Raw genomic sequence first — 139,268 nt, 5'->3', positions numbered from 1 at the left:
GAGCAGGGCTGCTTCACGCCCACACACTCTGGAGCAGAAGCCTTCCCCACCTGCGCCTGTTTCGCCTCCATCCCGACTTCAGGAAGCATCCTTGTTCTGAACAGGACTCCGGGTAACTTAGGAAACTGCTCTCAATACGGCATTTTAAAGTTGAAGAAATTGACAGGAAAGGAAAGCAGTGGGAATATCGAGGTAGTAACGGGATAAGTTAGCACACAAAGGAGGCACAGTCATGTCACCATGGCCAAAGTGGGGGCAAAGCAGGGGCCTTGTGGCCACAGGCCATCACAGGGCTGTGTGTCCCTTTCGGGCTCCAGGCACAGGGTCACAGTACCTCGGGGAGGAGCAGCCCAGCCTTCTCCGTCCTCCCCGACAGGTGTCTGGGGTGCAGAGATTCTGGCCCCTGAGCTCTCCAGAGTTGGAAGTTCACTAGGCCCCTGGGTGGGCATGGCGGGGCCCGTACTGGTAGGAGTGGGGTTTTCCTTAGACAAGGTTCATGGAATGAAGGAAGTGAACAAACGAACCAAGGTGCTTTGCCCCAGACACCTGGGCCTTGTCCCAGGCAGAGCCATTGCCTTTGAGAAGCCATCAAGGCCACCTGCCAACAGCCAAGAGCTGAGTCTCCTGGCTGACTCTGGCCCTCTCCAGGCCTGCCTGCTCATTCCGGGGCACCTTTTAAAACGACCACTCAGAGCTGAGCCTGTGAAAGTTAGTGACCTCTGCCCCAACAGCTTTATGAGTACTAGATGCTCAACTGTGACCTGGGACAGACGACCCTGTGCACCAGCCGCCCCTTGTTTCTGGGGTCTGTAGGTAATAAATCTTGGGACTTTACTTCCTTTGTGGGAGTGTGTTGAAACTGCGCCTGCAATCGAAATGGCCCTGGGGTTTTCCCTTCCCCAAAGCGGGAGTTCAATGCTGAGGGGGCGGGGTGGCTCCCTCCTTCAGCAGTTACTGCTCTGCATATTCTTAATATACCAGTTCCTGGCTTTCCAGCTGGACCATTCACAAAGATGGGCCACACTCCAGTCACAAAACAAAAGGAAACATGTTTAAAATAGTAAAAATCATACAAACTATGTTACACACATGGAACACATGGAATTAAACTAAAAATCAACAACAGAGAGATAGCTATCTGGAAAATTCCAAATATTTAGAAATTAAGACACACTTCTAACTAACTCAGGAATGACAGAGGAGGCCACAAGAAATCAGGAAATATTTTAAATAGAATACAGATGAAAACAAAACCTATCAAAAATTGTGAAATGTAGCTAAAGCATGTCTTAGATGGACTTTTATGCATTTAATGTTTGTATTAGTGAAAAGGAAGCTCAAAGCAAATAGAAAGAAGCAAATAATAAAGAGCATAAATAAACAAAATTTAAAACAAAACAAACAACAAAACCAAAAATCCAATGGAGATTGTCAATGAAAAAAAAAAACTGGCTCTTTGAAGAGATTAAAAATAAAACTGACAAATCTCTAGTGGATCATGAAAAAAAGGGCAAAGACATGAATGATTAATATCAAGATAAAAAAGGGACATAACTATAAATCCTACAGACATTAAAAGGATAGTAAGGGAATATTATGAGCTACTTCATGTTAATACATTTGATAATTTAGATTAAGTAGACAAATGTCTTGAAGGAAACAAGTTAACAAAGTTTGTTCAAGAAGAAATTGAAAAGTTGAACAGCCCTATGTTGATTCTAGAAACCTAAAACTCAAAAACTTTTCCACAAAGTTCAGGTTCAGGTGGTTTCACTGGTGAGTTCTATCAGATATTTAAAGAAAAAACAATATTGATCTTACATAAATTCTTTCAGGAAATAAAGAAGGAGGGGACACTTCTCAACTCATTTTATGGGGCTAGTATTTATGTTGATTTCAGAACCAAAGATACCATAAGTAAAGCGAATCACAGATCAATTCTTCTCATGAAAACAGGTGCAAAAATCCATAACAAAATATTAGCAAGTCAAATCCAACAATACATACACAGGCTAATACCAAGTGAGGTTTACCCCAAGAATGCAAGATTGGTATAACATATGAAAATCAATCAGTGTAATTCCCCATGTTCATAAAATAAAGGAGAAAAACAAACGATCATATTATATACAGAAAAAGTGTTTGAAAAAAATCACAACACTTTAATGATAAAAACTCTCAGAGAGCTAGGAAAAAAAGAGAACATCTTCAACCTGACTGGGGACATTTACAAAAATCTGAAGCTAACATCACACTCAGAGATTAAAGCCTATTCCAAGATCAGGTAGGAGAGTAGGCTGTGTGCTCTCACCACTTCTGTTTAGCATTGTACTAGAGGTCCTTGCCAGTGCAACAAGACAAGTAAAAGAAATGAAAGATGTTCAGGTTGGAAAGATCTGAATGGTATATTTTATAAAGATGTCTATATTTGCAGATGATATATTTATGTATGGCGATAACCCTAAGGAACCTACAAAATATCTACTAGAAAGAATAAATGATTTTATCAACATTGAAGGATATAAGGTAATGTACAAAAACCAATGGCATTTCTATATAGTATAAATGCACAATTAGAAATGGAATTAAAGAAAACAGCTCAATTTACAATAACATCATAAATAAAATACATAGGAATAGATTTAACAAAAGTCATATGAGATGTGTACAGTAAAAACTACAAAATAGTACAAAGCAAAACATAAAGGCTGAAGTAAATGGAAAACTATACCATGCTCATGGTGGAGGATTTAATATTGGGAACATGGCTGCCCTTCCCAAATTTATCTAAAGATTCAATGCAATACCAATCAAGTCCCTAATAGGCCTTGTCGAAGAAATTGACAAGATGATTTAAAATTCATATGGAAAGGCAATCTGGTATAGTCAAAACAATTCTGAAGAACAAAGTTGGAGGGCTAGCATTACATGATTGCAGGAAAATGTTATATAAATATAGTTTTATATTATTTATTATTTATATTATATTAATTATACTATTATAAAGATATCGCCTATATAATTAATAGTGTTCTATTGGCATAAAGATAGACACACAGATCAATGCAGCAAGACAGAGAGTCCAAGAATACACAAAGGTAATTAGTAGGATAAAGGTAGTCTTTTTTTTTTAAATTTTATTTATTTATTTATTTATGGCTGTGTTGGGTCTTCGTTTCTGTGCGAGGGCTTTCTCCAGTTGTGGCAAGTGGGGGCCACTCTTCATCGCAGTGCGCGGGCCTCTCACCATCGCGGCCTCTCTTGTTGCGGAGCACAGGCTCCAGACGCGCAGGCTCAGTAATTGTGGCCCACGGGCCCAGCTGCTCCGCGGCATGTGGGATCTTCCGGGACCAGGGCTCAAACCCGTGTCCCCTGCATCGGCAGGCAGACTCTCAACCACTGCGCCACCAGGGAAGCCCCCAAAGATAGTCTTTTTTAACAAATAATGCCGAATGTCTATCTGTGTGGAAAAGAAATAAACCTTGACACTTAGCTAACACCATATACAAATATAACCTAAGTGCAAGAGCAAGAACTATTAAATTTATAGAAGAAATACAGAAGAAAATATTTATGACATTGGAATAGGCAAAGATTTCTCAAACCAGACATAAAAAACACAAAATATAGAAGAAAAAACCAATAAAATAGACTTCATTACGATTAAAAACTTTTGCTTTTTGAAAGACATGGTTACCAAATTTTTGCAAAACATATGTCTGAAAAGGAACTTACATCCAGAATATATAAAACAACTCTTACAACTCAATAAAATAAGTTAACTCAATAAAAATAAGTTAACTCAATTAAAAATAGGCAAAAGATTTATAGGATCCCTCACAAAATATGATATAGGATTGGCCAGTAGGCATATGAAAGGATGTTCAACGTTACTGGTCCTCCAATAAATGCACAAACTACAAAGATGTGTCGGCCTCCACACACGGACAATACAAAATGTTGGCAAGAACATGGAGTAACTGGAACGCTCAGAAGTTGCTGGAAGGAATGTGAAATTGTACAGCTTTTTGGAAAACAAAACGTTACCAAGTTAAATGTATACTTACTATGTGACTCACCAGTTGCACTTGTAGATGTTTACCCAAGACAAAAGAAACCACATGGTCGCAAGAAGACGTACGTGAATGTTTGAAGCACCATCATTCAAGATTTCTGAAAACGAGAAGTGATGTACTTGCCCATCCACTGGTGAATGGAGAGATAAATGGAAATATTGTGTTGGCCAAAAAGTTCGTTCGGGTTTTTCTAGACCATGAAAAACCCGATCGAACTTTTTGGCCAATCCAATATATCCGTATGTTGAGATACTGCTCTCCTATAAAAATGGACAAATATCTCTGTATACAACTGGGATGAGTATCAAAAGCATTGTGTTAATTGAAAGTAGTCAGGTATAAAAGACTGCAGGATTTTGTACCACGGAATTCTAAAAATGACAAAACTGGGGCAATGGAAAGCACAGTGGTGGTTTCCTGGGACCAAGGATGTGGAAAGGGACCAGCCGCAAAATGGCACAAATAAGCTTTTTGAGTTCCTGCATCTTGATTTTGGTGGTGGGTACATGATTGCACATAGTTTCTAAAAGTTATCAGGCTGCTTGTCACGTGTCTGCTGTCAGCTGGTGGGTCTGCAGGACTGACATGGCCGGAGTAGCTTGGGTCACTGGCGCCTGTATCCATAAGTCCCTCCCTCTCCAGAAGAAGGTGGCTATTCCCATGGCGGTCACTGTTCTCAAGAGCCACGAGAGACCCCAGGGCACAAGCTCTTTTCATGCCTCCACATGTGTCGGATTTACTGCTGTTCCAGTGGCCAAAACTAGCCATGGACACAGCAAGCCCAGATCAGTGAGGATGGGATACAGGGGTGTGAACAGCTGGGCCTTTGACCACATCTTATCACACAGACTTTCCCAGAAGGCAGAAAAAGCGGGAAGCTTAGGCCTCTCGTTTCTGAAACTAGGATAACGGTGATACCAAAATCTCTCAAGAGCAGCCCAAGGAAAGGAAATTGCAGACACCCTGAAGAATTTATTAGTCCCTGTGGGGCTTGCCTTTTTCTCCGCGGCCACATCTCTTTCCATGAGGAGCTGGTCCTTCTGTTCCTGCCCCTTTGTCCTTCACGTCCTCCATCTCGGGGAGAGTGCAGTGGCTTAAAGGCTTAATCCACACCCGAAAAGAGAAACAGGGCATGGGAATCCCACCTCTCTTCTCTTCCTTCCTCCCGGGCCTGACCTGTTCTCCTTTGCTTCTCCAAGGAGGGGGCTTGTCTGGGCCAGCGCTGCCGGCCATTGGAGGGTTGTCTGTTTAATTCCAGGGGTCAGAGTAAGGAAGCCAACTTACCCACAAGGGCGATCCATGGTCTCCGGCCAAGAAGTTAAAATTTACGCAACTAGGCTTGGTTCTGCACGCGCCAGCTCCCCTTCCTTCCTTTTCAATTGGTTCAAGCCTTCAGGTGGGGAGGGCTGTGTATGAAGCTCCCCTAAGATCCCAAAGACCGTGAGCAAGGAGGCTTATCCAGCAAGTCAAGTATTGTTCAACAGCAGAAAATCTACTAACGCAATGTCTCGGTCAGGATGGCTCTGCTGTGTTGCAGTAACAAGAGCCCCCCGATCTTGGTGGCCTGTGACAACAGAGGTTTCCAGGCACCCTGGACTTGTGCTCTGCTCCCATTTTCTCTCCAGGACCTCGGGTGATGGAGCAGCTGTCACCTCAGAGATCACGTCTGTCACATGGAGCATCCTGCCTGGTGTCTAAACCCTCAGAACAAAGGGTCACCTTGTTGCTGGCAGCTGCCAGGGCTGGGATGTGAGATACGGCTTTGCCAACAGGAGGGGAGCCAGCAACGTTTGGCGATTAAAGGAGAAAAACCCTTAAGAGATGCAGAAAAAGCGCCCCGTGAAAGTAAACAGCTTGTCTTCATTTTTTTTTTAAAGCAAACTAAGACTAGAAGGAAACATTCCTCATCTGTTAGTGTGTATCAGTCAAAAAATGGCAGCAAACATCAGATTTAGTGCTAGAGCTTTAGAATCATTCCATGAAAGTCAGGGAACGTGGAGGTTGTCTGTCTACAATGACTACTTTCTTTTTTAAAAAACATTTTATTGATGTATAGTTGATTTACAATGTTGTGTTAATTTATGCTATACAGTAAAGTGACCCAGTTATACACATATATTCTTTTTCATATTCTTTTACTATCAATCTATGGGGTCTAGAAGTTCTTGCCAAGCAACAAAACAAGAAAAAAAAAAACAGTATCAGGATTGGAAAAAAATAAAACTGTCCTGATTTAAAGATACTGTGATTATCAAGATGGAAAAGCCAATTAGAACTCAGTAACATTGTTGGATACAAGGTTAATGAAAACAAATACACAAAACCAGTAGCATTTATCTATGCCAGTAAAAACCAAGTAGAAAAAATAATAATTAACGCAGCCACAAACCCACGCAGATTCCTAAGAATAAATCAAACAGAATATGTCCCAGGCTATTAAGAGAAAATTACTATAGTTACTGGAAGGCAAATAGGAAGACCTTATTCAATGGAGAGAGATGCCCTGCTCACGAATGATAAGATTCAATTTTGAAAAATAAAACCAATTCTTGGCAAACAGCTGTATAAACCTAACAAAATGCCTTTCACGATCCCAGTAGAGTTTTTCACGGACTTGTCAGGCTGCTCAAACAGCCCATGTGAGAGCAAAGAATCAAGAGGAGCCGAGAGTTTTCAAAGAAGCACGAGGTGGGAAGGCTGGTCTTTTCTCACAAAGCAGCGTGGGCTTGCGCAGGGATAGGCAAGTGGACAGGTGGAACAGACCACACGCCCAGACGATGATTGAGGTGGGAGGGACTCCTCATATGCAGGGAGGGGGGACCTTCAGTAGAAGCTGCTGGGACAGTGTTCTCTCAGTGGGGAAGTAGGAATGAGGTCTCCACCTCACGCCCCAAACTAAGATCAGATACCAAGTGGCTTAAATAGCTAGATGTGAAAAGCAAAACTTTTATTAAACTTTCAGGAGAAATGAATGGCGTAATGTTTATGACCTCAGGGGAGGGGAGGATTTCTTAACCAAGTCAGTAAAATCACAAGCCATCGATGTTGCAATGGAGACACTTGATAATCCTGTTTGAAAAAAGACAACCTAACAAGGTGAAAATACAGACCAAAGAGTGAAGGAAGCTTCCATGAGGCTGACTCATGATGACCAGTGTCCAAAGAGCTAAGGAATGCCCGTGATGTCCACCACCTGCAGGACCCTGAGGGGGTGAGGGGAGGAGGAGGAAAGGGGGAGGGGAGGGCGGGGAGGGGGGAGAAGGAAGGGGGAGAAGAAGGAAGGGAGAGGGGGAGGAGGAGGAGGGGAGGGGGAGGGGGGCTGAGCCCACCCACGGCCTAGACGGAGAGTCCAGGGCGCCCACTTGCTGCCTTGGGGCAGAGGGCAGCTCACCTCCTTTCAGGCACAGATGACAAAAATAAGCAACAAGCAAAGAAGCTTGACCACAGGGATCCAGGAAACGTAAGAGAAACCCCCCTTGGGACCTGCATTAGCCCACCGGCGCTTCTGCCTGGGCCGTCCTCCCACTAGCCGAGCCAGGTGTGCACAGCCCTCTCGCAGGAGTGAGACCCCCACCCTCCCCCGGAATGCAACACGGCAGTTAATCCTGCAGGAACCGGAACCACAGCAGACTCACGCAGACCCTCATGCCATCACTGGGGATTCACGCGTTATCCCTGCTTTATAACTTGCGCATTTACAAACGTGGTAAAACTATAAAAACCTTTGAGAACCATGGAATTCAGGATTGTGGCCACTTCTGGGGAGGGGGTGGGTGGGGAGAGGCACCCGGTTCTATCCGTAATATTTTATTTCTCGACGGAAAACATATCTGAAGCACAAAGGTCAAGGAGCTAATGTTAGTTGAAGCTGGACGGCGGGTACACGGTGCCCACGTGTCAGTCTGTTCTCGACGATATGTTTGAAATCTTTCCTGGTGAGGAGGATGGGAGCTGGTGAGTGGGCCCTGCGACGTCCAGCACAGCCCCCGGGCCCACGGCAGGAGCACAGGAACATGCCGCGGTGGGGGGAGGGCGTCCCAGGTCTCAGGCTGCTGAGGGCATCAGCGGTGCGGTCAGTCCCTCCCTGCCCAAGCCAGCCAGGCCGAGCCCACAGCCTGCGGCCTGGAGGCCAGAGCAGGGGCCCACGGATGTCACCGGGCTCTGAGAACCTCATGGCGCCCTCAGACCCTCAGGAGAAGCTCCGCCAGGGTTTGCTGATGGCATCAAATCAGATCCTGTCTGTTTAGGGTTCTACTGGCCGCTCCCTGAACCCCACCTGCCTGCCGGTCCCTTAAAGGAGCCAGGGATTTTCTCCCTGTGCAGTGAGCTTTGACTCACTCTCTCCCCTTTTGTTCTTATAGGTTGTCGTGGGCTGAACTGCGTCCCCCAAATTCATACATAGGGGTCCTGATTCCCCAGTACCCAAGAATGTGACTATTTGGAGATGAGGTCTTTAAAGAGGTGGAAAGTAAAATGAGGTCACGAGGGTGGGCCCTGGCCCAGTGTGACTGGGGTCCTTATAAGAAGAGGAGGTCAGGACACAGACACACACAGAGGGACGACCCCGTGAGGACACAGGGAGAAGACAGCTGTATACAGGCCGAGGAGAGAGGCCTCAGGAGGACTCAGCCCTGCCCACACCTGGATCTGGGATTCCAGCCTCCAGGACTGGAGACAAAAAACAAAGAACAATGTTGTTGCAGTCACCCCAGGAAACACACCCTGATCAACCCTGCGGCTACACGGACGGAGGACCCAGGTGGGCAGGACGGGCGCTCAGAGAGGACATAGGGCTTTCGGGCCATCACCTGCTGGCGTTCCCCCTGAGAGTGCACCCCCTGCCAAGCTGGGGGAGTGACAGGGGAGGTGCCATCGGCTCAGTGCTCCCGGCTGAGGGCGAAGCAGCTTCATCTAGGGGACAATCTTGGTGGGGGGATCGACTATCACTTCATTTAACAGACGGCAAAACCGGCCGAGGTGGGCCAGCGACCCTGGGGGTCACGCAGCTGGGGTAGGCAGCACCTCACCACGCTGATCCCCCAGAGACCCCGGTCGGGCTGGGCGAGGGAGGGGGCCCTGGGGACAAGGCCAGGGCCTCCCCAGCTCCCCTCCCGGCCGGGTCATGCCGCAGAAAGCGCCTGCTCTGTCCTGGCTGGAAGTGCTTCCGAGCCCCGAATTCCTGCTCTTCCCGTGGTCGGGATGCCACCCGCCCGCTGTAGAGCTGGGACCTGAGGCCACCCTTGCACCACGTGGCTGAGAAAGGGGTACCCGGGCCCTGCAGCCAGGCCACCTCCTCCTGCGCTATGGGGTGGGGGGTAGCTGGGCATTTTCCGTCCCCAACCTCCTCGGCGTCAGCGGGCCTGTTAACAAGGCCCCAGGGAGATCGGGGACGTCGCCACCTGGCATTGGAGGCCTGCGCCCCACCGGTGGCATGGGGCCAGCGGTGTCCTCTCTTCTCGGCTGTCCCTGGGCTGCCCCGAGGACCAGGAAGCGGCCGTTGCCTGTGACGCAGCATCTCCAGGGCAGTGAGCGAGCCGGTCATCTTCCCGCTTCCTGCTCGGGGGGCAGGGGCCCTGGGCCCGGCCAGACCCCCCCCCCGCCGGGAGCCTGGACGCCGCCCGCCCCCCAGCACTGCCTGGGCTGCGCTCTACCGCCCCTGCTTGAAGATGGGGCCCCCCACGGAGAACCTGCAGTGGGAGCCCCACAGAGTGGGCCCCCGGGGCGCCCTGCTTAGTGGCAGCTTTCAGGACCCTTCCTGCGAACGACGCCTGGACAGGGGTCTCGGGGGAGGCGTCCTGTAAGGACACCAGCGTTCACAGCGACCTCCCGTCTGTCAAATCGGGGCTCACACAAGCCCAGCCCCCAAACAGCAGCTCTTGGCCAAACCGCAGGCATCTCAGAGCCCTTTGGCCTGTTGGTCAGAGATGGGCCAGGCGCCAGGCCACGGAAGTTTACCCAGGGGCGGGGAGTCCTCTGCCCCTCCTTCTGGCAGTGAAGCGTTGCCGTATTTTACTGATAGGCCCGACAGAGGCTCGCCGGGAGGGCCAGTGCCGACTGCACCTTTGAACCTGAGGGCCAGCGCTCGGTTGGGTGGGGGACGGCTGTCTCCTCTGTCGCTTCCCCCAGGTGGCTGTGCCGGGGGCAGCTCCAGCCACTGCCCAGAGCCCGTCGGGCGTCCAGGGGTGGTGATGGGTGAGGGCCCCTAGGGCAGCACAGCGCGGCCACGGGTGGAGGTGCCCCAAGCGGCCCGCTGGCCACGAAGCTCAAGTGTCTGGAGTTCCAGTCGCAGCTCACGTGAGTCTAGATCTTCCTTGCGTTTGACTGCGGTGTCCAGGATGGCGGTGAGCGCTTCCAGACACCCCCCACCCCTCACGCTGGCTCTCAGCACCCACACGTCTGCGGCGAGCTCTCCCAGGGCCCCCGAAGCCGAGGGCCCTTTAATGCCCTCGAGTTGGAGCAACAATTGGCTCAAATATCAAATAAAGTTCAGCATTTAAACATATCACTCCTTGGTCCCGTAACCAGTGCGCATGGAGAAGTTCAAGGTCGACCCCATCTCTCTCAGAATCCTACCGTCTTCTACCCGCCCCGCACCCTGGTAGTTGAGGTGTGACGGAGGCTCGGTAACAAGAGGCCTGAGGAATTTGCCGTCCCCCGACCCAGGACCCAGAGCCCCTCGGGTGCCCTGCAGGGTCCTTCTGGTTTCTCTCACCGTCTCCCCTGTTCTTACGATTCACACCAACAGAATTGTAAGTAGGTACCCTTTGTCCGTGAGATTTATGCGTGTTGTGAGTAGCAGAAATGCATTCTTTTTATTACTGAGTGGTACTGAGCTGCAGCTTTACCGCAATTATTTATTCATCTTACTATTGGTGGACATCTGGTTACTCCCAGTGCCATGGGGTGAACTGTATCCCCCCCAAATTCATATGTCAGCGTCCAAACACCAAGTACCTTGGAATGTGACTTGTTTGGAAATAGGGTCTTTCTGGAGGTGACTGAGTTAAAATGTGGTCATTTGGCTGGACCCTAATCCTGTACGGTTGGTGCTTATTAAAAGGGGAGATTTGTAGACAGACACACACCAGGGAGGATGGGTGCCACGTGAAGATGAAGGCAGAGATCGGGGTGATGCTTCCAAACGCCAAGCATACCAAAGATTGGAGCAAACCCCCCAGAGCTGAGGGGGAGAGCTCGACAGAACCCCTCGGAGCCTCGGGGCGCGGGCCAGCCCGACACGCCCCTTAATCTGGGACTTCCCGCCTCCAGGACAGAGGGAATGAACCTCTGTTGATCAAGCCACTTGTGCGCGGCGCCTGTCCAGGCAGTCAAGGGTCGCGGCCGTACCCAGTTTTTGGCTACTGTTAATAAAGGTGCAATAATCATTCGCGCGGTGTTTTGGGTGGTGTAGCCACCATCTGTCTTGCAACTGCTTCGTCCTACGTCAGGCAAACAGTTTCCCAAGCGGTCCTGGCGATGGGCATCCTCTCAGCCTGGATGGGGGCTCCACCGGCTCAGCGCTGGGCCGGCGCCTGGAATGGTCCGTCTCCACCAGCAGCCCTCCTGAGGCAGTTCGTTTTGTCCTAACGTTTCACTGTATCGTGTCCAGGGACTGTTTTCCATTTCTCTCTTGTTGGGCTGCCTTTGAATCCCTTCCTTCTGAGACCTTTTGTTTTCCACTGTGGGAAAAATGTTCCATTATTACTCTAACAATTTTCCTCTCCATAAAAAAATTTTTTAAAAATTATTTATTTATGGCTGCATTGGGTCTTCGTTGCTGCGTGCAGACTTTCTCTAGTTGCCGCGAGCGGGGGCTACTCTTCGTGGTCGTACGCGGGCTTCTCATTGCGGTGGCTTCTCTTGTTGCAGAGCACGGGCTCCAGGCGCGCAGGCTTCAGTAGTTGCGGCTTGCGGGCTCTAGAGCACAGGCTCAGTAGTTGTGGCGCACGGGCTTAGTTGCTCTGCGGCATGTGGGATCTTCCCGGACCAGGGCTCGAACTCGTGTCCCCTGCATTGGCAGGCGGATTCTTAACCACTGCGCCCCCAGGGAATCCCTCTCCATTAAAATTTAAAAAAATTTTTATTTGTGGTAAGAAACATATAATGTAGAATTTACCATCTTGCCATGTCTAAGTGCACAGTTCAGGGGCATGAAGCACATTCGCATTGTTCTGCGACCATCACCACCATCCACCTCCAGAAGTTGTTCATCCTCCCAAACCGAAACCCTGTCGCCATGAAACACTCACTCCCCTCCCCTCCCCCAGCCCCGGGCCCCACCGTCTACTTCCTGTCTCTATGGATGTGACTCCTGCAGGGACCTCCTGGGAGTGGAATCAGACAGGATTAGTCCTCCTGTGTCTGGATTATTTCACCAAGCATCATGTCCTCAAGGTTCACCCAGGATGTAGTCTGTGTCAGGATACCCTTCCTGTTAAGGCTGACATCCATTTATGGATGGACCACATTTTGTGTATCTATCCACTCACCCTTCGACGGGCACTTGGGTTACCTCTGTCTCTGGGCTGCTGTGAACATGGTGTATGAGTGCTTGGGTGCCTGCTGTCAGTTGCTTTGGGATCCTCCAGGGTCTTCCTGAGGAGAAAGTGGGGATGGGCCCAGACCCTCAGATGCACCTTGACGCATTCCCCTTGACCAGACCCCTCCTGGTCAGACCCTCACCTGAACCCTCTGGGGGAGGAGGCTTTACAGGCTTGACCGGCCAGCCCAGGTGCTTGGAGGAGAGGGAAGGAGGAGAGATTCTGGGTGGGCTGGTCCACGGCCCTGCCCACCATTGCCATTACGATACCCGTCTTTCCCCTAGGCCGACTGGGACACTGCTGCCAGCCTCTGACTCCAACCTCACGGCCCAGGAGCCTGCTGAGGGCTGAGACCAGAGAGCGGCCAGAAGGCCTTCACCCCCCCACGGCCTCCTACTGCCCCCTCCCTGCCCACCCAACCCCCCACCTAGCAAGGCAGCCTCGAGCTCTCCCTCCCAGCATCTCTGTGTCTCTGCCTCTCTCTCCCTGTCTCTCTCTGTGTCTCTCTCACTCTCTCTGTCTCCCGCTCTGGGCGCTGACCAGTGACTGCGTCATTAGACAGGGCTTAATTAAAACCCCATAAATCTCAAAGCTAAATAAGGCAGCCGGGCCAGCCCTGTGTGCAAACAAGAAGCATCCGTGTGGCCTCCGCCCCACTGCTGGGGAGGGCGGGACAGACCCCATCGTTCTGACACTTTCCCTCCAAACCTGCCAACACCTCCTGGCTCAGAGGCCTTGCGAAGCGCAAGGGGGCAGCGGCTGTGTGGTGATTCACACAGAGGAGGGGCCAACGCTGGGCTGGGGAGCCCCGAGAAGGAGTGAGTCTTGGGGAGTCACTGGGGTCACACGCTGGGGGGCAGAGGGGCCGGGCTCTCAGAGGCAGCCTCTGCATCTCCGTCCCGGATTCCGAGTCCGTTTGGAGCCTGGACCCTGGCCATCCTGCTCCCGCCAGGCTGTGCGGACGCGGAGGGCCTGCTCGGGACGCCGGCGGGTCGCTGGAGCGGAGTCCGCGTGTGGCAGCCGCGTGGGTTGCGGGATGGCAGGACAAGGACCAGGTGCCTGGAAATCACCCCCCCGCGCCCAGCGTCCACGTGGGATTCCAAGTCCAGGGTTTCGTGTGCAGGGGGGCTGGTGGTCGAGCGCTCAGCCGCCTCCCTCCCCCAGAAGGGCCACGAGGCCTGTCCTGCCGGCCTGCCCCTGGCCTGGCTGGGTGTGGATACCGGGGGGGCAGTGGCTTCGTGGCCCACGCTGACCCTCAAGGAGCACGTCCTTGAGGTGTCCGAGCTTCCCTTTATGATGATGCCTTTTTCAGAAAAGCACAGACACTTATCAGAGCCAGGGAGCTACCCCATTTCTGTCCACCATGAGCTGCCCGCTGCCCACCGGGGTGTTTGGCCATGGGCATGGCCATTGTCCGTCCACGTCCACCCTCCATCCTTGATACTTGGGCGGGAATGTGTTCAGGGCCGCTGGGAACAATGTGCCTTGCCCTGACCTTGATCTGTCCCTGCACGTCTCCTTACCTCCCGCAGATGGGCCGGGCAGGGCCAACCCCACCACATTCCAGGGGCCGCTCAGCCTCACGGCTTGCTGGGAAGGGCCGGGCGCCAGGAGGAAGGGTCACAGTGCCACGTCACCCCGTCAGCTGACCTGCGGAGCCCTCCTGCAAGGCCACAAGGCGGGGAGGGTGCAGACAGGAGGGGCCATTCCTCTGAGAGGACCTCCCGGCCTCAGCAGGTCTGCTCGCACCCCCCTCCCCTGGGACCCTGAGGAGGTGACCTGACCTCAGAGGGCACGCAGCTTTTGGACCTGCAGTGACCCGCGGTGCTCCCAGTGGGGCTCAGGCACAGCCAGTTGGGTGTACAAACCCTTCGCTCAGCCCTCATGCAAACTGCACACCCCCATCTTGCAACCTCCGGCCTCCCTGCCTCCGGCTGTCCCTCCAATGCTGCGTCCTTGAGGGTGATGGGGGGCTGGAGAGGTCCTGTCCTCTGAGGCCCTACCTGTGGGCCTTGTCATGGGAGGCCCTGGGAGGGCAGGCATGTTGCCTGCGGGGTGGACTGACGGCCACCCTCCTGCCCCACAGGTGTCTCGAAGGCAAAGAGGGAGCAAAGCCGCGGGGGGCCGATCCCCCATTCACAGGCACCCACTCCGGGTGGGCCCGCCAGGCGGCTGTTGGAAGTGCCTGGGGGCTGCAGGACCACTACCCTGAGCCCAGCGTCCCACCGGCACCGGGCGGCTGTAATCTGAGACTCTGTGCTGACCGCTCTGGTCACCACCTGCTTGCCGTGAGGTCTGGGAGGGCAGGCCGTGCCCATCTCGTGGCCCCCGAGCCCCACCCGCAAGCATGTGCTGTGGGACAAGACGAAGGTGTCCCCTTGGGGCAGCGGGCCAGGCACAGGGTCTCCGAGGCCCTCAGAAGTGGGGGCCTCAGGCAGCTGGGGGAGGCCGCGTCCCCAGCTTGCAGGTGGTTGTCACCCTGTCCTCTGGTGCCTGGGCCGCCATCGCTAACTGACAGGGCTCCCTCCTGCCCGCACAGGCCTGGAAGTGGCCTTGGAACCCTGAAGGGCACCCTGTGCCGGGCAGCTCCGCGCCCAGGGCTGGTGCGTAAGGAGCACCCCTACCGTCTGGGAAGCCTGGCCTCCTCGCTTGACGCGGGAGCTGCTGCCCAGAGAGCCTGGTTTGCCAGGAGGGGTCTTTAAGAGTGGGGCACCTAGAGGCCCCCAACCCAGCTGTTCCTCCCCCCTGCCAGCAGCAGCCCCTTGCAGGGCGGGAGCAGTGGCTGCAGAGACGACTGGTTGACCCGCAGGCGGCCTGGTGCTTGGCCGCGTTCTGAGCCGCGTTTCCCTCCTTCCTCTGCTGCCTGGGGCCTTTGATTTACCGGGGAGGAGGGGACCCGAATGGATCTCTTCCTTTCCTGTGAATAGACGGGCCTTTCACTGCCACCGAGCCAAGCTCATGGCTCTCTGGCCCGCGAACCCCATGGGAGGCTGCCTGACTCAGGCTCCCCAGACGGGAACTGCCGCCCCTGGGCTGAGAGATCCTGGATTAGCCCCAGAGGGCAGGCAGCTGCCTTTGTCAGGGCTGTTCTCAAATTCTCCTTCAGGGAAGCAACACCCCACTAATCCCCGGGGCAGGTCCTCTCCTCCCGGAGTTCCCGCCTGGGCCCCTCCCTGTGCGGCCCTGGGTTGGTCAGCAGGTTTCTGGCAGACAGCGCTATCCTGCACACAGTGGGACTTAATAAATGTTTGCTGCAGGAGAAAAGGAAAGAATGGTTCCACCCCCGGTCAGCTGGACGTGGGTCCACTGCAACCCCCAGGAAGGCTTCAGTCCTCCTGGTCTAGAGCCACACGGTCAAGTCCTTCGGTGTGGACGGGGCAAGGTCTGTGCCGGAAGCAGGGGGTCGGGACACAGTTCCTTCCCTCCCTCCCTCCTTCCCTTGCGGGATAATAGCTCCCCACCAGGGACTGAATCCGGCTACCGCAGTGAAAGCGCGGAGTCCTAACCACTGGACCGCCAGGGAATTCCCCGCTTTCTATAGGTTATGCTGCTCTGGGGGTGGGAGGGGTTGATTTATTTTTAAAATTAGTGTTTTGAATTGTGGCAAAATGCACACAACATAAAACTTACCACCTTAACCACTTGTAAGTGAGATTTCAGCAGCACTAAGCACATTCACATTGTTGTGTGACCATCACACCGTCCACCTCCAGAACTTCTTCATCTTCCCAAACGGACGCTCTGTCCCCATGAAACACTCACTCCCCTCCCCTCCCCCAGCCCTGGGCACCCACCGTCTACTTCCTGTCTCCGTGGCTGTGACTCCTCCAGGGACCTCGTGGGAGTGGAATCAGACAGCATTTGCCCTTCTGTGTCTGACTTATCTCACTGAGTGTAGTGTCCCCAGGGTCCATCCTATTGTAGCCTGTGTCAGGATCTCCTTCCTTTCTAAGGCTGAGTGATGTTCCACTATGTGGACGGACCACACTTTGTGGACCCATCACCCACGGATGGATACTGAGTCGCCTCCACCTCTTGGTGACGGCAGCACTGCCGCGAACACAGGTGTGCAAGGGGCCGACGTTCTGTAACGAGCAGGCCGGCGGGATCTAAGGTCACGCGAGAAACACGGAGGGTCCCAGAGCAGCAGGCTTGCAGCCCCCAGTGTGGGCCCGGCTGGAGCTACTGGGGCCCAGCCTGCAAGGGCTGCGTGGGTGTCGGAGCCCCCGGCCCCCCATGTGCTCAGCCCTGCCGGAAGCGCCTTGCCAGATGTTGCTAGGCACCCCAGGGAAGTGGCGGCACAGCCACTTGCAGAGGGTCAGGTCCCTCAGGTGGGGCCACGGCCTGAGACGTCTTGCCGGTTTGGGAAGAGTCCCTGGGGACCCCTGCCTTGCGAAGGCGCTGCCAGCGGGCTCGGGGCGGGCAGCCAGGCGGGGCAGTGAAGAACTGCCCAACGGTCTCGGGACAGGCTTTAGAGTCCCTGAAAACCCCAGGTTCTGCTCTCAGATCAGCAGTGGACCTCGGCCTGACCCCGGGGCTGAAGGCGGCTGAGGCCGAGAGCTGACCAGTGTGCGAGGGGCTGTGTCCAGCCCTGTGTGTCCTCAGAGCCGCCCCAGGCCCGGCTGCTCTCCGTGCCAGGCTGGGCTGGGCTGGGCTGGGGAGACGGCACTGCTTTCTCTCCTACGAGGCCCAGCATCCTCCAGCCCCCCGCTGACCCACCCCCCACTCCTAGAGCTCTGATTTCCGCTCTAACCCTCCAGGGCAACTTCCTCAGTTTCCACGAACCCAGCCAGCGGGGAGGAGCGGGGAGGTCGAGTCCTCCCGCTGGACGCTTCCCCCACTGCTTGCCCTCGGGTTGGAATTTCCAAACTCTCTGAGCGGTGATGCCGAGGGGAGCGGGCAGAGGGGCCGGCGAGGCCTGCAGGGGCTTCTCCGTGCAGATGGCGTGATCTGGCCCCATCCCCTCTGGTCCCGGCGTCTGGCCACCCCCACTGGGCTGGGCTGGTGTAATCCTCACCGCTTCCTGGAGGGCAACCGGGACATACGTGTCCCAGGGGTGGGGGACAGCCCTGCCCCAGGGACAGAGGACTTCCTGGCCCTGGAGACCCAGAGTCGTGTCCAAGCAGAGGTGTGAACCCCCTGCTCTCTGACCCGGTGGGGGTCTCGAACTTGGGCTCAAGCCTCTCAGGACTCACCTGAGGCAGGGTCCCTGCTGCCCCGCTGTTCTCACCCCGCATCTCCCCTTCACACTGCTGTGTTATGACCTGTGCACGGTCTGTCCCCCAAATCGCAGTGTGCTCTGGAGGGAGGGGCCCCATAAACACTGTGCAATAAACGGGTGAGAGAAGGTGAGCGAGTGAAGGTGAGCACAGGTGAGCGCGGGGGAGCGAGTGGCGTCTGACAAGCAGGTGTCTGACGAACCAGCCGCAAGCACACGGCCCTGGCCTTCCTGCAGAGCCTCCTGGTTCCGGTGGGCCTGTCAGTCACGGAAGCTACGGCAGGAGTGTCTCCGGCCAGGTCTGCCCGCCCTGGGTGATGGGGGCCCCCCGGCACTGACCTGTGGTAGCACAGGTTGGCTGAGGTGATGGGGGACAGCAAGGGGGGTAGACCGTGGCCAGCTCCCTTGCTGTGTGGCCTTCCGTGGCCTGTCCCCAGTTAGGGTGCCTGCAGATGCTTTGCACGGGACCACCCCCTCCCGGCCTGTGCACCTGGAGGACGGTGTGCATCCCGGAGGGGCCCGGGCCTGGGAGAGCCCGTGGAGGCCCTCAGGGTCAGAGGTCAGGGAGCCGGAGGCCCCGAGGACGTCGCTCCAGGCCTCTCTCCCAGGCCCGGGGGCTCCGGCACTGCTGGGCTCGTGGTCTCGTCCCTCCCGTCTCTGCTCCCGTCTTCATGGCCATGTCCCCCGTGTGGTCTCTCTTCTCAGATCTCACTGGGACCCTTGCCATTGGAGTTGGAGCCCAGGATGAAGGCCCCTCAAGGTCCTTAACTTAACTACACCTGTGAAGATCCTTTTCCCAAATACACAGACTCACGGCTTCTGGGGGCGGGGGTGTGGGGCATGCATTTTGGGGGCCACCGTTCACCTGGCTTCACCCCAGGACTCACAGCCCAGACAGCACGGTCCCCGGGGCGGGCAGGGCAGGCGGCCCATCCAATCCGACCACCAGGCAGGACGGGGGGGAGCCCTACACTGGCGGCTCGGCCCCTCGGGCAGCGAGGCTTCACACCCTGAAGACCTGCGGGCTCCGCTCCGAGCAGCTCAGGGTATCGCCCAGCGGTGCCCGGCCCGTGGACGCCCCTGAGCCCGGGCCAGGCGGGGTACACCTGACTCCCAGCTGGGGGATCCTGGCAGCTCCCCGAGGCTGGCACGCGGTGAGCACAGAGATCCACCCCAAGCCGGGCCCTGAGCTGGGTCTGACTCAGGAGGATCCACCCTCCAGGAGAACATCCCACACAGCCTCGTGTGAATAGAGGCCCCCGCTGCCCCAAGGCCTGACCCCGCCAGGTCACCGTCACAGCTCCCCTGGGCCGCTGGGCACTTTCCGCAAAGTCCCCAGGTCCCGCCCCTTTGGGACAGAGACCCTGGGCCGTTGAGCTGTGACAGGTCTCTAAGGTCCCTCAAGCACTGGAGACGGAGCCATGTCCCCTGCTCAGCCCCGGCCCCCCTTCACTTCTGCATCTGCAGAGCAGACCCCCGACGGGCGTACCCACAGCCTCTGGGAGCCAGCAGGCCCTGCTCTGGAGAGGGAAGAAGCACGGTCCCCGAAGACCCTCAGATGCCCGTTCTCCAGCCCCCTCTCGGTCCCCCAGACCAGACCCAGGGGCTGAGCAACCCTGGGACTTCCTGGCCGTCCGGGGAGGACACTGTCCACGCCTGGTGGCTCTGCCTGTCTAAGCCCTCCCGGCCAGGTGTCTCAGGCCCCGCAGGGCAGCAAAGGCTCTGTGCACGGCCCACCTTCCCGCCCGGCCCGCGTGCTCACCTGGCGCCACCCCCGCCCCCCCGTCAGCTGTGCTGGGAGAGGGGCGTCTGTGGGGACCCGTGCTCATGCCTGGCCCCTGACCTCCGAGCACATGTCCCCTCCCAGAGGCCCTGTGACTGTGCTTCTGAAATCGCCGACCTGCCCCACACCACCCCGGTCCAAATTCTTCATAGAGTTTGTCACCAGCCGACACTGTCCTGGGCACTCACCGGTTTGTGGGCTGTCCCCTGCCCCCAGCGTCAGAGCCACGAGGGCGAGGTCTGCTTTGCTCTGTGCTGTGTCCCCGGTGCGGGAACGCGCCGGGCCCAGAGCAGACCCTTGGCCGAAATCCTGAATGAAGGAAACAGGCTCATCCACACGCCCTCCCCGCTTCAGCCTCGAAGTAGCCCCCAGGGGTGGCGGTCGGCGTCCTCACGATGTAGGACAGAGTCTGCCCCCCCGGGCAGCCCTGAGTGGGGCTGACCGCTGGCACCCCCAGCCCTGCATCCTGCCATCTGGGGAAACCTCGGCTGCGCTCGGAGCACCTCTGTTGGCCGTCTGTGCCCGGGGTGGGAGAGTTTCGGCCTTGGGCTGGGAGGGTCTCCGGGGGGGCAGTTCCCGGGGATGGATGGCCGAGTCCTTGCAGCCAGCACTCCTAGTGGCCAGGGGTAGGGGGAGAGGGCGTGGTCCTTGAGGGGCCCAGGTGGCACCCCGCAGGCCTCCACGCAGGCCTACTGCGGCCACAGGGGTCTGGCTTCTCAAGACCTCTATCCACTTGCACGTAGCCCTCAAGTGTGGCCCTGCTGCCCCCTTGACAGGTGCCCCCAGGACCCTTCCAGCTGCCCTTTCAAACCACTTCCGGCCCACCATCCTGCTGGTCCCCACGGGAGGGGCTGGCCCTCAGTCTCCCAGCCCCCTCCACGTGGCAGGCAGCCCTCACTTCTCTGCCTCTGGGTGCCCAGTGCCCATGCTAGCCGGACCTGGCCCCGGGGTGGGGGCGCCTCAGGTGCACCTGCCCCGATGCTCTGTGTGCACCCGGGGCCTGAGGCCAAGTCACCTATGAGCATGCCCCGCCCAGAGCTGCCCAGTGGGGAGGGGCACAAGCCCGGGCTGTGCGGGCACCGTCCAGCCATACAGGAGGGGTAGGACGTCCCGAGCCTTCCCTCCCACACACAGGCACTCCCTGGCCCGGGTTCTGGCCACCACCGTGGACGGCGGTCACCTCCTGGCCCAGCTGTCCTGCAGGTGGACATGGCCACAGGTGTGGGCGCAGGGAAGGGGGGAGGGGAACATGCTGGACCCTCGGCTCTGGCCTTTGCTGGACAGGATAGCCAAGCTGGGCCAGCGGAGAGAGCCCCTCCCCCTTCCCCATCAGGCCCAGGGGGCTCCTCTCGGGTGTGGCCTGGCGGCCCCCCGGGTAAGCAGATTAGCGCTGCGGGCGCCAGTGCGCGAGATCAGTGAGGTCAGCCTTATCACGCGGGGATGTTGTCTCAGGTGGAGCTGGACAGGCCCAGGTGAGGAGGGAGTTCCCCACCCCACCCCATGGCTGGCGGGTGGTGGGGGCTGGGAGCCTGGGCCGGGGTCCGCTCCACTTGGCTCCTGGCTGCCACGGACCCGGGAGGGCCAGGGTGTGGAGGACAGCAGGGACCCCGCTGCTTGGTGTTCCGGCCTGGTCTCCAATGGGCCTGCCCTTCCCTGATCGTCCTCGCAGAAACTCCACTCATGCGTCTCCTGAGCTTCTGTGTCGGGGCCACCGACAGACACCGGGAGGGGGATGCTGGGGTTTGGGGGGGCCCAGCCTGCTCAGGGCACCCAGGGGGAGGGGCCTCGGGCATCAGCGGGGCAGTGCCTGCAGTGGTGTTGGGGGCACCTGGGGGGACCAAGAGCACCCACATGCCATCTGGATGGCTTCTCAAGAGGGGACCACCACCAGCAAATGAGGAAACAGGCTCGGGAATTCGGCTGCCTGGCCTGAGGTCACTGGCTGGTGGTTTGAAGTTCACCTCATCCCTACCGAGCTGGGAAAATATAATAAACCCAGTGAGGAAACTGGGGAAAGAAACGCAGACAAGGGACCTGGGTAGAGCCAGGCCGGTGGCCAGACAGCTGGTGCTGCTGAGGTGGACCCTGCTCGCAAGCGGCAGGGTGTCGGCACCCAGCATTCCTGTCATTCCTGGCTGGACGTGAGGAGAAGGGCCATGGAGAGGGAGGGGGGAGCCAGGGTGGCTTGGGGGGCCTGGGGGAGGGGCCGAGCCCTGGGGGGGGGTTGCGGAAGAGGAGGCTGGTGTGGGCACAGACCCGTAGCCGTTGGGGCCCTCCTCGTCTGCCCACCCCGGCCAGGCTGAGCCCCGTCTCCCACTTCTTCACTCCCTGAAAGTCCTGTTCTGGATCTGCCCCCGGGACCCCTGCCCGCTCCCAGCCCGCTCCCAGCCCCACGTCCACCTAATGAGGTCTCACCCTGCAACCAAGCCTTGCCGGACGCACCCTCCACGAAGCCCTTCCACGTCCCCTGTCCATCCTCACCCCACCCGACCCTCGTCCGCAGATGGGCAACAGGCTCTGAGGACAAGCTCCCAGGCCAGGCCCTCCAGCCGAGCCCCGCATCTGCGTGTGCGTCCCGGGAGACTGCCGCAGCCCTGTATCACTCTGGGAGGGGGTGCCGAGGAGCCTGCAGTCTAGACCGCCCACCCACAGGGGAGGGCAGAGACACAGAGGCTGTGGGAGCCTGGAACACACGGAGGGGCCAGAGGAGGGAGAGCCGAGGCCGTGGTCCCACCCTGCCGCCCTCCTCCTGCCCCTGCTTGGCCCTTCCTTCTCTCGCGGTCACCTCCTCCAGGAAGCCAGCAGGATGTGGCCCCCCTCCTGTCTCTTCCCACCCCCGACTAGCCTCAGAGCTCCTCCCGTGGGGCCACGATGGGGGAGCCGTCTGCGGGGCCTGCTAAGGGCTTGTGAGGTGATGCAGCCACCCCAGGCGCCTGGCTGCCATTCGCTGTGCTCCAGTGGTGCCCAGCCTCTGCCACAGGCGATTCAGACCCTCCGGCAGGGGAACCGGCGCGCACCACACCAGCTTCTGATCTCTCCTCCTCGCACGCCCTCACTTCCCCTCCGCATCCCAGCCCAGCCGGTGCTCACCGCGCCGGTATCTGCTCGGCGCTGCTCAAGGGTCACCTTCCATGCTTTCCTCACCCAGCTGTGCACGCACCGTCGGAAATTCTCCGCGGCCCTCCGGGCCGGGTCTGCCTTTTCCACGGAGCCTCGTTTCCCTTGCATCTCGACCGTGCTGGCTACGTATCTCCAGACTTTCTGGAGACCCCGCGTCATTATCACCCACATTCTTACTCCATCGGGTCCCACCTCAGCCCCCACCTCAGCCCCCTCAGGATTTAACCCTTCGAGGGCCACTTCCTCCCCGGCACCCCAGCCTTCTCATTCATGCACAGATCTCCACTTATTCAGGATTACTTTACTGCTCTGGGCAATAAAGATATGGAAAAAGGAACATCTTTAGCAAAACTGTTGGACCAGGCTTTGCCCTCTGCCACAGCACATGGCAATGCTCCATCAGCCTGGGTCCTGCAGTGAGGACAGTGAACCCACAACAGACGTGCCACGTGGGTCCCGAGTAAAGCTTGGCTAGTTTAAGCCTCAGACTCTTAAGTAACTGACTGATACACTAACCAACTGGTGAGCCCAGGGACCAGTAGAACCTGCGGTCCCCTCAACAGGAAAGTACCAGAAGCCACTTCATAGCAAGCAAACAACAAACAAATAAAACCAACTGAAGTGGGGCCCTTGGAAAGAGTCATTAGCTAGTATGAAAGAAACATTTCTGCTGAGAGACAGGAGAGACACATAGTTTTGTAAGAAAAAAAATTACGACAGGGAAATAAAGTATATTTTAGAAAGTATCTATTAATTCAAGAAACCATTGACTCTGAAACAAGAAGGGAAAGACGGACAATTAAAGATGGCTAAAAATGGGACTTCCCTGGTGGCGGAGTGGTCAAGAATCTGCCTGCCAATGCACGGGACACGGGTTCGAGCGCTGGTCCGGGAAGATCCCACATTGCCGTGGAGCAACTGAGCCCGTGCGCCACAACTACAGAGCCTGCGCTCTAGAGCCCGCGAGCTACAACTACTGAGCCCGTGTGCCACAACTACTGAAGCCTGCGCGCCTAGAGCCCATGCTCTGCAACAAGAGAAGCCACCACAATGAGAAGCCTGTGCACTGCAACAAAGAGTAGCCCCCGCTCACCGCAACTACAGAAAGCCAGTGCTCAGCAACGAAGACCCAACGCAGCCAGAAGTAAATAAATAAATAAATTTATTAAAAAAAAAAAAAGATGGCTAAAAAGAATCCTCCTAAAGATCAAGTGATCCACCAATGATTTAACTCCCTGCTGACCCGGAACAGAACCCTCTCCTAAGGATGAGAACAGAACCTAGATTCTCAGCCATGTTTCTTGCACAAGGTTCCATGTGCAATAAAAGCCACTGGGCCTGATAACGTGACCTCCACCAAGAGGAAGAAGACAGCCAAAGAATTGCACTCACAGAGACCCATGTGATGGAATTAGCCCAGAAACATTTTAAAGTAACCATTACAGGGACTTTCCTGGTGGTCCAGTGGTTAAAACTTTGCCTTCCAATGCAGGGTGTGTGGGTTTGATCCCTGGTCTGGGAACTAAGATCCCACATGCTGTGGGGCAAATAAGCCCGCACACCACAACTAGAGAGAAGCCTGAGCGCCACAAGGAAGAGACTGTGTGCCATAACAAAAAGATCCCGTGTGCCGCAACTAAGACCCAATGCAGCCAAAAAAAAAAAAAAAAAAAAGGAAAATAAATAAATAAAACTAAAACTAAAAAAAAAAAGCTCTACATTAAGAAAACACAATAAGTTAAAAATCTATTTTAAAAAGGTATGTCTACAAAAAGGCTTGCACAAAAATGTTAATGGCAGCGTTATTGATAATTATAAAAGACTGGAAATGACTAAAATATTCATCAAGAGGTGGGTGAAATAAACAAATTGTAATTTATCTGTGCAACGTGATATCACGCAAGACTGAAAAGAAACGAACTATGCGTACACACCACAGCACAGGTGAATCTCAGAAATATCCAGACACAAGGAGTTAATCCTTATGATTCCATCTGTATGACATTCCAGAACAGACATGAATAAGGTACAGGGACAAAACTCAGACCAGCGGTTGCCTGGGTCAGGAATAAGGGTGGGGTTGACTGGAAAGGGGCACGAAGTAATTTTTTGAGGTTATGGAAATGTATCTTGATTGTGGTGCTGGTTCCGTGACTGTAAACATTTGCTAAAACTCACTGACTATTGACTTGAAATGAATTAATCATATGGTGTGTGAATTATATCTCAATAAAGTTTACTCTAGAAGAAAAGAAAAAACTGATTAACTGAAAAGAAATCAGGAAAGAGGAACAAAGAACAGGTGGGTAAAACACAAAACAAATTGCAATATGATAGACTTAAACCCAACTGTGCCAATCACATAACTGGATTGAAGATATGATAAAAGAAAACATTTCTGAGCTGAAGTAAGACGTCAATTTTGCTCGTTTATTTAGCTATTTGAGAACCTCTCCTTTTCATTGAACAAAGGTCACAAAAACAGACAAAGTCCTTGCTCTCATGGGAATTAATGTTTGGCAGGATCATCATTTTCTGGTTCTATAGTCTCATTAATCAGTGTATAATTGCAAAAGGAACATAACTCTGTGGGAATATTCATCCTGGGGAGGTGAGCCTGCCTGGAGCAGAGAACAGCCAGAGACAGTGCCCCTAAACAGGTGATGGAGGTCAGCGGGGAATGGATGGGGGTCCAGAAGCAGGTGTCAGACACAGGTGTTCAGAAGCTTGTGCAGCCTGGAGTGGGAGGGAACGGGCCCTCTGAACACTGTTAAGTCTAAGGATTAGAAAGAATATTTCCCACATACTTTTCCTGGAAACTAAAAGGACTTGAAGACATCCTTTGAGATCATACAATCAAGATACAATCTCAGTAGCATGCTCAAGAACGGGGAAGTCTTGACCTAAGAAGCCTGGTGAGAGCCCTGGAACTGTCTGGTTTAAGGGCTGCTCCAGGTGGCTGTGTGCTGTGGCAATAGCCCTGAGTGCAAAGATCAGAAGTAACTCTTGCAGGACAGACACAGGAGTGAAATTGTTATTACAATCCAGGGTGAACATTCCAGAACAAGGCCTGGAAGAATGGAAGGGTGGTGGTTTCTCTGCCATTCACAGTGGTGACTCAATATTGCTAATAGAAAAAGATAGTCTCTATGGTAACATTACTCAGTGAGTATCCACAGGGCAAAAAATGCAAAGTAAACATGAGCCAAATGGCACGAGAAGTGCAGGCCAAAGAAAGAGGCAAGGATGCATCCAACAGGGTGACTGGAGAGCCCACTCTTACCTATGAGAATAAAGGCACATCCAACTTCCCCTGAACACAAAGCTGGAGGTGGGGCTAAAAAGGAAGGAGAATACTTACAGGCTACATTTTTATAGGAGACATATCTAAAAATCATGCTGCGGAAGAGTTAGAGGGGAGAGGCAACACCTTCCCCCAGAGTGTCAGTGGAGGTTGTGTAGGGGAGCACTAATGAGGAGCACCTGCTCCCCCCAGCCAGGGAGGCCTCATGGGGAGCCAGGACTCCCACCCCACCCAGCAGTAATGAGAAGGCCTCTCGGGTGTCAACAGAGGGTTAGACCTCCATCTGGTGCTCCCCTTCCCTTGGTAAATCTGCGCTAGAGAAAGCCAACTAAACAGGCTTAAATAAGGTCCAGAATCTCATGACAATACCCAAAATGTCCAGGTTTCAATAAAAATATTGCTCATCATGACAAGCAGGAAGATCTCGAACTGAATGAAAAAGGACAATCAACAGAGGCCAACACTGATGACACAGATGTTAGATTATCCAGCAAAGAGTTTAAAGCAGTTGCCAAAAAATGTTTCAGTTATGAACACATTGAAACAAATAAAAAATATAAAGTGCCTGCAAAGAAAGAGAAAATATAAAGGAGAATCCATGGAAACTTTGGAACTGAAAATTACAATAAATGAAATAAAAACCAAACCAACAAAGAAAAACCTCTCAATGGATGTGCTCACCAGCAAAATGGAGGGAAAGAATCACTGTACTGGATTGTAGAACAATGGAAATTATCCGATCTGATCAACAAAAAGAAAATAGATGGGAGAAAAAAGGAACAGAGACTCAGAAACCTGTGGGATTATAACAAAATATCTAACATCTGTGCCACTGGGGACCTGGAAAAAGTACTCAAAGAAACAATGTTTTAAAACGTCCCAAATTTGGCAAAAGACGCACAGATTGAAAAAGCTGAGTGAATCCTAAACAGGTTAAACCCAAAGAAAGCCATACCAAGACATATCATAGTCAAACTTCTGAAATCTAAAGGCAAGAAAATTTAAAAAATGAAAGCAATGAGAGAAACAGTACTTTACCTTTAGGGGTAAACCAATTTGAATGACAGCCGATTTCTCATTAGAAATCATGAAGGCTAAAAAAGCATGACATCTTCCACATGTTGAAAGAAAAGGACTGCCAGCCCAGAATGCTTAACCCAGTGGAAATACCCTCCAGAACGGAAGGGGAAGACAAACTATTCTCAGATGAAGGAAAGGTTAGAGAATCTGTCACCATAAGATATACCCTAAAAGCTGCAAGATATGTGAACTGAAAACTGATATAACTGAAAGGGGAAATATATAAATTTACAATTACAGCTGGAGATGTCAACCCCTGTCTCTCAACAGCTGATAGAACAACTAGACAGAAAATCAACAAGGATGTAGAAGAACTTAATACTATCAACCAACAGGATCTAATCAACGTTTACAGAACACTCCACCCAACAGTAGCAGAATACACACACTTTTCAAGTGCCCACAGAAAATATACCAAGACGGACCATATCCTGGGACATAAAACAAATCTCAACAGATTTAACATAACTGAAACCACACAGAGTTTGTTCTCTGACAACAATAGAATCAGATTAGAAACCAGTAACCGAAAATTAACAAGAAGATCTCCAAATACTCAGAAACACATTTCTAAATAATCCATGGACCAGTGGGGAAGTCTTGAGAGAAACACAAAGATACACTGAACTAAATAGAAATGAAAACTCACAAATCAAAAATTGAGGGACAAAGCTAAAGCAGTGCTGGGGAAATTTTATATCAGTAAAGGCATATAATAGGAAAGAGGAAAAGTCTCATATCAGGAAACTAAGCTCCCACCTCAAGAACCTAGGAAAAGAAGAGAAAAATGGGCTCAAAGCAGAAGGAAGGAAAAAGCAAAGACAACAGCAGAAACCAGCAAAATTGAAAACAGGAAAATGGGAAAGAAATGAATGAATTTTAACTCATTCAAATGAAAGAAATGAAATGAAAGAAAGAAAAATATCAATAAAATTGACAGAACTCTAGAAAGGCTGAAAAGAAAAAAGAGAGAAGACCCAAGTTACCAATATCAGGAATGAAACAGGGGATATCACTACAGAACCCACAGTCATCAAAAGGGTAATGAGCAAATGCTAGGAACAACTCTACACACAGAAGCTTGACAGCTTAGATGAAATAAACCAATTCCTCAAAAAGCACAAACTACCACAACTCACTCAATATAGATAATTTGTGTAGCCTTATAACTATTAAGGAAATTAGATTCATAATTTTAAACTCCAAAAAGAGAATCCAGGCTCAGATGGTTTCAGTGAAGAATTCTATCAAACTTTTAAAGAAGAATTAACACCAAGTCTTCACAATTTCTTCCAGAAAGGAGAAGAGGAGGGGACATGTCCCAGTTGATTTTATGAAGCTAGTATTACCCAGATACCATAATTATAGAGACAGTACAAAACAATTAAAAGCCAAAACCAACAACTACAGATTAACATCTTTCGTAAATATAGATACAACAATGTTTTACAAAGTAACAGCACACAGAGTTCATCAGTACATAAAGAGAATTATACATTTTCACCAAGTGGGGTCTATTCCAGGGATGCAGGCTGCTTCAATATTCAAAAATTAATGAAATCAACTATATTAATAGGCCAAAGAGGAAAAATCACATGAGCGTATCAATTAATGCAGAAAAAGCACTTGACAAAGTTCAACATCCATTCATGATAAAAGCTCTCAGAGAAACAGGAATAGAGGGAGCTTCCTCAGCTGGCTGAAGACCATCTACAAAAAACCCTACTGCTAACATTGAACTTCTTGGGGGAGAGATGAGTGCTGGAAACCAGGCAAGGGTGCCCACTCTCACCACTCTTATCCAACAGGCCTGGAAGTTCTAGTCAGTGCAGTAAGGTAAGAAAAGGAAATAAAGAGCATCCAGTTTGGAAGAAATGAAGCTGTCCCTATCTGCAAATGACACAGTTGTCTACACAGAAAATTCCAAATAATCTATTAAAAAAATCTAAGAATAAGCCAATTCTGCAAGCTTCAAGGATACAAGATAAACATACACCCATGAGCTGTATTTCTATATCTTACCAATGACCACGTGGCCACTGACCATTGTATTAAGAATATAATACTATTTGCGATTGCTCAAATAAATTGAAAAACTTAGATGTAGGTCTAACAAGGCATATATAGGACTTGTGTGCCAAAAACTGCAAAACACTGATGAAAGGAATCAAAGAGGACCTGAACAGATGGAAGTGTCACCGACCTCAGGTTTGGCTGCTTGTCAGCTCAAGAATCCAATACTGAGAGACAAGTATTGGCTAAAAGGAAGGTAGTTTTATTGAGGAAGCCAGCAATCCTGGGGAGAATGTGGACTCGTGTCCCAAAGAACCAACTCCCCAGCTGCTGATCAGAGGGCAAGAGCTTTTAAAGGGGAGTTTCAGGGTTGTACAGGCGGAGGGAGGGGCTAAATGCAGAAACGGCGGAGTCAGCTCTGACAGTCATTTTGAAACTGGTCTGCAGTGGTCTGATCAGCGTCATCTTGATTGTTTTAAGGACAGTTAATCTTTAACTCCAGGGTCGGTTTGTTCCCATTTCCTTGAGGCCAGTTCTTGGAATTGTGCAAGATGGAGCAGCTTATGTCATGGCTACAGTCTGGTCACCATGCAGTCAGCTTTTTCCATTCAGTGCCAGTTTCTGTATCTGCAAAACAGCTCAGAGGATATGGCTCAGGATATTATCTATAGCCCTGGAGGAGGAACTAAAGGTCCTTGACTTTGTTTAATGGCTAAACTATTATTATTTCATCTTGTTTGACTGTTTTCCTTTGTTTTTTCATTTTCTCACATCTCTGATTAAATTTATTCTTTGGAACTCAGGGAAGGCCTAGGAAGCTAGTTTTCTATAAACAAGAGGCAGTCGGAGGACAGGGCAGGATCTGTCCCAGGAAGGCCCCACAGGGTCCCACTCGCTTAAGGACATACCATGCTCACGCACTGGAGGACTTGACATAGTAAAAATGTCAATTCTCCTCAAATTAACATACAAGTGCAATACAATTCCTATCAAAATCCCAGCAAGAATTTTTGTAGATATAGACAAGACTATTCTAAAATTCATATGGAAACATGAAGGAACTAGAGTAGGCAAAGCAACTGTGAATAAGAAGAAATTGGGAGACATCAATGTGCATGATTCCAGGACTTCTTATGTAGCTGGATAACCAAAGCTATGTGGTATAGGTAGAGGGCTAGAGATAGATCAGTGGGACAGAAAAGAGACCCCAGAAACAGACCCACACAAATATGCCCAAAGGTGCCAAAGCAATTCAGTGGATGAAGGGTTGTTTTTTCCACAAGTTGCTGGAGGCATTGGACATCCACAGACAAAAAAAAAAAAAAAAAAAGAATGTGGACCTAACTCACACGTTATGCAAAAATTAGCTCAAGATGGATAACACACTTAAAGGTAAAATGCAAAACTCTAAAACTTTTAGGAAAAATGGGAGAAAATCTTCAGGATTTAGGATTAGGCAAAGAGTTCTTAGTCTTGACACTAAAAGCATGATCCATAGAAGGAAATAAAAGGTAAATTTGACTTTATCAAAATTAAAAACTTCTGCTCTGTGAAAGACCCTGTTGTGGGATAAAAAGAGAGGGTACTGACTGGGAGAACATATTTGCAAACCACATATTCACCAAAGGATTAGTATCTAGAATATATAACAAACTCTCAAAACTCAACATTGAAAACCAAACAATCCAATTAGAAAATGGGAAAAAGACATGAAGAGTCACTTCTCTGAAGAGGACATAGAGAAGGCAAATAAGCACATGAGAAGATGCTCAACATCATTAGCCTGGAGGGAAATGTAAATTAAAACCACAATGAGATATCATGACATACTTGTCAGGATGGCTAAGAAAACCACAATACCAGATGTTGGTGAGGATGTGGAGAAAGTGACTCACTCATTCATTGCTGATGGGAATGCAAAATAATACAATCACTCTAATAATAATAACAGTTTGTTGAGTTCTTAAAAATCTAAACATGCAACTATTGTACAGTGCAGCAATTGCACGAAGGCATTTATTTATCCTGGAGAAATAAGAACTGATGTTTACACCAAAGCCCGTGTACACATCTTCACAGCAACATCATTCGTAACAGCCAAAACCTGGACACAACCCAGATGTCGTTCAACAGGTGAATAGACGAACAAGCTGTGGTCCACCCACGCCCTGGGATCTCACTCGGCAGTAAAAAGCAGTGAACACAAAACAATCTGAGTGAATCCCCAGAGAATTATGCTGAGTGGAAAAATGTCAGTCCCCAAAGGTTATATACAATTCCTGAAACAACAAAATTATAGAGCTAGAGAACAGATTTGTGGTTGTCAGGGGTTAACTAGGTGGTGAGAGTGAGAGCAAAGGGGCTGGAAATGCTCTGTGTCTCGGCTGTATCAATGCCAACATCCTGGTTGAGATGTCCCACTATTGTTTTGTAAGATGTCACCATTGGGGGAGGCTGGGTAAAGGGTACCTGGAATCTTTCTGGATTATTTCTTAGAGCTTCATGAGAATCTACAATTATCTCAAAATAAAAAGCTTACTTGAAAAAAACCCCATAGCATCAAAATACGTTAAACTGTCTTTTCAGCAAATGGTGCTGAAGTACTTGAACATCCACATGCAAAAAAATGAAAGAAAGAAAAGAAACCCAATCCATACATCACACCTCACACACGAATTAACTCAAAATGGATGAGGATCTAAATGTAGAACCTAAAATTATAAGACTTCCAGAGGAAAACAAGAGAAAATCTTGGTGACACTGGTGTAGGCAAAATTTTTTAGCTATGACACCAAAAGCAAGACCCATAAGAGAAGAAATTGATAAATTGGGTCTCATCACAATTAAAAACTTTTGCTCTTTGAAAGACCCTCTGAAAAGTGAAAAGATCAGCCATGGACTGGGAGAAAATGTTGACAAATCACGTGTCTGATAAAGGACTTGTATTTAGAATACACAAAGGTTTTTCAAGACTCAACAATACGAAAGCAAACAATTCCATTTAAAATTGGCAAAAGTGTTGATGGTGACCTCAGCAAAGAAGACACACGGATGAAAGGCAAAGAAGGACATAATACATCCTCAACATCAAAAGCTGTTAGAGAAATTCAAATTAAAGCTACAAGGAGACTCACTATGAATCTGTCAGAATGGAGAGGGTACAGAGTGGCCAGGCTACCACACGGCTGGCAGAATCAGGACGGCACAGCTGCGCTGGAATATGGTCCAGCAGTTTATTATAAGTTAGATGTACTCTTACCGTAGGGTCCAGTCACCCATGCCTGGGTGGTGGTTGTTAGACACAACAGTATGCATTCATCAGAACTCCCAGAATTCTGCACCAACAAGAGAGAATTTTACTGTGTATAAATTACACCTTAATAAAACATGAAAAATATACAGAGAGTTGATGTCAAAAAGAGCACAGAGGAATTGCGAAGAGGTGGTTGTAGTCTCCCACCCCATGACAGGTGCAAGATGGACGGATAGACAGACATAGAGGCAAGATCTGAATTATGTGATTCATAAGATTTATTTATTCATACATTTCTAACTTTATTCCCTAATACAGATGATGTTCATTCATTTTTAGAGTCCAGAAGATAGTCACAAAAATTAATCTATATTAGTCTCCAGGGGAAACTGCAACTCATTCCATAGATAATAAATGTTACTTGTTTATGAAATGTTAGCCATGGTCCAGTAAAAATTCAAGCAAAGCAAAACAGTGTAATTGGTGAGTTAACAGTGTGGTTAGCCCCCAGCCCCTCTCCCCTCCTTCTCTCCTTCCCTTTCCCCTCCTCCCTCTCTCTCATCCTCCCCCTCCCCTCCCCCTCCCCTCCCCCTCCCCCTCCCCTCCCCCCTCCCCTCCCCCAGTCCCCTCCCCCTTCCATCAACTGGGCAGAATGGGAAACCCAGGAAGAGACCCACACATGTGGCTACTTGGCTTGTGACGAACACACCATGAACAGCAGTGCTCGGGCCCTTGGACATAGGATGGAAAGACATGAACCTGACCAGGCCACACCACACACAGACAGGATTCCAGCTGGATCATGGTCCTGTATGTGGAATGGGAAACAAGAAAACTTCCGGGAGAAAACATGGGAGCATGTCTTCAGACTGTGAGTTAGATGAAGATTACTTAGAACACGAAAACATCAACTAAGAAAGAAAAAAAGGGATAATTGTGTACCATCAAAAATAAGAACTTCATCAAAACACACTTAAAAAAGGTACTCACAGTACGAGCTTCTGACAAAGAACTTGTATCAAGTATATATAAAGTACTCTTGCAAATCAATAAGAAAAGAAAAACAAACCAACTTGGAAAACATGGGCATTTGAAATGTCACTATTTACTTGTTTATTTTACTGTACGTGGACATTGGGTTGTTTCCATTTGTTGACTATTATGGATGGTGGTGCCTTGAAATGTATGATTGTAAATTTCCTAAATTTTTTCTTTTAAGTTTCTTCTACTGCTTTTATGCTTCTTACATTTTTCTCTATTTGGGAATTATAAACAGATTCACCTATATTTTTCTAGTTACCAAAATAATGTTATCTTAAATATTCAAATATTAAATACCCGTGATGGAATTAGTTTAGTGAGTCATATCTTATGGGTACAACTATTTATTTTTCATCCAAATAGTTAAATAATTGAACCTTTAAATGATTAATCCATTTTTGAACATTTGATCTTTCTGCAAACTTTGTGATCTGATAAATTATTAACAGATGCAAGTGTTTACATGTGATTGCTCTATTTTGACATTCACAATGATTTCAAACCAAAGACTTAAGGTTTAAATAAGAGACTAAAAAGATTCATTGAAAAAACAAAAAAAGAAATAGGCAAAGTCTCGCTGCGCTGCAGCAGAGGGGCGCCAAGTGTCATAGCACATGTGGGAAGAAGCTCAGCTTGGTGGTCCTGGACCCCACCTTGCTCCCAGCAGAATGGCCCACGTTGGGGTCACTGACGGGAACATTCCCAGAGCAGGATCTGTGGGTCAGCTGGCCGGACACAGCCAGCCATGACCAGTGACTGCTCCAGGTCAGTCCTGGCCCGGCCATGTGCAGGGCAGAGGGCTCTTCCTGTACCCGCCTACCCCCCAAGACCCCCAGCCCCCACCTGCTCCCGCCCCATGGCTTTCCGAGTGGTCAGTGGGAGTCCTGCTGGCAGGGCGAGGGTGACCAGCTGTTCTGGTCCCCGGGGACTGAAGGGTTTCTTAGGATGTGGGATTTTTAGCTTCCTCGGGGAGAGGGCGCTGGGGTCTGGCCCAGGCTGCCTGCAGCCCAGGAATGTCCACTGGATCCAGTTTCTAGCTGGGACGCCTCCTTCCCCGAGGGGGCCCTTCCGCTCCTTCATTGGGGGTCACTTGTCATCCCACAGGAAAGCCAGGGGCAGGGCTGAGGGGTCGTGGATGGAGAGAGGGGTCCTGGGACAGAGGGACGTGGGACATGGAAGAGGAGAGGGGCCTGAGCAGGGAGTGAGGTCGCCCAGCGGGGAGCGGACTGCGGACGACTTCCCAAGGGACTGTGGCCCGTGGGTGAGGGGGCGGAGGCGCTAAGTGCCTCCCAGTCTGCGCGCTGGAACTCCGCAGCTCAGTGGCGTGTGGTCCCGGGCGACTGCCAAACCCCTGGCCACGGGGGCTGAGCTTCCAGCCTAGCCCGAGCTCCTGGCCCAGCCCCTGGGGGTCCCAGAATCTGTGCTGCCTCAGCCTCCAGCCCAGGGCTCGGAGGGGGTGTCCAGCCTTGGGAGTGGAGCCTGGTTGTGCCGGACTTGGGAGGGGCTTGTGTTGCCCTTGGGGCTCCCGAGAGCTCTCCAGGGTCTGTCCAGGGAGGATGTCGGGGGTCCCTCTGCACACCCCAGCTCTGCAGAGCAGATGAGGGGAGAGAGGCGGCCTGGGCTGTGGGGACCGCGTCACTGAGGCGTCGTGCTCACTGCCTCCCCTGCCCTCTGTGTGTGCCTGTGTGCGTGTGTATTTGCATTCGTGTTCCTGCCTGTTTCGTTGGGGTGTGTGTGACTGCTTTGACAGCTACTGAGACAGTGTTTCAGTTCCAGCTACAATGTTTCAGCTGTATTGTTTGTGCACTTGTTTTCAGAAGGAACACCCGCCCATAGCCCCACCGTCCACGCCAGAGCAGTCACTGCACTGATTTCCTTCGGCTTCTTTCTGGTCTTATCTTTACAGACCTGGGGTAGTGCAGGCACGAGTGTGATGCGCTGGGGAGCATTTCTCTCCAGATCACTGCCTGGCTGCCTGGGCCCCTGGCGCTCACGTCCCCGGTCCCTCTGGGTGGGGACACCGCTGTCCCTGTCCCCCTCTGGGTGGGGACACCGCTGTCCCTGTCCCCCTCTGGGTGGAGACACCGCTGTCCCTGTCCCCCTCTGGGTGGGGACACCGCTGTCCCTGTCCCCCTCTGGGTGGGGACACCGCTGTCCCTGTCCCCCTCTGGGTGGAGACACCGCTGTCCCTGTCCCCCTCTGGGCCAAGCGTGTTGGGGCCTTGGTCCCTCCACCATTCCCAGGGGCCCGGCCCAGGGAGGTGGGGCGGTGGAGTCCAGGCTCCATCAGTGCTGGAGGCTTGAGGCCCCCCCAGCCGGGCCTGGGGGGCAGTGATTCACAGCAGGTGTGCCCAGGTCACTGGTGGCTATTTGCCTGCACATTGCGCAGAGACTCCAGGTGTGAGTGAGTGGACGCTCCCGGCTGGTGTTTGCCAAGTGGGAGCTCCAGGCAGGGTGGTTCCCCAGCACCTCTGGGTTTCCAGTCCCAGAAGTGGGTGCCAGGCACGTGTGCTCTTACAGGTGGAATCCCGCCAGCCCGGGGAAGGCTCAGCTCCACCAGTATTTCAGGGGCGCTGGCCTGGCCCCCCTGTGGGTCGGCTCCCCTCCAAGCCATGACTTTAATGAATGTTCCTGGAGATGTGTCTGATCTCTTTGTATTTATATGAGCCAGGAAAAGGGACAGGAAGTGGTCCCTTGGAGGGAGGAGGGGCTGGGCCGCCACCAACAGAGGCTCAGAAGAGTGTACTGTGAAAAGCCTGCTTTCAAGATCTGCAAACACAGACACCAGATTATTTACAGGTATTTTCTCAAGGTGAGAGTGGCAACTTTTGCTTCACTTTTTTTCCCATTAAAAAATTGTGTTAAAATACATGTAACAAAATGTACCGTCTTAACCATGTCTAAGTGTACAGTTCAGAGGCACTGAGCACATTCACATCCTTGTGCAAACTTCACTACCTTCCACTCCAGAACTTTCCATCTTCCCAAACGGACACTCGGTTCCCATTAAACACTCACTCCCCTCCCCTCCCTCAGCCCCTGATCCCCACCGTCTGCTTTCTGTCTCTATGGATGTGACTCCCCCAGGGACCTCCTGTGATTGAATCATGCAGGACTTGTCCTGCGTCTGGCTTATTTCACAGAACATCTTGTCCGCAAGATTCATCCTGTGTAGCCTGAGTCAGATTTCCTTCCTTTTTAAGGCTGAATAATATCTCACCGTGTGGATGGACCATGTGTATCCCTTCATCCATCGATGGACACTTGGGTTGCCTCTACCTCTTGGCTGCTGTGAGCACAGGTGTGCAAATATCTCTTCCAAGCCCTGCTTTCAATTCTTTTGGGATACACTTGGACGTGGTGCTTTAATTTTTATGAGTATGATTTTACACTGTGAAAAATACCTTTTAAATGTGCTGATGGTATTAGACAACCCCCAGCCCCCCGAGTGCTGATGTTCTTTTGTCCCGGGGTCAGAGGCACCCGCTCCACGTCAGGACCCTGGGGGGCCACAGTCAGTGTTGTATGGACGACATCTCACGTTGGCTCCGTCCTCCCCTCTGCCTAGAGGCTGACAGGACAGTCAGGGGTGACTTTTCCTTGTCCTAATGCAGGCAAGTGGGCCGGGCAGCTCCCTGCCTGCGGGTGGCGGTGGTCGGGGGAGGGGCTGGCACAGTGCTCTTAGGGCAGAGGAGGGGATTCTAGTAGTGTCAGCTGCTACCTGACCCCTGGGTGCCCAGGCTGCCTGGGAAGTTATGAGGGACACAGATGCGGTTGCCTCCAGGGAACAACCTCAACGGACAGTCCCCTCCGTCCCCCCAGGGAGGTGGCAGGGTGACCGCTGAGCGGAGGCTGAGGAGGAAGGCGTGGTGGGGAGGGGCTGAGGGCCTTTGTGTTTTCTGGGGCAGGAGGAGGCGGGCGGGGGCTCCCAGGAGCCGAGCTGGGCCCAGGGAGATGAGGGACTCCGGGGCCAGCACTTCCCCGCCCAGGCCTGGGCAGAGAGGGGCTCAGCTGTGGGGGGGGAGGGGGGGAGCCGCTGTCAGCAGCAAGCGGGGGTCTCACTGCCCTTCATCTACAGCTGTGGATCTGGGGGACCAGGTCAGATCTCGGGAGGAATTCTGTTTGCCCAGTGATGCAGATAAACAAACACGTGCAGGAAGCCTCCAAATCAGTGCAGCCCCGCCATAAAACCAAACTTACTCTCCGCTCCCTTCTCCCGCCGCTCAGAGAGCATCCCCCAGGCCCCCCCGCCCCCGCCGCCGGTCCCGGGAGGGTCTTGGCCCCTCGGCCCGGGGAGGCGGACCCCACCCATGGGCATCTTCCAGATGGCTCTCTCCCCCTCGTGCCCCAACGCCAAGCAGGAGGGATTAGGACACCGTCCTCCTTATCAAGGAAGTTCCCGGCTTGGGGCAACGCTGAAGTCACCCTGCCCTTTCTGTCAACAGCACAATTCCTGTAAGCTATCAGAGGTTCCCAGCGCCTCCCTGCCAAGGTGGCGCCCACTTCCTCTTCGCAGGTTAGAGGGGTTCCATCTGTCTTTGTCCTGAACTCATTCTCTGTCACACGGAATACGTGGTAAACTTTCCCCAAACTGCTGGTTTCCGCATCTATGACATCAGGCCGCACCCTCGGCCTCACGGTGTCCCCTGCGTCAGGAGTGACTGTGGGTCACGGATGCTAAGCCAACATTGGTGAGAAACTGTGCTGTGATTTTAGGTGCAGCGAAGAGAGGAAGGTGCTGCCTGTTTGATTGTCATGGTGCAGTAGGCTGACGATGCACCGAGCTTCCAGGTGTGTTAAAATGTGCAGAAAGTCGAAGGGGTGACCCAGCGCGGCACCATCACCCCGTTTCAGGAAGAGAAAGCGGGAGCTTCATGAGGTCCCTCGACTTGCCTGAAGTCTCCTGGAGGTGACCGCTGCGAGGGCGGCAGGGGCTCTTCCGGGGGACCAGACGCAGCTCAGAGGGTGCTTCCCTGATGCATCAGTTGGTTTTGTCCCTGGGGCAACAGTCCTCTGAGCAGTGCTCCTACGATCACCATTTTCCAGATGAGATGCCCGAGGCACAGAGAGGGTGATGTGCTGGCCCAGGGCCACACAGCTGATGGGTTTCAGGGCCAGGATACCACCTCCTCCCAGTGTCTGGAGCCCCAGGCCCTGGGTTTGAATTCCAGTTGGTCCCTCTGAGGTCAGGTGCCTCCCATCTGTGTCATCCAAAAAGCAGGGATAACCACAGTTCCTACCCCTCAGGAGTTTTTGGTTTTCTATGGACTGAATTATACAGTGAAGCCTCCAAGAAGTGTGCCCGGCCCACCAGGGCTGCCACCAGGCTGGCGTCCGAGACGGGGCTGACAAAGTGTCCGCTGGAGACAGCCGTCCACTCCGCAGTCTCGGCAGAAAACAGGAGCCACCGCTCACTGTCTGCTTTAAGACGTGTGGCTGGTCCAGGCCTGGCTCTTCTCCCAGGGCAGGGGGTTGGAGGGACCTGGCGTTTGGGGTGCAGGTGTTGACCTCCGGGTTGGAGATGTGTCCCAGGTGGAAGGGTGGAAGTCAAGTCTCCCCCGCACCGCAGCCCCTCGAGGGCACCGGGCTATAGGGGAGGGAGGGCTGGGTCCGGCTGCCTGGCCACTCCAGCCGGACGGTCTGCGCATCCAGTCAGATCCCGCTGTGCTCACGTCCTCGCCCTGGAGGGGAGGAGGCCAACCCCGCAGAGTCCCACATGGGAAGGGCCGTGAAGCTGCTCCCTTTTCCTGCCCCAAAGCTGTACCTGTCCCCCAGGACAGAGCCTGTGCCCTGCAGCGTGCGTGGGCTGAGGGAGGTGGGATCGTCAGGCCCGAAGAAGGCTGCGGGGATGGCTCAGCCCCCAGGTCCTGCAGCTACAGCAGAGTGACCCCAACGGCCCTGCAGGTCACCTGCGTTGGGACCTCGGCCATGCCCAGAAACTGGAAAGGAAGGGACAGGCGTGGGGGAGGAGTGCCAGCCCTGGGCAGGCAGTGCTGAAGCCAGTGTCCCCTGCCTTGGTCACCTTGGCCAGGAACAGCTGGGCTGGGCTGGCCTGGGCTAGGCCAGGGTCAGGATCAGGGTCAGGGTCAGGCAGCCCAGGGTCCTGAGGGTCATGGGGGCCGCTTCTCATGCGTCTGAGGAGAGAGCTGTGAGGAACATGCTGCCCCCGGGGGTCGCAGGACACCACCCGCCCCAAGAGGAAAGCGCTGGACTCGTACCTCCCACCCATAGGCTCCTTGCCCACCCGTGGGGCCCTGTTCTTGGCCGGATCCGGGTTGGTGGGCGTTTCATCCTCACCTGGGTCAATCCCTCATACAAATAGGAGCTATCTGATGCCCGCTTCCGGTCCCAAATCAGAGCTGCCAGGGTGAGTCAGCGGCCTGGCCTGCACCCCATCCCCACATCCCTCCACCGTCCTCCTGTTGCCATGGCAATGCTTGGGCAATCCTGTCAGGGCTGGACCCCAGCCCTCTGTCCAAACAAGCACTGCCTTGCTCTCCAGTAAACCCGCTAGTTTATCAGGTCCGGGTGGGGGGCTGGCAGCAGCCCAGGTGCAGGCTGTGTGGCCCCCGGGGAACCCGGGGGAGCAGAGGCTTCTGGGGCCACCGCCCTGGGCGAGCCCCATCCCCACGTGTGGCCCCCGCTCCCCACACACAGCACCCTACTGTGAACCCCTGGACATGGACCCTCTTCCTGCAGGGGTTTTCATGGACCCCCTTTTCCGATGAGGAAACTGAGGGTGGCCGAGGCTCACCCCGGCCGTGCCCCTTCCCCTGTGCTGCCCTCACTAAGCGTGAAGGCCCCTGAGAGCAGGAGGGTGGAATCACTGCCCCACTGCTTTAAGGGACCCCTTCCAGCCCCCCACCCCTCCACAGCCCCCACTGGGCTGTGGAGGTCACAGGGAAGAAGACCCCTGGTTTTCAAGGCTGGGTCACTGGTCCCACACACCTGCCCCGACTCCAGACCCCCTCTCCATGGGTCCCTCTTATGGGGTTCCCCCACCCCGGGAAGGGATGCGTGCCTGGTGACTCAGATGGGTCGGGGGCGAGGTGTGGACTCAGGCCTGTGCCCTACGCCGTGGACACTGGTTGACCTGTTGCCTCCCTGCCTTCCTGGGGTCGTGGGGAGGGGAGGCCCATGTCACTCAAGCTTCCCTCAGCTTGGGTCTGGCCCCCAGCTGCAGACCCTAGAGCCTCCCCACCAAGGCCCTGGTTCCCCATGTCCAATATCCTAACCACAAAACCTGCACAGCCCTTTGGAGCCAGACTGGTCCCCTCGGCCTGCCCCTAGGGGCCTGCCCTGCTCAGCACCAGGTGACGTGCTGTCAAGCTCTAGAGCCAGGCAGCCGTGCCGGGGAGGGTGAGGACGTGATACACCAGCCTGCAGGGAGGGTGGGGGGGGGGCACGGAGGTGGCGCCAGCTCCCTTCAACCTGCATCCACGCCCCCTGCTATGTGATCACCCACCCACCCACCCACTCATTCACTCGTTCATTCACTCACTCACTCATTCATTCACTCATTCATTCACTCACTCACTCATTCGTTCACTCATTCATTCACTCACTCACACATTCACTCACTCACTCATTCATTCACTCGTTCATTCACTCACTCATTCATTCACTCACTCATTCATTCACTCATTCATTCACTCACTCACGCATTCACTCACTCACTCACTCACTCATTCATTCACTCACTTGTTCATTCACTCAATCATTCATTCACTCATTCGTTCACTCACTCTCTTACACTCTCACTGCTTCACTCACTCACCCCCGTGTCCCTCCCCCACTCTCCTGTTATGTGTGAGGCATTCTTTCTACCAGGTACCAGGGCCAATTTGGGGCATGAGGAGGGGATGGCTCAGGGACCAAAAACAAGGTGACCAGAAGGAGCTTGGGACAGGCCCCAAGTGAGCCAGAAGCAAATGCTCGGATCAGCTCCAGGGTGCCCCCTGCCCCCAGACCCCTCTCCAGCATGGGGGGGACCCAGCCCAGCCCCTCCTGCTCACCTTGCTGCCACTCCGCCCCACGTAGAGCTTCCTGGCTGGGCCCACCTGTGGCAGTGGAGCCGCCAGCCTTGGTGGGGGTGTGTGGACCCCTGCGGGCGGAGGTCCAGCCGCAGCGCCTGGCTCCGTGATAGGCCCAGGGCTCGCACACCCACTGTCTGAGGCCGGGTGTCCATCACACCAGGGTGCTTTCTCAACCAGAGCCCCTCAGGGCCAAGACCACTGGGCTGGTTTCTGGGCTGGTTCAGTCGGCATCTCTGCAGCTCAGCGGACTCCGCCACCCCTGCCCCTCGAGGCCACAGGCCACTTGTGCCTGGAGCCGGCCTGGGGTCACCCGCCCAGCTGGAGCACGGCCAGGCTCTCAGGCAGTGCTGGTCGGGGGGCTGCACTGTGGGGCGGGGTCCTGTCACCGGGGGCGCCGCGCCCTGAGCCCTTCTCCAGTGAGGGTGGGGCTGGCCCCAGCAGCAGGGAAGATGCCAGTGGCCACTCAAGGTGCCAGGAACTCAGGGGTCCGGCTGCACGGGAGAGCGCCCAGGGAAGGTCCAGGGGCAGGGGCGTGGTGGAGGATGCCTGAGGCCAGGACTGGGGGACCCTCAGGAACCACGTCCCGCCTGGCAGACACACCCATCCCTGCCTGTCTTCAGCTGCCGGCCAGCCCATAGCCAGTGCCCACTGTTTACCTGGGTGAGGGGAACCACAGGCCCTGCCCCACCCTCCCACGTGAGGCCAGTGGGGCTGGAGCCAGCTCTGGGACTACAAAAGGCTCCTGCAGACTCAGAGCCCTCCTCAGAGGCTGCCCTGGGGACTTCTCCCCCCACACACCATGGGTGCCGGCCGGAGGAAGCTGGCCCTGCTCTGGGCCCTGGGCCTCACTCTGGCCTGTGCCCAGCACACAGGTAAGGCTCGTGCTGGCTTTCCCAGGCTGGTCCTGACCATGGCCTGGGGCCCCTGGGGCCCCCCCAAATCCTAGGGTGGCCCTGGCCCCCGGCGGGCAGCAGGCAGCTCTGAGGCCTCGTCCTGGGCTCTGGTCAAGCTGAGTGCATCCGTGAACGGCTCTTCCAGCTCAGCTCCCGCTCCAGCGGCTTCCAGCTTGTGGGGTTGGGGAGGGGTTCTTGGGGGCTGCGGGGTCCATGTGGGGGTTAGGGGGTGGGAGCAGCCCAGCGTCTATGAGCCCCTGGCTGCAGGATCTCATCCACACGTGCGTCTCTGCTGCTCTCTGCCCTCTGCCCCCTGCCAAGCCTGGTCTGAGCAGACTCTCGAACTCCTGGGCCAGCCTGGCAGAGCTGCCCACCTGCCTGGGACACCCCCCCCGGGCATCCCCGGTTCACCGTCTCACTTTCCCTGTCTGGTTCTCTATGGTGGGCTCAGTCCCGGCTGGAGGGTGTGATAAGGGAGGCTCACAGCCTCCGTGGTCCTCGGAGGCCCCTCCCCATCTGGGCTGCACCTCCCTCCTCTGCTTCCCAGGGGATAGCAGGGACCTGGATGGGTGAGGGGTGGCTCCCAGGCTCCCGGAACGGCGGCTTGGGGAACATGACATATTAGCCAAGGTCCCCACTGCCCCAGGCGGCTCGCACATCCCGGTCCCCAGTCTCCCGCTGCTGCCAGACGGTCCCAGAACTGGGAAGCTCTCCCTCGAGTACTCTGGGCAGGGCTGCCCCACTGGATGTTCCCTGGACACATGGCGAGCATGAGTCCAGGTTGTCCCGGGTGATCTGAGAAATGGGGCCAGAACACGAGTGAGTGAAGCTGTGCTCCCTGGGTCAGCCCCCCATTCGGAGGAGGGCTGGGCCTCCCCCTCCGGGTTGGGGGCTAGGCACCCTCCTGCCATGCCAGCTCTGTGCAGGATCATGGCAAGCCTGTGTCTGACGACATTCTGCACCTTTGGAACGGCCTCTGAGGACCCCAGAAATGAGGTCCTTGGGGTGGCCTCCGGGCCGACACTGCCTGTCCCGGGCCCTGCCTGCCTGGCCTCCACGGCGCTGGGCCCTTACCTGTGCAGTGGCCCTGAGCACCCCATTTTGGGTGCAGCTCTGTCCCCACTCTTGGTCCCAGATCCCCAACAGGCTCTGAATTTTCCTCCAGAGCTCTGGTTGCCTTTGGACCAGCTGCAGCAGACCCGTGACTTTACTGTCTGCTCCCTCAGTAGATGGGATGCCCCCGGACGGGGGCTGCCTGCCTGTCCCCTTACGTCCTGAGCAGGGGACCAGCGGCTGGGCCCTGGTGGACACTCGGTGGGCATGAATGAACAGTGAACGAAGGAATGGCCCCTGGAGAGACCAGCCGGGGTCACCCCCACATGCTCATGGGGCCACCTGAGGGGGAGGTCAAGGGAGTGGCGGCCCAGCCGTGGGCCCGGGTGACCTCAGAGGCTCGGCAGCCGGGAAGAGATCCTCCCGGACAGTGCCCCCGTCCGCACAGAGAACCCCACCATCCGGACCTTCCATCCCTCCCTACGTGCATCCTCTGAGGGGACGTGCGGGTCCTTCGGCCGGCTCAGGCCCAGCGCCCTCTCCTCTTCCCAAAGGCCAGGCCCGGGACAGCGCTGCAGAGCTCGGCTATGAGTACCCGGACCTCCCTCCTGCCCCCCAAGGGCCTGGCGGTGAGTGGACCCCCCACCTGTCAGAGCCCCCGCCCCGCCCCAGCAGTCAAAGAGCCCTTGAGGGGCCATGGGCCACTCGCCTTGGACCCTGCAGGCTGCTTGCCATCCCCATCCGGCGTGGCTGAGACAGGGTCACAGGCTCGCTGGGAGCTCACAGAATGTCCCTTTCTCCCTGGAGTTAACACCTGATACTCCAGTGGTGGCAGGGCGGGTGAGGGTCAGCCCCCAGCACGGCCAGACACCCCAGAGCAAGGGGAGGCTCTGGGACAGACCCAGCCACCTCAGTTTGCATGTCCCCAAAAGGGGCTCCCAGGGAGGCGCACCTGTGCCTGATGTCAGCACCCAAGGGATTGTCCGTAGCTGCTGATGCATTTGTTTTTTTTTTTAATCGGGGTATAGTTTTACAATGTTGTGTTAGTTTCTACCGTACAGCAAAGCAAAGTAGAGTTCCCTGTGCTATCCAGCAGGTTCTCAGTTGTTACCTATTTTATACTTAGTAGTGTATATATGTTAATCCCAATCTCCCAATTCATCCCACCCCCCTTTCCCCGCTTGGTGTCCATACGTTTGTTCTCTACGTCTGTGTCTCTATTTCTGCCTTGCAAACCGGTTCATCTGTACCATTTTTCTAGATTCCACGAATATGCGTTAATATACGATATTTGTTTTTCTCTTTCTGACTTACTTCACTCTGCATGACAGTCTCCAGGTTTTGATTCAGGCATTTTTGAGATTCCGGGAGCAAGGAAGCCCCAGTGCAAACAGCATTCTGGGCCACGTGGTGTGAGAGCTGGGGCCCCTGGGGTGCTCTGCTCTCAGCCCACAGTGGTGCCCGCTGGCCTTGGTGTTCACACCGGCCGGGAGGCCATATACACGGCAGAACCCGGAGCCGGATCTGGAGTCCGCCAGATCCGAGCAGTCGCGGAGCCACCAAAGGGCGGTGGGGGTGAGGGCTGTGCGTCACCCGCCCTGTTTCCACAGGCAACTCCCTCCGCGGGGTGACCATCCACCCGCCTCTGAGGAGCAGCCCCCTGGTGCGAGGTGAGACCCCGAGAGGCCAGGCCGGGGGCTGTGTGGGCCGAGCTCTGCCTTGTCAGACCTGGTGGGGGGGCAGGGGGACCGCAGCTTCCCAGGTGGATAAGGGCCCAGGTTTTGGGACGTCCAGGTGTCCCAGACTCGGCGCCCTCGGAAAGGCCCTGCTCTGTTCGGCCCACAGCCCTGAACGCGGCGCACGGCGGGCGGGTGTGCAGCACGTGGGGCGACTTCCACTACAAGACCTTCGACGGCGACGTCTTCCGCTTCCCCGGGCTGTGCAACTACGTCTTCTCCGCGCACTGCGGTGCCGCCTACGAGGACTTCAACCTCCAGCTCCGCCGCGGCCCAGGCCCCAACGCCACCGCGCCCAGCAGGGTCACCATGAAGCTTGACGGCATGGTTGTCGAGCTGACAAAGGGCTCCGTGCTGGTCAACGGCCGCCCGTGAGTCTGGGCCCCGGACGGCGAGGATGCTTCTGGGCCGTCGGGGGAGGGAAGTGCAGTTGTCCCAAGAGTGTGGCTGGGGGCGGTGCCCCCCAGGCCCCCATGCTCGGCCCCCTGCCTCGCCCAGGGGCTCAGGCTCTCACTCTGCCCCCGAAGCGGCCCCTTCCTCGTTCTTCTGATGCCAGAGCTCCAGGCTCTTGTGGGCGTGTTGACCTTGTCACACGTGTGACCGAAGGGACCCTCCCTGCCTGAGGCCCAGGCCTATGCTGCCCGCCCCCTCGTGCCCTGTGACGCCTCAGCTGGGCCCTCTCTCCCCGCAGAGCTCAGCTGCCCTTCAGCCACTCCGGAGTCTTCATTGAGCAGAGCAGCAGCTACGTGAAGGTGGCGGCCAAGCTGGGCCTGGTCTTCATGTGGAACCAGGATGACAGCCTTCTGGTGAGGCGGGGGGCCGGGCTCGGGGGACCAGGCACATGCCTCCAGCCGGGCAGCCTCCCCAGGGAGGGAAGAAGGTGCTCTGGGCGAAGGAGGGTGGGAAAGCCAGACACCCCCGGCCCCACGGCAGTGAGGATGGGGGCCCAGATGCTAACGGGGCCCCAGGGTCCACACCCCTGATGGAGACCCTGCGTGTGGGGGTCGTTTCCTCCAGGACAGAACCCCTGCTCCGGGTCCCAACTGCGTGGAGCAAGTGGGGAGGGTCCTCTGTGAGGAGGCCCAGCTGCTCCAGCCTTGGGAACCTCGTCTGTCCTTCTGGTCCGGGGGTGGCCCTGGCACGGCTGGAGCCTGATGCGTCCTCTCATTGCAGCTGGAGCTGGACGCCAAGTACGCCAACCAGACCTGCGGGCTCTGCGGAGACTTCAATGGCGTCCCCATCTTCAACGAGTTCTTCTCCCACAGTGAGCCCGGGGCGCGAGCCCCCCTCCCTGCCGCCTGCCCCATCTCTGTGCTCCCTGGAAGCCTGCCTTCCAGGGCCCCAAGTCAGAGGTCTCAGTCCTAACACACGTGCACGCAGACCCACACGCTCGAGGTCCAGCATGCACGCGCACCCACACCGCACACACGTGCACAGACTCCGGCACGCCCCGGCACACAGACGCACGGCGTGCGCTCACGTGCACTCACCCCCACCCCCTCCCACCCAGCACACGCTCTCAGCGGGGCAGCCCCCACTGAGCCCTCCTGTTCTCAGTACCCGTCACACAGCCTCCTCTGAAATCGAAGACCGGCCTCCATCCAGACCCTGTCTCTGCTTCTTGGTCCTTGAGACTTTGCCAAGCAGTGGCCTTTTATGTGACCCACACCTGCTGCAGTCCCGATCACAGGGTCCCCACTGTCAGGCCCATGAAGCCCCACGCAGAGCCCATCCGTAAGGGACTCCCTCAGGGGAAGCCTGCCCGGGTGCCCAGCCGTGGCCGGCAGGGGCCCAGGGTCACTCTCCAGCCCTGGGCCAGCGGAGCGGCAGTTAGCGGACCTCAGCCCGCTGACCCGCAGCCCCGAATGCCCGGGAGTTCCTCATTTCATCTCCAGACTCCCCGAAAGTCCCGTGTAGCCGCCACTTAAACCGGCAGTGTGGAAGGGGAAGGCAGGCGTAGCCCGGTCGCCCCGAGCGAGGGGTGCTGGGAGCCTGAGAAGAGCCCGGTGTTGTGCTTCTGGCAGACATCAAGCTGACCCCCACCGAGTTTGGGAATCTGCAGAAGATGGACGGCCCCACGGAGCGGTGTCAGGACCCCGCCCCTGAGCCCCCCACGAACTGCTTGACCGGTTTTGTAAGTCCCAGAGTGAGCGGGGGTGGCGTCCTGCTCCCACGGCCCCGGGGACAAGTCGAGGAGGGGGCCGTGAGCCAGGGGATGTTCCAGAGCCTGGACTGAGTGCCCCGGCTTTGCCCCAGGGCATCTGCGAGGAGGTGTTGAGCAGCGAGCTCTTCTCGGACTGTGCCGCCCGGGTGGACACCAGCAGCTACCTGGAGGCCTGCCGGCAAGACCTCTGCCGCTGTGACCGGGCCAACCCCAGCAGCTGCCTCTGCCACACGCTCGCCGAGTACTCACGCCAGTGCTCCCACGCCGGGGGGCTGCCCCTGGACTGGCGGCGCCCCCAGCTCTGCCGTGAGTGCCCTGCGTGGCCCCGGCCCTGCCATGCGGTCCCTTCTCGGGCCGGAGGCAGGGGCAGGGCGTGACGTGGGCCCATCCCCCTCCCTGCAGCGCAGACGTGCCCCCTCAACATGCAGTACCGCGAGTGCGGGTCGCCCTGCGCGGACACCTGCTCCAACCCCGAGCACTCCCCGCTCTGTGAGGACCACTGCGTCGCCGGCTGCTTCTGCCCCGAGGGTGAGATGGAGCCCCACCCCCTCTGGCCCCCCAGAATCACCCAGAGGCACTGTGGGTGCTCAGGAAGGAAGGCCCCTCTGACGTGGCCCGAGGCGTCCCTGGGCCCCTGGGTCTGAGGAACCCTCTAGGGCAGGGCCACTGTGGGCAGAGGGCCTGTCCCCTCCACACACTCACATGGTAGACACAGTCCGGCACCTGCCACGTGTCCCGCCTGCCTCTGCAGGGACGGTGCTGGATGACATTGGCCATGCTGGCTGCATCCCGGTGCCCCAGTGCTCCTGTGTGTACAACGGGGCCACCTACACTCCAGGGACCGGCTACTCCACAGACTGCACCAACTGGTAGGACCCTGGGCCCCTGCCCTCCCTTCCCCCTGGAGATGCCCAGGGACGGCCCCTGCCCTCTGGTCCCCCTGGATGCACCCGGGCCGGCCCCTCTGGGGGTTGTGGCCCCGGGGCTGCTCGTCCCCTCCCACGCAGGTCCCCAGGCAGAGGCCAGTGGCTCTCTGGGCAGGCGCTGATGGGCTTCAGTCTATGAGGTGATGCAGGCAGGCCTGGGCAAGTCTACCTGCCATCTTGGGGGGGCGGGCTGCTCCCGGGGGCCGGCACCCACGTGGTCGCTCCCTGCTCTCAGCACCTGCTCTGGAGGCCGGTGGAGATGCCAGGAGGTGCAGTGCCCGGGCACCTGCTCGGTGCTGGGCGGTGCCCACTTCTCCACGTTCGACGAGCGGCAGTACACGGTACATGGGGACTGCAGCTACGTGCTGGCCAAGGTACGTGGCCCCAGGGTCCCCCCGGACAGAGCAGCTTTCAGGCCGTGGGCCCACGTGTCCTTCCCCAGCCTGGGCTGCACGTAGGTGCTGCATTTGGGGCCACCTCGGGATCCCCAATGCCGAGTCCTCCAGGAAACCACCCCAGCTCTGGGCGGGCAGACAGGTGGTGGGGAGGGGAGGGTGAGGCAGGCTGGGGGCCGCTGAGCTTTGGGTGAGGACCTGTGTTTCTAGCCCTGTGACAGCAGCGCCTTCACCGTGCTGGCCGAGCTGCGCAGGTGTGGGCTGACCGACAGCGAGACCTGCCTGAAGAGCCTGACGCTGATCCTGGGCGGGGGGCACATGGTGAGTGCAGACCCTGGGGCTGGGGGGGAGGGGCACATGGTGAGTGCAGACCCTGGGGCTGGGGGGGAGGGGCACATGGTGAGTGCAGACCCTGGGGCTGGGGGGGAGGGGCACATGGTGAGTGCAGACCCTGGGGCTGGGGGGTGTCCTTCACGGCAAGTGACCTCTGCCCGAGCCCTTGATCCCACATGGGCAGCAGGTGGCCCAGGCACGGCCCGAGGACCCTCCCACTGACTCCCTGCTTCCACCTCTTGTGGCTCTTTTGAGTGACCGTCCCCAAAGGGAACAGCTCAGGGACTGGCATGGGGCCTCCACACCTCCCCCATGAGGCCAGGAAGCTTCTCTGCTGAAGTTGACTTTTTTACTTTAGTAAATCTCTTTGGTTTTCATGTCGCCAAAAAAAGGTCCGGTCCTCGCGGAAAGCTTAGCAGAGCAGGCTGAGCCTGGGGGATGGGGGGCCAGGTCAACAGCCCTCCTCTGCCCTGGGGAGGCCATCGTGAGCCCTGTCATGTGCTTCTCCAGGTCTTCGTGGTAAAGGCCAGCGGGGAGGTGTTTGTGAACCAGATCTACACCCAGCTGCCCCTCTCGGCAGGTGAGGGCGCCTGCCCTGCCCCACCCCCTGACAGCCCCGCCCCTTGCGCCCACTGAGACCTGGTCCCCTGTGTCTACAGCCAACGTCACGCTCTTCAGACCCTCCACCTTCTTCATCATCGCCCAGACCCAGCTGGGCCTGCAGCTGGACGTCCAGCTGGTGCCCGTCATGCAGGTGTTCGTGAGGCTGGCGCCCCAGCTCCGGGGGCAGACCTGCGGTAAGAGGGTCACCACCCAGCACCCGAGCCCACCCTCCGCAGCCCAGCACACAGGGGCCTCACGCCACCCCCGCCCCCAGGCCTGTGCGGGAACTTCAACCAGAACCAGGCCGACGACTTCCGGACCATCAGCGGTGTGGTGGAGGGCACGGCCGCCGCCTTCGCCAACACCTGGAAGACCCAGGCCGCCTGCCCCAACGTCAAGAACGGCTTCGAGGACCCCTGCTCCTTCAGCGTGGAGAACGGTATGTGTGTCCAGCGGCCTTGCGGGCCAACCTGGTGCCAGGGCTCCTGGGCCAGAGGTCTGAGCATGGGCTCCTTGGGGGCCCGGCCTGAAGGGCGAGTCAGGTGGTAGGTAAACAGGCAGAGTCAACATGCGTTGTTCTGGCCGGGTGAGCCCCGGGAGGAGAGGATCAAGGTGCTGGGGGGAGTGGAGGCCCACCCTCCTTGCCTCCTCTCCTGGGGGGACCAGGCTGGGGGGCGCTCGGGAAGTAGCCGAGGTCTGCTCACACCTGGCACTCCTTTATACGGAGCATCAGGAATTCCGGCTAAAAGGAAAGCTGCTCACCTCCATGTAGCTCCCGCCTGACATGACTGTCCAGCCTCGCCGACCGCCCCCCTCCTCTGTCCACAGAGAAGTACGCTCAGCGCTGGTGCTCGCGGCTGACAGACCCCCACAGCCCCTTCGCCCGGTGTCACGCTGCTGTGAACCCCAGCGCCTACTACTCGGTAATGCCACCCACCTGCCTCTACCCTTGGACCACTCGGCCACCCTCAGGGTCCCAAGGGCCGTGGCAGCAGCGTCTGGGCCCAGCCGGTCTCTCAACCTCCAGTTTCTCCCACCCCCATTCACTCACTCATTCACTCACTCACTCATTCATTCATCCACTCACTCATTCATTCGTCCACTCATTCTTCACTCACTCATTCATTCACGCGTTTATTCATTCACTCATTCATCCACTCATTCATTCACTCATTTATTCATTCACTCATTCATCCACTCACTCATTCATCCATCACTCACTCACTCACACACCTACTGCGGTTCTGAGCCCGTCCTGTCCTCCTGCTCCATGCTAGGCACAGGGGCTACACCCAGGGAGTGAGTAGCCCGCTGGCCCCGGGGTGCAGATGAGAAACTGGTGTCTAAGGCTGACTACACAGGGCTGGACTGCTGGGTCACAGAGATGAGGGGCTGTGGTCCTTCCAGCCCAGGGGTGTGACTGCAAGATGCTCTGTGCACGTTAGTGGGACCCCCGTGAGGCTCGGGGAGGGGTCCTGGTGAGGCAGGGGCTCCGGCAGCAGTGGGGGGGAAGCTCACCGTGTGTGGCCTGGTGTCCCTGACGTCCCGATGCCCCCCCAGAACTGCATGTTCGACACGTGCAGCTGCGAGAAGAGTGAGGACTGCATGTGCGCGGCCCTGTCCTCCTACGTGCGGGCCTGCGCTGCCCGGGGTGTGCTGCTCGGCGGCTGGCGGGACGGCGTGTGCAGTGAGTGTCCCAGGGTGGATGGCCCATGGCCCCCGTCCCCCAACCAGGCTCAGAGGCCAAGGAGCGCCCAGGCCAGTATCCCGGGACCCCATCAAGGACGAAGGGCCTGGCGGGAACAGGGAAGCCAGGGGGGCCGGCCCTGTCCTGAGTGCTGCCCCCTCCTGGCATCCTGCAGCAAAGCCCATGACCACCTGCCCCAAGTCGCTGACCTACCTCTACAACATCAGCACCTGTCAGCCCACCTGCCGGGCCCGGAGTGACGCGGACGTCACCTGCAGCGTCAGCTTCGTTCCCGTGGACGGCTGCACCTGCCCTGACGGCACCTTCCTGGATGATATGGGCAAGTGTGTGCCAGCCACCAGCTGCCCCTGCTACCGTGGGGGCTCCGTGGTCCCCGATGGGGAGTCGACGCACGAGCAGGGGGTCATCTGGTAAGAGCCCCTGCTGAGTGGGTGGGGTGGGCGAGGCTGGGGGGCTCTCTGACCACTCTCTCCTTGCAGCACCTGCACCCAGGGCACACTGACTTGCATCGGAGGTCACGCCCCAGCTCCAGGTGAGCCCGGAGTGGGGGAGGGGGAGGGAGGGGGCCCTCGGTTATCTCTGCATAAAGTTACCTAAGTACCGGGTTAAATGCCCACAAGTCAGCGAGGCTGGTGGGTGTCAATCAGCGTCTCTGGGCTCGGCAGTGTGGGCACCCTGCCCACGCACTCACACACTCACCCCGGGGCGGCTAAACTCTGCCGTCGGGAAACAACGTCCCTCAAGCCAGCTTGGCAGGTGGTGTCAGGGTCCCCTGAATGGCCCCTCCCTCCCCAGTCTGTACCCCACCAATGGTCTACTTCGACTGCCGCAATACCACGCCTGGGGCCGCTGGGGCCGGCTGTCAGAAGAGCTGCCACACCCTGGACATGGACTGTGTGAGTGTCCCCAGCGACCCCCCTCCCCTCATGGGCACCTGTGGAGAAGCCCACTCGCTGGCCCCGGGGGACCCTTGCCCGCAGGCTGCTGGTCCTCTATCCCTGTGGCCCCGCTGCAGGCCCTGGGGGTCAACTAAGCTGTGTCTGCTCCCCCCCCCTCCACAGTACAGCTCCCAATGTGTGCCGGGCTGTGTGTGTCCCCACGGGCTGGTGGCCAATGGCGACGGCGGCTGCATCCCTGTGTCCGACTGCCCTTGTGTGCACAACGAGGCCAGCTACCAGCCGGGCCAGATCATCCGGGTGGGCTGCAACACCTGGTACGGGGAGGGGCTCGGACCCCATCTGGGGGAGGGTTCCCTGCAGCGGGAGGTACAGCCCAGCCGGCAAGTCCTGCCCCCACCCAGGCAGGCAGCTGGCCCGCTAGGAGGGAGGCTTGGGCCTGATGCCTGCCGCCCCTGCCCCAGCACCTGTAAGAGCAGGATGTGGCAGTGCACAGACCAGCCCTGCCCGGCCACCTGCGCGGTGTACGGCGACGGCCACTACCTCACCTTCGACGGGCAGCGCTACAGCTTCAGCGGAGACTGCGAGTACACGCTGCTTCAGGTATGCGGCTGCCGAGCTCTCCCGCCGCCCCGCAGGCCGGCTGTGCTGCCCCGGGGCGCACGCTCAGTCCCACCCCGGCCTCCCCAGGACCACTGCGGGGGGAACGGCAGCGCCCAGGACGGCTTCCGCGTCATCACCGAGAACGTCCCCTGCGGCACCACCGGGACCACCTGCTCCAAGGCCATCAAGATCTTCCTGGGGGTGAGCAGTGGGCGGGGGGCTTGGCGGGGAGCCCCCAGGAAGGCCGCGCTCCCATGGCCGAGCCGGGACAGGGGCCGCAGGGCCATGGACCCGTTCGACAGGTAGGCGGGGTCCTCACCCAGACACTCACTGGCCCTGCCCCACGCAGAGCTACGAGCTGAAGCTGAGTGACGGGAACGTGGAGGTGATCGAGAAGGAACGGGGGCAGCTGCCACCCTTCTCCATCCGCCAGATGGGCATCTACCTGGTGGTAGACACGGATGTCAGCCTGGTGTTGCTGTGGGACAAGGGGACCAGCATCTTCCTCAGACTCAGCCCCGAGTTCAAGGTGAGGCCCTGCCCAGGAAGGACGCCGCCCTCACCCCAGACCAAGGGCCGGCCAGAGACGGGGGTGCGGGTGGGGGAGGGACAGAGAGACAGAGAGAGATTGAGAGACACAGAGACAGCGTGAGAGACACAGAGAGAGACAGAAAAACAGAGAGACACAGAGAGATATAGAGAGACAGAGAGACAGACAGAGAGAAACAGTGAGGCAGAGAGATAGAGAGGAGGTGACAGTAGGAGACCCACGGCTGTGTCCGGGTCCTGCAGCTGCTGGAAGAAATGATCCCTAACTGGTGGCCCTTCTCTCACAGTCTGGACACTAAGTCCAACCAGATGCCCCAGGGCCACATTCCCTCCAGAGGCTCGAGGGGAGGATCCTTCCCGCCTCCTCCAGCTTCCATGGCCCCAGGCGCCCTATCATCCCAACCTCTGCCTACAACGTCCCTTTACTGTCTTCACTCTGTGTGTGTCCCTCGTCCTGTAAGGACACCGGCCACTGGATCAGCCACCCACCCCCCAGTCCAGGATGCCCTCATCCTAACTTGATTGCATCCGCAGAGACCCTACTTCCACTTTGGGCCACACCCGTGGGTCCCGGGTCAGGCCCTGAGCCTGTCTTTGGGGGACACTCCACAGCCACTAGGCTGCTTCCCCTGTGCCCCCCCCTCCTGGAGACTTCAGAGCCCAGTGGGGCTCTTCCTGAGGGCCCCGGAGTGGGGGGAGCGAGTGAGGTCGCAGGGCCCCTCCTGCGCTTGCCCTGAGCCTGTGCCGTCTCTGCGTCTGTCCGTCCGCAGGGGAGGGTCTGCGGCCTGTGCGGGAACTTTGACGACAATGCCCTCAACGACTTCACCACGCGGAGCCAGTCCGTGGTGGGCGACGCGCTGGAGTTCGGCAACAGCTGGAAATTCTCGCCGTCCTGCCTGGACGCCCAGGCCCCCAAGGACCCCTGCGCCGCCAACCCGTACCGCAAGCCCTGGGCCCAGAAGCAGTGCAGCATCGTCAACAGCGCCACCTTCAGCGCCTGCCACGCCCACGTACGTGGGGTGTTCCTCCAGGCGCCTGGGGAAGAAGGGACAGAAATGGGAGCAGTGGCTCTTTGCCACCCTCTAGGGCCAGCTGTGGCCATGAGGACCCGTCTGGCCGGCCTCGTGGGACAACGAGCTCCAGGGGAAACCGGCCCAGGCCGACACCAAGCTGCATTGATTCCCCGGAGCCCACAGGGATGGCGGGTCCCCCGGTGTCTGAAGCCTCTCTCTCCCGTAGGTGGAGTCGGCCAGGTACTACGAGGCCTGCGTGAGCGACGCATGTGCCTGCGACTCGGGGGGTGACTGTGAGTGTTTCTGCACGGCCGTGGCCGCCTACGCCCAGGCTTGTCACGAAGCGGGCGTGTGCGTGTCCTGGCGGACCCCGGACGTCTGCCGTGAGTACCCACGGATGTGTCCGTCAGGGTGGGGCGGAGACACAGGGAGTGACAAGAGTGGTATTGAATGTGCGAGGGGAGGAAGGGCTTGAAGGGAATCAGCAGAGCACCCCCCCCCCCTCCATGGAGACTGGCTGCCGTGGGTGGGCGCCCCTGACAACCAGCCTGCCACCCTCCCCACTGCCCCCTCTTGTCCCTGGGCGTCCTAGGCCCATGTCCTCTGAGGCCGCGCCCGGGAGGCACAGAGGAGGGAACGTGTCTTCAGAACAGCTCACAGGACTTGGTCAAGGATCGGGGTACAGGGGAGCCCCCCGGGGCTGTCCTTGCAAGGGCGGCACTCCACCCGGGGCCCCCTGGGCCGAGCGCCCGGCCCTGAGCCCGCCCCCGTTGTCCGCAGCCCTCTTCTGTGACTACTACAACCCCCAGGGCCACTGCGAGTGGCACTACCAGCCCTGCGGGGCCCCCTTCCTGAGGACCTGCCGGAACCCCCGCGGCCAGTACCTGCACGACGCCCGCGGCCTGGAAGGTGCACTGCTGCCCTGCTGGTCTGGGCGGGGCCGTGCTGGGGAGCTGGTGGTTGGGGCTGAGGTTTGTCCTGGGGATCCTGGGACCCTTGGCCAGGCTGGGCTCCTCCTGACCCTCGTGGTGCCTTTGCGGCCATAGCCTCAAGCTCCCCACGGCGTGATGGGGTCCAGGGCTGGGGACTGAGTCGAGGCGGGGGTGAGGCAGTGGGCAGTTGGTGTGGCTGGGACTCAGGCCTCTCTGGTCCACAGGCTGCTACCCCAAGTGCCCATCAGAGGCCCCCATCTTCGATGAGGACCAGATGCGATGTGTAGCTTCATGCCCAACCCCGACCCCACCAACGCCCTGCCGTGTCCAGGGCAAGTCCTACCGGCCGGGCTCCACGGTGCCCTTGGAAAAGAACTGCCACGACTGGTGAGACGCTTGGCGGGAGCCGAGAAGACCCTGGAGCACGTTGGGGATTCGCCCAGCGCTCCGCCACTGGGGAAAGGCCCCACCCGGCCACCCCCAGCAGAGCCTCCCTCCTTCAGGGCCAGAGGGTCCCCCAGCCTGGGTTTCCTGTGGGGTCCAACAGGGAGCTTCCTTTATGCAGGATGAGGGTGGGGGGTCTGGGGGTGAAGGAAGAGGCCAGAGGGGAAGCTGAGCCGTGACACGGCCCAAGGACCTCTGGGAAGACACCCTGGAGAGGGAGTGGCCTTCAGAAGGTCCAGGAGGCTCAGTGGCTATGCGCGAACTGCCTTCTCCGGTCATTGATAGGAAGGGCTCCCTGAGAGGGTGTGACTTCTGGGGCTGAGGCATGGCCCCCAGGGACCCCAGTGGGGCTTCCCCTGCCTGCCTGCCCCTGGGTGAGTCTCCACCCCCAGACTCATCTCCCTTCTGTCGCCAGCGTTTGCACCGAGAGCGGCGTGCATTGCACCTACGACTCTGAGGGTGAGTGGTGGGCAGCCCTCCTTGTGCCCGGGGTCTCGGGTCCCTGCCTGCGCCCCGGCCCCCTAACCGCCTGTCCTCCCCACAGCCTGTGTCTGCACCTACGACGGGAAGCGCTTCCGTCCCGGGGAAGTCATCTACCACACGACGGACGGCACGGGGGGCTGCATCTCCGCCCACTGTGGGGCTAACGGCACCATCGAGAGGAGGGTCGAAGCCTGCAGCCCTACCCCCCGCACCCCCCAAACCACCTTCATCTTCTCTACAACCCCATTCGGTAAGGCAGACACGCGGGGTGCCGACCGGGTGGGGCCGTCCCCCCACCCCTGGCCCCAAGAAGCAGGAAGGAGCCAGGACGGGACAGAGGGCATGTCCCTGTGCCCACCGGCCCGCAGCCAGGAAGGGCCAGCCACCTTGAGGCTGGCAGGTCCCATGCCCCCAGTCAGGCTCTCAGGGCTGAGGCGCCCAGCACGGGGCAGGGGCTGTGAGCAAAGGTATCCCAGGCTGGTCCCTGGCAAGAGGACCACGGGAAGCCCAGCTGGGGAGTCCCTGCCTGGATCCACTGCTCTCCGATTGCCTTGCGTTGCCCCAGGGCCAGGCACCTCCGCATCCTCACCTCTTCTAAGGGCGCCTTAGGGCCTTATTAGAGCTTCCCCCGAGGGTGAAGAGCCCATGTAACTCTGGCTTTAGATTCCGGGGAGCAGGCTTCCCTTACACAAGCTTAATTCACCCCTTGACTCAGCTGCGGTGAGCTTTACCCCTGCCCGGTTTGGGCGTATCCCAGACGCTTGGCAGCTGCCCTCTCTCCCAAGTTCCCGTCATGGGCGGAGACAGACAGTCGGCTGACACTGACAGAGGGGGCAGGGGGGTGTCCTCAAGGAGCGTGGGGAGCCCTGGCCCCTGACGCTTGCCCTTTCTCTCCTGCCCTCAGTCATGAGCTCCACGCTTCCACCCAGCACACACCCCAGCCCCTCCGAAAGCACAGCACACACTCCGAGCTCGGCCCCGGCCACCACCCCGGGCACATCCCCTGGACCAACTCCTCCCACAGCCTCCTCCCCGCCCTCGTCCCGGCCGCACTGTGGGGAGGAGTGCCAGTGGTCGCCGTGGCTGGATGTCAGCCGTCCGGGATGGGGCATAGACAGCGGTGACTTCGACACGCTGGAGAACCTCCGTGCCTACGGGTACCGGGTTTGCCGAGCGCCGAGGGCGGTGGAGTGCCGAGCCGAGGGTGCCCCCGAGGTGCCGCTGGAAGTCCTGGGGCAGCACGTGGAGTGCAGCCCGATGGTGGGGCTGACCTGCTACAACAGGGACCAGGCCTCTGGGCGCTGTGACAACTACCAGATCAGGATCCTGTGCTGCTCCCCCCGGGCCTGCGCCACTAGCAGTACAGAGACCACCCCTCCTGCAACCTTCAGCACGACTGAAACTGGGCCCACGCCAGGAACCAGCAGGGTTACATCTGTGCCGACAGGGAGCACAGGTTCCTCAGCCCCTGTCACCACACCTGGCCCAACCACTGCCTCTACGACTAGCAAAACACCTGGCCCAGGTACCTCTACACCTGCCCCAGGTACCTCAACAACTGGGAAAACAACCCTCTCGACTCCCAGCCGAGCGCCAGTTTCAACAACAGTTACAACCACAGCCTCTGTGTCAACCACAACCCCAGGGACCTCGAAGGGAACGTCATCTGAGCCAACCCAGGTCACCTGTTTACAAGAATCATGCACCTGGACCAAGTGGATTGACGGCAGCTACCCAGGGGCAGGGAGGAACAGTGGAGATTTTGACAGTTTTCAGAATCTGAGATCCAAAGGTTATAAATTCTGTGCAAAGCCCAAGAACGTGGAATGCCGGGCAGAGGTCTTTCCCAACACCCCACTGCAGGCACTGGGGCAGAACCTGATCTGTGACAAAAATGTGGGGCTGATTTGCTGGAACAAAGACCAGCTGCCCCCCATCTGCTACAACTACCAAATCCGGATCCTGTGCTGTGAGGTGGTGGACGTTTGCAGAACAAAGACCACACCCCCTACCACACCTGGGCCCACACAGACGACCACAGGCGAAACCAGCACTGCCCGGGCCACTGCAACCTTCTCGTCTTCCACACAACACAGCACTGCCAGCTCGGCACACGTGCCCCCAAGAACGAGGGTCACAGCCAGAACAAATGAGCGGACCTCTCCAGGGACCACCTCCTGCCAGCCACAGTGCACGTGGACCAAGTGGTTCGATGCGGACTTCCCATCTCCTGGGCCCCACGGAGGAGACTTTGAAACCTACAGCAACATCGTCAGAAGAGGAGAGAAGATCTGCCACCGACCCGAATACATCAACGCCCTGGAGTGCCGAGCCAAGAACCACCCAGATGTCAGCATCCAGACGCTGGGGCAAGTGGTGCAGTGCAGCCCGGAAGTGGGCTTGGTGTGTCGGAACCGGGACCAGAAGGGCCAGTTCAGGATGTGCCTCAACTACGAGGTGCGCGTGCTGTGCTGTGAGCCCCAGGAAGGCTGCCCTGTCACACATGTCACAGTTCCCAGCACCTCAAGTGTGAGTGTCACCAGCCACACAAGGACCACCTCCCATGAGGCCACATCCAGTGCAACCACTGTGCAGACAACCAGCCCAACCGCAGTGCCTATAACCAGCACAGCCTCTGTGGAGACGACCAGCACAACCTCAGCTCCTACAACCAGCAGCACCACTGTTGAGACAACCAGCAAAACCTCAGCTCCTAGAACCAGCACCACCACTGTGGAGACAACTGGCCCAACCACAGCTCCTACAAGAAGTACCACCACTGTGGAGACAAGCAGCCCAACCACAGCTCCTAGAACCAGCACCACCACTGTGGAGACAACCGGCCCAACATCAGCTCCTACAACCAGCACCACCACTGTTGAGACAGTCAGCACAACCACAGCTCCTACAACCAGCACCACCACTGTGGAGACAACCAGCCCAACCACAGCTCCTACAACCAGCACCACCACTGTGGAGACAACCGGCCCAACATCAGCTCCTACAACCAGCACAACTTTTGTCCCTATACCTGAAACTACTCCCTCCCAACCCGGGACCACCTCCTGCCAGCCACAGTGCACGTGGACCAAGTGGTTCGATGCGGACTTCCCATCTCCTGGGCCCCAAGGAGGAGACTTTGAAACCTACAGCAACATCGTCAGAAGAGGAGAGAAGATCTGCCACCGACCCGAATACATCAACGCCCTGGAGTGCCGAGCCAAGAACCACCCAGATGTCAGCATCCAGACGCTGGGGCAAGTGGTGCAGTGCAGCCCGGAAGTGGGCTTGGTGTGTCGGAACCGGGACCAGAAGGGCAAGTTCAGGATGTGCCTCAACTACGAGGTGCGCGTGCTGTGCTGTGAGCCCCAGGAAGGCTGCCCTGTCACACATGTCACAGTTCCCAGCACCTCAAGTGTGAGTGTCACCAGCCACACAAGGACCACCTCCCATGAGGCCACATCCAGTGCAACCACTGTGCAGACAACCAGCCCAACCGCAGTGCCTATAACCAGCACAGCCTCTGTGGAGACAACCAGCACAACCTCAGCTCCTCCAACCAGCACCACCACTGTTGAGACAGCCAGCACAACCTCAGCTCTTACAACCAGCACCACTAGTGTGGAGACAGCCAGCACAACCCCAGTTCCTACAATTATCACCACCACTGTGGAGACAACCCGCCCAACCACAGCTCCTACAACCAGCACAGCCTCTGTGGAGACAACCAGCCCAACCACAGCTCCTAGAACCAGCACCACCACTGTTGAGACAGCCAGCAAAACCTCAGCTCCTAGAACCAGCACCACCACTGTTGAGACAGCCAGCAAAACCTCAGCTCCTACAACCAGCACCACCACTGTGGAGACAACTGGCCCAACCACAGCTCCTAGAACCAGCACCACCACTGTGGAGACAACTGGCCCAACCACAGCTCCTAGAACCAGCACCACCACTGTTGAGACAACCAGCACAACCTCAGCTCCTACAACCAGCACAACATCTGTGGAGACAACCAGCTCAACCTCAGCTCCTACAACCAGCACAATCTCTGTGCAGACAACCAGCCCAAGCACAGCACTTACAATTAGCACCACCACTGTGGGGACAACCAGCCCAATCACAGCTCCTAAAACCAGCACCACCACTGTGGAGACAACAAGCCCAACTGCAGCTCCTAGAACCAGCACCACCACTGTTGAGACAGCCAGCACAACCTCAGCTCCTACAACCAGCACCACCACTGTGGAGACAACTGGCCCAACCACAGCTCCTAGAACCAGCACCACCACTCAGGAGACAACCAGTCCAACCACAGGTCCTACAATTAGCACCACCACTGTGGAGACAACCAGCACCACCACTGTGGAGACAACTGGCCCAACCACAGCTCCTGCAACCAGCACCACCACTGCTGAGACAGTCAGCACAACCACAGCTCCTACAACCAGCACCACTACTGTGGAGACAGCCAGCACAACCCCAGTTCCTACAATTAGCACCACCACTGTGGAGACAACCAGCCCAACCACAGCTCCTAGAACCAGCACCACCACTCAGGAGACAACCAGCCCAACCACAGGTCCTAAAATTAGCACCACCACTCTGGAGACAACCAGCCCAACCACAGCTCCTACAACCAGCACCACCACTGTTGAGACAGCCAGCACAACCTCAGCTCCTACAACCAGCACCACCACTGTGGAGACAACTGGTCCAACCACAGCTCCTACAACCAGCACCACCACTGCTGAGACAGTCAGCACAACCAAAGCTCCTACAACCAGCACCAACACTGTGGAGACAGCCGGCCCAACATCAGCTCCTACAACCAGCACAACTTTTGTCCCTATACCTGAAACTACCCCCTCCCAACCTGGGACCACCTCCTGCCAGCCACAGTGCACGTGGACCAAGTGGTTCGATGTGGACTTCCCATCTCCTGGGCCCCACGGAGGAGACTTTGAAACCTACAGCAACATCGTCAGAAGAGGAGAGAAGATCTGCCACCGACCCGAATACATCAGCGCCCTGGAGTGCCGAGCCGAGAACCACCCAGAGGTCAGCATCCAGACGCTGGGGCAGGTGGTGCAGTGCAGCCCGGAAGTGGGCTTGGTGTGTCGGAACCGGGACCAGAAGGGCCAGTTCAGGATGTGCCTCAACTACGAGGTGCGCGTGCTGTGCTGTGAGCCCCAGGAAGGCTGCCCTGTCACACATGTCACAGTTCCCAGCACCTCAAGTGTGAGTGTCACCAGCCACACAAGGACCACCTCCCATGAGGCCACATCCAGTGCAACCACTGTGCAGACAACCAGCCCAACCGCAGTGCCTATAACCAGCACAGCCTCTGTGGAGACGACCAGCACAACCTCAGCTCCTACAACCAGCAGCACCACTGTTGAGACAACCAGCAAAACCTCAGCTCCTAGAACCAGCACCACCACTGTGGAGACAACTGGCCCAACCACAGCTCCTACAAGAAGTACCACCACTGTGGAGACAAGCAGCCCAACCACAGCTCCTAGAACCAGCACCACCACTGTGGAGACAACCGGCCCAACATCAGCTCCTACAACCAGCACCACCACTGTTGAGACAGTCAGCACAACCACAGCTCCTACAACCAGCACCACCACTGTGGAGACAACCAGCCCAACCACAGCTCCTACAACCAGCACCACCACTGTGGAGACAACCGGCCCAACATCAGCTCCTACAACCAGCACAACTTTTGTCCCTATACCTGAAACTACTCCCTCCCAACCCGGGACCACCTCCTGCCAGCCACAGTGCACGTGGACCAAGTGGTTCGATGCGGACTTCCCATCTCCTGGGCCCCAAGGAGGAGACTTTGAAACCTACAGCAACATCGTCAGAAGAGGAGAGAAGATCTGCCACCGACCCGAATACATCAGCGCCCTGGAGTGCCGAGCCAAGAACCACCCAGATGTCAGCATCCAGACGCTGGGGCAAGTGGTGCAGTGCAGCCCGGAAGTGGGCTTGGTGTGTCGGAACCGGGACCAGAAGGGCCAGTTCAGGATATGCCTCAACTACGAGGTGCGCGTGCTGTGCTGTGAGCCCCAGGAAGGCTGCCCTGTCACACATGTCACAGTTCCCAGCACCTCAAGTGTGAGTGTCACCAGCCACACAAGGACCACCTCCCATGAGGCCACATCCAGTGCAACCACTGTGCAGACAACCAGCCCAACCGCAGTGCCTATAACCAGCACAGCCTCTGTGGAGACAACCAGCACAACCTCAGCTCCTCCAACCAGCACCACCACTGTTGAGACAGCCAGCACAACCTCAGCTCTTACAACCAGCACCACTAGTGTGGAGACAGCCAGCACAACCCCAGTTCCCACAATTATCACCACCACTGTGGAGACAACCCGCCCAACCACAGCTCCTACAACCAGCACAGCCTCTGTGGAGACAACCAGCCCAACCACAGTTCCTAGAACCAGCACCACCACTGTTGAGACAGCCAGCAAAACCTCAGCTCCTACAACCAGCACCACCACTGTGGAGACAACCAGCCCAACCACAGCTCCTAGAACCAGCACCACCACTGTGGAGACAACTGGCCCAACCACAGCTCCTACAAGAAGTACCACCATTGTGGAGACAACCAGCCCAACCACAGCTCCTAGAACCAGCACCACCACTGTTGAGACAACCAGCACGACCTCAGCTCCTACAACCAGCACCACCACTGTGGAGACAACTGGCCCAACCACAGCTCCTAGAACCAGCACCACCACTGTTGAGACAACCAGCACAACCTCAGCTCCTACAACCAGCACAACATCTGCGGAGACAACCAGCTCAACCTCAGCTCCTACAAGCAGCACAACATCTGCGGAGACAACCAGCACAACCTCAGCTCCTTCAACCAGCACCACCACTGCTGAGACAGTCAGCACAACCACAGCTCCTACAACCAGCACCACTACTGTGGAGACAGCCAGCACAACCCCAGTTCCTACAATTAGCACCACCACTGTGGAGACAACCAGCCCAACCACAGCTCCTAGAACCAGCACCACCACTCAGGAGACAACCAGCCCAACCACAGGTCCTAAAATTAGCACCACCACTCTGGAGACAACCAGCCCAACCACAGCTCCTACAACCAGCACCACCACTGTTGAGACAGCCAGCACAACCTCAGCTCCTACAACCAGCACCACCACTGTGGAGACAACCAGCACCACCACTGTGGAAACAACCAGCACAACATCAGCTCCTACAACCAGCACAACTTTTGTCCCTATACCTGAAACTACCCCCTCCCAACCTGGGACCACCTCCTGCCAGCCACAGTGCCTGTGGACCAAGTGGTTCGATGTGGACTTCCCATTTCCTGGGCCCCACGGAGGAGACTTTGAAACCTACAGCAACATCGTCAGAAGAGGAGAGAAGATCTGCCACCGACCCGAATACATCAACGCCCTGGAGTGCCGAGCCGAGAACCACCCAGATGTCAGCATCCAGACGCTGGGGCAGATGGTGCAGTGCAGCCCGGAAGTGGGCTTGGTGTGTCGGAACCGGGACCAGAAGGGCAAGTTCAGGATGTGCCTCAACTACGAGGTGCGCGTGCTGTGCTGTGAGCCTCAGAAAGGCTGCCCTGTCACACATGTCACAGTTCCCAGCACCTCAGGTGTGAGTGTCACCAGCCACACAAGGACCACCTTCCATGAGGCCACATCCAGTGCAACCACTGTGCAGACAACCAGCCCAACCGCAGTGCCTATAACCAGCACAACCTCCATGGAGACAACCAGTACAACCTCTGTGGAGACAACCAGCACAACCTCAGCTCCTACAGAAGGCCCAACCTCTGTGGAGATGACCAGCGCAACCACAGCTCCTACAACCAGCCCAACCACAGTTCCTATAACCAGCACAACCTCTGTGGAGACAACCAGCCCAACCACAGCTCCTACAACCAGCACCACCACTGTTGAGACAACCAGCCCAACCACAGCTCCTAGAACCAGCACCACCACTGTTGAAACGACCAGCACAACCTCAGCTCCTACAACCAGCACAACATCTGTGGAGACAACCAGCTCAACCTCAGCTCCTACAACCAGCACAATCTCTGTGCAGACAACCAGCCCAAGCACAGCACTTACAATTAGCACCACCACTGTGGGGACAACCAGCCCAATCACAGCTCCTAAAACCAGCACCACCACTGTGGAGACAACAAGCCCAACCACAGGTCCTACAACCAGCACAGCCTCTGTGGAGACAACCAGCCCAACCACACCTCCTATAATTAGCACCACCACTCAGGAGACAACCAGCCCAACCACAGGTCCTACAATTAGCACCACCACTGTGGAGACAACCAGCCCAACCACAGCTCCTCCAACCAGTACCATCACTGTGGACACAACCAGCCCAACCACAGGTCCTACATCCAGCACAACTTTTGTCCCTATACCTGAAACTACCCCCTCCCAACCTGGGACCACCTCCTGCCAGCCACAGTGCACGTGGACCAAGTGGTTCGATGTGGACTTCCCATCTCCTGGGCCCCACGGAGGAGACTTTGAAACCTACAGCAACATCGTCAGAAGAGGAGAGAAGATCTGCCACCGACCCGAATACATCAACGCCCTGCAGTGCCGAGCCGAGAACCACCCAGATGTCAGCATCCAGACGCTGGGGCAGGTGGTGCAGTGCAGCCCGGAAGTGGGCTTGGTGTGTCGGAACCAGGACCAGAAGGGCAAGTTCAGGATGTGCCTCAACTACGAGGTGCGCGTGCTGTGCTGTGAGCCCCAGAAAGGCTGCCTTGTCAACTCTGTGACTCCCTTTGTGACTTCAAGTCCCCAGTCCTCACTCTCTCCCGAGTCCACCACCTTCACGGTTTCCCTGGTGACCTCCCCCAGCTCTGCAGCGCCCTCCACCTCCACGTGCTACTGCAGTGTGGCCCACGGGTTCTACTCCGCAGGTATGTGTACTCTACCTGGGTGTGTGGTGTGTGCTGACCCTGGTCACTGTTGTCCTGTTCACAAAACTACAGTGGTAAGGAGAGGGAGGGTCTTGTCTTTGCGAAAGGGCTAGGTCTTGTGTATCGGAAGGCAGTAAGCCGTCTCTGAGGACATGCCATCTACATCTGGGCAGGAAGGCCACCTGCCAGACTGGCACCCAGATGGACCACCGGCCTGGTTAGAGTCGCTCCCGGCGATCGCTTCTTGGCTCTGCTAGTGCCCTCCTGTTCCTTTTCTTGCAGGATCCATCATTTACCAACAGACGGACCTCTCCGGGCACTGCTATTATGCCGTTTGCAGCCTGGACTGCCACGTGGTCAGGCGGACCGACCACACCTGTCCCACCAGCACGCCACCTCCCGCCCCGGCCACCTCCACGCCAGCGTCCTCCCCTTCTGCCTCTGTGCCCGTTCCTCAGCGAGGATGCCCAAATGCAGTCCCCCCAAGAATGGTACCCTCACCTTTCCTGCCCTTCTCGGGGGCTCGGGGGGGCCAGGGCAGGGACCCTCAGCATCATTCAAAGTAGGCTGTGGCATCAAGTGTGCATGAAGGTTGGTGACTCCTTGGCTGATGTAGGCTGACCATGGCAAGTGGCCATTTCTGGTCCTCCAGAACTTCTGGAAGGGGGTGCCAGGAGCGTGGGGCCTGAGGTTGAGACTCTGTTGCCTATAAAGGGGGCTAGAGCAGGTGACTGATGCTCTGGACAGGGTCAAACAGCCAAGGAGTGGAAACAGTGGGTGGGGAACAGGGTGGAAACGGGCAGAGGGGGAAGGGGGCAACCTTCAACACCCAGAACCCCTCCTAGTCAGCAGGGCGCTCGGCGGGGGCTGGGGGAGGAGAGGCCTGGTGTGAGTGTTGGTCCCAATCCCGGTGGCTCTTCTCTCCCCGGAGACGCAGGCGAGCTCTGAGCCCCGAGGGGTGGGCGCCGGGTCAGGGCAAGCCCCTGCAGCAGTCTTTGCTTCCGCAGAAAGGTGAAACCTGGGCCATGCCCAACTGCTCTGAGGCCACTTGTGAGGGCAACGGGGCCATCACTGTGAGGTCGCGCCAGTGTCCAAAGGTGCAGGAGCTCACCTGCGCCAATGGCTACCCCGCTGTGACGGTGGCCAACCAGGAGGACTGCTGCCCACACTACACGTGCCAGTGTGAGTGGGCGGGGCCGGGGGTGGTGGCCATGGCAGAGAAGGCGGGAGGGAATTGGTGGGACCCAGGAAGGACTTCCTAAGATCAGGGCAGCGGTGGTGGCGCCCAGCCTCCTCCCCAGGTGCCCGGCGGAACCCTGCCCGAGCCCAGAGCAGCCAGGCCACACAGGCGCGAGGAGGCGTCCGGAGTCTGGTCCCACCTCTTGGCCGCTTCGGGCACCTACTGGACAGAGTTCTGTGGGCTGTTGGCGTGTGGGTCCCAACAACAGGGCAGTCACCTGCTCCCCTTGGTGCAGGACACACTTGCCCCTGGGGGAGCCCCTGGGCGGCGGGAGGAGGCCCATAGTGCGGCCCGTAAGGCGGCTCCTCCACCCGCAGGCGTGTGTAGCGGCTGGGGCGACCCCCACTACATCACTTTTGATGGCACATACTACATGCTTCTGGATAACTGCACGTACGTGCTGGTGCAGCAGATCGTGCCCGTGTTCGGACACTTCCGGGTGCTGATCGACAACTACTTCTGTGATGCTGAGGATAAGCTGTCCTGCCCACAGTCCATCATCGTCGAGTACCAGCAGGACCGCGTCGTGCTGACCCGCAAGCCCGTCCGAGGGGTGATGACCAATGAGGTGGGGACGCCCGCCGGGCAGCCCCCGTTTGTGCCGGGGGGGCTGGGGGCGCCAGGCACTGGCTGATCGCCACCCGGTTCTCTTTCCCTCGCTGGGTCACCGTCTAGATCATCTTCAACGGTGAGGTGGTCAGACCCGGCTTCCAGAAAGACGGCATCATCGTCTCCCAAATCGGCATCAAGATGTACGTGGCCATCCCCGCCCTCGGTGTCCAGGTCATGTTCAGCGGCCTCATCTTCTCCGTGGAGGTGCCTTTCAGCAAGTTCAGCAACAACACGGAAGGGCAGTGCGGTGAGCGCCCGGCCTCAGCCCCGCTCTGGCCCTCCGGACTCTGGGCCCTTTCTCCGGCTGGGAGTGTCTGGTGTGAGAAGGTCGGCCTCGGGGGTGTCCCTCCAGGAACTGCATTCCTGGCTGGGGGTGAGGCCGCCCGTGTAGCGCCGAGCCTTCAGGTGATTCTGCTTTCCAGCTGCACCAAGAATGTGCGGCCACACGGCCCAGGGGCCTGGCCCTGTGGCCCATACCTGAGGCCTCTTTGGGAACTGCCCCAGGGTCTGGCTTCTTGGAGGCAGAGGAAAGCACAGGGAGGTCAGGGGACAGGTCCCACAGCAACCCATCGAGTGCTGCGCGGAGACGCTGGGGCCCGGCCCCCAGCGCCCCAAGGGAGGGTGAGGGTGCCTCCGCTTTCCCCGGCTGCCTGACCGCTGCTTCCACGCCCCAGGCACCTGTACCAACGACCAGAAGGACGAGTGCCGCCTGCCCGGGGGGGCGGTGGTATCTTCTTGCTCCGACATGTCCGGCCACTGGAATGTGACATACCCCGGCCAGCCATCCTGCCACAGGCCTCCCCTGACGCCCACCACAGTTGAGCCCAAGATATCGCCCACCTCGTGCCCACCTTCGCCAATCTGCCTGCTAATTCTGAGCGAGTGAGATTCCCTGACAGGGCTGGGGTGTGGGGGGTGTCGAGTAGCCCTGCTAATCCCATGCTGCCTAGGAGATGGGAAGAAGTGGGCGGGCCTGCAGGGGGCTCCGAGGGAGAGTGGGTCACAGCTGCTGGAACGCCAGGCGCAGAGCCCAGCGGGGCTCGTGGCGGGTCGGCCTCTGAGGCTCTGAGGCAGCTCATGGTGGCTCCGGGCATAAGTCCTCAGCCAGCGGCAGCACCCGGGTGTGCAGGGCACGGGGGGAGCCCAGCGGAGAATTTGCAGAAACAAAAGCTGCGCTGCACCCAGACACCGTCCCCGCCGCACACAGATGGCCCCAGAGGCTGGGGTCCCTCGGCGCACAGGTCGGCCCGGTGACGCCTCCCCCTCGGGCCCCTTCGTTAGGGAAAGCCTACAGCCTGGCAACCCCACCGTGGAGCTGCCCCATGACCCGTGTGTCTCTGTGCTGCAGGGTCTTCAAGCCGTGTCACTCGGTGATCCCCCCGTGGCCATACTACCAAGGCTGCATCTTCGACCAGTGCCACATGCCCAGGGGGGACGTGGTGTGCTCCAGCCTGGAGCTGTACGCCGCCCTGTGTGCTTCGCTCAGTGTGTGCATCGACTGGCGGGGCCTGACCAACCACACGTGCTGTGAGTGCCCACCCCCGCCCCAGAGTGCCCCGTCCCGCTGGGCGGTGGCGATCAGCGTGTTCGAGGGGACAGACACACTGGGCAATCCATGGGTGGGCTTGGGTGGTCAGGGTGGGCTTCCGGGAGGAGGAGGGCTGAACCCAGGATGGAGTGCATTTGTTTCCTGGAGGGACAAGGGGGGCATTCAGGTCAGAGCACCGGGGCCCAGGGTGCAGGGGTCCAGGGCTCGGACAGGCTGGGCGGTGCAGGGCACACAGCAGGTGCCTGGGCCAAGAGCTCCAGCCAGCGGGGCCCCGGCCAGGGCTCGCTGCTCGTGCCCTCCGGCCTCAGGTGTGGCCTCACCCTTCGCACAGCTTTCACCTGCCCTGCTGACAAGGTGTACCGGCCCTGCGGCCCATCCAATCCTTCCTACTGTTACATGAACGACAGTGCCAACACCCTGTAAGCACCTGCCCTCTCCCTCTGGGACACCCCCACCCTGCCCCGTGTCCCCAGGCCGCCTCTCCCCACCCTGGAGGTCACGGCCCCGCTCCCCCTCCGCTCCCCACAGGGCCCTCCCGGAAGCCATTCCCATCACGGAAGGCTGCTTCTGCCCGGAGGACATGATGCTGTTCAGCTCGGGCACGGAGGTCTGCGTGCCAGCCAACTGCAGCAGTACGTCCCTGGGGCTGGGCTTGGGGCCTCCACGCACTGCGCCCTCGGGGTCCGCACGCCTCGGCCAGACCCCAGGGCTTTCCACCACAGCCCAGGTTTCCCCAGCCCCCGACACCGGGGCTGCCCGTGATGGGCTGGGGGCCGTGGAGGCCCAGAGATGACGTCCTCTCTTTCCCTCCAGGTTGCCTGGGGCCCCACGGGGAGCCAGTGGAGGTAAGTGTGGCCCCCTCGGGGGACTCGGAGGAGGGGAAGGGAGGGGCCGGGGTTTCCTGAGCAAAGACTCAGGAGGCTTCGTTGCACGGCCCCGGAGGAGGGTGGGTGCTGGCCCCAAGGCTGGCCACGTCCCGCCCTCCCGCCCTGCTCCCACACAGTGAAGGTGGGGACGGTGGGGAGGGAGGCCGGTCACCCACACAACCCCCTCCCACCCCGCCTCCTGGCCCCCATGAGCCCCCCAGAGCCCCAGCAGCCCTCAGCTCCACCCACACCTTTGAAGACCCCTTGCGGGCCCTGAGCCACGGGTGCCACGGGACAGGCAGGTGACCAATGGCCCGGGGGCCCCATGTCCTCCCCCTGCCAGCCTGGCCACACTGTCAGCGTGGGCTGTCAAGAGTGCACCTGCAAGGGCAGCACCCGGACTCTGAGCTGCCAGACTCGGCCCTGCCCCCTGCCCCCCACCTGCCCCGAGCCCGGCTTCGTGCCAGTGCCCGCGGCCCTGCAGACCGGCCAGTGCTGTCCCCAGTACACCTGCGGTGAGCCCCAGGCCGGGTGGGGGGCGCACATGCACAGGCTCAGGGCTGGCCAGCTTTGCCCCTGAAGGGTCCCGAGGTGCTGGCACCCGGGGGCACGCCCCAGGAGGGTGGTGGGCATACCCTCCCTTTATGTGGCTTCAGCTGCTGACCCCCAGCAGGAAGGCTCAAGAGTAAGGGGTACCATGGAGGTCAGGGCCGACCAGAAGCCTCGTCCCCCGTGGCGGTGGGCACCCCCTGGAGAGCCTACCACCTGTCCACTGGGTAGTCAGTACTCCTGGAGACCCCCAGCGAGAGGCGACACTCAGGCTTGGGAGGGAGGCAGGTCCCCTGACGTCCCCTTCCGTCTGCTGCAGTCTGCAACGCCACACACTGCCCCGCGCCCGTGGACTGTCCGGAAGGCTCCCGCTCCGTCCTGACCTACAAGGAAGGGGCTTGCTGCCCGACCCAAAACTGCAGTGAGTGTCCTGGCTCAGCGGCGGCCAGGCTGGGGAGGAGCATGGGCCGTCGCCCGGGGCTGGGATGCTGTAGTGGTGGGCGCGGGCAGCTGCTACTCGGGAGGCTGGCGGGACAAGAGGAGGGCGGGTCCACAGGTCTGCTTTCTCCCCTGAGCAGGCTGGACCGTCTGCAGCATCAACGGCACCTTGTACCAGGTAAGAACCAGCCGAAGGTCAGGCCCCCTGGTGCACAGGGACCGGAGTCCCCCCGGTCCTGCCAGCTTCTCCCCGAGGCTGCGTCCCTGAGGGCCTGGGTGGCCTTTGGAGCAGCAGTGGGTTCTTCTGGGACCACAAACCCTGTCCTGAACTTGAGAAGGCCCCCAGCCTCGCTCTCCCCATGCCGGGTCCTCCAGAGCATGTGACCTCCCTGGAGGAGCAGTCTTGGGGCTCTGTCCCCAAGACCGGGACCCCAACCAGGAGGCACTACTGAGGGTCACCTCAGAGGAGGAGTCTGCCTGGCGGGGGCAGGCCTGGAGGGGACGTCCGGGAGGGCAGGCGCACCGGGCCTGGCTGGGCAGACACTGTCACCTTGACTCCCCCAGCCTGGTGCCATAGTTTCCTCGAACCTGTGCGAAAAGTGTTGGTGTGAGTCGGCCGGTGGCCCCCAGTCGGACACGTTCGTGATCAGCTGTGAGACCCAGATCTGCAGCACCCGTTGCCCCGTGGTGAGTGTCCCCCCTTCTCATTCCCACCCCCACGCAGCGCCCAGTCCGGGCTCAGGCCACACATCCTGCCCCCCTCCCAGGGCTTCGAGTACCAGACACGGAGCGGGCAGTGCTGTGGCGAGTGTGTACAGGTGGCCTGTGTCATGAACCCCAGCAGCAGCTCCGCCCACCTCTTCTACGTGAGTAGCGGTCGCGGGGCCTTGGGGGGGCGCCGGGAGCGCACAGCGGCAGCGGGGGTGCTGGCTGGATGGCTTCCTGGTGCACCGGGGCCCCTGGGGAGCCGCCAGTGCCAGGCGGGCGCAGGGCAGAGGCCGCGGGAGCCTCCGGAGGCCCGTGGGCTGGGGGCTGACAGACAGACGGGTGCAGCACCCTCCCCTGCTGGAAGGGGGGCCTTGGGGAGGGCCACTCACTTGCTGGCTGGGCCTCCCTGCAGCCCGGCGAGTCCTGGTCAGACCCCAGGAGCCGCTGCGTGACACACGAGTGTGAGAAGCACCAGGATGGGCTCGTGGTGGTGACCACGAAGAAGGCGTGTCCCCCACTCAGCTGTCCTGCGGTGAGTCCTGGGAGCCCGCCGGCCCTGCCCAGGGGGGTCGACAGTGGCCACGGGAGGATCAGGCCGTGGATGGGAGTGGGCGCCACTGTCTTGCGTCCCTGCCCTCGCTAACGGCCTCTCTGTCCTCATAGGACAAGGCTCGGCTGAGCGAGGACGGCTGCTGCCTCGCCTGCCCCCAGAACAGTGAGTGGGCGTGTCTGCCAGGGGAGGGGGACGCAGGAGGCGGCGTGGGGCGGGGGGGGGGGGCGCCCGGCCAGGGCTGACCTCTGCGCCGCCTCCCGTGTCCCTCCCCAGGGTCGACCTGCGCCGTGTACCACAAGCTCCAGGTCCTCCGGCAGCCAGGCTGCAGCTCCGTGGAGCCCGTGCGCCTCACCTACTGCCAGGGCAACTGTGGGGACACCAGCTCCGTGTACGTGAGCCCCTGACTCGCCCAGGGCAGACCCGCACCCCCCCCCACCCACAGAGGGCTCCTGCAGGGCAGGGCTTGGGGCGGGCAGACAGGGGCAGGATGGGGGGCTGGGGGCCAGCAGCGGGCTGGGCCGGGGTCCAGGGACGGCTCGCGGCCTGTCTGGACTCACACTCTTCTCTTTACTGAGACTCCAGGCTCGGGGTCCCCGTTGGTGACCTGCTGGTCAAGTGGTTGGTGAGAGGCTGCTGGGCCCCTCCCTAGCCTTTGGGGGGCTCAGAAGGAGCCACAGGGCACCTCAGCTGCCGTGACCGGCACGCGGGAGCCACTGGTAAACGCCACCCGCGAGCCTCTAGCTCAGGCGGCCCCTGCCCACAGGTACTCCCTGGAGGCCCACACTGTGGAGCACAGGTGCAGGTGCTGCCGTGAGCTGCGGGCCTCTCTGCGGAACGTGACCCTGCGCTGTGAGGACGGCTCCAGCCAGGCCTTCAGCTACACGGAGGTGGAGGAGTGCGGCTGCGTGGGCCTGCAGTGTGACTCCCACGGGGGCCTCAGCCGCTCAGGGGAGGTGCAGCTGGAGCAGGGTGCCGAGCGGAGCCAGGAGACGGGGCTCAGGCACTGGAGGAGAGGGGCCCCGGGTCCCCGGCCTTCGCAGTAGACGGGCCGGAGCCCCGCCCTGTCCCTCCAGGACAGGCCCACAAGAACGTTTGTACTTGCTGCAATCTCAGCCTCCAAGGCCAGTGGAACCTGAGCCCCGGCCCAGATGACCCAAGCCTAGGATGCACGGTCCACCCCTCTCGTCCCTCTCCGGGTCCAGCGGCCCCGGGTGTGCAGTGGCCCTGACGGGATTGCAGCTGCCTGCTCTGGACCAGCCCGGGTGGGCAGGGGGTGGGGGAGGCTCCTCTGGCTGTGGGTCCAGCCTGCTGGTCCCTGCCTTCAGCATCACGTAAGGGCCTGATCCACAGCGGTCCCTCAGATGCAGCAATTGACTGCTCGGCCGGCCACTGGGAGGCAGAGCCTCACCCCTGCCTTGGCCCTGGGCCTCAGGAAAGGGCCGGCGGTTTCGGAAATACACTTGGAGAATTTGCAATTCGTGGGCTCCGTGTGATTTTTAAGCTTGTCCATAAAAGCCGGGAGCAGGTCGGAGGGCAGACATGGGCCCGGGGCGGGGCAGGCCAGCTGCCTGGTCTGCTGTGCATTTGGCCGGACAGAGGGCGGGAGTCCCGCGGGTCCACCCAGCTGAGCCGTCAGACTGGGAAGGCTCCATCTTCTCTCTACAAATCTCTGGACTCTCCCATCACACCAAAGTCAAGCTCGGTGCGCGGTGCACCTGTGTCTGTGCACGTGTGTGCACGTGTGTGCATGTGTCTGTGCGCGTGTGCATGTGTGCAGTGCACGTGTGTGCATGTGTCTGTGCATGTGTGTGCGCACAAGTGTGTGTGCACGCAGGCCCAAGGGAGACCAGTCCCCCAGGAGTGCTGTTGCCCTCCCCTCTGTGACCCCTGCCCCCTGCCCTGGGAACCTCCAAGTTTCAAAAACCCAGCCCCCTCTTCCTTGGAGGCCCCAGGGGAGTCCCCGACACCCCCGGTGACACACTGGCCTCAGGCTGGACCCGGCCCCACAGCAGCACTGGGAGGGTGGGCAAGGGCCGTGCGGATGTCCCGCTCCAGGCATGACAGGGCAGCGGAGGGGGGCAGGGGGCAGGGTCCAGCACAGGAATGCACAGGGTGTCCCGAGCTCCCCAAGCCCGAGTGCCAGGAGGGGGCACCCAGAGCAGACAAGCCCACGGGGCCCGGTGCCAGCCAGCTGACCCCGGCCATTGCTGGGAGGCCAGCCTGTCCTGGACCCTGACGGGGCCGGGGGCTGCCAGGCTGGACAGTGCTGGCCACCAGGGTCGCCCGGGGGCTCACAATCCCGCCGAGCTCCCCACTGCTCCACGCATCTTGGGGCCCCTTTGCTGGGCCAGAGAAGGCCTCGGGGACCTGTGGACACTGGGCAGTGGGCTCGAGTGGCCAGGCGTGGATGCAGGACAGGGGCGGATGCTTCACCACCTGTCTCCACGACAACATGGAGGGGGCGTGGTAGCAGGCTCTCAGTCCTGCTGGAACCTAGGCCCGGGGAGGGCAGCTTGCTGGAGGTCAACTGTGGAAACACAGGAAGCTGGACTCATGTCCTCATGTCCCTGCTGCGGCTCCTGGAATTAGATGCCCACTGCGTCCACCTCACGCTGCCTTGGTCACAAGAACCAGGCCCAGGCTGAGTTGGGTCTGGGGGCCGGTGGGTCCGGGGCTGGTGGCACCGAAAGTCCCACCTCCAGGATCTGGCTGCGGTCCCTGCACCGCCACAAGGTGGCAGCACAGTGGTCCTGGTGCTTCCGGCTGGGCCAGGGGCTCAGGAAGCAGAGTCAGGGGTCTCAGGGGTCCAGGGAGGCGGCTTACGCCCTCTGAAGCTGGGCCACCCCTTGAGGTCTGCAGGACCGCGAGGACCCTGGATGAGGATGAGGACCGCCCTTTACAGTTTACACCCCTCTGGCTGGCATTGCCCACTCCCACCCCTGTCTGCCCTGTCCTGAGCGCCAAGTGCCCAGTGCCCTGGTCCAGCCCCCCACGGCCCACCTGACCCGGCTGTTTTCTCCGGCCAGCCGTGTGGGCAGTGGAGCTGACCCCTCCTGTCAGAGACCAGGTAGGGGCCGAGGGGCTCCCGCAGCCGTGACCCCACGACCCCTTGGGCCCAGGAGATGGCCTGAGTGGGAGGTGGACGGACGTGGCAACGAGGTCCGGGCAGGGAAGTCACTGCCACCCCCATGGGACGCCCTCCTTGGGAGCAGGAAGTTCCCGGCTCTCTGGCTCTGGGAGCTGCTGCCCCAGTGACTGGCTGGCCCTGTAGCCGCCGGTGGCACCCTGATCAGCGCCACTGCCCCCTGAGGGGATCGGGTGTCGGAGGGAGCCACCTCTTCCTCTCTGGCTGGGACGGACGCCAGCACAGTGACCAAGCCTCCACCCCCCCGGGAGCGCACAGCCCCTCCCCTGCCTGCAACTGTGACCAAGTGGCAGGAGTAACCAGATAACGGGTCCCTGCTGCCACCCAGACCCGCAGCCCTGGCCAGGTGGTGCCAGAAAGAGCAACAGAGCTGGGTTTGGCCCACTGAGGCGTCCACGGCTCTGCCTGCAGGGCGGCTCCTCCAGGCTGTGCTTGGGGCCCCCACCTCCTGGATGCTGGGGGGGGGGGTGATTTGTCACCACTGGGGTGGGGACACATGGCCAGAAGAGGTCCCAGGCCAGGGCTGGCCTCGGCGGCTCACACCCCACCTCCTTTGGCCCCCGTGGAGTCTGGCCTTGGCAGGGCCATCCCTTCATCTCTGGGTCCTGCCCCAGGCAGATGGGGAAGGGGTGTCCACCCTCTTGCTGGGGGGACCTGATTGGGGGCAGCTTCTGCCCAGATAAAGGGCGCTGGGGGCTCCTGGATATGGGGAAGGAGATGGACAGGGACACAGGACACTGGGGAGCCTGTGACCGTGGTGGGCAGGTCGGGTTGCAGCCCTCTCCTGACCTCTGCCCCCAGCACGCCCACCCCATCCAGGGACACCTGGACTCCCACCCAGCCCGGAGAGGGCTGCTTGGTCTGAGGCCAGAGCTGGGGCGCCAGCGGCCGGCCTGGTCCTGGGCACATGCAGGTCACAGCTCTGACCTATTTGACCTGGGCCCTGGGCAGCGGATTGGCGATTCACAGCCAACCCCGCGGGGACACGTGGGGCCTGGGCCATCACACAGGCATCTCTGTGAGCATGACCCAGACAGCCTCGCGGCCCAGTCTTCAGAGGAAGTCAGCAAACTCACTGCAGAATCTGCACGGACGTCAAAGGTCCTCAGATATCCGGATCAACTGACAAAGAGCAGAGGGTGCTGCCCGCTGGCGCGGGAAGTACCGCGGCGATCTCGGAGCCAGGGCTGCGCCAGGAGCTGTGCCACTTGGCAGCCCGGGACCCAGGGCGAGCCGCGCTCAGGGACCGGGCCATGTGGGGAGCGCACAGCGCGAGCCTGGCGATGGCGGGCAGAGTGGACAGATCACTGGGAATGAGGCCACGCGTTAGTGCCACGGGGAGTAAAGCAGAGAACCCCTTTCTGCTGGTGGGGTCCCGCTCAGTGGCCGGCATGGGAGGGAGGGAGGAAGGGAAGGAGGGAGCCTGGGCATGTCTGGGGGAGGTGCCCCAGCAGGGCCTGGCGGGGTTGGAGATCAGAGCTGTAGGGACACGGATGTGTCCGAGGTGGGCGGGGAGAGGGCGTTGGAGGGCAGCCGGGCCAGGCGGAGTGGGCCTCAGGGTCAGCCAGAACCAGGCCTTAGCCCTGAGTGAAGGGGCACTGGGGGACTGGGCAGAGGTTGTAGAGCTCTCCCTTGTCCTTCAGACCCCACTGCGGGGTGAGGACAGACACACGGGTGGAGGGAAGAAGCAGGAGACTAGCTGGGGTCTGAGCTGGGGGGTAGGTCAGTGGTGAACGTGACTGTTTGGCGATGGACTGGCCGTGGAGTGTGGGTGAATAGGCAGGAGCCTCCATCGGGGGCCGGGGAAGGATGGGGTGGCTGGGGAAGGGCGCTGGGGTGGGTAGGAGCTTGGTGGGGTCACACTGTGTTTGACCATTAGACGCCCGGTGGAGAGGTCAGGGTGGTAGGTGGACATGTGAGTCGGGGGCCAGGGCTGGAGGCTGCCCTCACTGGGAGGCAAAGATGGGAGAAGCCGGAGCTTCAGCCGTTCAGCTCGGGAGATTGTCAAGGGAGTGAGTGCAGATAGAAAAGAAGGGGAGGGGAGGGGAGGGAGGTGGGAGGTAGGTCTCTGCTCTGGACTCCAGGAGGCTCAAGACCTCGCAGGTGAGGACCCCGCAGCCCCAGGGAAGCTGTGGGAGATGGTTCTGTGATGGGAAGTGGGGAGGGAGCCCTTCCGCGAGATGTAAAACACCAAATGCTGGCAACAACCCTGGGCTTTGCTGACATAAACTCTGTGGTTCTCCTTCACACCTGGGGTCACTGTCTGCATCTGTGGCTTTCTCACAGCTCATAGAGCCCACCTATAGAGAGGCACACAGGGTTTTATTTCTTTACAGAATAGAATAAAAATAAAACATCATCGTGTTACCATCGTAAAGCCCCTGTGTCCTGGCTTCCTGAAGAAAATGTGTTTATGACTGAGGTTCCAAAGAGCATGGTTCCCAGAGCCAAGCAAGGACAGACAGAGGGACGTGGAAGATGCCTAGAGCTGCAAACAAAAACGAAGATGGAAAACCAGCCCAGAACTCAGATGATGGGCACGATTAGGTGTGTTTCTGACAACAGCGGGGGGCTCTGCGCGATCAGCGATCAGCCTGGGACTCAGGACACCCCCTCAACCCAGCATCCATCCCGGGGGGGGCCAGCTGCCGAGTAGGGGGCTGCCCAGGGGGCTGGGCAGGAGGGTCGCCAGGGCAGGTCAGAGCTGACGCAGCTGGATGGGAACCGCCCTCCACCAAGACAAATAGCCTGGGTGCCCCGAGCCCCCGCAGGGCTCAGGGAACTCGGTGCCCTGACTCCCAGATTGACAGGCCCTGAGGGGACCCCAGCACCCTGCCAAGCTCAGGGCCACCCTGTCCTGTGGGTGCCACAGCCCCCCACCCCCGTGAAAAGAAGGAACAGGTAGGGTGCCCTCCGGGGACACAGCCTGTGAGCGGGAGCTGCCCACTTCAGGAGACCTTTCTGAGCAAGGCACCCAGCCCACTGGAGGCCGTGAGGGGCAAGAAATCCCCGGGGGCATGAGGTGGCCCCCCCTTCCCGCCCAGCCTCTCCCGGGGGCCCCTCCCCGCCCTGGGCCCCGGCCCTTCCTGCTTCCACCAGGGAAGCCAGCCCCGGGGGCACACAGCATCCACAGAGCCAGCGGCCCCATGGCAGCCTGGGTGTCTGGAGACTGTCCCCCAGGTGAGAGGGGTGGCCTGGCCTCGTGGACCCTAGACTCAACCTCGCAGGCCATAAGCTGAGCCCTCGTGTGGAGGGACTTTCCGCCCTGTCTCCAGACCTGTCCTTTCCTGGACCCCCTCCCAGCCCTTAGCCTCCAGCCCCAGGAAGTGGGGCCTGGAGTTCCGTCCCTGGGGTGGGGTCTCTGTTTCCTGCTGGCTGCATCCACGCTCTGTCCTCAGCTGACAGCCGAGCCTCCATGGTTCCACGAGGGGACGGTCCAGTGTGTGTGAAACCAGCAGGCACCCGGTCCTGCTGCTCCGGGCTAAGCCATGCTTGGTGGGGCCCAGGAAACCACCAGGAGCTCCCCCGGGCCCCCGTCTCCTCCCAGGGCCCCTGCAGAAGCCGCCCCTGGGGCGGCGGCCACACCTCCAACCCTAGGCATCAGGGAGACGGCGTCTCTCCAGCCACCGCACCTACGTCTCTGCTCATGTTGCACCCGGTGTGCATGTCGCTCACACGGTCCCTGGCCAGACCTGCAGACGTGGACACCGGCGCCCTGGGGATGGAGGGTGGGGCTGCTCTGCTGGCAGAAACCCCTCGTGCGGAGGCCAGGCAGCCTCCCGGGGAAGGGGTCTGGGGCAGGGGGCTGTGGGCCGGGCGCTCCGGCACCGCTGCCCCCGGGGGGTCCCACCATCCTGCTGGCCAGCGAGGCCCCTCCCGAGCGGTCCTGAGTTCTGAGGGGCCTGGCAGCAGCTCTGCTGGGCAGATGAGGGGGCAGACATGGCGAGGCGGCTCTAGCGCCTCCTCCCCTGGGCTGGTGCTCCCCCCAGCCCGCCCCTCGAGGCCTTTCCTGGCCACCAGGACCGCTGCTGTTAGCCATCTTCCCCGCCCTCCTGTTACAGTTCAGAGTTCAAACTCACCTGTCGCTGGGGTTACCCCGCTTGCGGCGTCGGCCACCTTCCAGACGTGGGGGGAGGCGGGGTCCCCGACAGGACACGGACAAGATACCCAGACATGAGGGAACCCCTTCAGCCTCCCCAGGAAAACGCAGCAGAGTGAAGTCGGGGCCTCCAGAGGTCAGAGATCAGGCCTGGGCCTGTGACCCCTAGGAGGGCTGGGCCTCCCCCACCCCGGGGCCTGAGCCCAGACGAGGGCGGCGTGGCCCAGGATGGTGGTGTGTCCCCCGGCCGCCCTCTCCGGCCACTGGTCACCGCTGGGGCCTTGAGGCCGGTGGGAGAGGGCAGCAGGCGGGGCTTGGATGTAGATGACCGGCCTGCGTAGCCTCAGGGCCAGGCGCCCCTCAGCACTGGCTGGGGGTGTGGCCCGGGCTGTGTCGGGCTGCCTTGGGCCCCTCTGCCAGCCTGTGGTGCTGAGTCAACACTGGGGTTCCTGGAGGGAGGAGGGCACGCTGCCCACTGACACCTGGTCACCTCTGCTGGCGACCAGGACACCCCGCCCGCTACTGTTTATTCTCCCTCATGCTGTCTTAATCCTGAGCAAACGTGGGCCCAGGGGCCCAGCCTTCTCCTCTGTCCACATCTGCCTGCCCACGCTGGGCCATGCCTGCCCCCTCGCCCAGGCTCTGCCCCCTTGGGGGGTCCCGGGGCCCTCCCCAAGACCTTGGCCCTGTATGGGGGTGCTGCTTCTCCAGAAGATTCACAACAGGGCTGGGGAAGAGGAGGGGGGAGGGGGTGGAGAGGGAGGGGGGAGAAGGGGACAGGGAGGCACCTCTTGCACCTGCCTGGGGACCTGCCACGTCATGGGGCCCCTGCTCAGGCTGGCTCTGCCCAGAAGATAGGGCGCCTGCCCCTCCTCCGCTCTCCCTTATTTCCTCCCCCTCCCCCTTCCCCCCTTTCCCTTTGGCCCTCCCCCACCTCACCACTGTGTCCCTGCCATGTCTAGGTGCAGTGGTCCCCCAATGGCCTCCCTCTAGTCCATTCCCCAAATCACAGCCAGCATGGAGCTTTCTGGAGAACTTTTGGATACAATTTCCAATTTACGGATAAGTTGCAGAAATAGTATAAAGAGCTCCTGTCTGCCTTTAGCCCAGATTCTCCAGGGTTTGTATTTTGCTCCCTTTGCTGCACTGTTTGCTCTTGGGCTGTGCTGTGCCTGCCCTCCGCTCTCTCTGTGTCTACATATTTTCTCTGTACCGCTGGAGTTTAAGAAGCTTGCCCCTTCACCCTAAATAGATGGGGGTGTGTCTCCCAGAAGCAGGGTGGCGTCTGTGAAGATGCAGCACCACCTGCGGTCCTCAGGCCGCTACACCCCTCGCTTGTCCTGCTGGTGTCCATTTCTCCCTGTCTGGGGTCTTACCCAGGACTGCATGTCGTGTGAGTGCAGCCTCCTTGGTCATCTTTAACCTGGAATCTTTCCCCAGCCTTTCTCTGGGCTTCTTGACCATGCCCTTTTTGAGTAGTGTGGGCTGGTTACGTGGTGCAGCACCCCCAAGTCTGGGTCTGTCTGTGGCTTCCTTGTGTCGAGGTTGGAGTACACACTTAGCAGGAGTGAAGCTGTGTCCTTCTCGGTTCCTTATACCTTGAGGCACGTGATGTCGGTTGGATCCACCACTGGGAGTTCACTTTGGCTCAGGGTGGGTCTGTCAGGTTTTCCACTGGAAAGTAGCCATTTCCCCCCTTGGAATTAATAAGGGTCTTGTGGGAGAGGCTTGGGACCATGTAAGGGTCCCATTCCCTTTAGTGTTAGCACCCACCTATGCTTTTCTAATCACATCCACTCTTCTTACCTGCATTCTGCAGTAGGAAGAGCTTTCTCTTTTCTCCCATTTATTTATTTTTCATTTATTCATTTATATCCATTTAGCCTCACAAACTTGTATTTTCAGAATGACTCTGTGGTGGGCTGGGAAGATCTAAGACCTCATTTTCCATAGAAACATTGAAAAGGACAAGGAGAAGCTGTCTGGAATAACTGTCTTCAGAGCTCTAGAAGATAGTCAGAGGTTTACAGCAACCAAGCTAATGTTCAATACAGAAAAGGCCATCTTCAGAAAGATAGGAAAGTTTTGTGGCATTTTTACTCATCCTTGCCCATCCCCAGTGCAGTGGCAGTTTTGGTCTTGAGTTGCCAGCCCAGTTCCATTCCCCTCCCCCACCCCAAGCCAGAAGGAGCAGAGAATACCATATTTGAAAATTACTGTGAACATCTGGTGGATTCATGAAGGAATGATGCAAGGCACGCATCTCTGTTTTGCTTAACCTGGAATTAGAGTGGCAAAAGTGGCAGACACTGCTCATAAAAGCTGCGAAGTGACTACAGACCCACAGACTCCTGGGGCAAGAGATTACTGTTGGAGACATATAATGGACCATCTAAGGCCTGGAGGAGTTGAAGTAGGACTCTTTGAGAAATTCGGGCATTCAAAAGCAGCCATGCACATGCAGGAATTTAGAAAGACACACTCATGCCCAGGCAAGATTTCATCTTGGGCTGGTCCCCAGGCTCAGAGCAAGCCTGCCTAAGTGTTGAAGGACAGAACCAGGTTGTGAAGACTGGGAAAGCTCTTGCTACTCAAGGAAACTCTGCCCAAACACCAGCTGAACACAAGCTAAACCAGCAAAGATTCAGTGATCACACACAACAAGGAATAGTCTTTGTAAAAATTGAGACTTTGGAAAAGTCTCAAAACAAATGGACTGCTACATCCTTCAACAACAAAAAAAAGAAAGAAAAGAAAAAGAATAGCAAACACTGGGAAGGGGGAGAATCTGATTTCCAGAGTTACCTCCCAATTTTCAACAAAAAATCACAAGGCTTACAAAGAACAAGAAAATATGGCCCATCCAAAGGAGCAAAATAAATTTACAGAAATCATCCATAAGGAGGTCGAAACATCAGTCTCACCAGACAAATACTTTAAAACTACTGCCTTAAGTGTGCTCAAAGAGCTAAAGTAAAACATGGACAAAAACCAAAAGAAATCAGGGAAATGATGCATGTACAAAATGAGAATATTAACACAAAGGTAGAAATTAATTTAAAAAGTAGAAATTAATTAAAAAAATAGAAATTCTGTGGCTGAAAAATACAGTGACTGAAATGGAAAATTCACTAGAGGAGCTCAATAGCAGACTTGAGCAAGCAGAAGAAAGACTCAACGAACTTGAAGACAGAACAATTGAAATTATCAAATTTGGGGAGCAGGAAAAAAAGAATGAAGAAAAGTGAATAGAGCCTAAAAGACTTGTCAGGCATCATCAGGTGGGCCAACATATGCATAATGAGAGTCCCTGCAGAGAAGAGAAAGGGGCGAAAATATTATGTGAAGAAATAATGGCTGAAGACTTCTAAGAAGCTCAACAAACTCCAGGTAGGATAAACTCTTAGAGGTCCACAATGACATACATTATAACTAAACTGTTGAAAGTCAAAGAAGAAAATCTCAAAAGTACCAAGAGAAAAGAGAATTCATTCTCAATAAGATTATCAGCTGATTTATCATAGGAAACCTTGGAAGCCATTAAGGCACTGAATGATACATCTGAAGTGCTGAAAGAAAAAACAATCAACCAAGAATTCTTTATCTGGCAAAGCTGCCCTTTGAAAGTAAGAGCAAAATTAAGACATTTCCAGATAAACAAAAACTAAACCTACTCTATAAGAAATGCTAAAAGAAGCCCTTCGGGTTGAAATGAAAAGACACTAGACAGTAAATCAAAGCTCTATAAGAAAATAAAGATATCCAATAAAGCTAAATATGTGAGCAAATATAAAAGCCAGTATTATTGTAATTTTTGTTTGTAACTCTACAGTTTATTTTCTATGATTTAAAAGATAAATTCATGAAAATAATTGCAAATCTATGTTATTAGCACACAAGGCATAAAGATTTAATCTGTTACAACAATAACATTAGGAGGGGAAGGAACTCTATGGGATTAGAGATTTGTATGCATAAACTAAACTGACATCAATTCAAATTAGATGGTTTTAACTTTAGGGTGTTACATATAATCCCATGATAACCACAAAGAAAATATCTACATAATATATACAAAAGGAAATGAGAAAGGAATCAAAATTTGTCACTACAAAAAATCAACTAAACACAAAAGAAGGCAGTAATGGAGGAAATGAGGAACAAAAGAGCTAGAAGACATACAGAAAACAAATAGCAAAATGGCAGAAGTAAGTCCATCCTTATCAGTAATCACTTTAAATGTAATTCGATTTAAACTTTCCATTCACAAGGCAGAATTGATTAAAAACAACAACAACAATCCAACTATATGCTGTCCACAAGAGATTCACTTTAGAACTAAAGACACAAATAGGTTGAAAGTGAAAGGATGGAAAAAGATATTTCATGCAAATAGTAACCAAAAGAGAGCTGGGGTGGCTACACTAATATCAGACAAAATAGACTTTAAGTTTAAAAAAAAAGTTTATAAGAGACAAAGAAGGATATTATTTATTGATAAAAGAAAAAAAAATCAACAATATATAACAATCATAAAGATATATGCACCAAACAGTATAGTCCCAAAATATATGATGCAAACATTGGCCAACTTGAAAGGAGAGCTAGATAATAAAACTACTAATAATAGTTGGATAATTCAATACCACACTTTCAATAATGTATAGAACAACAAGACAGAAGATCAATAATGGAACAGAGGACTTGAACAAGACTATAAACCAACTATGCCTAACATACATATACAGAACACTCCACCTATCAACTGCAGAATATACATTTTCTCAAGTGCACATGGGATATTCTCCAGAATAAACTAATTGTTATGCTCTAAAACAAGCTTTAGTAAATGTTAGAAGATTAATATCATATAAAGTATCTTTTCTAACCATAAAGGAATGAAGCTACAAATCAATAATGGAAGGAAAATTGTAAAATTCACAAATACATGGAATGTAAACAACACACTCTTAAACAACTAATAGGTCAAAGAAGAAATGAGAAAATCCTTAGAGATGAATGAAAACAAAAACACAACATACCAAAACAGGAGATTCAGCAAAGGCAGTGCTAAGAAGAAAATTTATAGCTGTAAAACCTACATTAAAAAAGAAAAAAGATCTCAAACCAATAACTTAACTTTACACCTTAAAGAACTAGAAAAAGAAGAGAAAACTAAACTCAAATCTAGCAGAAGGAAGGAAAAAATAAAGGTTAGCGCAGAGATACATAAAATAGAGAATAGAAAAACAACAAAGAGAGCCAACAAAACCAAAAGGTGGTTCTTTGACAAGATCAACAAAATTGACAAACATTTAACTAAATGGACTAAGAAAAAAAAGAAAGGAGAATCAAATTTTAAAACCAGAAATGAAACAGGCATTACTGTCAATTTTATAGAAATAAATGTGATTAAAGGTTTGCAACAACATGGATGGACTTGGAGGGTATTATACTAAGTGAAATAAGTCAGACAGAGACAGACAAATACTGTATGATATCACTTACATGTGGAATCCAAAAAATACAACAAACTAGTGAATACAACAACAACAACAACAGACTCATAGTTGTAGAGAAAACACTGTGGTTACCAGTGGGGAGTAGGAAGGGGGGAGGGCAACATAGGGGTAGGGGATTAAGAGGTACAAACTATTATGTATAAAACAAATAAGCTATGAAGATATATTGTACAACATGGGGAATATGGCCAATATTTTATAATAACTATAAATGAAGCATAACCTTTAAAAATTGTAAATCACTAGTTGTACACCTGTAAATTGTATAATATTGTGTATCAACTATATTTAAATAAAAAATTAAAATAATAAAATGAAATAAAATATAGTACCATGTATGGTTGCTCAAAACGGTTGGAAAAAAAAGGCTTCAGGATCTTTTGTATCACAATATTATTATTGCTGGCATTAGTTTATATTGTTCTATGAATATGAAGGTATAATCTAACGAGGGCAATATAGTATATTAAAAACTAAAATCACAAATGCTTAGAATCACAAAGAAATAAATATAATACAAATAATACTTAAAAATATGATTAAAGGGAATAGTATGAACAATTGCATGCCAACAAATTTGATAACCTAGAAGAAATGGACAAATGCCTAGAAACACAGTCTAACAAAACTTACTCATGAAGAAATAGACAAACTGAATAGACCTTTAACTAGGAAGGAGATCAAATCAGTAATCAAAAACCTCCCAACAAAAAAAAACTGTTTGGTCCAAATAAAAAAAACTACGTACCAATATCCCTTATGAATAGTTATGCAAAAATCCTCAACAAAATAGTAGCAAACAAATTCAGAAATATATTAAAAGGTTTCTACACCATGATCAAGTGAGTTTTATTCCAGGAATGCAAGGATGTTCAACATACAAAAATCAACCAATCACCACATTAATAGATTGAAAAGGGAAAAAACCCACATCTCAATTAATGCAGAAAAAGAATTTGCCAAATTTCAATACCTTTTCATGATTAGGAACTCAACAAACTAAGACTAGAAGGACATTATCTCAATATAATAAAGGCCATACGTGAAAAACCCACAGCTAATGTCATACTTAATGGTGAAAGATAAAAGCTTTTCCTTTAAAATCAGGAACAAGACAATGATGCATACGTTCATCACAGTATTAGAAGTTCTAGCCAAAGCAACAAGGCAAGAAAAAGAAATAAAAGGCACCCAGATTGGAAAATAAACTATCCCTGGTCACAAATGACATAATCTTATATGTAGAAATTTCTGAAAATTCTACCAAAAACGATTCAAGCTTGCTATGGTGTGTTTCCCTCCAAAATCCATATGTTGATATTCGAACCCTCAAAGGTGACGGTATTAGGAGGTGGGGCATTTGGGAGGTGCTTAAGTCATGAGAGTGGAGCTCTCATGAATGGGATTAGTGCCTTATAAAAGCAGTTCCAGAGAGATCACTAGCCTCTGCTGACTTTGCAAGAAGTGGGTAGTCTGAAACCAGGAAGAGGGCTTTCACCAGAACCCGATCATGCTGGCTGAATTCCAGTCTCCAGAACTATGAGAAATAAATTTCTGTTGTCCATAAGCAACCTAGTCTGTGGCATTTTGTTATAGCAGCCCAAATGGACTAAGACAGAGCTAATAAATGAATTCAGCAAGTTGCTATACACTAGCGAGGAACAACCCAAAGAGGAAATTAAGAAAATAATTCCATTCACAGTAACATCAAAAATAATAAAATACTTAGAATTAAAGTTAAGCAAGGAGGCAAAAGACTTGTACAATGAAAATTACAAAACATTGGGACTTCCCTCATGGCGCAGTGGTTAAGAATCCTCCTGCTGATGCAGGCGACACAGGTTCGAGCCCTGGTCTGGGAAGATTCCACATGCCATGGAGCAATTAAGCCCGTGAGCCACAACTACTGAGCCTGCACTCTAGAACCTGAGAGCCACAACTACTGAAACCCATGCGCCTAGAGCCTGTGCTCCACAGCAAGAGAAACCACTGCAATGAGAAGCCTGCACACTGCAATGAAGAGTAGCCCCCACTCACTGCAACTAGAGAATGCCCATGCGCAGCAACAAAGACCCAATGCAGCCAAAAATAAATAAATTAAATAAATAAATTTATTTAAAAAATTACAAAACATTGCTGAAGGAAATTAAAGAATACATAAATAAGTAGAAAGATATCTCCTATCCATGGATTTGAAGACTTAATTCTGATAAGATAACAATATTACCTAAAGAGATATACAGATTTTATGTAATCCTTATCAAAATCCCAATGGTGTTTTTGCAGAAATAGCAAAATCCATACAGAAATTCATGTGGAATCTCAAGGGAATAGTCAAATTACTCTTGAAAAAGAAGAACAAATTTGGAAGACTCATTCTTCCTGATTTCAAAACTTATTACAAAGCTGCAGTACTCAAAACACTGTGGTACTGCCATAAAGACAGACATGTAGACCAATGGAATAGAACAGATAGTGCAGAAATAAGCCCTGGCACACACAGTCAATTGGTTTTTGACAAGTGTGCTAAGACCATTCAATAGGGGAAAGGAGCCTTTTCAACAAATGGTGCTGGGAAAACTTGATATCCACAAGCAAAAGAGTGAAGTTGGACTCTTATCTGACACCATATATGAAAATTAGCTCAAAATAGATCAAAGACCTAAATGTAAGAGCTAAAACTATGAAACTCTTAGAAGAAAATTAGGGAAAAATCCTTGTGATGTTGTATTTGGCAATGATTTTTGGATATGACCCTAAAAGCACAGGCAACAAAAGAAAATTGATAAATAGGACTACATCAAAACTAAAACCTTTCTGCATCAAAGGACATTATGAAGAGAGTGAGAAGACAAACACAGAATGGAGAAAATATCTGTAAATCATATATCTGATTAGGGATTAATATTCAGGATATTAAGAACCCCTAAAACTCAACAACAAAAAAAACAAACAACCCAACTCAAAAATGAGCAAAGGACTTGAATAGACATTTTTCCAAAGAAGATATGCAAATAGCTAATTAGCATGGGAACAGATGCTCAGCATCAATAGCCATTAGAGATATGCAAATCAAGACCATGGTGAGATACCACTTGATACCTGTTAGGATGGCTATTATTAAAAAAGAGGGGATATAAGAAGTACTGGCAAGGATGTGGAAAAATTGGAAACTTTGTGCACTGTTGCTGGGAATGTAAGATGCTTCTGTTGTTTGGTGATTCCTCAAAAAGTTAAACATAGACTTATGACATGATCTAGTGATTCTACTCCTAGGTGTGTACCCAAAGGAATTGAAAGCAGGGACTCAGATATTCACACCGTCATGTTGATAGCAGCCTTATTCACAATAGCCAAAAGGTGAAAACAACCCAAATGTCCATCAAAGGATGAATGGATAAACAAAACATAGTATATTCATACAATGGAGTATTATTCAGCCTAAAAAAAAGGAAATTCTGACACAGGCTACCATGTGGATGAACCTTACAGACATTGTGCAAAGTGGATAATCCAGTCACAAGAGAACAAACACCGTACGATTCCACTTACACGAGAACCTAGAATAGTCAAATTCACAGAGACAGAAAGTAAGAAGGACGAGGCCAGGGCCTGGGGGAGGGGGAGGGGGAGTTGTTTAATGGGTAGAGTCTCTTTGGGATGATAAAAAAAGTTCTAGAGATGATAGTGGTGATGGTTGCACAACACCGTGAATGTACTTAATGCCAGTTAATGTGCAACTTAAAATGGTAAATTTTAAGTTATGTACATTTCTCTACACAGATCAAAAAAAAAAAAAAAATCCCCTATGGTTTCCCTGCTTTAAATGCTCCAGTAACCTGTACCCCCCAAATTCAGAGTAAACCCTGACTCTTCCCCTGGTCCAACCTTGCCCACACCACAGCCAGCTCCCCTCTTGCAGGTGCCCCAGTACCAGCCACACCAGGTGCCTTCAGACCCTCCAAGGAGCCATGTTGGTCCCTGCCCCAGGCCCTTTGCACCTGCTGTTCCCTGATCTGCTAAAGGCTGCCTCTTCTCCTTCCTTCAGCTCCGTGTCACCCTAGCCCCACAGAGAGCTTTGGTTCCTTCAAAGCCCTTACTGCTCCCTTATATGGCCAGTGAGCTTTGACCTCCAAAGAGGACCTCTCTTCTCCTTGGCCACGTCAAATCCCCAGGGCTTGGGGTTCATCAGAATTTGCTAGAGGCAGAAAGGAAGGAGGGAAGGAGGGTGAGAGGGAGGGAGAGAGGAAACGGGCAAGGAAAGGGATTGTGTGAAGACCAGGAAAAAGAAGAAGACGCTGGGTGGGGGTGGGGAGGTCTTGGTCTTCACACAGGGCAGGGGCTTCCTGGGGGAGGGTCTCCACATTCTTGCAGCCCTGGGGCAGGGTTAGGAGAGGGGGCACAGCCTTTCTCACCATGGCGGCCGCTCTGGGGACGAGGATGCCCAGGTGGGGCCTGATCCCCCCTCCCCCATACTCCCCGGGTATAGACCAGGGCGGGGGGCACCCCATCTGCCAAGTGGAGGTTTCCACTCCCCGCAGAGACAGCAGGTGCAGAAGGCCTGCATCCCCAGACGGCCAGGGGCCGGGCTCTGAGCAGGCCTAGAGCCAGCCAGGCCTTTGATGCCCCCAGGGCCATACCTCATACTCCTGAACCCTCCATGGTGTCCAGTGTGGAGCTGGGCAAACAACCAGCACTCAATAAATGCCTGAGGCTTGATGCACCCCAGTGCCCATGGCCCTGACTCCGCACTGCTGTGGTGAGAGGCCGGTGGGCAGGGAGGGGCGAGCTGAGAAGGGCGCCCAGCGCTCCGTGATGACCCCTCCAGGGGCTTCCGACAGGGCCAAGGGACTGGCCGGGGAGCCCAGCTCCGGGCTCTGTGTGGGGGGGGGGTCTTTTCTGGGGGGTGGGATCACGTCCGCCTGCGGGTTCTGCAGGCTGAGGGCGGGACAGGGTGCGCCCCAGGGGGGGCAGGTCCCTGGCACGTCCCTGCGGCCTCCCCGAGCCCCAGGAGGCCTGGCCCGGGCCCTCCTTCCCAGCAGCCTTGTGCTTCGCTTCCTTCTTCTTCTGTCCTCGGCTCTCTCAACTGTGAAGGGGTAAACTCGCTAAGCAAACAGGCTGGGCTTGGCGGTCCACATCCGGGATGTCTCAATCCTGCGACCCTGGCGGCCCCCACGGCCAGCCCTGCCCGAGGATGGTGCTCCGGGGCGGAAAGGGCAGCGTCGGGCCACGGCACAGCCGTCCTCCCCCTCAGTCTTTCGGCGCACTGACTGAGTGCCTACTGTGTGCCAGCTGTGAACAGATGGGCCAGGCCCCTGCCAGCTGTGTGCCAGCTGTGTGCCAGCTGTGAACAGATGGGCCAGGCCCCTGCCACATGGAGTGCTCCTCCCGGGGTGCTGGTGGGGGGGCCAGACGATAACCTTGAAGCTTGAAGAGATAACGTCCTCGAGGGCCGAGGCGCCCAGGCTGCTCACACGTGGTGCTGGGGGGTGCGGAGCGAGGGGCCGACCTTCATGGGGACTGGGGCTGGCGGGGCCCCTCTGATGGCTGTGTGGTGCTGGCCACCCAGGGCGGGCGGAGGGACGTGCCAGCCTCGAAGGCGCCCAGCTCGGCTCTGGACCAGGGGCACAGATTGAGAGCTGAGCCTTCGGGGAGCGGGGAGAAGGCAGGCACGGGGGCTCAGGCTGGGGGGCCAGATTCCCTGCTTCCTTCCTTCCTTCAGGTGGATTCAGGGGTCCAGGCTGTGTGCACTCCCCACCCACATGAGGGACCAGGTGCCACGGCCTCGAGCACCGGCTGTTGGCCTGGAGCAAGGGCAGGAAGGCCAGGCACAGCCACAGCCTGAGAGCACGGGAGGGCGGTGGGGGGGGGGGGGGGTAGGGGGGTGGAGGGAGGGGTTCCAGCGCACCCTCCAGGCCTGTTCTGCAAGGGGCCCCACCCAGCCCTCCCCCAGAGGCCCCTCCAGCTGTGCCCTCTGCAGAGGGGACAACTGGGTTGGCTGTGAAAGAGAACTTTGGAGATCACGCACCCCAGCCCAGGAGGTGACATGAGGATGGGGGAGGGGCAGCTGGAGGGCAGCCAGAGCACCTGTCCTGGGGTCCCAGAAGCGGGCAGTGAGTGGGGTCTGAGCCCGAGCTGAGACCCAGGGCCCAGGTCTGCAGGAGCCCCCATGCTGGTGCCGGTGCCGGAAACGCCCCCAAAGACACCAGGAACCAAAAGGAGACGCAGGACCTGTGGGGCCATTGGCCAAGCTGGGGGGATGACGTCGGTAAAAGACGTTTAGAGCTTTAAGATGGGTTTTCCCTTTGCCCCAGAAATTCCACTTCAACGGACTTATCAGAAAAACAAAGGCGGAGGGCAGGGTGGGGGGGAGCGGGTACCGGGTGCTCCGGGCTGTTAACCCCGAAAACCTGGAAGCTACCCACCGTCCGGCTGACGGATCACAGCCCGGTCCTGTGCACCCGCCCCCGGGCCATCCTGTGCTCAGACACAGCAGGTTTGGGGCGAGGACGCCCAGTGGCTGAGAGCCAGAGCCAGAGGAGGGAATGTGGGGGGAGGAGTGTGGCTGGAGGCTGCACCGACCAGGGCCCCCTCAAACCTGCTCGGGGGAGCAGGCCTTCGTGGCTCCCACTTGGGGCAGGTACTGGGGTTTAGAGATCCCCAGTCCCCCAGTGTCCCCTGTCAGCCCTGCGGGGGGCCCCGGGGGCACGTCACTGTGTACACGGGTCCCTGCTCAGCCTGCCGTTGGCCGCGGACCCCAGGTGGGTCTGGGATCCCTCTGTGCCCCTTCCCTGGGGTTAACCAGCCGGCCTTGGGAATGAGGCGAGGGTCAAACAGGACCCAGGCTGGGAGCCCCTGGCCCTGCCTTGGCCAGTCCCGGCGTGCGTGCCAGGGCGTCCACCCTCAGGGCCTCGGCTTCCCCTTGAGTTTGAACTTGGTGACAGAGAGGAGCCCAGAGGCCTGGAAGGGTCCTGCTGGCACAGCTGGGAGCTCTGGGACCCCCGGGAGCCTGCAGGCCGGTACCCACCCTCCACGCATGGCCTGCGCCCCCCGCAGTGAGCGGGCGCCCCGCCCCCCCCCCGCCAGGCTGAGCAATGACCTCGCAGGCCCCTGCTCACCCCTCGGGGACGGGGGCGGTGAGCACCTCTGGGCAGCTCCCCCACGGCCGCCTCTTCCCCTCCAATCCCCCTTGACAGCCTCAGCCAGGCTCCCGGGAGGCGCTGCCCCGGGGTCTGAGCCTGACGGCTGCCCACACACCGCACCCCACCCCGGCCCCATCCTACCGAGGGCGCGGGGCTGCAGCAAGGCGGGACCCAGGCAGGCCGAGCCGGCCCTGCTTTGTGGGGGCTTTGCCGGCACCGCCCTCCCGGCTCCGTCCACGCTTTCTCTCCTGACTCCCAGGAGCTGCGGGCCGGGGGGTGGGGGAGGGGGTCCTGCACCTCTGGGGCCCAGAGCCGCAGATCCTTCCTCCTCTAGGCTCTTTTGTGCCACGGCCCCTCCCCAAGAGCAAACACACGTGGCTGCCGTGGGGAGAGGACAGCACCCTGCGTGGCCCAGGAGCTGGGCGCGGGGCCAAGGCTTCCTGCTATATAAGCCCCAAGGCCCCCAGGGGGAGCGAGCTTCGCGCCCCACTCCCTCCTCACCGCCTGCCCACCGCCGTGCCGGCCCTCAGGATGGGTGCCCAGAGCGGGTGCCGGGCCCTGGCGTGGGCCCTTGTGGTCCTGCCCTTGGTGCAGAAGGCAGGTAAGGCCTAAGCCCCTCACTCCATCTTGTCGGCCTCCGCAGGCCACTCGCCTGTGTGTCTCCTGCTGACACTGCACAGCGTGTCCTCCGTGGGGCCCTGCATGCCCCAGACTCCTGGTCCCCCCGGAGCGCCCAGCCTGCGCTGGGAGAACTTAGGTCCCCCTGGGGAAACTGAGGGTCTCAGCCTCCGGGATGGGACGGGGGGGGGCTCTGGGTGAGGAGCCTGGGCTGGGGGTTCTCTCTGGTTCCCGTGAGGTCCCCAGAGCAGAGCGGGCAGGGGACGGCACAGGTGCCTGATGGCAGGGGGAGCAGCAGGGTCGCATCTTCCACACTCCGCCCTCCAGGGCTGGCCCGGGGTCACGGCCGTCACGGCAGCCCCATCCGAATGCTGGCCCTGCTCCTGGACCCATAACTGCCCTGCGGCCTTTCTCATCCTCCTCACCTGACTGCCGCCTGTCTGGCCCTGTGGCACTCCAAGCCGGGGAAGCACCGTGAGCCCTAACACTTACTGTCAACACGAAAGATGCTGCCTGGGGCGGCCGGTGACACCCAGCGGGGCTGGCCTGGAGCCCTGGCCGCCAGGGGCCACCCCTCCCGTCCCCGGGCCCCATGGACTGCTCCTGCAGCCCCTCTACGGCACCTCACCCCAAGCTCGGGGGTCTGGGCAGGTGGGCACCAGCCCGAGGCTCTCTCCACCTGTGAAAGGGAGGTGGTGAAGGGGAGGGGGTTGTCTCCCAGAGCCCCTGCCCCAAGCCGCCTTTCTTGGAAGGCGAGCAGGGCTGGGTGCGGGGGCATTCCCGTAGCAGCTCCCAGTGGGGGTCCTGCACGGTTTGGGTGGCCGTCCAGCCCGCCTGGCCCAGCCGTGGCCCCGCTCAGCCCCGGGGCAGCAGGCCTGCCGTCAGCCCACTCCCCCTCCTCTGGCTGGGGGCAAATCCCTGGGGTGGGTCTGTGCTCCTGTCAGAAGGAGACGCGCACCGTGGCGGCCTGAGCTGGGAGAGGGAGCAGTGAGCAGCGGCTTGAAGCAAGGCCTTAGCTCCCTGCCCAGGAAGCGGACCTGGGCAGCCTGGATGAAAACCAGGAATCCTAGCCGCTAGTCTACCAGGGGCTCAAGGCTAGAAGCAGTGCTCCCCTGGCCCTCGCCCCCACCGAAAAATGCATTTCTCAAGGACGCGAAAACTGTAAAAACAGGTACAAAGCTTATTACTAGAGACACAGCACAACCCGTGGGAGAGCTCACAGAGAAACAGTTTAGTTAAGACAGAAGCAAGGCAGAGATGCCCTAATCCTAACCACCCCCCTCCCCCAGAGAGAAAGGGTGTGGGCGTCCCCGCCAATGAGGAGGGGCCCAGTGAAGAGGCGGTTAAGTCATTCATAGAGGGCAGTTCTTCCGGGTCTCTGTTTACCTCTGGCCAATTATCCGGTTTCTCTTTCCACACACTTAACTGCCCTAGGACCCTCCCCAACATGCGTGCGCAACCTTTAGCCAAGATGGATCCCAGCCCAGAGGCCTATGGGAGGCCTTGGCATCACCTACTAGGGGGTGGCGCCCCCTCCTTTTTGACCCCCAAGGAGCCTTTCTGCGCGTGTGCAGTGTCTCCCTTGCCCCAGGGGTGGGAAATATGTGATCTCTTGATCTTTTCCTCAGACAAGGGTTAACCCCTCTGTGTTCCTGCCATGACTGTTATCTCAAAGCGTCCACCGGAAACAAAGTCCAGCTATTTACCCTGTTCCCGTTGTTATTTCCATCTCCAAGTGCAGACGGAAGGCTGGTTGTAAATATCTAGCCTGGAGCCCACCTGCCTCCTGCCTCGGGAAATGGAAACAGGAGGCTGGTTGTAAATGTCTAGCTTGGAGCCCATCTATCTCCTGCCTCAGATGGGTGTCCCCTGGGCTGGAGCCCCCTTAGGGGTGGGTGGGGTTGGGCCCTGAGTGGAGGGGCTTCCCATCAGGGGGGTGTGCACCCAGACCGCAGCGTGATGGGGTGGTCAACAGTGAGCGTTTCTCTGGCCAAGCTCTCGACCCAGGTTCACTGGGCAGTCACCTGGCCCCAGGAGGGTGTGCCACGTGAGCCTGTCCGTGTGAACGCCCCTGATTTCTCGACCATGGGGTGGGTACAACAGCGGGCACACGCGGGAGGGGCTGCAGGTCTGGGGTCAGGGGTCAGGGGTCAGGGGTGGACGGGGAGCAGCCATGCTTCTGGGAAACGCAGTCAGCTAGGGCCCTTAAGAGGAGAGAGAAATTCCAGGCCAGTCCCCGTGGCTCCCATGTCGGTGTCCCAGACGGGAAAGTCGCACAGGAAGTGGAGCCTGGCATGGTAGCTGCGAAGCCAAGCCCCAGCCCCACCGGGGACATGGGGACCTCTGGGGCTGCACCTCCCACTCCCGAAGAGGCGCAGGCGTGGGCTGAGCATGGAGACCCCCACAGACGTGATGAAGGAATTCTGAGGCCCCAGCCCGAGAACGGGGTGCCCCAGCCTGAGCCTGGGAGAGAGCAGCCTGGAGGGGGGCTCAGTCCTGTCCATCAAGATTGTGGGGGCACCTGGACACTGGAGGGGTGTGCCTGGTGGCGGGGGACACACAGGTGACCTGGGGAGCCGTGCCAGCACCGGGGCCCCCAGGCCTCCCACCTGCCACGGCCGGTAGTTCTAAGGTGGAGCCGGCTCTGGTCTTGGGTTTCTGCGAAGTCACGCCCAGGAGCCTCCCCAGCCGTGTGCGTCCTTCTCCCCAACAAAGCCAGGCTTTGTCCTTCTCTGAGGGGTGTGCGCATGGGGCCGAACGCTCTCCCTGGGGTGGCCTGGGGTCAGTGAGGCCAACAGCTTTTCCTGATTCCATTCTACCCTGAGCCACAGCGAGATGCGGTGCAGACGGGGAGGGCGGGTCAGCTCCCTGCCGAAGCTCCCATCCCGGCATCGGGTGCTGTTCACGCGGCCACCATCCTGCAGCCCTTGGAGACCAAGGGGCAGGTGGCTGATGTCAGGCTTCTCGTGGACTCCGGCTCCCTTTTCCCACAGAGACCCAGAGCGGCACGGAGCAGAGCTGGGCGAGTCAGGAGGCCACCGTGAACGGTGAGAGGGCGGACAGTGGCGGGAAGGGCCCCATGCGGAGCTGGCAGGGGGTCTAGGCAGGGGTGCGGGGAGCTGGCAGGGGGTCTGGGCAGGGGTGCGGGGAGCTGGCAGGGGACCTGGGCAGGGGTGCGGGGAGCTGGCAGGGGACCTGGGCAGGGCTGGGGGTGGACCCTTTGCCACATTAGCTACGCGTCACGTGGAGACCCTCCTGGATCCCATCTGCCCACAGGAGGGGACAGCGGAGGGGGCCTAAGAAAACAAAGGCACTGAGCAGAGAGGCTCAAACGCTCACATGCACTCACACGTGTGTGCACACACATGTTCACGCCCACACGTCTGTGCTTACACGATTGCCCACCCACCCTCTCGCAGGCGTGGACACACTCACATGCTCACACACACACACAATCGGGGAAACACACAGACCTGGGCAGGAGCGTGTCCTGGGCAGATGGGTAGGGTCCTGGAGGGGACAGCGTTAGTCCTGGGCTCCCTCGGCTGGGTCAGCGTTGGCCTGCGGCTCCCTGCTGCCCCAGGGTAGCCAGTGAGGAGGACGGGGGCCCTGGGAAGGGGTGTCCTGGCCGGTCTCTGGCCGGTCTCTGCCCGGCCATGTTCGGGTGTGACCTGGCTCACTCTGCAGCCCAGCGTGTGACCTTCATCCCGCCCATCACTGGCTTCCCCACCATGAGCTGTAAGTGGTCGCCGCCCACTGCCCCCAGGGTCAGGGGTGTTTGCCAGCCTCAGGGGGTGGTCACAGACCTGGGGATAAAGCCGGGACAGTGTGGGCAGCCGGGAAGCTGGAGCTTGGCTGGAGCCGGGCCTTGGGCGTGGCTGGGAGCCATCCCTGTAGATGGTTCTCCTGGGGGCTGACCCGGGTGCTGGTGTCAGGGGTCCCAGGGGGAATCCGGAGCAGAGGGGAGTGAGGAAGGGGGCGGCGGCTCCCCACCCCGAAACCGGGGGCCTGGTCCCAGGGAAGGCCGCCCTCCCCCACCGCGCACTCCCCACAGCCCCGAACGCGGCGCACGGCGGGCGGGTGTGCAGCACGTGGGGCGACTTCCACTACAAGACCTTCGACGGCGACGTCTTCCGCTTCCCCGGGCTGTGCAACTACGTCTTCTCCGCGCACTGCGGTGCCGCCTACGAGGACTTCAACCTCCAGCTCCGCCGCGGCCTGGTGGGCTCCAGGCCCACGGTCACCCACATCATCCTCAAGACGCAGGGGCTGGTGCTGGAGGTCTCCAACGGGTCCATCCTGGTCAACGGGCGGCGGTGAGCCTGCCCGGGCGTGGAGGGGCCAGGCCCCAGGGTCGGCTGGGGTCAGAGCTGGCGGGGGGGGCGCGGGACCCGTGGGAGCACCGAACTTTCCGCCCCAGGGAGGAGTTGCCCTACAGCCGCGCCGGCCTCCTGGTGGAGGAGAGCAGTGCCTATGTCAAGGTCAACATCCGGCTGATGCTGACCTTCACGTGGAACGGAGAGGACAGCGCCCTGGTGAGGCTGCCCACCCCGACGCCCTCCCCACCCAGGGGGAGCCCTGCGGGAGCTGGGTGGCTGGGGGCTGGGGGCCCTGCCGGGCCCGCAGAAGCTGGAGCTGCCCCTCCCCCGCCCCCAGCTGGAGCTGGACCCCAGGTACGCCAACCAGACCTGCGGCCTGTGCGGGGACTTCAACGGGCTCCCGGCCATCAGCGAGTTCTATGCCCACAGTGAGTGCGCAGCAGGTGGCCGAGTCCAGGCTGGACGGTCCCAGGGAGGCTGGGGGCGCAGGGCGGGGGCCTCGCCGGGACGCTGGGCAGGGAGCAAATCGGGGGGTGGCAACACTTCCAGTGATGCCCCAGAGGGAAGTTTCGGGGGTCCTGAGCATGGGCGGGAGCTCTGCCCTCAGAGCCCCTCGGGGCCCCCGCATGGAGTGCCTCCTCTCTGCAGATGCCAGGCTGACCCCTGTACAGTTTGGGAACCTGCAGAAGCTGGATGGGCCCACGGAGCAGTGCCAGGACCCCCTGCCCTCCCCAGCTGACAACTGCACAGATGGAGTGAGTGCCTGCCCGCAACCCCTGCAAATACGTGCCCCCCCCAGACACAGTCTCACCAAGAGGGGGGCACTCAGGAAGCCCAGAGCAAAATCCCTTCCGATGCGCGGGGAGGACCCCACCTTTGGAAGTGGCCTAGCACCTCCAGGATCCCCGAAACCAGCAGAATCCACGAGGCTTAAATGAGGACCTGTAGCTAGTCAGGGGTGGGGGCTGAACAAGGGGGACAGTCATCGAGAGGCCGGCACTGACCCTGCTGGGGCTGGCTGACGGTGGGCACCTCCGCCTCCCCCTTCTCTGAGCCGCCTCCAGCATGGGGTCTGCACCCGTCCTGGGCACTCGCACCGTGGGCAGGTGTGTCCCGGAGCCCGGGGTGGGCGCAGGGAGTCCAGGGTCGTGGGTCACCAAGCAGAGCTCTGCATAGAGCAGTAGCAAGTTCTCAGTAGTTGAGCAGAAGGGTGGGTGGGTGGGTGGATGGCGGGCCGGCTGGCTGGAGGGACGGATGAATGGATGGATATGTGGATGGACAGATGGACAGAGGAATGGAAGGCTAGATGGGTGGATGGAGGGAGGGAGGGAGGGATGAGAAGGTGGATGCGTGGTGGATGATGGGCAAGCAGGTGGCGGGCTGGCTGGCTGGCACCTCAGGGGAAGGGGGCTTCCTGGCCTGGGGAAAGGCTGCAGGGCTGGGGTCCCCACCGATACCGCACGGAGGACAGAGCCTCCAGCCTCTGTCTCCCCAGGAGGGCATCTGTCGCCAAACCCTGCTGGGTCCAGCCTTTGCTCAGTGCCACAGGCTGGTGGATGCCGAGGTGTACGTGGCCACCTGCACCCAGGACCTGTGCCGCTGCCCCACCTGCCCATGTGCCACCTTCGCGGAGTACTCTCGCCAGTGTGCCCACGCCGGGGGACAGCCGCAGAGCTGGAGGGGCCCTGACCTCTGCCGTGAGTGCCCCCATGCACTGGGGAGGAGCCCAAGGCCCTGCACCCACACCGGGTCCCTGGGGAGAGTGTGAGGGAGGTGACTCTCAGGCAGGACGCCTGGCACCTGGCTGGGGATCTGGGCAGGTGGAGCCCCTTGGGGGACCCATGGTGAGAGGCTGGGCAGGAGATCAGAGGGGAATATGAAGGGCCTGCGGGCCCCCGGGGGCCCAGAGGGAGGGCCTGGTCTGGGCACACTGAGCTGGGCTCACCCCTGAACCCAGGTGGGGGCAGGAGGGCTGCCCCCGGAGGCTCGGGGCCCCACGCTCCTCTCCCCTCCCGCCTCACTCAGAAGATGGCTGGACGGGGCGAGAGGCGCCCCTTTGGGGCCCCTTGGTGGCACGTGGAAGGCGGGAGCAGGGCGGCTTCCTGGGGCCAAGCCCTGTGCTCCTCCCCACAGCCCAGACGTGCCCGCTGAACATGCAGCACCAGGAGTGTGGCTCACCCTGCGCGGACACCTGCTCCAACCCCGAGCGCTCCCAGCTCTGCGAGGACCACTGCGTCGACGGCTGCTTCTGCCCCCTAGGCAGGTCCTCCGGGCCCTTGGGGACTGCCCCCCCCCGGGCCTTTGCCCCCATCCGGTCACTGTGTTTCCAACACCTGAGCCCAGCCTCCGCTGACCGCTTGTGCCCCACCCCCGCTGCTCCCCAGGCACGGTGCTGGACGACGTCACCCACTCGGGCTGCCTGCCCCTGCGGCAGTGCCCCTGCACCCACGGCGGCCGCCCCTACGCCCCGGGGGCCTCCTTCACCACCAGCTGCAGCTCCTGGTAGGCCCCCGGCCGGCCCGGTCCCTGCCCTGCCCCTGCCTCGCACGGGGTTCACCTCCCCCTCACCATGGCCCCTCTGTCACGGCCTCCCCCCACCCAGCACCTGCTCCGGGGGACTATGGCAGTGCCAGGACCTCCCGTGCCCGGGCATCTGCTCCGTCCAGGGCGGGTCCCACATCTCCACCTACGATGAGAAACTCTATGATGTGCATGGGGACTGCAGCTACGTCCTAACCAAGGTGAGCCCCACCTGCTGGGCCCTCCCGGGACCCTCAGCCCTCCTCCACCCCAGGAAGGGTTCCATGATGGCCATCCGAGCGGTGAAGTCCCCCGGGGTTCCATTCCGAGAGGAAGCTCACACTCACGGGGGCCAAGGGGCTCCCAGGTCTGGACAAGCTGCCCAGAGGTGACCAGGTGACCAGGCTTCCTGGGCACAGGGCACCACGCACACACAGCCCCTCCCTGCCCGGGTTGGGGGCTGGCCAACCCAGGACACGGCTGGGCTCTGTCCCGTCAGATATGTGCAGGCAACGCCCTCACCGTGCTGGCCGAGCTGCGGAGATGCGGCCTGACGGACAACGAGAACTGCCTCAGAGCAGTGATGCTGAGCTTGAGCGGAGGGGACACGGTGAGGGCCCGGCGGGGCGGGGGCGGTGGCAGCGGCCCTCCGCGGGATGGCCGGCCGGGCTCCTCCCCACGCTGACCGCGGCCCCGCCTCCTCTCGCCAGGCCATCCAGATCCAGGCCAACGGCGGGGTGTTCGTGAACTCCATCTACACGCAGCTGCCCGTGTCAGTGGGTACGTGGCCCCCAGGGAACGGGCGCTGCGGCGGCCAGGCGGGGCCTCTAGGGGGCGGCACCGAGCCAGCAGAGTCCCTCGCTAGTTCTTTGTGGCCTTGGGAGTCCCGGAAAGGCCCAGGGCTGGGTTCCCACCTGCAAGGTGGGGCTGCCAGGGGCCTCATCTGTGACTCTGTGGGGACCCGTGTGGCGCACACTCGGTGCCCGGCCTCACGGGAGCGTCAGCGCGAGTTCCCGCCCAGCTCCCGGGCCCTGGAGGGGCAGCTGGGGTTCCTACCGGAGCCCCCAGCTCAGGCTCGGCTGGTCAGCACGGTGGCCTCTGACCGTCCCCCCCAACCCGCAGCCAACATCACCGTCTTCAGGCCGTCATCCTTCTTCATCCTGGTGCAGACGGGCCTCGGGCTGCAGCTGCAGGTGCAGCTGGTGCCCCTCATGCAGGTGTTCCTCAGGCTGGACCCCTCCTACCAGGGCCAGATGTGTGGTGAGGCCAGCAGTGGGCTTGGGGCGCCGGGGGCGGGGCGGTGGGGGGGGAGCGGGGGGTGGGCAGTCAGGCCAGAGGTGGGGACTGGGGCGTCAGTGGCTCCGCTCCCCGGGCGCAGCAGGGACCCCGGCACGGGAAGGCGGGCCGGGAGGATGGAGAGCGGGGCACGCTGCCCTCACAGCGGGCTTCATGTGGGGGCTGCCCGCCCCCCCACCAGGGCTCATCTGCAGATGGTTTTGGAACCAACATCCTGGGATGGGGCTCTCCGGCGGGGCCACGGTGTGGTGGTGCCTGTAGGACCCGCAGGCGCCCGGGGGGCCTGGGCCGAGCTGGGCGGCCCTCTGATGCCCCCTCCCGCCCCCAGGCCTGTGCGGGAACTTCAACCGGAACCAGGCCGACGACTTCCGGACCATCAGCGGCGTGGTGGAGGGCACGGCCGCCGCCTTCGCCAACACCTGGAAGACGCAGGCCGCCTGCCCCAACGTCAAGAACGGCTTCGAGGACCCCTGCTCCCTCAGCGTGGAGAACGGTATCCCCAGCCTGGGGGTGGGGGGACCTCGGGTTACCCTGCGGCCGGGCCTGGGAGCTGCCCGTCTGTCTCACCCGGGCTCCAGGGCGGCCGGGGCTGGGGGTGAGCAGGGTGGGCTGCGGGGTCACCGACAGGCTGCGGGCCCGCCCCCGGGAAGGCGCCGCTGCCCTGTGAGCAGCGCCCGCGCGGCGCGGCTGGGGAGCCCCCAGTTCCAGTTCGGTTTCCCCAGCGGAGGGGCCCCCACAGGGCCTGCGTATGCCGAGCGGAGGCTGGGCGGGTGGGCCGGTGCAGGGGAGGAGGTGTGGGAGGGACGCCAGTGGCCGCTGAGCCGCGCCCACGACGGTCCTCCCCAGAGAACTACGCCCAGCACTGGTGCTCCCTGCTGACTGACCCTGCCGGGGCCTTCTCGTCCTGCCACTCTGTCATCAACCCTGGGCCCTTCCACTCGGTGAGACCCCCGGCCAGCCCCTGCGTGGGGTGGGGTGCTGGGGGCAGGACATGACCCACTCCCGGCTCCCTCTCTCAGCACCGCCCACACCTCCGTGGCCGAGGGTCATCCCACTCTAGGGACACGGCCGCTGCTGGTGTGTTCGTTGCCTGGGGCAGCCGTAACAAAGGGCCCAGACTGGGGGGGGGGGGCTGACAGCCGGAGGCATCTACCCACTGCCCAGGTCCTGGAGCCAGAAGGTTAAAATCACAGTGCTGGCAGGGTCCCCTGGGGGGTCCTTCCTGCCTCTCCAGCTTCTGGGGGCCACGAGGCTGCATCACCCCAGCCTCTGCCTCGTGGCCTCCTCCTTGTGTGAATGGGTCCAAAGCTCTCCCATAAGGACACCAGGTGTGTTGGTCCAGGCCCACCCTAATGACTTCATCCTAACTTCGTCACATCTGCAAAGACCCCGTTTCCAACAGGGCCACGTTCACAGGCCCTGGGGTCCTGACGTGGACACATCCTTTGGGGGTACACAACTCGACCTGACAGTTGGCTCACAGGCCGCTTCTCTGGAAGCCAGAGCCCTAACGCACGTGTGACTCCAGCCCCCGGGAGTGCGTGTCCACAGCTGGAAGACCCAGGCCCGCTTTGGGGGGCGGCACCCCCTGCCAGCACCCTCCCGGCCAACTCACCTCCAGACATCTCCTGCCTTCAGTCTCCCCCCACATGCAGCTCAGCCCGTGACGGATCTAGAACTCAAGCTGAGCCCTGTCCTGGTCCCGCAGAGACCCCTCCCTTGGACCCCGTCCTCAGCCTGGCCTGGCCTCTCCCATCCCTCAGAGCAGCATGTTCCCACCCACCCCCCCCTCGTGGCCTTACACCACGCTCCCTGCGGGAGGCCCCGCTGCCCTCTGTCTCCCGGCCCAGACGGGGGTCCCAGGAAGGATGGACACGGAGAGAAGGGTCCCTGGTGGGCTGGGGTCCCTGACGTCCCGATGCCCCCCCAGAACTGCATGTTCGACACGTGCAGCTGCGAGAAGAGTGAGGACTGCATGTGCGCGGCCCTGTCCTCCTACGTGCGGGCCTGCGCCGCCCGGGGTGTGCTGCTCGGCGGCTGGCGGGACGGCGTGTGCAGTGAGTGTCCGCCAGCCGGCTTGACAGGGGGGCAGGGGGGGATGCGGGGGGACCGGAGACCCTGGGGCGCACCCCACCACCCGTCCTCAGCGAGAGCCTTAGGCCTCCCCACCCCGTCCAGAGGGGGAGCCAAGTCTCGGGCCGCTCCAGCCCCAGCTCGGACGTGGTCAGGCGAGGCTGGACGGGCTGCCCGCCGCTGACCTGTATGTCACCTGCCGGCCCCCAGACAAGTACGTGAGCAGCTGCCCCAAGACCCAGAGCTACGCCTACGTGGTGGACAGCTGTCAGCCCACCTGCCGCTCCCTAAGCCAGGCCGATGTCACCTGCGACGTGGCCTTCGTGCCCGTGGACGGCTGCACCTGCCCCTCGGGCACCTTCCTGGACGACACCGGTGACTGCGTGCCCGCCGAGGCCTGCCCCTGCTACGCCCGTGGCTCCGTGCTGGCCCCCGGGGAGGTCCTGCACGACAGCGGTGTGGTGTGGTAAGGGGCCCCGTCCCCGCTGTCAGACCCTCCCCGATGTCATGCTCCCCACCCCTCCTGCTCCACACACAAAGCTCTCCGTGCCTCCCGCAGGGGACTTCAGCACACAGGGGGCTCCCTGGGGAGGGAAGTTCACCCCTGTGCACCCCTTAGCCCTTCTGAGAGGGACCCCTTCTCTGGCCCGGGAAGGTGTTCTGAGAGTCTGGGGCCCGTGGGGGGCACGGTGTGTGCCCTGGAGGGCCCACCTGGGTGCACCCCTGTCCTGGCCTCCTCCGCCCCCACTCCCTCTCCCCCTCCCCCTCCCGTCCGACTCCAGGTACCTTCCTGGCGCCTCTGCTCATTCACTCAGTGCGTTCGTGGGGATTTGGGGCCCTCACCGTGCCCCGGAGCAGGCGGCTCCCTCCCCTCATGACAAGGCCCGGGGGCCCAGCCGGCGAGATCTGGGTGAGGTCTGTGGGGCAGCGGGCAGCTGCCCAGACCGGCCGTCGTTCTCATCTCTTGTAGTTCATGTGCGAGCGGGAAGCTGAGCTGCCTGGGAGCCGTGGAGGAGAGCACAGGTTCTACCCCCACCCCCCGCCCCGGGCCTCCTCCTCTAAGGGCCCCGCGCCACCACCACCCCCCCCCCCGACAACCAAGGGGAGGGGCTGCTGCTGGGCCGGGCGGCCCACCCAGCGTGGTCTCCTCCTCAGGGTGCGTGGCCCCCATGCTGTTCCTGGATTGTAGCAACGCCTCCGCGGACACGCCCGGGGCCGAGTGTGTGCGGAGCTGCCACGTGCTGGATGTAGACTGTGTGAGCCAGCTGGGAGGGCACGGCAGCGCTGCCCGGGGCCCGGGGTGGGGGGGGGGCAGCGTCCCCTGTCCCTTGGTGTCCCCGAGCCGAACGAGCCGCTGACGGGCGTCTGCCTGTCCACAGTTCAGCACTCGCTGTGTGTCGGGCTGCGTCTGCCCCGCGGGGCTGCTGGCCGATGGGAGCGGGGGCTGTGTGGCCGAGGAGGACTGCCCCTGCCTGCACAACGAGGCCGCCTACCAGCCCGGGGAGACCATCAGGGTCGACTGTAACACCTGGTGTGTGGAGGGGCCGCGGAGGGGCGGTGTGGGCGGAGACCACGGGGACAGCGGCCCGAGCGGGCCTCGGCCAGGATGTCCTTGGCAGGAGGCCGGAGACGAGCTGAGGCCTGGAAAGCCCCGGGCGGCCCGTTCGTCCTCTGGGAGGTGCCCAGGGACTGGCCTTCTCTGCCCAGCAGACGGCAGGGCCGGTTGACGCTGCCCCCAGGGCCGTGGGCCCTGCACCCCAGGCGCCAAGGGTTAGGGGAGCCTGCAGACAGGAGCCCAACCGGGGGTTGGGGTGTCGGATCCCGCGTGCCCCGACCTCCCTGCTCCATTTAACCCCTCCAGCCTGGGGAGGGGCAGCACCGCATTCCTGTTTCATGGAAGAGGCGCTGTGTCCTCGTCCTTGTCTGACGGGCTTGGCCGCGGCTGCCTGGTGAGGTGGTCTCCTGGCCCGGCCCCCTGAGCAGGGCGTCACCTGCCCTACCCCGCAGCACCTGCAGGGGCCGCAGGTGGGAGTGCAGCCGCCGGCCCTGCCTGGGCACCTGCGTGGCCTATGGGGACGGCCACTTCATCACCTTTGACGGCGAGCGCTACAGCTTTGAGGGGAGCTGTGAGTACACGCTGGCCCAGGTACGCGGCCCCTCTCCGTCGGCCAGCACATGCTGGCCCAGGTACATGGCCCCTCGCCCACCCCCTGGCCAGCGAGCTGGCGCTGGGGCCGTGACCACGTCCCTCTCCTCCCCTTCTCAGGACTACTGTGCAGGCAACAATGCCAGCAATGGGAGCTTCCGCATCGTCACCGAGAACGTCCCCTGCGGGACCACGGGCGTCACCTGCTCCAAGGCCATCAAGATCTTCCTGGAGGTGGGGGCGCCTGGGAACCGTCTCCCTCCCTCTGCAGCCCTGTTGGAGCCCTGGCCGGGGCCCCTGGACCTCCAGCTGTGGCCTCAGGTCTCAGGGCCACAGTAATAGCCACAGCCCGGGGACTTGCAGCCCGAGAAAGTAATTCTCTCATGGTTCTGAGGCCAGGCTCCCGCCACAGGCTCCAGGCGAGGGTCCTTCCTGCCTCATCCAGATTCTGGGGGCTCCTGGCTTGTGGCCGTGTCCCCCCCGGTCTCTGCTCTGTCCTCACACAGCCCCTTCTCTGTGTCCTTTTCCCCTGTCTGACCTGGTAGGAACCCCCGTCCCTGGATCTGGGCCCTCCCTAAATCCAGGATGGTCTCACCTCCAGATCTCACCTCCACTTCATCACATCTGCAAAGACCCTTTTTCCAAATCAAGGCACATTCGCGGATTCTGGGGGTTGGAACTCGACGTGTCTTTTTGGGGGGCCTTCGTTCAGCCCCCCACACCTGGGGATGACCACTTCTAGCAGTGGGTGGTCAGAGTTCACAGTGCAGAGAGCGGAGCTGCTGACGGCGGGCCGTTTCCCACCCGCCCCAAAGGTGGGGAGAGGCGTGAGGAAGGCAGCAGAAGAGTGGGGGGCGGGCCCAAGATGGGGCTGGGTGGTCTCCTGCAGCTCCTGTGGCCTCTGCCCCACTCCGCTTGCCCACAGCTCCCAACTTCCCACACGGCCTCTGCGGGCTCCCAGCCTCTCACCTCAAGTTCGCAGATAGTGTCAGGAGTCCGGCTCATTCCTAACGCCAGCCCCATGCGTCGGGCCCCTGAGCACCCACAGAGCCCCTGTCCTGGGCCACAGGGGGCTCTGGCCCCAAAGCTGGCCCCTCAGCTCCCTGCAGCCACCGCCTCCCCTGTGCCCCTCTGCAGAACTATGAGCTGATCCTCCACGAGGGTTCCTACAAGGTGGTGCAGAGGGGGCCAGGCGGAGACCTGCCCTACAAGATCCGTTACATGGGCATCTACCTGGCCGTCGAGACCCGCAGTGGCATGGTCGTGTCCTGGGACCGGAAGACCAGCGTGTTTATTCGGCTGCACCAGGAGTACAAGGTGGGGGTGGGCAGGCTGCGGGAGCCCCTTGGGGAGGGACAGAGCTCTTACTCTAGACCTGGCCCAGTGCAGTCTGGCAGCTGACGGACTGCTGAGGGCTGGGGAGGCCTTGCACGGTGTCCGGTCCCCAAAGGGGCATGTCAAGCCCGAACCGACCAGTGGGCGTGTCAGTCCTGGTTGGAAAGCGCTCTTGGCTCCCTGGTCTCTGCACTCAGCTGTTCCAGGCCCGCTGGGCTAAGGTTCTATAGGGGAGCAGGTGCCTGCCCGCCTGCCTACCTGCCCACCTGCCTGCCCACTTGCCTACCTTTCTACTTGTCTACCTGCCCACCTATCCGCCTGTCCACCTGCCTATCCACCTGCCCACCTGCCTTCCTGCCCACTGCAGGACCCCTTGTGCATCCCGCCTTCCTGAAAGTTCACTGGGTGCTGCCTGGGGGAGTAGGGTGGCCAGCAGTCACGCCTCCCAGGCCAGGCTCGGTGCTGCTCCCTCAGGCCACCCCATGCAGCCCCACCCGGTGCCCATCTCTGCGTCCATCCGCAGGGGAGGGTCTGCGGCCTGTGTGGGAACTTTGACGACAATGCCCTCAACGACTTCACCACGCGGAGCCAGTCCGTGGTGGGCGACGCGCTGGAGTTCGGCAACAGCTGGAAATTCTCGCCGTCCTGCCCGGACGCCCAGGCCCCCAAGGACCCCTGCGCCGCCAACCCGTACCGCAAGCCCTGGGCCCAGAAGCAGTGCAGCATCGTCAACAGCGCCACCTTCCGCGCCTGCCGTTCTCAGGTGGGCCAAGGGGGTGCTGGGGCTGCCTCCTTCCCTCCTGGCGGGACCTGGGTCTGGTCCAGGCTGGTCCTCTGAAGACGGCCTTGACCCTGACCACTGCACATGGCACGCTGTGTGGCCCTCCCACCAGGCAGGTGCCCGTGTCCCCAGTCCTGCTCTGCTTTCCCTGATGGCACTCAGCCTCATCCCCTGGAAACGGGGCTGCGAGCCACCCAGGAAGGACCTCAGTGTCACCTCCTGGTCCTCCCCCACATTCCCTGAGCCGCCAGCCCCCAGCATGGACAGAAAGCTCAGGGGGCCTGCAGCCCAGCCGGGCCCCACAGAAGCAGAGGATCGCAGTGGCCTGCGACCCTTCCCCAAAGCCCTTCCTGCTACTTAACAAGGACTGCAGGGCCCACTCGCCAACACGGTCTCGGGATCCGGGGCTCGCACGGTGATGAGGAGGCGGCTTAGTGGGACGGGCCCACAGCTGACGCTGGCCAGCCTGTGTGCGGCCTCGTGTCCCTCCTGGCTCGCGGCCCCCGCCCGCACCCCGGGGGCCCTGCCCATTGGCTCAGAAAGTCCTTTGTGAACCTGACACAGCAGTCTCCACCTCGGATGGTGCCGCCCCTGGTGGCAGATGCGAGACACGGTTGCCCTGGACTCTGCCGCCTGGGAGGGAAGAGCGGGGGGCACCCCCTCACCCTGAGGAGACAGCACCCCGTCTGTCAGGACAGGTCACAGCACGGTCACAGGGAGGGCTGGCCTACAGTTAAGTGAGGTGGCCGAGCAGAGGCGAGGGAGGAGTGGCAGGGGTGAGGTCAGAGAGGCGCCCAGGGACCTGGGGTGGGTGCCCAGGCGGGCGCGTCTCAGATGGCAGATGGGGGTTTGGCGTGCAGATGGGGAGCCGGCTGCCCAGGGGCTGGGGGTTGGCTCTTCTCGCTGAGCAGACACCCCCCCCCCCACCCAGGTCGACTCCACCAGGTACTACGAGGCCTGCGTGAGTGACGCGTGCGCCTGCGACTCGGGGGGCGACCGCGAGTGTTTCTGCACGGCCGTGGCCGCCTACGCCCAGGCCTGCCACGAAGCGGGCGTGTGCGTGTCCTGGCGGACCCCGGACATCTGCCGTGAGTCGGGCTCTGTCCACGGTGGCGGGATGAGGTGCGGCTGCACCAGCTCTGGGGCCTGACGGGCACGCATGCACACATAAGAACACGTGACATGCGTGTACTATACACATGTGCTCACGTTCGTGTGCGTACAAACCAGACAGACAGGTCGCCCCCAAATGGGATGGCTTGGGGGGGATGGGAGTTCTGAGTGCAGGGCTGAGAAATGAAACTGGAATTCGGGGGGCAGGCCCTGAGACCCCTTGGATCTGGGAGGAGTGAGGTGACGGGGCCCGGCGGGCGCCCACAGCCTCTCTCCCCCTTGCTCAGCCCTGTTCTGCGACTACTACAACCCACAAGGGGAGTGCGAATGGCACTACCAGCCCTGCGGGGCCCCCTGCCTGAGGACCTGCCGGAACCCCAGCGGGCATTGCCTGATGGACCTGCCAGGCCTGGAAGGTGAGGGCAGGCTGTCCGGGGGAGGCCACGCCTCGTCGCCCCAGCACGGGCTCCTGCCTCCCCACGCCCACCCTCGGGACACGGGGACAGAGACGGGTGGCGGCCAGGGCAGCCCCACCGCCTGGCCTGAGAGGGGAGTCTTCTCCCTGCCCTGTGCCCGCCCCAGGCTGCTACCCAAAGTGCCCGCCCAGCAAGCCGTTCTTCAATGAGGACGAGATGAAGTGCGTGGCCCAGTGTGGGGGCTGCTATGACGAGGACGGAAACTACCATGATGCCGGCACCAGGGTCCCCACGGCGGAGAACTGCCAGAGCTGGTGAGCCAGTGGCGGAGCGGGGGTGGGGTCTGGGGGGACATGGGGCGGGCACGGGGCGGGGCCAGGCGGGCACAGTAAGGCCCGGGCCCTGCTGGCCCTCAGCTCTTCTCTCTCCCCCTCCCAGTGACTGCACCTCCGGAGGCCTCCAGTGCACATACAGCCCTGCGGGTAAGCAGGGGCCTGTTGGTTTGAGGGCTGGGGGCTGGGGGCTCTGAATGAGCCCTGTACCTGTCCGTCTCCAGCCTGTACGTGCACCTACGAGGGCAGAACTTATGCCTACGGGGACGTCATCTACAACACGACCGACGGGCTGGGCGCCTGCCTGATTGCCATCTGCAGAGACAATGGAACCATTGTCCGAAAGGACGAGGAGTGTCCTGGAACCCTGTCCCCAACGCCCTTCACCTTCACCAGCACTGCGGCTCCGCCCTCCACCACAGGTAAGCCTGGCAGACACACCACTGGTCCTGCCTCACTCACCGGAGCCCCTGACCCCGGTGATGGTCTGGGTGCCAAGGGAGAACCCAGTGGGCACCTGGTACAGGTGTCCTGGGTGCAAAGGACGGCCCGGGCCCAACGCTGGGGCAAGGGGACATGAGTCGCCCCTCCTTGGGGGGTGGCTGGCGAGGACGCAGAGGGAGCTGACGGGGACCCCGGCACTCCACCCGCAGGCGCGGTCCCCACGCCCTCCACCGTGTGTGTGCAGGAGCGCTGCCGCTGGTCCGACTGGTACGACAGCGGACGTCCAGAGCTGGGCATGGGAGGGGGAGACTTCGAGACATTCGAGAACCTGAGGCAGAGGGGCTACCGGTTCTGCCCGGCCCCAGCGCATGTCGAGTGCCGGGCCCAGCAGTTCCCGGATATGCCTTTGGAGAAGCTGGGCCAGAAGGTGGAGTGTGGCCAGGCCCGGGGGCTGACCTGCCTCAACAGCGAGCAGAACCCCCCGCTCTGCCACAACTACGAGCTGAGGGTCCTCTGCTGCGACTACGTGCCCTGCAGCACCAGCCCGGCCCCGGGCACCAGCCAGCGGCCATCCTCCCAGCCCCTGCCCACCTCCACCCAGACCACACCCACCAGAGGAACCACCCTCCTGTCCATGGCGCCCTCCGCCTCACAGACCCCATCTGCCAAGCCTGCCTCAACCGTGACCCGAGTGGGCAGCAGCTCTGTGGTCCCGGCTACCACCACGTGTGAGCCCCGCTGTCAGTGGACGGAGTGGTTTGACGAGGACTACCCCAAGTCCGAGGAGGCCGGGGGGGACGTTGAGTCCTACGACAAGATCAGGCGTGCGGGAGGGGCCGTGTGCGAGCAGCCCCAGGGCATAGAGTGCCAGGCCGAAAACTTCCCCGACGTCAGGCTGGAGGAGCTGAATCAGCGCGTGCACTGTGACGTCAGCTTTGGCCTGGTCTGCAGGAACGACGAGCAGGTGGGCCTGTTCAAGATGTGCTACAACTACAAAATCCGCGTGCTGTGCTGTGGGTACGGCCACTGCGGGGAGCCCACGTCCCCCACTGCCACTGCCACCTCATCCACTGTCACAGCCACCACTGTGGCCACCTCTACAGCCACCATTGCCATCACATCCACTGCCACAGCCCCCACTGCCACCGCATCCACTGTCACAGCCCGCACGGCCACCACCTCCACAGCCCCCACTGCGGCCACCTCTACAGCCCCCACTGCCACCGCATCCACTGCCACAGCCCCCACTGCCACCGCATCCACAGCTACAGTCACCACTGTGGCCACCTCTACAGCTCCCACTGCCACCACATCCACTGCCACAGCCCCCATGGCCACTACCTCCACTGCCACAGCCACTACTGTGGCCATCTCTACAGCCACCACTGCCACCACATCCACTGCCACAGCCCCCACTGCCACCGCATCCACTGCCACAGCCACCACTGTGGCCACCTCTACAGCTCCCACTGCCTCCACTGCCACAGCCCCCACGGCCACTACCTCCACTGCCACAGCCACTACGGTGACCATCTCTACAGCCCCCACTGCCACCATATCCACTGCCACAGCCCCGACTGCCACCACATCCACTGCCACAGCCACCACTGTGGCCACCTCTACAGCCACCATTGCCACCACATCCACTGCCACAGCCCCTATGGCCACCACCTCCACAGCAACCACTGTGGCCACCTCTACAGCCACCATTGCCACCACATCCACTGCCACAGCCCCCACTGCCACTGCATCCACTGCTACAGCCCCCACTGTGGCCACCTCTACAGCCCCCACTGCCACCACATCCACTGCCACAGCCCTTATGGCCACCACCTCCACAGCAACCACTGTGGCCACCTCTACAGCCACCACTGCAGCCACCTCCACTGCCACAGCCACCACCCCCATAGCCCCCATGTCCCCCACTGCCACTGCCACAGCCACCACTGCCACAACCTCCACTGCTACAGTCACCACTGCAGCCACCTCCACTGCTGCCATTGCCACAGTGGCCACCTCTGCTGCCACAGCCCTCACGTCCCCCACTGCCTCCAGCACCACCACCGCTGTGTCACCAGCCACGCAGCCCAGGACACGGCCAGGGAGCACAGGGGTGACCAGGTCCCCCGCCAGCAGTGCCACACCAGTACCTTCCCTTTCCACGGGACTGACAGCCCAAGTGACATCCTCGAGGCCCAGCCACACAGGCACGCTCCCAGTGTCTGCCACGTCGGTCCTCCTGACTCACACAGCCTCAAGGGGGCCGACCCCGGCGTCGGTGATGACGCAAACCTCCACGTCTCAGCCGTTGACGGGAACAGCAGTGGGCAAAACGGGCACCACCTCCACTGGCCCGCTGTCCACCTCGCACCCTGAGACCAGCATGCCGGGAACCCCGGTGTCGACGGGCACCACCACGTGTGAGCCCCGCTGTCAGTGGACAGAGTGGTTTGACGAGGACTACCCCAAGTCCGAGGAGGCAGGGGGGGACGTTGAGTCCTACGACAAGATCAGGCGTGCGGGAGGGGCCGTGTGCGAGCAGCCCCAGGGCATAGAGTGCCAGGCCGAAAACTTCCCCGACGTCAGGCTGGAGGAGCTGAATCAGCGCGTGCACTGTGACGTCAGCTTCGGCCTGGTCTGCAGGAACGACGAGCAGGTGGGCCTGTTCAAGATGTGCTACAACTACAAAATCCGTGTGCTGTGCTGTGGGTACGGCCACTGCGGGGAGCCCACGTCCCCCACTGCCACTGCCACCGCATCCACTGTCACAGCCCGCACGGCCACCACCTCCACTGCCACAGCCACCACTGTGGCCACCTCTACAGCCACCACTGCCACCACATCCACTGCCACAGCCCCCACTGCCACCGCATCCACTGCTACAGTCACCACTGTGGCCACCTCTACAGCCACCACTGCCACCGCATCCACTGCCACAGCCCCCACTGCCACCGCATCCACTGCTACAGTCACCACTGTGGCCACCTCTACAGCCCCCACTGCCACCACATCCACTACCACAGCCCCCACTGCCACCGCATCCACTGCCACCGCATCCACTGCCACAGCCCCCACTGCAGCCACCTCCACTGCCACCGCCCCCACCCCCATGGCCTCCACGTCCCCCACCACCACTGCCACAGCCCCCACTGCCACAACCTCCACTGCTAGAGTCACCACTGCAGCCACCTCCACTGCTGCCATTGCCACAGCAGCCACCTCTGCTGCCACAGCCCCCACGTCCCCCACTGCCTCCAGCACCACCACCACTGTGCCACCAGCCACACAGCCCACAACATGGCCGGGGAGCACAGGGGTGACCAGGTCCCCCACCAGCAGTGCCACACCAGCGTCTTCCCTTTCCACGGGACTGACAGCCCGAGTGACATCGAGTCCCAGCCACACAGGCACGCTCCCAGTGTCTGCCACGGGGAGCCTCACATCTCCCCCAGGGTCCACAGAGCCCACCGTCCCACGGAGGGCCACATCGGTCCTCCCGACTCACACAGCCTCAAGGGGGCCCACCCCGACGTCGGTGACGATGGAAACCTCCACGTCTCAGCTGCTGACGGGAACAGCAGTGGGCACAACGGGCACCAGCTCCACCGGCCCGCTGTCCACTTCGCACCCTGAGACCAGCATGCCGGGAATCCCGGTGTCGACGGCCACCACTGGGGCCACCACCAGCCAGGGCACAACCAGCTGTCAACCCAAGTGCCAATGGACAGAGTGGTTTGACGTGGACTTCCCCACCTCGGGGGTCAGGGGTGGAGACATGGAAACCTATGACAATATCCGGGCTGCGGGCGGCAAGATGTGTCAGCAGCCGCAGAAGATTGAATGCCGGGCGGAGAGCTACCCCGAGGTGAGCATCGATCAGATCGGGCAGGTGCTCAGCTGCAGCCTGGAGGTCGGGCTGGTCTGCAGGAACGAAGACCAGAGGGGGCAGTTCACCATGTGCTTCAACTACAACATCCGTGTGTACTGCTGCGATGATGTCCGGCACTGCCCCACCACGGCTACCCCCTACCTCACCTCCACCACACTGCCCGCCACCAGCAGCTCCACAGCCACGGTGCCATGGCCCTCGACCTCTGCCACGACCCAGACCCAACCCACCTCCACCGCACCGCCTGCCACTGGCAGATCCACGGCCACAGTGCCAAGTCCCTCGATCTCTGCAGTGACCCAGACAGGTGCCCCCACCACGGCCCCTCCAACTGCGCACATTCACGAGACCACCTTCGGGACCACCCTCCTCCCCACCACCGTGACGCCCAACACTAGGGCTACCACCTACACCCGCTCCCTGCACCCCACAGCCTCTCCTCAGGTCACAGAGCTCCCCACCAGGCCCTTCGAGACCACACCCGGACCCCCCATCACGACACCCAGCACAGGCCACGCCACCTCCAGCACAGGGGCGGGCACCAGAGCCTCCGTATCCACCCGCATGCCTGAGCCCAGCACCTCCTCACTGGGCACCACCCTCGGCTCCTCCATGGCCACCTCCACAGCCACGGTGTCCTCGCAGAAGACCCACACCTCCAGCACCCCGCTGGTCACCACGTCCCCAGAGACCGGGTCCACGGCCTGTCAGCCTCGCTGTGCCTGGACAGACTGGCTGGACCAGAGCTACCCGATGCCGGGGGCCTCTGGGGGGGACTTCGAGACCTATGCTAATATCCAGGCGGCCGGTGGGGCCATCTGCCAGCAGCCTCTGCAGCTGCAGTGCCGGGCCGAGGCCCTGCCTGAGGAGGCCCTGCAGGATCTGGGCCAGGTGGTGCAGTGCCGGCTGGAGGAGGGCCTGGTGTGCCGGAACCGAGACCAGAGTAGCCTGATGTGCCTCAACTACCAGATTCGCGTGTTCTGCTGCGACCACAGCCACTGCCCCAGCCCCACCAGTCCCACGTCCACCACGCCGGCCCCCTCACCCTCCACCATCAGCACCAGCACTGGCAGTCTGTCATCGAAGGTCACCACCCAGACGCACCTCTCCTCCCCAGGGACGATCAAGAGGGTCTCCACCCCCACAACTCTGACAGGTCCCTTCTCCACAGGGACCACCCAGAGCATCTCCTCCACCACCCGTATGACAGGTCCCTCCTCCACGGGGACCACTAAGAAGGTCTACACCTCCACCAGTGTGACAGGTCCCTTCTCCACGGGGACCACCAAGAGGGTCTATGCCACCACCAGTGTGACAGGTCCCTCCTCCACAGGGACCAGGCAGAGTGTCTACACCTCCACCCGTGTGACAGGTCCCTTCTCCACTGGGACAACCCAGAGGGTCTCCAGCCCCACCACTCTGACAGGTCCCTCCTCCACGGGGACCACCCAGAGGGTCTCCACCCCCACCCGTATGACAGGTCCCTTCTCCACGGGGACCACCAAAAGGGTCTATGCCTCCACCAGTGTGACAGGTCCCTCCTCCGTGGGGACCACACAGAGTGTCTACACCTCCACCAGTGTGACAGGTCCCTTCTCCACGGGGAACACGCAGAGTGTCTCCACCCCTACCACTCTGACAGGTCCCTCCTCCATGGGGACCACCAAGAGGGTCTCCACCCCCACCCGTGTGACAGGTCCCTCCTACCCTGGAACCACCCAGAGGGTCTCCTCCCCCACCATTCTGACAGGTCCCTCCTCCATGGAGACCACCCAGAGGGTCTCCACCACCACCCCTCTGACAGGTCCCTCCTCCACGGGGACCACCAAGGGGGTCTCCACCACCACCCCTCTGACAGGTCCCTCCTCCACGGGGACCACCAAGGGGGTCTCCACCACCACCCATGTGACAGGTCCCTCCTCCACGGGGACCACGAAGAGGGTCTCCACCACCACCCCTCTGACAGGTCCCTCCTACCCTGGAACCACCCAGAGGGTCTCCTCCCCCACCATTCTGACAGGTCCCTCCTCCACGAGGACCACCCAGAGGGTCTCCACCCCCACCCCTCTGACAGGTCCCTCCTCCACGGGGACCACCCAGAGGGTCTCCACCACCACCCCTCTGACAGGTCCCTCCTCCACGGGGACCACCCAGAGGGTCTCCACCGCCACCCCTCTGACAGGTCCCTCCTCCACGGGGACCACCAAGGGGGTCTATGCCTCCACCAGTGTGACAGGTCCCTTCTCCACAGGGAACACGCAGAGTGTCTCCACCCCTACAACTCTGACAGGTCCCTCCTCCACGGGGACCACCAAGAGGGTCTCCACCCCCACCCGTGTGACAGGTCCCTCCTACCCTGGAACCACCCAGAGGGTCTCCTCCCCCACCATTCTGACAGGTCCCTCCTCCACGGGGACCAGCCAGAGGGTCTCCACCCCCACCCCTCTGACAGGTCCCTCCTCCATGGAGACCACCCAGAGGGTCTCCACCACCACCCCTCTGACAGGTCCCTCCTCCACAGGGACCACCAAGGGGGTCTCCACCACCACCCCTCTGACAGGTCCCTCCTCCACGGGGACCACCAAGGGGGTCTCCACCACCACCCATGTGACAGGTCCCTCCTCCACTGGGACCACGAAGAGGGTCTCCACCACCACCCCTCTGACAGGTCCCTCCTACCCTGGAACCACCCAGAGGGTCTCCTCCCCCACCATTCTGACAGGTCCCTCCTCCACGAGGACCACCCAGAGGGTCTCCACCCCCACCCCTCTGACAGGTCCCTCCTCCACGGGGACCACCCAGAGGGTCTCCACCCCCACCCCTCTGACAGGTCCCTCCTCCACGGGGACCACCCAGAGGGTCTCCACCGCCACCCCTCTGACAGGTCCCTCCTCCACGGGGACCACCAAGGGGGTCTATGCCTCCACCAGTGTGACAGGTCCCTTCTCCACAGGGAACACGCAGAGTGTCTCCACCCCTACAACTCTGACAGGTCCCTCCTCCACGGGGACCACCAAGAGGGTCTCCACCCCCACCCGTGTGACAGGTCCCTCCTACCCTGGAACCACCCAGAGGGTCTCCTCCCCCACCATTCTGACAGGTCCCTCCTCCACGGGGACCAGCCAGAGGGTCTCCACCCCCACCCCTCTGACAGGTCCCTCCTCCATGGAGACCACCCAGAGGGTCTCCACCACCACCCCTCTGACAGGTCCCTCCTCCACAGGGACCACCAAGGGGGTCTCCACCACCACCCCTCTGACAGGTCCCTCCTCCACGGGGACCACCAAGGGGGTCTCCACCACCACCCATGTGACAGGTCCCTCCTCCACGGGGACAACCCAGAGGGTCTCCTCCGCTACCACTCTGACAGGTCCCTCCTCCATGGGGACCACCAAGGGGGTCTCCACCACCACCCATGTGACAGGTCCCTCCTCAACGGGGACCACCAAGGGGGTCTATGCCTCCACCAGTGTGACAGGTCCCTTCTCCACAGGGAACACGCAGAGTGTCTCCACCCCTACCACGCTGACAGGTCCCTCCTCCACGGGGACCACCAAGAGGGTCTCCACCCCCACCCGTGTGACAGGTCCCTCCTACCCTGGAACCACCCAGAGGGTCTCCTCCCCCACCATTCTGACAGGTCCCTCCTCCACGAGGACCAGCCAGAGGGTCTCCACCACCACCCCTCTGACAGGTCCCTCCTCCACGGGGACCACCCAGAGGGTCTCCACCACCACCCCTCTGACAGGTCCCTCCTCCATGGGGACCACCAAGGGGGTCTCCACCACCACCCATGTGACAGGTCCCTCCTCCACGGGGACCACCAAGAGGGTCTCCACCATCACCCCTCTGACAGGTCCCTCCTCCATGGGGACCACCAAGGGGGTCTCCACCACCACCCATGTGACAGGTCCCTCCTCCACGGGGACCACCAAGAGGGTCTCCACCACCTCCCCTCTGACAGGTCCCTCCTACCCTGGAACCACCCAGAGGGTCTCCTCCCCCACCATTCTGACAGGTCCCTCCTCCACGAGGACCAGCCAGAGGGTCTCCACCCCCACCCCTCTGACAGGTCCCTCCTCCACGGGGACCACCCAGAGGGTCTCCACCACCACCCCTCTGACAGGTCCCTCCTCCACGGGGACCACCAAGAGGGTCTCCACCCCCACCCATGTGACAGGTCCCTCCTACCCTGGAACCACCCAGAGGGTCTCCTCCCCCACCATTCTGACAGGTCCCTCCTCCACTGGGACCAGCCAGAGGGTCTCCACCCCCACCCCTCTGACAGGTCCCTCCTCCATGGAGACCACCCAGAGGGTCTCCACCCCCACCCCTCTGACAGGTCCCTCCTCCACGGGGACCACCAAGGGGGTCTCCACCACCACCCCTCTGACAGGTCCCTCCTCCACGGGGACCACCAAGGGGGTCTCCACCACCACCCATGTGACAGGTCCCTCCTCCACGGGGACCACGAAGAGGGTCTCCACCACCACCCCTCTGACAGGTCCCTCCTACCCTGGAACCACCCAGAGGGTCTCCTCCCCCACCATTCTGACAGGTCCCTCCTCCACGAGGACCAGCCAGAGGGTCTCCACCCCCGCCCCTCTGACAGGTCCCTCCTCCACGGGGACCACCCAGAGGGTCTCCACCACCACCCCTCTGACAGGTCCCTCCTCCACGGGGACCACCAAGGGGGTCTCCACCACCACCCATGTAACAGGTCCCTCCTCCACGGGGACAACCCAGAGGGTCTCCTCCGCTACCACTCTGACAGGTCCCTCCTCCATGGGGACCACCAAGGGGGTCTCCACCACCACCCATGTGACAGGTCCCTCCTCCACGGGGACCACCAAGAGGGTCTCCACCCCAACCCGTGTGACAGGGCCCTCCTCCACGGGGACCACCAAGGGGGTCTATGCCTCCACCAGTGTGACAGGTCCCTTCTCCACAGGGAACACGCAGAGTGTCTCCACCCCTACCACTCTGACAGGTCCCTCCTCCACGGGGACCACCAAGAGGGTCTCCACCCCCACCCGTGTGACAGGTCCCTCCTACCCTGGAACCACCCAGAGGGTCTCCTCCCCCACCATTCTGACAGGTCCCTCCTCCACGAGGACCAGCCAGAGGGTCTCCACCACCACCCCTCTGACAGGTCCCTCCTCCACGGGGACCACCAAGGGGGTCTCCACCACCACCCATGTGACAGGTCCCTCCTCCACGGGGACCACCCAGAGGGTCTCCTCTGCTACCACTCTGACAGGTCCCTCCTCCATGGGGACCACCAAGGGGGTCTCCACCACCACCCATGTGACAGGTCCCTCCTCCAAGGGGACCACCCAGAGGGTCTCCTCCGCTACCACTCTGACAGGTCCCTCCTCCATGGGGACCACCAAGGGGGTCTCCACCACCACCCTTGTGACAGGTCCCTCCTCCACGGGGACCACCTCCAGCACAGGGGCGGGCACCAGAGCCTCCGTATCCACCCGCATGCCTGAGCCCAGCACCTCCTCACTGGGCACCACCCTCGGCTCCTCCATGGCCACCTCCACAGCCACGGTGTCCTCGCAGAAGACCCACACCTCCAGCACCCCGTTGGTCACCACGTCCCCAGACATCGGGTCCACGGCCTGTCAGCCTCGCTGTGCCTGGACAGACTGGCTGGACCAGAGCTACCCGATGCCGGGGGCCTCTGGGGGGGACTTCGAGACCTATGCTAATATCCAGGCGGCCGGTGGGGCCATCTGCCAGCAGCCTCTGCAGCTGCAGTGCCGGGCCGAGGCCCTGCCTGAGGAGGCCCTGCAGGATCTGGGCCAGGTGGTGCAGTGCCGGCTGGAGGAGGGCCTGGTGTGCCGGAACCGAGACCAGAGTAGCCTGATGTGCCTCAACTACCAGATCCGCGTGTTCTGCTGTGACCACAGCCACTGCCCCAGCCCCGCCAGTCCCACGTCCACCACGCCGGCCCCCTCACCCTCCACCATCAGCACCAGCACTGGCAGTCTGTCATCGAAGGTCACCACCCAGACGCACCTCTCCTCCCCAGGGACGATCAAGAGGGTCTCCACCCCCACCACTCTGACAGGTCCCTCCTCCACGGGGACCACCGAGGGGGTCTCCACCCCCACCCGTGTGACAGGTCCCTCCTCCACGGGGACCACCCAGAGCATCTCCTCCACCACCCATATGACAGGTCCCTTCTCCACAGGGACCACCAAGAGGGTCTATGCCTCCACCAGTGTGACAGGTCCCTCCTCCATGGGGACCACCGGGAGGGTCTACACCTCAACCACTGTGACAGGTCCTTCCTACTCTGGGACCACCCAGAGGGTCTACACCTCCACCAGTGTGACAGGTCCCTCCTCCAAGGGGACAACCCAGAGGGTCTCCACCCCCACCCGTGTGACAGGTCCCTCCTCCACGCGGACCACCGGGAAGGTCTACACCTCCACCACTCTGACAGGTCCCTCCTCCACGGGGACCACCCAGAGGGTCTCCACCTCAACCACTGTGACAGGTCCCTTCTCCCCTGGGACCACCGAGAGCATCTCCACCCCTAGTCCCTCTGCCTTCCCGGGGTCCCCACCCATGACCACCAAGCCAGGCTTGCCCAGTGTCTCTCCTACGGGTCCCCTTTTGACTTCCCCCATATCGACCGCCTCCTGGTCCCCACCCACCACCTCTTCCTGGTCCGGGGTGGCCTCTGGCAGCCCGGGGACCTTCTCCATCTCCACTGCCTCTCCCAGCCCCACCACAGCCTGCCTTTGCCACGCCTTCGGAAAGTTCTTCCTACCAGGTGAGTGGAGGAGCCCGCCCCCTCCCTGCAGACCTGCAGCCTGGACACTGGGTCCCGCGGGCCGTGTCCATGTGCCTGCCTGTCCGGGGATGCCCTCCTGTCCCCCCTCCCTGGCTGACCCAGTGTCTCTGTATTCGTAGGGGACATCATCTACAACAAGACCGACGGAGTGGGCTGCCACTTCTTAGCCATCTGCAACCAGCGCTGTGACATCGACCGCTTCCAGGGCGCCTGCTCCACCCCCTCACCCTCGGGGACCTCGGCCTCTGTTCCCCCAGACACCCCAGTTCCCGGCTGCAATCGCATCATCCCACCCCGACAGGTGTGTCCCCCGCCTCCTCCCTGAAGCGCCAGGCCCTTCTGTGTGCACAGGGTCTAAGGCGCCCGTCAGGGTGACGGCACAACCCCAAGCCCCTCGGTGACCGCTCCGCAGCTCGCTTGGCTGGAGGGAGGAGCGCGGGGTCTGGCCTGGTTAGCACCGGCCCGGCCAGGAGGCGGGGGCAGCCCTTCCCAGGCCGAGGGGGTCCTGAGGCTGTGGCAGCGGCAGTGAGGGTGGGTCTTGCAAGCCCACCTGGTGAGCGCTCTGCCCTTCTCTCCAGGTGAATGAGTCCTGGACCCTGGAGGACTGCACAGTGGCTCGGTGTGAGGGTGACAACCGTGTCGTCCTGCTGGGGCCGAAGCCGATGGGTGAAGTCGTCTGCGTGAACGGGCACCTGCCCGTGAGAGTGCAGAGCGGGGATGGGCCCTGTGACTACAGCTACGAGTGCCAGTGTGAGAGCCCGCCTCTGGGGGCGGAGGGGGGGGGGAGGAGGGGATGCGCCGCCAGGCATTTGGGACACGCACACGTCCCCCATGCCCGATGCCCGGGATCGCTGAGCTCACCCCCCATCAGGCTTGGCAGTTTGAAGGGAAGCCGGGGGTTTCTGAGATCAGGGAGAGGAGGGGATCGTAACCTGAGGGGTCCTGAGCAGATTTCCCCATGGAGTAGCACGCAGGAGGGGGTGGTCTTACAACCCCCCGGGGGTCCTGGGGCAGCTAAAACGAAGGACCACAAACTGGGTGGTTCAAAACAACAGAAAGTGATTCTCTCCCAGTCCTGGAGACCAGAAATCCAAGATCAAGGTGTCTGCAGGACCAAGCTCTCCCCAAAACTTTAAAGGAGGGTCCTGTCCGCCCCTTCCAGACTTGGGGCCTCAGGCGCCCCGGGCTGTGGCCGCATCCATCCAACCTCTGCCCCAGTCATCACGCGGCTTCCTCTCTCTGTCTCTTCTGTCTCTTAGAAGGACACCTGTCATTGGACTTAGGGCCACCCTGGTAACTCAGGATGACCTCACCCCATGATCCGTAACTTAATCACAGCTGCAAAGACCCTTTTCCCAAAGGAGGTCACATTCGCAGGCTCTGGGTGGACGCGTTTTCGGGGCCCCCATCCAACCTGCTATACCCATGTCATAAACGAGAGGACTGAGGCCCTGGGGGCTGAGTGACTCCCCAGGGTGGCAGCTCTGGGTGGCACTGGGTGAGGCCCGTCCACACCCCCCAGGCTCCTGCAGCGGCTGGGGGGACACCCACTACGAGACCTTCGACGGCACCTCCTACTCTTTCCTGGACAATTGCACCCACGTCCTCATGCGGGAGATCCGGCCGCGCCACGGCAACCTCAGCATTCTCCTGTACAACCACTACTGCGAGGCCGCCGCCAGCTGCCCCCGCGCCCTCGGCGTCCACTATGAGTCCATGGACATCGTCCTCACCACCACCCCTGGCGCCGACGGGCAGGAGGAAAGCCTGGTGAGTGCAGGCAGCAGAGCGGCACTGGCCTGTCCCAGCCTGGTTAGGGAAGGCAGGGGCCGGCAGAGGCCCGGGAGCCCTGGTGCACATAGAGCGCATCTCCCCCGCGCAGAGGGCAGCTCCCATGGGGCCTCAGGGCAGGCAAAGGGCACACTGCGACCTGGGGCCCCAAGCACAGTGACTCCTGAGCAGGGAAGAAGCGTGGGGAGTGCCCGTGGCCAAGAGCACCCTGGGACCCAAATGCGCCGACTGTGACCCCAGGCCCAAGGGGGCATCTGCGCTTCGGGGTGCAGATGCCGAGGAGGGGGCCCAGCGCCCAGCAGGCAAAGCCCCAAAGGCCAGCCCGCTGCCCCTCGGCCCAAGTCACGGGTTCCCCGGTCACGTCCCCAGATCCTGTTTGGCCAAATGCGGGTGAGGCAGAGCTTCAGCAAGAACGGCCTGACCGTGACGGCAACGGGGGCCACCGAGATGAGCATCGAGATTCCCGCCGTCGGCGTGAGAGTCATCTTCAACGGGCGGGTCTTCCAAGCCCAGCTGTCCTACAGCCACTTCAGCTACAACACCGAGGGCCAGTGTGGTGAGCAGGGACCCGCAGGACGCCTGCTGGGGGAGCGAGGGGCCGGGCACCACCGCTACGGGCACATGCCCCCAGGCGGCCCCGGCTCTTGACCGCCTGCCCCCCGCCACAGATGCCCCCGCCACAGATTCCCACCTGCTCCCCGTGCCACCTGCCCCGGGCAGGAAGCAGTGTTTCATAGCTGACTGGCTGCCAGGGAAGTCGGGGGGATGGAAGGGGAGAAGAGGATGGTCCAGTGCCCCCCACCACAGTGAGGCGCCTGCCCCGCCCTCCCCAGGCACCTGCACCAACAGCCGCAGGGACGACTGTCGCCGGCCTGACGGCACCACGGCCCCCACCTGCCAGGACATGGCCCAGTCCTGGCTGGTCCCCAACAGCAGCGGGGAGGGCTGCTGGGCACCGACCGGCCTGCCCCCGACCGCCAGCCCCCTGTCGCCGGCACCCAGCACACCCACCTCCACTCCGTGCCCCCCGGAACCCCTCTGCGAGCTGCTGCTGAGCCCGTGAGTCCTCTGCGTGGGCTGGGCGGTCAGGCGCAGCCACCCCGCGGGGCGTCCGCCCTGGCCTCTGACCGGCCCTGCCTGCAGGGTCTTCGCCGGGTGCCACGGCCTCATCCCGCCCGGCCCGTTCTTCAGCACCTGTGTCAGCGACAGCTGCGGGCCCAGCCGCCCTGAAGCGCTCTGCCAGAGCCTGGAGGCCTACTCGGCGCTCTGCCGCGCCCGGGGCGTGTGCCCCGACTGGCGCAACGCCACCAGCGGGCTGTGTGGTGAGTCGGGTGTGGCCGCCGGGGGCCCTGGCCTCCTTGGCCCACCTGACACCCGTCTGTGTGCCCGCAGACCTCACCTGCCCGCCCACCAAGGTGTATAAGCCGTGTGGCCCCGTGCAGCCCAAGTCCTGTGACTCCAGGTGAGCCCAGCAGACGGGGACGGGATAGGACAGTGGGGACAGCAGGCCTCCCAGGCCTGCCTGAAGGGTCTGGGGGGACCCAGGAGGAGACCCACAGAGGGTCCGAGACCCCAAGCCCCAGATCTCAGGGTGCCCTTCCCCGGCCCTGACCTCCGACCCTGGACTTCAGGAGTGACCCCAGCCCCCCACCATGCCCACTGCCCTCCTCCTCAGACTGCCCTGGTCGCCTTGCAGGAGCCAGAGCCCGGCGAGCAGGGGGCTGGCAGAGGGTTGCTTCTGTCCCGACGGCCACATCCTGTTCAACTCACACACGGACGTCTGTGTGCCCGAGTGCCGTAAGCAACCCCACACCTGGGCCCTCCCCAGCCCCGCAGAGCGGGATGGGGAGGGCCACGGGGCGGGCAGACCCCGGCCTGGGCCCGTCCCACCCAGTTCTGCCAGCGGTGCAGGGTGGGCTTGAGCCTTCCTGAGCCCCCTCCTAAGTGACCCCCCCCCCGGAGTTCTCCGGAGGCTTCTGTCCCCAGCAGGAAGAAGAGGCCTCTGTTGGGGGGAGGGGGTGGCCAGGCCTGCTGGGCCCCAACCCCAGCACTCCCAGTGACCCCCTTTCTCCCCGTTCTTCCCTCCCAGCCTGCGTGGGACCGGATGGGTTTCCCAAATTCGTGAGTGTTCTGCACACAGCTTCCTGACTCCTTGCTTGAGCAGACGGAGGGAGGGGGTCCCCATCTCAGGGCGGCAGCTCTACCCGGGCCAGGGAGGGGCTGGTGTGGGCACCCCGGCGTGAGCCGCATCACCGGCACACGCCTGCTCCAGAGAGGGGGAGGCTGAGCGCTGAGCCCGCATGCTGAGGGCTGGGGCCTGACCCGCTGCTGGACGCAGCCCCAGAGGCCGGGGCACCACCCAGGAGCCCTGGGGGACCCTGACCTGGTCTGTTGCAGCCCGGAGAGCGATGGGTCAGCAACTGCCAGTCCTGCGTGTGTGATGAAGGCTCCGTGTCGGTGCAGTGCGTCCCTGTGCAGTGCGAGGCCCGGGACCAGCCACAGGAATGTGGCTGGGCCGGCTTCGTGGCCCAGACCAGGCCCCTGGCCGACAACCCTTGCTGCATGGAAACTCTGTGTGGTGAGACCTGAACCCCAGTGGGCCGGGTGGAGTGGTGAGACAGCAGAGGACGGTGTTGGGCACAGGCCACCTGGCCGGCAGGCCTGCAGGGCGGAGGAGGTTTGCAGGGTCCTAGCTGGACTTGGCTGGACCACGAGGTGGGGAGGCCTCTTGGGCCTTCATTTTTCCACCTAAAAATGACGCTGATGACCTCTGGTGTGCCCTGGTACCACCCAGGGTCTTGGGGAAGACCGGGGAGGTGACAAAGCGTGGGGACCCAGAAGGGCAACAGAGAGCCGTCAGCTCCCATGGAAGGGGGATCTCTTTGGTCCAGTGTGGGTAGATGTTACCCTGGGAACCAGAATAGCCAGAGGACAGAGGGCAGGGACACCCCAGGCAGCCCCCCAACTCTCCCGCAGTCTGCAACACGAGCACGTGCCCCCAGAGCCCACCCAAATGTAGGCCGGGAGAGGAGCTGGCCTGCACCCAGGCGGAGAACAGCTGCTGCCCCACCTTCAGCTGCCGTGAGTCTCTGGGGTGGGGGTGGGGCCGGGGGGGTCTGAACACTTCCTTCCGCTGCCTGGGCAGGTCCTCAGCCCTCTCTTTCCTTCCAGGGCCTCAGCTGTGCACCTACAACGGCACCGTCTACGGGGTAAGGGCTCAGCTAGGCCGTCAGGGTAGAGCGGAGAGTGGGTCCGGGGCTGGGCACACCCGCCTAGGGATGCCCCGTGTCCACTCCTTGTCTCCCCACGCCCAGCCCTATCCAGCCCCTCCCGCCATGACAGCAGGTGAGTCGAGGCTCTGGGCCCTTTACAGGCACCTTCTGTAGAGAGCCTCTGGGAGCTTAGCTCTCCCAGCAAGAGCTTCGGGGCAGGACTGCACCCTCCCACCCCTCCTGCCTGCCCGGGGCCCCTGCCTGCCCTGGTCTGTGCTCAGCCAGGGGGCACATCCGTAATCCCACGTGAAGAGCAGAGAGACTGCTCTGTGGGCCTCACCGACACGGGGAGAGGTCCTGGCCCTGGTGCCCCTTCAGGGCCCTCAGTGTCACCTCCCCTCACCCTGTCCACTGCAGGTCGGTGCAACCTTCCCAGCGGTCATTCCCTGCCACACGTGCACCTGCCTGTCCGTGGACACCCGTGACCCGACCGTGCAGTGTGAGGAGGAGGCCTGCAACGCCACTTGTCCCCAGGTGAGGCCGGCCTCCGGGGCAGAGCCAGGCCCCTAGGGCAGCCCCCAATCACCACACCCTGGGGTCCAGGAAGGGTCTCCAGCTCAGGCTTCACTGGGGCTTTTGTCTTCCCAAAGGGAGGGAGTGAAGCAGGAGGATGGTGGAAGGGGTCTTGGGCGAGGGGCAGGACCTGCAGGCTGCTGGGATCAGGTTCCCGGAGGGCACAAGCGCAGAAGGTGCTGGAAGCAGGGGTGAGGCTGAGAGGGGCACTGCGGCAGGGCGGGGACACCGCCTCACAGAGGAAAGGCGCTGCTAGGGAGGCCCTGGGCCCCTGGGACGTGGGCAGGAGAGCAGGAGGGCTGAGGAGCCAGGCTGGGGGTGAGGGACGTGACCACCCCTCTGCCCCCAGGGCTTCCAGTACTCGAGGGTGGCCGGGCAGTGCTGCGGGGAGTGCGTGCAGACAGCTTGCCTCACGTCCGACGGCCGGCTGGTCCAGGTAAGGGGGGCTCAGTCTCAACCCCTGCGCCCCAGAGACCCTCCCCGCCAGCTCCTCTCTGCCCACCAGATAATCCTCAACCCGGCCCCCACTCTCCCCCTTTTATTTCAGCCCAACGAGACCTGGGTCAACAGCCTCGTGGACAACTGCACGTTGTACCACTGCCAGGCTGAGAACGGGCCCCCGATGCTGACCCCGACGCCCGTCGCGTGCCCGGACGTGTCCAGCTGCAGGGTGTGTGTCTGGGGCTCAGGCCCGCCCCGGAGGCCCCGCCCATGCCCAGAGCCACACCCACCCTGGGGCCCCGCCCACACCGCCTCGGGAGACCCCGCCCACACCCACCCCAGGAGGCCCCGCCTGCCCCAGCTCGCCCTCTGTTCCCCCTCCCCCCGCAGGGCATCCTCAGGAAAATCGGCTGCTGCTACTCCTGTGAGGAAGTGGGTAAGTCGAGGCCCGCCTTCCCGCCCCCCAGCCCCGCCCACTGACTCCTCCCGAAGCCAACTCCGCCGCCAGAACCCGACCCTGAGCGGGAGGTTACGTGGGGGTGCGGCGCGGGCGGGGACCTCACAGATCCGCCTCCACCGCCTTTCGTCTGCCCAGACTCCTGCCAGGTACGCGCCAGCTTGACGGTCCTGCGACACCGGGGCTGCGCCACCCAGGCCGCCGTCAGCGTCCCCTTCTGCGAGGGCTTCTGCCCGGGAGCGTCCCGGTGAGCGGCCCGCGCCTCCCCCGCGGGACACACGGGGACACCACCCGGTGCCCCACGTGTCCGTGTTCCTGTCCCTGGCCGGACACCTGGAGCTGGGGCTGGGGCTGGAGGTCCCAGCTTGCTACAGGAAGGAAAGAAGGGCCGCCCCAACAGGGCTGCACCAACCCTGGGGCCTTCCCTAACCCCCAGAGCCCGGCCTGGGAGAGCTTGGCTGGGCCACGTGGGGCAGGGCACCAGGGCTACCCCCCAAAGGTCAGAGTCCACGTGCAGGACGGGCAGAATCCGGGGGGACCAGACTGTCAGGGCAGAGCTGCTGGCAGAGCCCCGCCCCATCCCCGATGCCCGCGGGCTGCAGCCAGCTGTGAGCAGACCGGCGGGAAGAGGCAGGAGGATGGGTCCAGGCCTGGCTGGAGGGCCCCGGGCAGGTTCCTGGAGGAGGGGTCTGACAGGGTCAGCAAGTCAGAGGAGCTGCTTGGGGAAAGAACGGGGGCCTGGCTGGGGAAGGTCGGGGTTCCAAGTGACCGAGAGCGCTGCCCGGGCCAGTACAGAGCAGCCCCGAGCGCTCAGGGAACAGGCACAGGGCCGCTGTCTCCCGACCCCCGCGAAACCAGGAGCCGGGCAGTTGTGGCAGGTGGGCAGGTCCTGAGGGCCGTGTGTCTGCAGGTACTCCACGGGGGCCCAGGCCACGCAGTGCCCGTGCATCTGCTGCCAGGAGACCAGGGCCCACCAGGAGGTGGTGACCATGCAGTGTCCCAACGGGACGGCCTTCCAGCACACCTACACCCACGTGGACGAGTGCAGCTGTGGCCCATCCTGCGTCTCCTCGGCCCAGGCTCCCGAGGACAGCACCCCCACCTTCCCGATCTATGGGTCCACCGCTGTCTGACGCATTCTGCCCCCCCCTCACACGCCCACCCCACCTGGAGCCAGAACACGCAGCACCCGACCACAGAAACCGCAGGAGCCTACGCACACCTCCTGTGAATACCACTGCCCCCGCCCACTTTACACCTGCCCCAGGTGAAACCCAGGCCCTGGAGGGTGACAGCGTAGTGGGGGTCGGCTTGAGGAGGACCCCAGGCGGGGGGCGCCTGCCCTCAGAGCCCCTCCTGCCTGCTTTGGCCACCTGCCTGGCCTTCGGGACCTGAGCCTCATCCGAAACACAGGCACCCACTCCACCCAGGCTCACCCCCGTCCTGGGGTCAGAGGGACGCCCCGGAGAAAACTGCACACCCACCACTGTGCTGCTCCCACGGCGGGCCTGTGTGCCCCCCACGGCCCCTCGAAGCCCCGTGGCGCACAGGTGCCCGCTGGCTACACCTCCTGCAGCTGAGCGCACACTGAGGCCTGTCCAGGCAAGGCCGGCTACCTGCTCACGTCTGGACCGCGGCCTGAGGCTACGAGGGCCAAGGGACGGGCCCCGGCGGGGTCGGCACCCCACAGCACCCCCTCTGCTCACCCAGCCCCCGTCTTTGAAAATAAACAGCGAACATCACATACACTTCCTGGTCCTGGCGGCTCTCTCCTCCATGTGTGGGCGGGGCTGTCCAGAGCCACACCCCTGGGGGACCCCCGGGAGGGACAGGCGGGGCAGGAGGCAAGAGGCCCCCAGGGTCAGGTCTTGGGCTGTGGGAGTACTGGCCAGAGTCAGGGGTCATCCGAGGGTTCAAACATGCGGGTTTTATAAGGAAGTTGGTTCACAGCTGCAGAAAAGACCGGACAAGCCAATGGGGGGAAGCCCCCGGGGGGACACGGAGGGCATCAGTGTGGGAAGCACTCCCTGCGCCTCTGCGGGGCATTTCCTTCAGGCACTTGTCACACGTCAACTTGCTGTGCATCTGACCTTCGCTTCTCTCTCCACCGAGGGCAGCCGTTGCTGCCTTTCTCTTCTGCTGCATCCAGAGCGGAGAACACTGCCAGCACAGGATGGGGTGGGGCGAGCGGGGTGCAAGGGTGGGGCGGTGCCCCCCGCTTGAGTGTCCACATGGGCAGGGGCAGCTACGAGAGGGCGGGGCTTCCACCAGGGAGGCAAAGGCGCTGCTGGCCGGGGCCAAGGAAGCCTGGCGAGCGTGTGCGGGGCGGGGGGCTTCTGGGGCCTCCTGCATCATGTGACCTGCCTCTGCGCTCTGTGTGCGTCTGCCCACCCAGGGAATGGCAGCCACAGTGATTTACATTGTCCCCCGTGGGCTGGGGTCCTCAGCTCCCGGGGAAGGTGGGCCTGTGGTCTCTTTAGTGGCCTTTCCTACTCACGTCACCGAGGTCTGGTCAGGGCAGGCCACCCTGGGACTGGGCCGGAGATGGTCCAGGAGGGCTGACAAGGTTACAGACACACTGCAGGTGAGTCTGGCTGCCCCCCTCGGTCACCACTGGGGTCAACTGTAAACTTGCCGTGTCTCACAGTCTGATTTCCTGTGGGGGGGCTGTGGCCAAGTCATGCCCCGGCCTTAGCCTTTGTTAACCCACGTGTAAAACAACAGCATTTCCTAAACCTCAGTCATTCTCAGGGCACGACTGCTTCCTTAAACCCATGTACCGCTTACAAAACTAAGCGTGTTTCCAAGGTACCTGGAAAATGAGTGTCGGTCTCCACAGACTCGAGCTCACGTGTGTGAAGTGCTCACTTTGGAGACCACTGCCCAGATGTCTCTTTGCAGGCTCGCTCTCTGCCTGGTATGGAATTAAGGAAACTGAGCTAAAGTTGGAGTCAGGACAGGCCTGCAGGGGAAGCTCTCATGCCCACAATGCATCATCAACTACCCCAAACAGGAAGAGACGTCCCCCTGCACGCCCCCCACAGGAAGGCATCTCTACTGACCATCCGGCAGGAGGAAGGAAACTTCTCTCCTCCCACGGCAGCCCAGCCAATCAGAGACTGCAGCGGCCCAGCCCACGGGAAGCCTCCTTACTCTGGACCCCCGGCTCCTCCAATGGGCTCTGGTTATCACAGCCCCTCCCAGCTCCCCCTTTTGCCCATAAAAGCAAGATCCCCCTCCTTGTTCTCTGGATTTGCCTGTGGGCCACCATGGTTCACAGATACTGAACTGCAATTCCTCTGCTATTCCCCAATAAACTCACTTTTGCTGGTGAAACAACTGGCTATGTTATTATTGAAGTCGACGCTGGACAAGCTGCACCCCACCTCCCTCCAGAGGCCACAACCCCACAGTCACTGAGGGGGGCTGAGACATGGGGCATCTGCTGCTGGGTCCCTGCCCACGGGACCCTGGGACCAACAGGTGCTGCCTCTCAGCCCTGGGCGGCTCTGTGCTCTCATCTCGCCCCAGGCAAGGCTCACCGCCGGTCAGCCAGGTCCAGCCCTGAGTTCAGGGCCCTGACTGGGGTCCCACTGTGCCCCCCCCCCAACCCAGGCCTTGGGCTCCCTGACCCATCAGAGCGGACCCCGGGTGCCCTCATCCTCTGCTCAGTGTCGCGGCCCGCCTGGACCCCGCGTGGGCTTCTGCAGCTTGGGTGGACCCAGCTCTGCTGCCAGGCTCGTTGGGGGCAGCTCCTGTGCGATTCGTGAAGGGCTGAGGGCGTGGGGCCCGGGCAGGTCACAGATGTTTCCAGAACTCCGCCCGTGCTCTTTAGGAGACAACTCATCCCAGCTCCCTCCTAGGAGGGGTGTGGAGGGCGCCTGGCACGGATCTTCCTGCTGTCCGGGTGCCCTGGGGTCACGTCCTCACTCGCCCTCCAATCTGCTCCCTCACTGAACCCAAGCCACGTTCGTTTCCCAGCCTGTCTGGGGCCCGAGAGCGGGGCTGTGGAAGCAGGGGGCACAGAGCTCTGCAGGGGGCAGAGCTCCCAACCACAAGCCCAGGGCTCAGCCTGGCCGCCGAGTGGTCCGTCCACAGCTCCAGCTCAGCAGAGCCCCTCCCAGACCAAGGCCCCAGCCGGGGCCTCCTCCAGGACGCCCCTTGGCCAGCGCCGGACACGTCCCCCTGCGCTGGTGTGAAGGCCACACACTCTGTCTGTCCTGCCCGGATGTCCACAGGAATAAGAGCGGGCCGGCTGTACGTCAGAAAGAAAACGGCTCTTCCACACTGAGTTAATGACCCTTGAACTGCAATTTTTGTAATTTTTCACTTTTCCATTTTGCCCTAAATGAGGTTGATTGCTTTAAGCTTGGCAGTACCTAACAGTTAATAGACACTGAAGATAATTACCTTAGTGACAACGTTACAAATTAGTGAATGAACGTTTTGTTATCACTGGCTTTAATGCGTTTCACAGTGACGCCTGCACTCAGGGAACCGCGTGTTTCTCACGAGACTGACTTGTTAGTACAGAAACTTTCAAGCAAAACCACCACTGACACACTCACCCCAAGCAGCACCGCGCTCTGCTTCGCCGCGCTGGTTCGTCTCCCGCCCTCCGCCCTCCGGGGGATGGGGACACGGCTCCGCTGAGCGCTAGGGGACTACGGCCCTGGACGCAGGGCTTTGCCTCCAGAACAAGTCAAACATCAAACTGGGCTGCAACCTTTGCTTCCACAAAGGTTGCTTTTCAGAAATCAACGGTGCCAAGGGATGCTCTGAACATTACTTCTGAAAATAAAAATGCAAGAGATAACGATAATAAATCGCTCTCCTTGTCAGCACAGGGAAGACGGCCCTGAAGGCCCAGACTCTGTGCGCTCTGGGAGCCCCGTGAACCCGGAAGCCCAGCCCAGGGAGGTCCTGCCACCCTTGGGGCCATGGCGGGGAGGGGGACTGGCCGAGCTCAGAATCCCCCCTGCATTTGTTCGTCCAACAAGTGCTGACTGAGCCCTGCTGTGCGGGCAAAAGCCCGTGCTTGACCGTCCAGCATCCCAGCAGGACAGACATCAAGCAGAGAAAAGAGAACAGGTGCATCTGGATGACCCAGTCGAGAGGGGCTGGGTGTGGGGAGGGTGAGGAGTTGCCAGAGAGGCTGGGAAGCTGCCCCGCTAGCCACGGGGAGCAGGTGGAGGTCAGGAGCCTTGCAGGGGGGGCGGGAGGCTCAGCAGGAGGCCTCCCTGAGCTCCTGTGTCCTGGGGTCTTCCCTTTGCAGGGTTGGCCGGGACGTGAGTGAGGAACCCGGCCTTGTGCCGTCTCCCTGGCACTCAGGAGACGTGGGAACCCAGACGAAGGACCAAAGCCGCTGCCAGGGTGCTTGGCCCACCCATTAGAGTCTCCAGACTTCCTGGTGGGAAGTGAGGGGCCTCCTGGGCCGGCTGAAGATAAGCAGTCACCCTGCAGCCTGAGGGAGGGTCCCTGAGCACTGGGCCCGGAGCTCAACGCAAGGGCAGCAGCACCTGCCACCCCAGGAAGCCCCGAGAGGAAGGGAGCCTGGACCTGCGATGGCCATCCTCGGAGCCGCCACGGCTGCGGGGCCAGCCCACTCCTCGCTGCCCATGACTGAGCGGGGGGGTCAGCGTGGAGGCTGGGACAGCGTGGGCCCCGCTGGGCAGGGGGGTGACGCTGCAGCTGCAGGCACTGGGAAAGCATCTCGGGGCCCGACAAGCTCTGGACCCAGTCGGGGGGCTGGCTGGGGGGTCTGTGACCCAGGAGCAAGTGCCCTAGGAGCAGATTCGCCACGCTGCCGGGCGGGCTCTTGGAAATTCGGAACCGACCGCGGTCCGCGTTGAGTGGAGAGCCCAGAAGGGCCCTCGCAGTGGCTGAGGAAGGGATGCGGAGGCTAAGCAGGGCCCCGGGGACACTGCACAGGGGAGGGCGCCTGCACAGCCGAGAACCAGCGCGGCTGAAGACAGCAGATGCTGTTACAGGGCTGGTTCCCCAACAGCAGGGTGATGGGGTGGGGGCTGAGATCCCACAGGAGCAGAGGGGCCAGAGGCAGCCAGACGCCCTGAGCAGTGGCCACCTGCGGTGATGGGGGCAAGCTGGACGGGCGGCTGACAGCCCGTGGACTCAGAACAGAACCGAATGACAACACAGACAGCTGCCGGCCTCCTCATGGGGGCCACGGCCCCTCCCCCAGGGTCCAGACCTGCTCGGTCCTCAGGCCAGAACCATCGGCCGGAGGAGAGGCTGGGCTCCCTCAGGAGAGCCCAAGGCACCAGGGCAAGTGGACGGGGCGGTGGTCCCTACCCCCTCCCAGAGGGGCTCACGGCATTCACCCCCAAGGCAGAGGAGCCACCACTGACCGCAGGCACCCAAAGCAACGCCAAGGCCCCTTTAAAACTGGGGCTTATGGGGCCACTCAGCTACCCACTGGTCATTTCCCCAGCCCTGGAACGTGTAACTGGGATGGACGCCGGCAGAACACCACTGATTCCTCTGCCGTCTGGGATGGGCTGGCCGAGAGGAGGGCCATCTCTGACCTCCGACATGAAGGACGGAAGGGCTGCCACCACCACGGCCCGGTACCCACTGCCCGGCGCCTGCACACCCAGCCCGCATTCGGCTGCGGATGGACGTCCACGCGAGGAGTGGCGGGCCCCTGAGACGTGGGCAGGCCGCGTACCTGGGTAACGTCCTCATCCCCTGTCCCCAGCTCCACCAGCTGACCCCAAAGTAACACCCCTGCCCACACCCAGCTCGGCCGTTTCAGGCCTGTTTCACACACTCGATGCACATCTACCTCGTGTTCCTTGGGGTTCACAGGATTCCTGACCGGAGGCACCAACCGTCCCCCCACCTCCTCTGGGCCCCGTGTGTAGTGGGTTTCTTCAGGCCCCGCTGGACCACCATCCTTCAGCAACGTCCAATCTGCCAAAAGCCTGCCCACCAAGGGGTCAACTGCAACGACTGTATCTGCATTTCCAACAGCTCAGTTCTTCTCCATTTCTGTGTGCGTATTGTTAACTCTCTTGGTCTTTGCATTTTATTCTGTTTCCACGACACTGCAGGCTGTCACGTGCTGCTCCAGGGGAGGCTGGCGGCTGGGATGGGCGGGGTCCCGCTCGCCTGCGTCTGAGCTCCTCCAGAAACAACGTGCTGCTGCTTCCACCAAGCGGCTTTCTCACCTGGAGCTCCCCGGGCTGCAGGTGGTGTAGACATGGGCCTGCAGTGGGGAGGGGCTCCCCCCTCCCTCTGTGGGCCGAGTCCCCTCCTCAGCCGGCACTTGAACGAGCCAAGGCCGCACCTCCCGGCGGCTCACACCCCACATGCAGGGCCGAGCACCCGGGACACGGCAAGCACGGAGCGTATCCTACCCTCTGCATCGTGTCCCTGGTGCCCGGGCCCCGCCCATGCACAACTCCTCTCAGCCTTGGGCACAAGCTCTCACTGTGACACTGACCCAGGGCAGGAGGGCACCTGAGAAAACTGACAGGGGGTAACGGGGGTGGGGGGGGCGTACCCGAAGGCAGTGGGACCCCTCCCTCCCCACCTCCCGGCTGTGCAATGTCCTCAGTGGGGCCAGTGCCTGCTGACTCGGGGCTGGACCAGCCCCACCCCTGTGCGCTCCAGGGCCCCGGGGCCCTGCACCCGAGCCGGACCCTGCACTCGGGGTCTGGCTCCGAGGCGGGCGTCGTGGGCCCTCTTAGAAGGGGAGACACATTGTGGCCCATGTTCGGTTCCTACTCCCGGCTCAGGACGGCCTGGAGAAGAATTACAAACAGGACAACAAAGGAACGAGAGGCCGGTGCTTCGGGAACCAGGAGTGGAGGACAGCGTCTGGGGCCTGTCCTCCACAGCCCGACCAGAAAACCAAACCCACGCTGCATGGAACTATTTCAGGCTCCCAGTCGGAATCCAGCCTGTGCCCTCCTCTGCCTTCACTTACGAGTCCTGCAACTAGTTTGCTGGTGAGTTTACTGCGACTGCCGTCAACCTGCTTGTTACGAGCCGAGTTAAAAAAACAGAACAAAAATGGCAAACTCTCCTTGGAGAACTTGACTTCTCTATTTTACACAGACCATTTATTAAATTAGAAGGCTGAAAAGTAAAAACGTATCTTACAATCAAGGAGGAATCTGGACCCTGGACCCCAAAAGAATGATCAGAAACGCAAAGCTCCGAGGACCGTTTCTGCCAATACCCGGCTGGGCGCCTGAAACGGGAAGGCGGGCAGGCCCGCTGGAAACGCCTCTCTCCTCACCAGCACAGAGCAGCAGCCGGCTGCACGTGCCCCGGCCCCGGGCCCAGCAGCCTCGGGCGCCCGAGCCAGACGGCACCCACCCCAGCCCCAGGGGCTGCCTGGACGGTGAGTGCGGACACGAACGCGAAGCCAGGCAGGAAGGGGCAGCCGAGGCAGGAAGGGCGTCTGACTTAACAAAGGCCTCACGGGGCGTGACCCTTCTCTGACCTAGTAAAGCAGCGGCATCCATGAAAAAGGACCATGAGAGCTGGCAGGTCTGGAGCCGCCCTGAAGCTAAGACTCCCGTGAACGGAGGCCCGGGCGGGGCGGCTGGGGCAGCACGGGGTCACCTGGGGCTGGGGGCCGGGCCTGTGTGGAGCTGCGCTGAGTGTGGTCAGGTCACCGCCCAACAGTCTAGGGCTGCAGCCGAGGAACCATCGCTCTCAAGCATCTGAGAAGAGCCTGCGGCAAAGGCACAAGTGTTCCGAACCCACCAACCAACGCAGGTCTCCCTCACCCGGGGCCACCGTGCACGCCCCGGGAGACAGAAAGTGGCACCACACTTAACCTATACGGAGGGAAGGGCTGCAGCCTGGGTCCTCCTAACTTCCTTGGGCTGACCTTCCACTGACGTCCACACGGTTGGGATCCACCTCTATGTCCAAAGGCTGGGCAAAGACAGAGCGGTGACCACGACTTACCGCGGACCGCAGTGACCACAGCACAGTGCGTCACTTCGGAGACACCACTCAGATTTCTGATTTCCACGGGGCATCACCCAGCCTGTCCCCGTCCTCTCTGTCCGCGGCCGGAGCCAGGGCCAGGGTGCCGTCCACACGGCAGGGCGCCTCCTGCCTCTTGGGAAGACCTGCCAGCACTGACGGTCACCAGACTGCCCTCTCTGTCGCCCAAACTGATCCACAGGACTGGGCCCAACCTAGCTTCCCTAAGTTAACATCGGTAGCAAGCCAGTTCCTAAAGGCCCTTTAATAAGCAAACACAAAGACTGGATCTGTCTCTTACACCCCCAATTTTAGTTCTGCTGCCAGAGTGCATCCCGGGGAGGAGCGGTGACCCTTCGGGACAGCATCACACAGAGGCGGGTGAGACAGCAGGAGAGACGGAGGGCCCCGGGCTCAGGCCAGGGCTGCCGACGCCACGCCCAGACTTGGCCGCTCTGCACGCAGGCTGAGCTCTGCGGCCGAGGCTGGGCGCTGGTGAGCAGCCCACGAACACCACCAAGGGGAGGAGATAAGTGTTCAGCGGAAACTTCTAAGCGACCCCAAACCCGCTGTCAGTGGGTTCTGTGTGCCTTGCGCTAATGGGTCTACCCGATCAGGTCGCGTCACCGCAGGCCACCAATCAAACCAGAGGAGGCTCGGCACGAAGGCCCTGGTGGGGGCAGATGCTCCCAGGAGAGCCTCCCGGGACGGCGGGAAGGCGGGCGCGCACACAGGACACGGCCCTCCGACACAATGCGGGAGAGCCCCCCACCCGCCCCGACCACGTCGAGAACGGCTGCAAGAACCGAAAACCACATGCATCCCGAACAAGGGTGTGGACTGGGCTACACAGACGTCCGAGGAAGGGGCTACGCAGGGCGCGTTCACGGGGATCTGCTGGGGACGGTGCTCCCGGGAGCTGGGCGGGCGGGCGGGCGGGCAGGCGGGCTGGCGGCGGGGCACATCTAGGACTCCTCGCCCATCTGCAGCAGGGAGTTGATGGCCGCATCCTTGCTGCCCCGCTGGGCCTCCAGCACAGAGCGGATCACCTCCCGGTCCATGTTGGGGAACATGTCCTGGATGGCCTTCAGGTCCTCCTCGCTGCAGCGGGGCTGGGCGCTCACGGCCGGGGGCAGGGCCACAGGCACCATGCCGGGGCTGCACACGGCGGGCATCCCTGCGACCAGGAGACAGGGTTCAGGGAAAGCAGCACCTCCGACGCGCGCCGCCCCAGGGGGCGGCCCCCCAGGTCTCGTCTCCCAACATGACCTCAGAAACTGGCCAGACACTTGCGAGAAACCAGGGGCGAGCAGCCCCCCGCCACTCGGTCCCCAGCGTCTCACACGAACCCACTTCACAGCGGGGGTGGCAGGGGCAAAAACAAGCCTAAGAACGTGTGCATTTACACCACAGGGGTCAATTCTCATCCATCAAAGGCCACAGAACAGTTCCCTCCACCTGAGAACGAAACAGCAAACACAGTCTACGCTCCTTTGCCCCAACACCTGAGACTTTCACGCCGTTTCCTCTGTCACACTTTCCAGAACAGACTTTCCCAGCTTGGCACTCACATCACAATCAGACACTGACGAGGAAAGAAAACCCGCCCAGCGCACGCCCAGCCTTCCCTGTGACAGCAGACAACCCACGAGGCGAGGGGCTCACGAGCACTGCCACGCCGGGGCCTGTGCACTCGAGCAGAGGCCCTGGGGCCCCGGACGCCCAGCCCCGCCAGCTACACGTGGGGCTCCTGGTATCACTCCCTCACACCAGCCACGTCCCCTCACTCCCTTGTTAGACACGGGTGACAAATGAGAACCTCACGGCATCTCAACCGCTGGAAGGTTCAGTCCGAGCACCTGGTGCCACCAGACCCCAAGTCAAAGCTTTGACTCCTTGTCCTGAGATGGTCTCGGGGGGGAACCCCGGCAAACGTAAGGAAGGAGGGTGTTAACAGAGACTCCACGCCTAACAGAGTGCAGAGCCAGTCAAACACCACTCAGAAAAGTAGAAAGGGATTTAAAATCATTAGTTCTGGGACTGCCCTGGTGGCGCACTGGTTAAGAATCCGCTTGCAGGGCTTTCCTGGTGGCGCAGTGGTTAAGAATCCGCCTGCCAATGAGGGGACACGGGTTCGAGCCCTGGTCTGGGAAGATCCCACATGCCGCAGAGCAACAAAGCCCATGCGCCACAACTACTGAGCCTGCCCTCTAGAGCCCACGAGCCACAACTACTGAAGCCCGCGCACAGCAACAAAGACCCAACTCAGCCATAAATTAATTAATTAATTTAAAAAAATAAAAAAATAAAGAATCCGCTTGCCAATGCAGGGGACGAGGGTTCGGGCCCTGGTTGAGAACTAAGATCCCACGTGCTGCGGGGCAACTACCCCTGTGCGCCACAACTACTGAGCCCGGGGGCCACAACTACTGAAGCCCGTACGCCTAGAGCCCGTGCTCAACAAGAGAAGCCACCGCAATGAGAAGCCCACACACCGCAACCAAGAGTAGCCCCCGCTCGCCGAAACTAGAGAAAGCCCGTGCGCAGCAACGAAGACCCAACACAGCCAAAAATAAATAAATAAATTTTAAAAATAAAATAAAATAAAATCATTAGTTCTTATAAAGTCAAAAGCACAAACAATCCGCCCAACCAGGCTGGGAGCGCTGGACTGAGAAGTTTAGGACATGATTTCCTTTCCTGTCTGAAGTCAGAAGATCCTAAAGGCAGCTCAACACTGTCCAAACCAAAACTGGCAGAAGGGCCGACAAGTGTTGAGACGAGGTGGCATCGGCTGCAGGTGCGCGACCGAGGCTGCGCTGGACACACACGGCCGCCTCCAGGGACGGAGGGGACGGGACGTGCTCCCAAGGCAGCAGCAGAGCCCAGCCCCTCCAAGTCCCTCCTGGGCCAGCCGGGCCGAGCACCTGCCCACACCCCCTGCCCACCGGCCTTTAGTCCTGGCCGTCCTCAGAGGCGAGAGGTCGCCTGGGTCCCAGGTGGGCACTCAAACCCGGTGAGGCCAGGACCCCCAGGTCGTTCCATGAGCCCAGGAAGGTGCTCGCCCACCACCTTTCAGAAACGGGGAGAAGGAAAAGGGAACCCGGGACTGGGGATGGCTGACAGCTTCACTCCGCGAGCCCCCGCTGTCCGCCCTTGCCTGGTTCGCATCCGGGCCACACTCCCACTGCCTGCATTTCTGACACTTCTGGGAACAGTCGAGACAAACTTTAGGAGACACTGTGGCTCTCCTTAGACCCCTTCCACCCGGAGGGTCTTGGGTTTTAACGTGGGAGGCAGGCGGTCCTGGGGCAGTTAACTCGGGGCCTCACAGTCTTCACCTTGCCCTGGACGGAGTTCAGAGGATTTCGGGGACGTGGCCACCACCGTGCACACGGCATCCTCGGCGTCACTTGGTCTCTCCGGTGCCCCGAGCCTCCCGCCGCCCACGCACCGCCCGGCTTTACGGTGGCTCACGCGGGGGGCGAGCTGAGCCCAGGCCCCGTCGTGGCCCAGGGTGGGAGCCGATCACAGGCTGACGTGAAGGCTCAAAAATCCAAAGGCGGAAAAGCCACAGTCCAACTTGACTTTGTTGTGCTGTGCGAACCGCTCATTCAGAAAGGTTACCAACGTGTAAGGTAAGTACCTCATGAAGGTAAAAAGAGAAACGGTAACGCTGGAGCCCGGTGTCCATCCACCCAACAGGAAGTGATCTTGTGCTGCGGTGACTCAAAATGCTTAGAAATCACATTTCAACATCTCCATAAATTTCAACTCACCTTCTTTGTGCTGACAGAGAAAAAACAAACCCTATTTCCTACACATGCATGTAACATTCAAACGTAACAGCGGACCCCTGGTTTTGGGAGGCTCTCCGGGCATCCCCTGAAGACCAGGCCCAGCCTCTAGCCCACAGCCCGAACCCCCACGTGCCTCCCCCCAGCTCGAACACCCAAGGAGACGCGCCCGGGAAGGAGGAGCAGCTCACACCTGTGATGGGCACGTAGCCGACGCCCTGCTGGTACACAGTGGGCATCAGGACCACGGGCTGAGGCGGCATCATCATGGCAGCCGGCAGCGACTGAAACACACCAAAGACGATCAGGGGGTCAGAGAAGAACACAGCGCACATCCAAACCTCATCACTCCCAG

General features: G+C 59.8%; 3 protein-coding genes across 4 annotated transcripts in view; 2 read left to right on the top strand and 1 right to left on the bottom strand.

Moving 5' to 3' along the window:
• The first annotated feature begins 42,262 nt into the window (after nucleotides 1-42,262).
• MUC5AC (mucin 5AC, oligomeric mucus/gel-forming) lies at nucleotides 42,263-72,717 on the top strand. The gene is made up of 54 exons (XM_059929982.1): nucleotides 42,263-42,335; nucleotides 43,964-44,038; nucleotides 45,020-45,079; nucleotides 45,255-45,516; nucleotides 45,837-45,951; nucleotides 46,319-46,409; nucleotides 47,170-47,279; nucleotides 47,402-47,615; nucleotides 47,712-47,837; nucleotides 48,061-48,178; nucleotides 48,471-48,609; nucleotides 48,841-48,951; nucleotides 49,474-49,543; nucleotides 49,623-49,760; nucleotides 49,841-50,005; nucleotides 50,395-50,489; nucleotides 51,127-51,253; nucleotides 51,429-51,684; nucleotides 51,754-51,806; nucleotides 52,070-52,170; nucleotides 52,336-52,487; nucleotides 52,635-52,773; nucleotides 52,861-52,974; nucleotides 53,123-53,302; nucleotides 54,093-54,332; nucleotides 54,562-54,718; nucleotides 55,116-55,244; nucleotides 55,492-55,654; nucleotides 56,127-56,170; nucleotides 56,256-56,444; nucleotides 57,099-58,723; nucleotides 58,982-59,767; nucleotides 59,870-60,703; nucleotides 60,806-62,305; nucleotides 62,390-63,199; nucleotides 63,350-65,159; nucleotides 65,442-65,650; nucleotides 66,167-66,341; nucleotides 66,717-66,967; nucleotides 67,075-67,258; nucleotides 67,686-67,893; nucleotides 68,360-68,538; nucleotides 68,892-68,979; nucleotides 69,089-69,192; nucleotides 69,374-69,405; nucleotides 69,770-69,941; nucleotides 70,295-70,396; nucleotides 70,554-70,591; nucleotides 70,978-71,100; nucleotides 71,181-71,279; nucleotides 71,534-71,653; nucleotides 71,785-71,836; nucleotides 71,948-72,062; nucleotides 72,438-72,717. The coding sequence occupies exons 1-54, from the start codon at nucleotides 42,263-42,265 to the stop codon at nucleotides 72,715-72,717; spliced, it is 13,902 nt and encodes a 4,633-aa protein (XP_059785965.1).
• Nucleotides 72,718-92,113: 19,396 nt separating this feature from the next.
• Nucleotides 92,114-127,885, top strand: MUC5B (mucin 5B, oligomeric mucus/gel-forming). The gene is made up of 50 exons (XM_059929981.1): nucleotides 92,114-92,183; nucleotides 92,226-92,397; nucleotides 95,194-95,247; nucleotides 95,784-96,012; nucleotides 96,239-96,516; nucleotides 96,621-96,735; nucleotides 96,857-96,947; nucleotides 97,168-97,274; nucleotides 98,015-98,216; nucleotides 98,653-98,787; nucleotides 98,904-99,021; nucleotides 99,122-99,260; nucleotides 99,539-99,649; nucleotides 99,750-99,819; nucleotides 100,162-100,299; nucleotides 100,664-100,828; nucleotides 101,182-101,276; nucleotides 102,266-102,392; nucleotides 102,619-102,874; nucleotides 103,379-103,431; nucleotides 103,564-103,664; nucleotides 103,788-103,939; nucleotides 104,416-104,554; nucleotides 104,675-104,868; nucleotides 105,664-105,871; nucleotides 106,413-106,652; nucleotides 107,602-107,758; nucleotides 108,071-108,199; nucleotides 108,366-108,513; nucleotides 108,638-108,681; nucleotides 108,756-108,953; nucleotides 109,185-119,654; nucleotides 119,795-119,976; nucleotides 120,254-120,445; nucleotides 121,179-121,445; nucleotides 121,836-122,022; nucleotides 122,300-122,525; nucleotides 122,610-122,788; nucleotides 122,859-122,928; nucleotides 123,163-123,263; nucleotides 123,556-123,587; nucleotides 123,864-124,044; nucleotides 124,443-124,547; nucleotides 124,638-124,675; nucleotides 125,096-125,212; nucleotides 125,601-125,687; nucleotides 125,799-125,921; nucleotides 126,083-126,128; nucleotides 126,288-126,396; nucleotides 127,060-127,885. The coding sequence occupies exons 1-50, from the start codon at nucleotides 92,114-92,116 to the stop codon at nucleotides 127,280-127,282; spliced, it is 17,370 nt and encodes a 5,789-aa protein (XP_059785964.1). The 3' UTR covers nucleotides 127,283-127,885.
• Nucleotides 127,886-134,214: 6,329 nt separating this feature from the next.
• TOLLIP (toll interacting protein) overlaps nucleotides 134,215-139,268 on the bottom strand; it is a 19,448-nt gene continuing 14,394 nt past the window's right edge. The window contains exons 5-6 of one of the 2 annotated variants that reach the window (XM_059932350.1): nucleotides 139,107-139,197; nucleotides 134,215-136,293 (exon numbers count right to left, since the gene is read on the bottom strand). In XM_059932350.1, the coding sequence (XP_059788333.1) occupies nucleotides 136,082-136,293; nucleotides 139,107-139,197 (303 nt within the window). In that variant the 3' untranslated portion in view covers nucleotides 134,215-136,081. The remainder of the gene's footprint in view (nucleotides 136,294-139,106; nucleotides 139,198-139,268) is intronic. The other variant, XM_059932351.1, reaches the window with a different exon arrangement.

Source organism: Balaenoptera ricei, chromosome 8 (assembly GCF_028023285.1).
Source record: "Balaenoptera ricei isolate mBalRic1 chromosome 8, mBalRic1.hap2, whole genome shotgun sequence".
Taxonomy (NCBI): Eukaryota; Metazoa; Chordata; class Mammalia; order Artiodactyla; family Balaenopteridae; genus Balaenoptera; species Balaenoptera ricei.
Note: the sequence above shows the minus strand (reverse complement) of the source record. Positions and strands in the feature narration are given on the sequence as shown.

Excerpts from the sequence above, each read along its gene's own strand:
- MUC5B (XM_059929981.1), top strand. The coding sequence starts at position 92,114 with ATGGGTGCCCAGAGCGGGTGCCGGGCCCTGGCGTGGGCCCTTGTGGTC. Across the intron at positions 103,432-103,563 it reads AGCCGTGGAGGAGAGCACAG|GGTGCGTGGCCCCCATGCTG; the intron begins GTTCTACCCCCA and ends TCTCCTCCTCAG. Across the intron at positions 108,200-108,365 it reads GGACCTGCCAGGCCTGGAAG|GCTGCTACCCAAAGTGCCCG; the intron begins GTGAGGGCAGGC and ends TGCCCGCCCCAG.
- MUC5AC (XM_059929982.1), top strand. The coding sequence starts at position 42,263 with ATGGGTGCCGGCCGGAGGAAGCTGGCCCTGCTCTGGGCCCTGGGCCTC. Across the intron at positions 69,406-69,769 it reads CCCACGGGGAGCCAGTGGAG|CCTGGCCACACTGTCAGCGT; the intron begins GTAAGTGTGGCC and ends TCCCCCTGCCAG. Across the intron at positions 70,592-70,977 it reads TCAACGGCACCTTGTACCAG|CCTGGTGCCATAGTTTCCTC; the intron begins GTAAGAACCAGC and ends TGACTCCCCCAG.